The sequence below is a fragment of the Oncorhynchus masou genome, chromosome 16 (genome assembly GCF_036934945.1).
Source record: "Oncorhynchus masou masou isolate Uvic2021 chromosome 16, UVic_Omas_1.1, whole genome shotgun sequence".
Lineage (NCBI taxonomy): Eukaryota > Metazoa > Chordata > Actinopteri > Salmoniformes > Salmonidae > Oncorhynchus > Oncorhynchus masou.
Genome location: NC_088227.1, coordinates 5,342,618 through 5,486,796, shown reverse-complemented (window position 1 = coordinate 5,486,796; position 144,179 = coordinate 5,342,618). Strand labels below are relative to the sequence as shown.

At 43.8% G+C, this 144,179-nt stretch overlaps 2 protein-coding genes and 1 long non-coding RNA gene across 4 annotated transcripts; 2 read left to right on the top strand and 1 right to left on the bottom strand.

Moving 5' to 3' along the window:
• Positions 1-12,500: 12,500 nt before the first annotated feature.
• On the bottom strand, positions 12,501-31,334 carry LOC135557369 (PR domain zinc finger protein 1-like). The gene is made up of 7 exons (XM_064990580.1): positions 31,089-31,334; positions 28,780-29,058; positions 20,769-20,888; positions 19,457-19,709; positions 15,607-16,643; positions 13,841-13,969; positions 12,501-13,617 (listed from the first exon to the last, which is right to left on the bottom strand). Exons 1-7 carry the CDS (start codon positions 31,113-31,115, stop codon positions 13,111-13,113), a joined length of 2,352 nt encoding a protein of 783 aa, XP_064846652.1. The 5' UTR covers positions 31,116-31,334; the 3' UTR covers positions 12,501-13,110.
• A 21,088-nt stretch (positions 31,335-52,422) lies between these two features.
• On the top strand, positions 52,423-105,913 carry LOC135557367 (prolyl endopeptidase-like). 2 transcript variants are annotated; one of them, XM_064990579.1, is made up of 16 exons: positions 52,423-52,604; positions 53,095-53,169; positions 53,545-53,678; positions 54,987-55,117; positions 59,622-59,831; positions 60,933-61,054; positions 61,328-61,433; positions 66,599-66,790; positions 82,467-82,664; positions 90,290-90,393; positions 91,167-91,303; positions 98,880-98,974; positions 102,143-102,274; positions 102,497-102,653; positions 104,710-105,005; positions 105,058-105,913. In XM_064990579.1, exons 1-15 carry the CDS (start codon positions 52,467-52,469, stop codon positions 105,002-105,004), a joined length of 2,226 nt encoding a protein of 741 aa, XP_064846651.1. In that variant the 5' UTR covers positions 52,423-52,466; the 3' UTR covers position 105,005; positions 105,058-105,913. The 2 variants fall into 2 exon arrangements, with proteins under 2 accessions (XP_064846651.1, XP_064846650.1); XM_064990578.1 differs by having other exon boundaries at positions 104,710-105,913.
• On the top strand, positions 69,808-73,413 carry LOC135557161 (uncharacterized). The gene is made up of 3 exons (XR_010458185.1): positions 69,808-71,902; positions 72,311-72,830; positions 72,957-73,413. It is a non-coding gene; the product is annotated as an uncharacterized LOC135557161 (long non-coding RNA).
• Positions 105,914-144,179: the final 38,266 nt, after the last annotated feature.

The following is a 144,179-nucleotide window of genomic DNA, read 5'->3' as shown; positions in this document are numbered from 1 at the left end:
TTTCTTAACTCTATTTCTTGAAATGCATTGTTGGTTAAGGGCTTGTAAGTAAGCATTTTATGGTAAGGTTATATTCGGGGTGACGCATGAATTTGATTTGAAGAACAATTCTGAGTCTTTCAAGTGCATTCGGAAAGTATTCAGACCCCTTGACTTTTTCCATATATATTTTTTTTAATGTTACAGCCTTATTCTAAAATTGATTAAATCATTTTTTTCCTTGTCAATCTACACACAATACCCCACCATGAAGCAAAAACAGGTTTTTAGAAATTGTAGTAAATGTATTAAAAATAAAACACGTAAATATTATATTTACCTAAGTATTCAGACCATTTACTCAATACTTTGTTGAAGCACCTTTGGCAGCAATTACAGCCTTGAGTCTTTTGGGGTATGATGCTACAAGCTTGGCACAGCTGTATTTGGGGAGTTTCTCCCATTCTTCTCTGCAGATCCTCTCAAGCGTTGTCAGGTTGGATGGGGAGCGTTGTTGTACAGCTATTTTCAGGTCTCTCCAGAGATGTTCTATCGGTTCAAGTCTGGGTTCTGGCTGGGCCACTCAAGAACATTCAGAGACTTGTCCTGAAGCCACTCCTGTGTTATCTTGGCTGTGTGCTTAGGGTCCTTGTCCTGTTGGAAGGTGAACCTTCACCCAAGCCTGAGGTCCTGAGCGCTCTGGAGCAGGTTTTCATCAAGGAGCTCTCTGTACTTTGCTCCGGTCATCATTCCCTCGATCCTGACTGCCGCTGATAAACATCCCCACAGCATGATGCTGCCACCACCATGCTTCACCGTAGGGATGGTGCCAGGTTTCGTCCAGATGTGATGCTTGGTAATCAGGCCAAAGAGTTCAATCTTGGTTTCATCAGACCAGAGAATCTTGTTTCTAATGGTCTGAGAGTCTTTTAGGGGCCTTTTGGCAAACTCCAAGCGGGCTCCAAGTGGCTTCCATCTGGCCACTCTACCATCTCCACAAATGAACTCTGGAGCACTGTCAGAGTGACCATCGGGTTCTTGGGCGTTGACTTTGTCTTCATAAGAGAGTATCATCCCTTCATCTGAGATCAAAAAGGAGGCAGAGGAAGCTAAGCTGGGCCACTCAAGGACATTCAGAGACTAAGCAGAAGGCTCAGGCTTTTGGGATGGAACGTAGGAAAACCCGTGTGAAACGATGAACCCCAAAGAGTTTCTGGTGGATGACTACGAAGTGAGAGAGGAAGAAGATGAGGAGATAAACAGAGGTGCCAGAGGGCTCAGATCACTCCAGCCTCCAAACTGTGGCCAATGACAAAGAGGAGACGGGGTAGAACGAGGAGAAGGTCTTCCAAGATGAGGCAGAAAAGCATTCATTAAAAGTGCAAGTGCAGAGGGGCAGTGTACTGGGTGATTACAATAAGTGAGACAAAATTACGAGGCAACAATTGAGAAGAACACCATAAACGGGGAGAAGAAAAGGGACCAATTGGTCTTCAAAGGGTATTTAGTCCTGGACATTACCCAGGCCCAGCAGACATGAGCAGAAGAGGAAGGGTAAAGGAGGGTAAAGGAGGAAGGGAAGAAGGTAGAGGAGGAATGGTTGCGGCGCCAAAGGGAGAAGTCCCCGATTAAGCAGTCCAAGATAGAGAAGTCCAATGTCCATGCTGGAAACACTCGTTTTTTTGGGGGGGGATTTAAACAAAACCGCTATTCATTAAATACGAAGAAAGTGGACTCTCCGAAACTCACTTAGATAATACCTTTGATGATACAGTGGTAGCAATACAAGGTTATAACATTTAAAGAAAATATTGAAAATGCCAATGATGGAGGTGTTGCTGTTAATATTCAGAACCACATTCCTGTAAAGATTAGAGATGATCTCATGTTAAATAATGTTGAGGTAATATGGCTACAGGTTCATCTGCCTCACCTAAACCCCATTCTGGTGGAAAGCTGCTAAAGACCAACAAGTGCTAACAGTCAGTATCTTGATAATATGTGTGAAATGCTTGATAAAGTATGTGATATCAACAGAGAGGGATATTTTCTGGGTGATTTAAATATTGACTGGCTTTCATCAAGCTGCCCACTCAAGAAAAAACGTCTAACTATAACCAGTGTCTGCAACCTATAGGGTAGTTACAAACAGCACAGGAATGAAATCATCAGCATGTATCGATCACATCTTTACTAATGCTGCAGAAATGTAAAAAAAATAAGTAGGGATGCACATTCTGGGGAATATTCAGAGGTGGAAACTTTCCGTGGGAATTAACGGGTATATTTGGGAATTAACGGGAATATATGCAAATTAATATAAATATAATTTAAATGCAGATGTTTTTTGCATTGGATATATTTATATATTTACCATATCATATGGAGACAGAAACATAAACCTTTTACCTTGTCATAAGTAGACATAATTGCAAATGATGAAATCCTTCCAATATAAATATTTTATAAAACAATTTAGTTATGAATTTAACTTTAATTAAATGAGTCGACTCCTCACATGGGATGATTTCACTGAACAACAAAAGAAAAAGAATAATAAATGATCCCCAATGATCCATCGCATCTCCCAAAAACGTTTTCAACATACACCTGTAAAATGATAGTCTAGAAACTAAAGCGTTGGTTCTCAGGCTTCCATGTCTTCTCTCTGGACCTCCTCAATATCCACCTCTTGAACATCAGACTCTGAGGTCTCATCTTCACTGTCACTTTACAACCTAGTTGAAGATGGCTCATTGTCAGGCTCAAAATGCCTCAAATTTGTCCGGACGGTTGTATTGGTCAGCCTGTTGCGTGCTTTGGTGTGTGTGTTCCCAAACAAGGACCAGTTGCGCTCTGAGGCGGCTAATGTTGGTGGGATTTGGAGGATGATGGAGGCAACAGGGGAAAGAGTGTCAGATCCACAAAGTCTCTTCCACCAGGTGGCTGACGAGATATGTTGGCACGACTGCCATATTGCATCTCCATCCCAAAGCCCTTGCTTGGAAGTGTACTTCACCAGACTGCCAAGAACCTTGTCCTCATCCAGGCCAAGGTGGCGAGACACGGTAGTGATGACACCATAGGCCTTGTTGATCTCTGCACCAGACAGGATGGTCTTGCCAGCATACTTGGGGATCCAACATGTACGCTGCGGCGTGTATAGGCTTCAGGCAGAAGTCTTCACGCTTATTGATGTATTTCAGAACTGCAGTTTCCTCTGCTTGGAGTAACAGTGAAGTGAGCAGGCCCGAACGGATTTCTTCTCTTACATCTGCAAGCAGAGTCTGAACATCAGACAGGATGGCATTGCCAACGGAATGGATCCCAGCTGGCGACCCAAAAAAACGACTTCGTAAAAGAGGGAAACGAAGCGGTCTTCTGGTCAGACTCCGGAGACGGGCACATCGTGCACCACTCCCTAGTATACTTCTCGCCAATGTCCAGTCTCTTGACAACAAGGTTGATGAAATCCGAACAAGGGTAGCATTCCAGAGGGACATCAGAGACTGTAACGTTCTTTGCTTCACGGAAACATGGCTCACTGGAGAGACGAGTTCATTAGAACGTGCATTGAACATGTCGTTCCCATAGCAACGATTAAAACATTCCCAAACCAGAAACCGTGGATTGATGGAAGCATTCGCGTGAAACTGAAAGTGCGAACCACTGCTTTTAATCAGGGCAAGGTGACCGGAAACATGACCGAATACAAACAGTGCAGCTATTCCCTCCGCAAGGCAATCAAACAAGCTAAGCGTCAGTATAGAGACAAAGTAGAATCTCAATTCAACACAAGACACAAGAGGTATGTGGCAGGGTCTACAGTCAATCAAGGATTACAAAAAGAAAACCAACCTCATCACGGACCAGGATGTCTTTCTCCCAGGCAGACTAAATCACTTTTTTGCCCGCTTTGAGGACAATACAGTGCCACTGACACGGCCTGCAACCAAAACATGCAGACACTCCTTCACTGCAGCCGAGGTGAGTAAAACATTTAAACGTGTTAACCCTCGCAAGGCTGCAGGCCCAGACGGCATCCCCAGCCGTGCCCTCAGAGCATGCGTAGATCAGCTGGCTAGTGTGTTTACGGACATATTCAATCAATCCCTATCCCAGTCTGCTGTTCCCACATGCTTCAAGAGGGCCACCATTGTTCCTGTTCCCAAGAAAGCCAAGGTAACTGAGCTAAACGACTACCGCCCCGTAGCACTCACTTCCGTCATCATGAAGTGCTTTGAGAGACAAGTCAAGGACCATATCACCTCCACCCTACCTGACACCCTAGACCCACTCCAATTTGCTTACCGCCCAAATAGGTCCACAGACGATGCAATCTCAACCACACTGCACACTGCCCTAACCCATCTGGACAAGAGGAATACCTATGTGAGAATGCTGTTCATCGACTACAGCTCGGCATTTAACACCATAGTACCCTCCAAGCTCGTCATCAAGCTCGAGACCCTGGGTCTCGACCCCGCCCTGTGCAACTGGGTACTGGACTTCCTGACGGGCCGCCCCCAGGTGGTGAGGGTAGGCAACAACATCTCCACCCCGCTGATCCTCAACACTGGGGCCCCACAAGTATGCGTTCTGAGCCCTCTCCTGTACTCCCTGTTCACCCAGGACTGCGTGGCCACGCACGCCTCCAACTCAATCATCAAGTTTGCGGACGACACAACAGTGGTAGGCTTGATTACCAACAACGACGAGACGGCCTACAGGGAGTAGGTGAGGGCCCTCGGGGTGTGGTGTCAGGAAAATAACCTCACACTCAACGTCAACAAAACTAAGGAGATGATTGTGGACTTCAGGAAACAGCAGAGGGAACACCCCCTATCCACATCGATGGAACAGTAGTGGAGAGGGTAGTAAGTTTTAAGTTCCTCGGCATACACATCACAGACAAACTGAATTTGTTCACCCACACAGACAGCATCGTGAAGAAGGCGCAGCAGCACCTCTTCAACCTCAGGAGGCTGAAGAAATTCGGCTTGTCACCAAAAGCACTCACAAACTTCTACAGATGCACAATCGAGAGCATCCTGGCGGGCTGTATCACCGCCTGGTATGGCAACTGCTCCGCCCACAACCGTAAGGCTCTCCAGAGGGTAGTGAGGTCTGCACAACACATCACCGGGGGCAAACTACCTGCCGGATTATTTACATTTGTTTTGTACACTGCTGCTACTCACTGTTTATTACCTATGCATAGTCACTTCACCACTACCAACATATACAAATTACCTCGACTAACCTGTACCCCAGACTTGGTACTGGTGCCTCATTATTGTTATTTTATTGATACTTTTTTTTTTTTTACTTTAGTTTATTAGATAAATATTTTCTTAACTCTTCTTCAACTGCACTGTTGGTTAGGGCTTGTAAGTAAGCATTTCATGGTAAACATGTTGTATTCGGTGCATGTGACAAATAAAGTTTGATTTGATTTGACCCATCCATCATGCATGATGATGTATATGGGGAAGATAGTCTAGCTAGCTACAGTTTCAGATATTACACGTTTCTAATTTTTACAGAAAGTGGTTTCAAGCTAAAATGTACTGTTAGCTGGCTGGCTCCCTAGCTAACAAATAAAATTACATTTACATTACATTTAAGTCATTTAGCAGACGCTCTTATCCAGAGCGACTTACAAATTGGTGAATTCACCTTCTGACATCCAGTGGAACAGCCACTTTACAATAGTGCATCTAAATCATTAAGGGGGGGTGAGAAGGATTACTTATCCTATCCTAGGTATTCCTTGAAGAGGTGGGGTTTCAGGTGTCTCCGGAAGGTGGTGATTGACTTAAAGTGACTAGTGTTCCATTCCTTCAAGTGGCCAGTGATTTCTACTCTATGCCAATAGTGTGCTGTTTAACTGTCTCTCGGTGTCACGCCCTGACCTTTAGTTGTCTTTGTTTTCTTTATTATTTTGGTTAGGTCAGGGTGTGACGAGGGTGGTTTGTTTAGTTTTTGTATTGTCTAGGGTTTTTGTATGTTTAATGTTTTTTGTAAGTCTAGCTGTTTATATGTCTATGGTTGCCTAGATTGGTTCTCAATAAGAGGCAGTTGTTTATCTTTATCTCTGATTGGGGACCATATTTAGGTAGCCATATTCCTTGGGTATTTTGTGGGTTCTTAGTCTATGTTTAGTTGTCTGTCTGCACTAGCCATAATAGCTTCACGGTTCGTTTTGTTGTTTTGATAGTTTGTTCAGTGTTCTTCATTTAATTAAAGAAGATGTACGCTTACCACGCTGCGCCTTGGTCTCCTCATTATGGCGACCGTGACACTCGGTCCCAGCTTTGATGCACGTGTACTGACCACCCCTTTCTGGATGATGGTGGGGTGAACAAGCAGTGGCTCGGGTGGTTGATGTCCTTGATGATATTTTTTTCCTTCCTGTGACATTGGGTGCTGTAGGTGTCCTGGAGGTATTAATGCATTGGGCAGACTTCACCACCCTCTGGAGAGCCTTGCGGTTGCGGGCGGTGCAGTTGCTGTATTAGGCGGTGATACAGCCCGACAGGATTCTTTCAATTGTGCATCTGCAACAGCTTGTGAGGGTTTTAGGTGACAGACTAGCGTTGGATAGTTTGAAGCATGGGTACTACATGTTTGAGTTTCTGCCTATAGGACAGGAGGAGCAAGATGGAGTCGTGGTCAGATTTGCCAACAAGGAGGGCGGGGGATGGCCTTGTAAGCATTCTGTAAGTTTGAATAGCAATGGTTGAGTCTTAACAGCGCGAGTAGTACAGTCGATATGTTGATAGAACTTCGGCAGCCTAGTCCTCAGATTTGCTTTGTTAAAATCCCCATCTACAATAAATGCAGCATCAGGATATGTGGTTTGCGTAAAGTCCAGTGAAGTTCTTTGAGGGCCGTCAAGGTTTCGGCTTGAGGTGGAATGTAAACGGCCGTGGCAATGATGGAGGAGAATTCTCTTGGAAAATAATATGGTAGGCATTTAATTCTAGGTCGGTTGAACAAAAGGACTTGAGTTCCTGTATGTTCCTAGAATTACACCATGAGTCGTTAAACATGAAACACCCCCCTCTGCCCTTCTACTACCCGGAGAGATATTTATTCCTGTCTGTGTGATGTACTGAAAATGCTGCTGGCTTTACCGACTCCGACAGAGTATCCAGGGAGAGTCATGTTTCTGTCAAACAAAGTATGTTACAGACCCCGATGTCTCTCTGGAAAGAAATCCATGCTCTAAGCTCATCAACATCATTATCCAAAGACTGAACATTAGCGAGTTATATACTCGGAAGTGGTGAGTGGTTTGCGCGCCTCCTAAGTCAAACCAGCAGGTCGCCTCGAGTGCCTCTTCTCCGCCGGCAATGTTTTGGGTCGGTTAAATTTCTCTGGGGAGAGTGAACAAAGGATCTGCCACAGGGAAGTCATTTTCCTATTCGTAATGCTGGTAGTTCTGGTGAGTTACCGCTGCTCTAATATCCAATAGTTATTCCCGGCTGTATGTAATGACACAAAACATTTCCTGAGCTAATAATGTAAAAAATAATACATAAAAAACAAATCTGGCTGACTCGTTAGCTAACGTTACGTGACGTTTGTGAAGTTTACACGTTGTTTACCAAACTAGGTTCATTGTTTACCTAGCTAGCTAGCTACATGCCTTAACCTAAAGTGTACAACATCCATTGAATATGTCCGGTGTCAGTAAACGTTGGCAAAAAAAGCGTAATGAAATGGTTGCCTGCAGTTTTCATGTTATCCAGAGGTAAACAAATCATCGGCCAGAGCGTCAAGTGTGCGCTCTGAAGGCTTCGAGAGGGAAATGAGATGGCTGGGGCTAACGCTTAACAGGGTGTGAATGATGCTGAATGGTGTAGACAAAGAGGAGCTTTTCACTAGATACCAAAACATTCAAAGGCCAATTTCTCAATAGTAAGTTTACAAGTTTAATAACTTCCAAATTAGAATTAGTTTCCCGTTGTTCCTCAAAAATGCAATGCCTGAAATACCATTTTTGTAGCTCTGAGTCTCTACTTTTATCCAATGTAAAAAACACAATTTAAAATTTCGCTACATTAGACCAAATCCAGGTGGTGAGTCACATGAGATTGCTTGGATACTCGTGTGAAACAAGAAGGCCTTCACATACGCAGAGATTGCCAAATAATGTATTTTGGCCTAAATAGCGTGTGCGAGCTTTGTGATGGCCACTCCAATACCTTGACGTTGTTGTCCTTAAGCCATTTTGCCACGACTTTGGAAGTGTGCTTGGGGTCATTGTCCATTTGGAAGACCCATTTGTGACCAAGCTTTAACTGATGTCTTGAGACGTTGCTTCAATAAATCCACATAATTCTCCTCCCTCATCATGTCATCTATTTTGTGAAGTGCACCAGTCTCTCCTGCAGCAAAGCACCCCCACAAAATGATGCTGCCACCCCTGTGCTTCACGGTTGGGATGGTGTTCTTCAGCTGGCGAGCATGCCCCTTTTCCCTCCAAACCTAACGATGGTCATTATGGCCAATCAGTTCTATTTTTGTTTCATCAGACTAGAGGACATTTCTCCAAAAAGTACAATCTTTGTCCCCATGTGCAGTTGCAAACCGTAGTCTGGCTTTTTTATGGCGGTTTTGGAGTAGTGGCTTATTCCTTGCTGAGTGGCCTTTCAGGTTATGTCGATATAGGACTCGTTTACTGGAATTGATTTGCACTTTTTGCACCAAAGTACGTTCATCTCCTTCCTGAGCGGTATGACGGCTGCATGGTCCCATTGTGTTTATACTTGCGTACTATTGTTTGTACAGATGAATGTGGTACCTTCAGGCATTTGGAAATTGGATGAACCAGACTTGTGGAGGTCTACAATTTTTTTTCTGAGGTCTTGGCTCATTTCTTTTGAATTTCCCATGATGTCAAGCGAAGAGGCACTGAGTTTGAAGGTAGGCCTTGAAATACATCCACAGGTACACCTCCAATTGACTCAAATGATGCCAATTAGCCTATCAGAAGCTTCTAAAGCCAAGACCAAATTTTCTGTAATTTTCCAAGCTGTATAAAGCAACAGTAAACTTAGTGTATGTAAACTTCTGACCCACTGGAATTGCGATACAGTGAAATAATCTGTCTGTAAACATTTGTTGGAAAAATTACTTGTGTCATGCACAAAGTATATGTCCAAACCGACTTGCCAAAACTAGTTTGTTCACAAGTAATTGTGGAGTTGTTGAAAAATGAGTTTGAATGACTCCAACCTAAGTGTATGTAATCTTCTGACTTCAACTGTATGTAATGTCCTGTAGTATCACAATACAGACAGCTCTTGGTGCTCAGTCTGTGCAAGTGTTCAACAGGAGAGAATCTAGCCCTGCCCAGTTGCCTGGGATCCGGAGGAGACGAGTCCACTGCCCTCAGTGATTCCCGTGGGTGACATCAGATTCTCCGGGATTCCCCGGAAGGCGAGGTGGACGAACGAGTGTGACTGGGAACAGACCTTTTCTCCCTCCTACGTTCCTGTAGCCACCCATCAATCCATATGGTCAAGGCTATGAGAGAGTTGAGGTCCATGTGTAGCTCCGGGCTGCGAGCTTGTATTTAACCACCTCCGATAATCCATGAAGGAACGTGTTGAACAGGGATTCCAGGTTCTAGGCACTCTCGGCAGCAACGGATGATCTTTGCATGTGTGGTTCCCACCGTGAAGCATCTAGGAGGAGGTGTGATGTTGTGGGGGTGCTTTGCTGGTGACACTGTCTGTGATTTATTTTAGAATTCAAGGCACACTTAACCAGCATGGCTACCACAGCATTCTGCAGCAATACGCCATCCCATCTGGTTTGGGCTTAGTGGGACTATGATTTGTTTTTCAACAGGACAATGACCCAAAACATACCTCCAGGCTGTGTAAGGGCTATTTGACCAAGAAGGAGTGTGATGGAGTGCTGCATCAGATGACCTGGCCTCCACAATCACCTGACCTCAACTCAATTCAGATGGTTTGAGATAAGTTGGACTGCAGAGTGAAGGAAAATCAGTCAACAAGTGCTCAGTATATGTGGGAACTGTTGGAAAAGCATTCCTCATTGTCAGGCATAGGTGTATAGGTGGCAGGGAAGTCAGGTGCAGGAGAGTCAAACAGAGTGTAAAATGGAGTCTTTAATAAAGTCCACGTAACATGCTCCATAACACTAAAAGGTACATGCATCAACAAACATGGGTATGAGGACCCGACGCGCACCTGTACAACATAAAACTACACTGACAATAAAACAATCTCTGACAAAGACATGAGGGGAAACAGAGAGTTAAATACACAACAGGTAATGAATGGGATTGAAAACAGGTGTGTGGGAAGACAAGACAAAACCAATGGAAAATGAAAAATGGATCAATGATGGCTAGAAGACCGGTGACGTCGAATGCCGAGCACCGCCGAACAAGGAGAGGCAACGACTTCGGCAGAAGTCGTGACACTCATGAAGATGGTTTGAGAGTGCCAAGAGTGTGCAAAGCTATCATCAAGGCAAAAGGTGGTTACTTTGAAGAATCTCAAATATATAATATATTTTGATTTGTATAACACTTTTTTTGGTTTCTACATGATTCCATATGTGTTATTTCATAGTTTTGATGTATTCACTATTATTCTACAATGTAGAAAATATAAAAAATAAAAAAAATCCCTTGAGTGAGTAGGTCTGTCTAATTTTTTGACAAGTACAGTGTATTTCCTGAGCTTTCATACATCTGCTAGATATAGGACAGACACTTTAAATCCTCATGATTTATTTTGCTTCTGTCTTTTGTCATTTCTAAATGTGTTATTCAATGCGTTTCTATGGGCTATAGTTGTAAAGAGCAAATTCTATATTTTATCAAATAATTTAAAAATATATTTAGGAGGTACCTAAATATATTTTGGAGGGTCCTAAAATTCAATATCAAATAGCTAAATGATCCATTGTATGACCATCTAAAAACATTTCCATATGTTAGCTTAGTAATGAAATATGTCTAATGAAATATGAAATTCAACATGATTTAAACCACCCAATATATATTTAATATACTGTAGGATGAAAAGACATTAAACAGTGAAAATGTGCAAAAATGTCAGCATGTAAAATATAATGAAAATGTGATGAGAGAGGGGTTGAGTGAAAAGGGGAAAGTGGGGACAGAACTAAATCCCTGTAGCAATTTACTGGATTGTTGGAGGAAACTAACTGAATCATTTACCCATGTGTAATACTCTGTTTCAGTTTCCATACGGAGTGATATTGCATCATTCACACCTCTGGGGAGTCCGTAGATTGCTCTTTGATTGGTAGTGTGTGGGCGATAGAGTGTGTGGGTGTGAGCAATTTCCCGTATCAATGAGTTCAACTACTGCTGGCAACTGGAAGTGATACACTTAAGAGAAAATATATACACAGTCGCACACAAACACACACGCACTCTGCTTATCCCGTTTCAAACACTGAATCCTGATCAACATCCGATCCTGAATTATTATATGAAAACCGGATTTTCCCAAAGTGCCAGTGTTGTCCTGAAGGGAGAGAGGGTGAGAGAGAGAGAGCTCATGAGCCTGTGCAAGAGAGAGGCCAGCGAGTGTGTGAAAGAGAGAGAGGGGGAGACTGTCTTTGTGAGTGTGTGCCAGCGATGTCATTCCTTACCAGAGCTCTGAAATACAATGTGGGTAACAGCGGTAGGAAGGAGAGGTTATCAACTTCCCTAATGGGGCACACATGGGGCACACATGCACATACAAGGTTGGGGAGAACTGATTACATTAAATGTCATCTGATGGCAATTTATGAATTTATCAAAAATATTGTAAATCAGTTTACAGATGTTTTTGAAAAACAAGATGAATACTTCTTGGGTTACTTTTAAATTCAGAAGGGATGTTTGTGGTTAAGTGTGGTAGATGGAACCGAAAGGATGCTGGTTCAAATCCCTAAGCCTACTATGTGAAACACCTGTCAATGTGCCCTCTGGATAAGAGCATCTGCTCAATGACTACAATATAAATGTAAAATAACATCTTTATGTTTTCTCAATGACATTCAATTCATCATTGAAAAAGGCACACGTTTAAGTTTGTTTTGTTCCACCTGAGCGTGTCTGACCACAAGTCAGAGACCAGTACGACACACCAGATGCATTTGATGGATCCTTTTTAAAAGTAAAACTTTTTGTCTTCTTTTAATGCTTCTTAAGGGGAAAGTCATCTAAAATGAATGGAAAGTAATCAGATTACATTACTGAGTTTGAGGTAATCCAAAAGTAACTTTACTGATGACAATTTTGGACAACCTACTACTACTAGTAACTGTAACGGATGACATTAAGAAAGTAACCTACCCAAGCCTGCACACACACACACACACACACACACACATACACATAAATGTGAATAAACACATTCAAATGTAAAGTAAGGCACATTATTTCTTTATGCATGAATTGTTTATTTTCAATTATTGCCCCACATCATCAAGAAATAAGAAATGACAAAAACAGATAGTAGGAAATAAAACTCTGTTATAAACATTTGATCACAAGTCTCTGTCTTTGTGGCTTCCTCAGGTTACAAGAAACGGCATAATAAATGAATAATAAGGCTGAGGATATCAATACAATGTTTATATTCTCTGATAATAATGTTCTCCTAGTAAAATCCCAATTATTCACCACAAGAGGATGGTGTAAGCTTAATTGGGGAGGACGGTCTTGTGGTATTGGCTGGAGCGGAATTTGTGGAACGGTATCAAATACGTTAAACACATGGTTTCCATGTGTTTGCTATTCCATTCGCTCTGTTGCAGTCATTTGTATGAGCAGTCCTCCCCTCAGCAGCCTCCACTGCTCTTCACATTGCCCTGAGAGTAAAAATCCCTGTAATAGAGACAAAGCCTTGCTTCAAACAGTAAAGGTCACTATCAGGCCACTGTCACCCTGATGGATTAGTACGCTGTGCCTTGTACTCTTTCCACAGTATCATTACCGAACCAAGCTGTACTGTGCTGGCGTGGATATTTCATTTTCACATGGTCCTTTCCAGTACATTGCAAACACTATACATTGTATGTGGATGCATAACCAGGCCAGTGCAGCGGCTGTGATACTGCAACCTAAGGACAGAGGATTCCCTCGCTGCTGCATAGTAAGCCATGCTCGACTAGTGACATATTCCCATTGGCGCCGTTAAAATGGTTGGAGCTCTTCCGCCCCAACTCCATCTCCTGCAGCAGGACGCTAGTGCTGCTGTTCCCATTCTCCTCCTCAGCTCCCGCTGCCATTGCCTCCAGGCGTTCCGCAGCCTTGCTCAGGTCAAACTGCTCGATCGCGGCATTGACACGGTGCAGCTCCTCAACAGAGGCAACAGGGCCTGAGGGGTCGGGTCCTGAAGGGCAGAAACCCTGGAGGTGCACCTGGAGGCTGCAGTAATTGAGGTAGGCGCATAGGCAGTGTGGGCAGTGGTAGGGGCGCTCGCCAGTGTGCAGGCGCTTGTGGAGCTTGAGGTGGGCATACTGGGTGAAGCGGGCCAAGCACAGCTTACACTGATATGGCTTTTCACCTGAGTGGAGACGCAGGTGGGTCTTGAGGTTGCTGGTGCTGCTAAAACGCTTGCGGCACACCTGAAGCGAAAGAGAGAGATGGGGGAGAAAGGATGAGAGTAATTACTTCATGAATGGTGTTTCTTTAGCAGTAGAGCAAGATTAGTATGAGATTTTACGCAGGCTTGCTTGGGAATATTCTGATGTGTTATTTTGTGCTCCCATTGTCGACTTCGTGCAGTATAACATAGTGAAGAATGATGGTATCAGGGAAGCATGACATATCAATGAAGTATCAGTATACCTGGCATTCGTGTGGCTTCTCCCCAGTGTGAACCAGGAAGTGTTTCTGCAGGTGGGCCAGCTGGGTGAAGTCCTTACTGCAGGTCTGACACCTGAAGGGCCGCTCTCCACTGTGGACTCGCAGGTGGACCTGGAGACAGGAAACATAATAGCAGGAAGGAAGGAAACAGAAAGATAGACAGAAAGAGAGAGCCATAAAAAGGAAATGAAAAGTGGAAAGACAAAAAACAGAGGATGAGACAAATCTATTTCATGAAAAGAACAGAAAGCCCCTATACACCCAATTACCACCTTTGTTGCAGCCTGGTCTCATACACTAGCCGTAACATAGTAAAACAAATCCAAGACACTCAAATGAGTAGGATATGTTATGGTTCGTATGGTTACATAAGACAGAAGGTTACCTAAGGCATAGATTGGCTTTTAACATGAACGTCTAGCAACCCAAAGGTTGTGTGTTAGAATCTCATCATGGTCAACTTTAGCTTATTAGTAACTTTGTAACTATTTACTACTTGTTGTGTTCGCTAACCCTTCCCCTAACCCTTTAACCAAACTCCTAAACTTAATTCCAACACTAACCTTAACCCCTAGCCCCTAGCTTAGCTAACGTTAGCCCCCAACGAACGTTAGCCACAACAAATTATAATTCATAACAAATCATACTTACTGCAAATTTGTAACATACTGTACGAAAAGCAATTCATAACATATCATACAAACTGAAATTCATAACATATATATGAATTGTAATTTGTAACTTACACTAGATTACCAAAAGTATGTGAACACCTGCTCGTTGAACATCTCATTCCAAAATCATGGTCATTAATATGGAGTTGGTCCCCCTTTTGCTGCTTCAACAGCCTCTACTCTTCTGGGAAGAAGAGTGGGGACTTGCTTCCATTAAGCCAGAACAGCATTAGTGATGTTGGGCACTGATGTTGCGTGATTAGACTTGGCTCGCAGTTGGCGTTCCAAATCATCCCAAAGGTGTTCAATGGGGTTGAGGTCAGGGCTCTGTGCAGGCCAATCAAGTTCTTCCACACTGATCTCGACAAGCCATTTCTGTTTGTACCTCGCTTTGTGCACGGGGGCATTGTCATGCTGAAACAGGAAATATTTTCCTTCACTGGAACTAAGGGGACTAGCCCCAAAAAATGAAAAACAGCTCCAGATCATTATTCCTCCTCCACCAAACTTTACAGTTGGCACTATGCATTCGAGCAGGTAGCACTCTCCTGGCATTCGCCAAACCCGGATTCGTCCGTCAGACTGCCAGTTTTTGTCTATGGAGATTGCATGGCTGTGTGCTCAATTTTATACACCTGTCAGCAACGGGTGTGGCTGAAATAGTCAAATCCACTCAATTGAAGGGGTGTCCACATACTTTTGTGTGCATAGTGTATCATAGGAAATGGATGATGGACATCCACAAATTAATATATACCATTACAAACCTAGCATATCATACATGTTTCAGTGTCCCAGATTTGTATTTATATTGTTACATCTATCAATGAGTCCAGCTTGTCTATCGATCCAATAAAGGTGGTAATTAGCAGCGTGCAGTGTAATTGGGAGTATATACTGTTCTTTTCATACATTGTCAGCCCATCAGCAGTTTTTTCAGGTTCTTCGTATGACCACAAACTTTTATATAAGCAAAACTATTTCAATAAGGATATCATATTAGCATAAACTATCATCTAAACATAAAGTACTTGTAATCTCAGACATGGGCCATATGATCAGGGACTGACTGACCTTGAGGTTGGATAGCTGACCGAAGAGCTTGCTGCAGATGTTGCACTCGTACCGGATCTTCCCATTCTTCCGTGTGAGCGGGTAGGACAGGGCCTTGTACCCGATGACCCGTCCACCATGCCTGGCCTTCCGCAGGTCCACTGCCCCTTCCTCTGCACTGTGGCTGGAGCTCAGGAGGGCGGATGTGCGCTTGGAGGGGAGGTAGTCAGAAGAGGCGGTCAGGCCCGCCAGCGGTGAGCCTCCCCTGGGTGCGAGGCAGTTTGCCATTGAAGAGGTGGCTGGTAGAGGCTGGTCATCGAAGGTGCTGCTGGCAGATGAATGATTGGGGTCACTGAAGTTGTCCGTTGGTGTCAAAGGTAGGTTTTTGAGGTAATTCTTTGGTGAAGGCACATGGTCCCCAAGGTGTTTGCACCCATTGGTCGGCATACAATTGAGGTCTTTTTTGCTTTTGGTCTGTGCGAGGGGCAGATCTCTGCTGCCATTGGGCAGTGAGAGGTTTTTTGGGGTAGTGGTCAGTGCAAGCAGGAGCTCTTTGTGTACATTGGCAGATGGGCGCAGAACGTGCGGGTACACCTCAAAAGGCAGCATGTGAGGTGGAAATGGCATATGAGGAGCTATTCTGTCACTGTACAAGGGGTATGTGTGAGGTAGTAGGCTGTTAATGCCAAGCGGGAAGTGAGGTATGAGGTAGGGACTGCACAGTGAACTGGGGTACATGCGACCTGGCAATGACGACACTGGGTAATGTTGGGATGTGATGGGGATGCCCAGGCTGGGCTTGACAGGGAAGTGCATGTGGGGGCTGACACGGCTGCTGAGGGACCTTTTGGGGATTGGGGGGCCACAGTACGGGATGGGTGGGTAGCTGGAGTAGACCACAGAGGGGCACAGGGGTAGGACAGGGCTGCAGGTTGAGGACTGTGCCGATTCGGGGAGTCGGGGGCAAGTGGGGTCGGGCTTGGTGTGCTCCATCCTCAGGATTTCAGACATGCTGTGCCCCGTCTTCCCTGAACTCTTTCCATGAACATTGTTTTGCTCTGTGGGAGAAAAAAAGACACAGACACACATACTTAGGGTAAAGTTTTGTCACACAAAAGAATCTAATCTAATTTTATTTGTCGCATGCGCAGAATACATCAGACCTTACTTACAAGCCCTTAACCTACAATGCAGAGTAAGAAATTTTTGGTAAATAAACGAAAGTAACAATAACAATAACAATAACGAGGCTACATACAGGGGGTACCGGTACCGAGTCAATGTGTGGGGGTACAGGTAAAGTGACTATGCATAGATAATAAACAGCATGTAGGACCAGTGTAAAAATGGGGGTCAATGCAAATAGTCCGGGTAGCCATTTGATCAATTGTTCAGCAGTGTTACGGCTAAGGGGGTAAAAGCTGTTAAGGTGCCGCTTGCCGTGCGGTGCAGAGAGAACAGTCTATGACTTGGGTGGCTGGAGTCTGACAATGTTTAGGGCCTTACTCTGACCGCTTGGTATAGAGGTCCTGGATGACAGGAAGCTTGGCCCCGGTGATGTACTGGGCTGTACGCACAACCCTGTCACATCTACTCCTGCTCTCCCTCTCCGGCGTTCAAGGCGCCAGTTTATTCACTATTACGCACACCTGTGCTTCATGAGACTCACCTGGACCCCATCACCTTCCTGATTCCCTCCCCTATAGCTGTCACTCCCTTTGGTTCTTTCCCCAGGCGTTATTGATTATTTTTCTTGGTTTTTATGTCTGTACTCCATTTATTATTAAATGCACTCCCGGCACTTGCTTCCTGACTCCTAGTGTACACGTTACATACCCTCTGTAGTGCCTTGCAGTCTGATACCGACCAATTGGCATACCAGAAGGTGATGCAACCAGTCAGGATGCTCTCGATGGTGTAGCTGTAGAATTTTTTGAGGATCTAAGGACCCATGCCAAATATTTTCAATCTCCTGAGGGGGAATAGGTGTTGTCGTGCCCTCTTTACGACTGCCTTCGTGCGTTTGGACCATGATAGTTTGTTCGTTTGTTGGTGAACTTGCAGCTCTCGACACACACCAATACAGCCCCGTCGATGCGAATTGGGGTGTGCTCGGCTCCCATTAACCTGTAATACACAATCAGCTCCATAGTCTTGCTCACATTGAGGGATAGGTTGTTGTCCTGGCACTACACTGCCTGGTCACTGACCTCCTCCCTATAGGCTGTCTCATCATTGTTGGTGATCAGGCCTACCATCGTTTTGCTTACGATGATATTGGAGTCATGCTTGGCCACACAGTCATGGGTGAACATGGAGTAAAGATTGGACTAAGCACTCACCCCTGAGGGGCCCACGTGTTGAGGATCAGCATGTGAGATGTGTTGTTGCCTAACCTTACCACCTGGGGGTGGTCCATCAGGAAGTCCAGGATCCAGGGAGGTGTTTAGTTCCAGGTTCTTTAGCTTAGTGTTGAGCTTTGAAGGCACTATGGTGTTGAACGCTAAGCTATAGTTAATGAACAGCATTCTCACATAGGTGTTCCTTTTGTCCAGGTGGGAAAGGGCAGTATGGAGTGCAATAGAGATTGCGTAATCTGTGGATCTGTTGGGGCGGTATGCAAATTGGAGTAGGTCTAGGGTTTCTTGAATGATGGTGTTGATGTGAGCCATGACCCGCCTTTCATTGCACTTCATGGCTACAGACGTTGAGTGCTACGAGTCGGTAGTAATTTAGGGAGGCTACCTTGGCGTTCTTGGGCACAGGGACTATGGTGGTCTGCTTGAAACATATAGGTATTACAGACTCGGTCAGGTAGAGGATGAAAATGTCAGTGAAGACAGCCCTGCGCCCTTGTGAATGTTGACCCGTTTAAAGGCTCTCAATAAAGAATAAGTGATCCGTAGCTAGATCAAATACTGTACTGTCAGGTATTGGTGACACACACAGACAGACAGACAGACAGACAGACAGACAGACAGACAGACAGACAGACAGACAGACACACAGACACACAGAGAGAGACAGACAGACAGACACACAGAGACAGACAGACAGACACACACACAGAGAGAGACAGACAGGCAGACAGACACACACACAGAGACAGACAGACAGACAGACAGACAGACAGACAGACAGACAGACAGACAGACAGACAGACAGACAGAGCACTTCCTCCCGCTCTTCCTCTTCAAGAGCAGCCAAATGAAAGGGAAACCTTCCAGAGAACTGTCAGCACCTCAACACCCCCCTCCTGGATTGGTGTGTGTGTGTGTGTGTGTGTGTGTGTGTGTGTGTGTGTGTGTGTGTGTGTGTGTGTGTGTGTGTGTGTGTGTGTATGTTTGTGTGTGTGTGTGTGTGTGTGTGTGCGTGCGTGCGTGTGTGCGTGCGTGCGTGCGTGTGTGCGTGCGTGCATGAAAAAAGGGACATTTAAACTTTGCCTTGAGACCTGAAATTGGTCTCTCCCTATTGAGACAAAACCACTCCTGGTGACACCTGGAGCTAGATCTTATCTCCTTTCTTTTCTCTCCTCACAAATGCCTGTGGGTGTGACTTTTATTACTAGTTAAACACCCACACAAAGAGTTTGTAAGTCGACTGGATCATTGACTGAGCGATTTTGGCTTCGAATAACCACCTACATCCACCCATTGCTCTGGTAAACTCTAGGAATGGCTCTCCACTCCTTTCGTTGTGCCAAACACGCATGGGATTGGATCCGTTAGGCTGGTCTAGTATAACTTAATAAGTACAATAGTTCCAGGCTTGATTCCTATATGAATCTGATGTTAGTCGAGGAGGCCACAAAACAGCAACTTGCTGCCAGATGTAGCTCCTCTGCATTTCAGAATCCATCTCAGAAACGTACCAATTCTCTCCGTGAAGAGCTCTCCGGGGGGCGGGTAGTTGAGACGGTGGGCGAACTCCGGGCAGTACCACACCAGCAGCTCCTGGCCCGGTGGCACGGCTCTCACCGTGTAGAAGTAGATGGCCATGCCAGTCTGGCACGCCGCCAGGTTCTGGTCCTCTGGACGACGGGCCGGGTTGACGTAGCGCATCCAGTTACTCTTCTCCTCGTCCAAGCCATCCAGGATGTGATGTAACCGACCCTCTGAGAACACCTGGAAACAAGAGAGGGAGAGAGAATTAGATGACTACATCAACACAGCCTTCTCCCACGGCTCTGAAACCTAAGATATGGCATCAATCCAGTAATATGACGTGAGAAAGGAAGTCACTCAGGATGTTGTTCTATCTATCATATAAGGTGTGGAGGGATTTGGTTGGTGGTGGTAGTGGTGGGGTACCCGGTGTGGTCATAATGTGTTGTTTCTACCGGAATGACAGTAGGACAAGTCTACTTGAGTCAATTCACAACTGACTGTGTTATATCACTCTAATTTCAATGTCATACCTACAGTATGTACCAATGCAGCACACCTAAATGGTTAGACATTCCTGGAGAGCAACAAAAAAAAGAGTTTCTTCTCTCTGGATTTGTGCTCGACCACAGTTTTCCACTCAATCTGCTTTATATCACTTTGTTTGTTGGTCTTTGTCTGGAAGCAGTGTTGTTTGCAGATAGACAACCTGGACTCTGTAAAGTCATGATTCAATGTGATGGCTGTGTTAATCTCATGTCTGTGGAGTGGCCCAGTTGTTTAGATATTGTGTCGGGACTGTGTATAGTCTGTTGGTCTGTGTCATGACTATGCTGTTTGCAGGCCTAAGCCGTTAGCTGTGTGTATGCAAGTGGAAGTCGTGGCTCGCAGGCTCTAGGCCACTTCCTTGCTTAGTCAGTGTGAGAGTCAGTGTGTGTGTGTGTGTGTATGTGTGTGTGCGCGAGCATGTGTTTCCCAGCAGTGAGACCATGGCACTGCCGAGAGGAGCAGTGAGTGGAAAAGCACTGCTTCACTGAAACCGAACAGCTGTGTGTGTGACCTCCTCCCCAACGAGAAAACACGCACACACACCTTCACTCACAACCTTTACAGTAAAGCAAAAAATAACACATTGACGTAAAAACACAAGCGCACCTAAGCGCACACACACACACACATGCACACACACACATTACACAGGATGTGAGACCACAAGTGTCAATTTGTGCAATCCCTCTACCCCCTGTAGAAGTGAACAGAATTTGACCTCAATGAGATTGCACAATGCCCCTCACTTACTCTCCAGAAGTACTTCCTGTTGGCATCTTTGGGCACCATGTCATTGCTGTAGGTCTGGCCCACCAGAGGGCCGAACCGTGTACCCTTCTGAATGAGCTCCCGACTGGTCACCCCAAGCACCTGTACAACACAGGAAGGAGGAAGGGGAGGACCATCCTCCTCAGTGAATTTCATAAAAATAATAATTCTAAAACATTTAAAAGAAAGTTATATTTTCTCAATAAAACTATAGTAAATATAATCACGTCACCAATGAATTGATTAAAACACTATTTTGTAAAGAAGGTCTACAGTAGCCTCAGCAGCACCCTGTAGGGTAGCACCATGGTGTAGCCGGAGGACAGCTAGATTCTGTCTTCCTTTGAGTGCATTGACTTCAATACAAAACCTAGAAGGCTCACCACTCTGACGTTTCCAAAACTGCAAAGATATTATCTGTGAGTACCACAGAACTGATGCTCCAGGTGAAACCAAGATGAAACTTCAAACAGGAAATGAGCAAAATTTTTGAAGCGCTGTTTTCCAATGTCTCCTTATATGGCTGTGAATGCGCCAGGAATGAGCCCACAATTTCTGCCGTTTCCCCAAGGTGTCAGCAGCATTGTGACGTATTTGTAGGCATATCATTGGAAGATTGACCATAAGAGACCACATTTACCAGGTGTCTGCCCGGTGTCCTGCGTCGAAATTGGTGCGTAAACCTCAGCTGCAAGTTTCTTTCCATGTAATTCAGAGAAGAAAGCAGACTTCCACGAACGATATATCAATGAAGAGATATGTGAAAAACACCTTGAGGATTGATTCTAAACAACGTTTGCCATGTTTCAGTCGATATTATGGAGTTAATTTGGAAAAAAGTTTGGCGTTTTGGTGACTGAATTTTTGTTTTTTTTTGGTAGCCAAATGTGATGTACCAAACGGAGCGATTTCTCCTACACAAAGAATCTTTCAGGAAAAACTGAACATTTGCTATCTAACTGAGAGTCTCCTCATTGAAAACATCCGAAGTTCTTTAATGGTAAATGATTTTATTTGAATGCTTTTCTGGTTTTTGTGAAAATGTTGCCCGCTAAATGCTACGCTAGCTATCAATACTCTTACACAAATGCTTGTTTTGCTATGGTTGAAAAGCATATTTTGAAAATCTGAGATGACAGTGTTGTTAAGAAAAGGCTAAGCTTGAGAGCTAGCATATTAATTTCATTTCATTTGAGATTTTCATAAATAGTTAACGTTACGTTATGCTAATGAGCTTGAGGCTATAACTGGATACAGGTTTTTTTCGTAGCCAAACGTGAACAAAACGGAGCGATTTGTCCTACACAAATAATATTTATTGAAAAACTGAACATTTGCTATCTAACTGAGAGTTTCCTCATTGAAAACATCTGAAGTTCTTGAAAGGTAAATGATTTTATTTGAATGTTTTTCTTGTTTTTGTGAAAATGTGCTGGCTGAATTCTAGGCTTATAGCTATGCTTGCTATCAATACTCTTACACAAATGCTTGTTTAGCTATAGTTCAATAGCATATTTTGAAAATCTGAGATGACAGTGTTGTTAAGAAAAGGCTAAGCTTGAGAGCTAGCATATTAAATTCATTTCATTTGCGATTTTCATAAATATTTAACGTTACGTTATGCTAATGAGCTTGAGGCTATAACTGGATACAGGTTTTTTTCGTAGCCAAACGTGAACAAAACGGAGCGATTTGTCCTACACAAATAATATTTTAGAAAAACTGAACATTTGCTATCTAACTGAGAGTTTCCTCATTGAAAACATCTGAAGTTCTTCAAAGGTAAATGATTTTATTTGAATGTTTTTCTTGTTTTTGTGAAAATGTGCTGGCTGAATTCTAGGCTTATAGCTATGCTTGCTATCAATACTCTTAAACAAATGCTTGTTTAGCTATAGTTCAATAGCATATTTTGAAAATCTGAGATGACAGTGTTAATAAAAGTCTAAGCTTGAGAGCAAATATAATTATTTCATTTGCGATTTTCATGAATAGTTAACGTTGCGTTATGCTAATGAGCTTGAGGCTATAAATAGGATCCCGGATACGGGATTGCTCGTCGCATGAATTTAAGGAGAAGCAAGAGAGAGATAGCGCGAGAGAGATTGTCTTTTTTTTCAGTTTCACTTACTTACAGTGCCTTGCGAAAGTATTCGGCGCCCTTGAACTTTGCGAACTTTTGCCACATTTCAGGCTTCAGACATAAAGATATAAAACTGTATTTTTTTGTGAAGAATCAACAACAAGTGGGACACAATCATGAAGTGGAACGACATTTATTGGATATGTCAAACTTTTGTAACAAATCAAAAACTGAAAAATTGGGCGTGCAAAATTATTCAGCCCCCTTAAGTTAATACTTTGTAGCGCCACCTTTTGCTGCGATTACAGCTTTAAGTCGCTTGGGGTATGTCTCTATCAGTTTTGCACATCTAGAGACTGAATTTTTTTCCCATTCCTCCTTGCAAAACAGCTCGAGCTCAGTGAGGTTGGATGGAGAGCATTTGTGAACAGCAGTTTTCAGTTCTTTCCACAGATTCTCGATTGGATTCAGGTCTGGACTTTGACTTGGCCATTCTAACACCTGGATATGTTTATTTTTGAACCATTCCATTGTAGATTTTGCTTTATTTTGGATCATTGTCTTGTTGGAAGACAAATCTCCGTCCCAGTCTCAGGTCTTTTGCAGACTCCATCAGGTTTTCTTCCAGAATGGTCCTGTATTTGGCTCCATCCATCTTCCCGTCAATTTTAACCATCTTCCCTGTCCCTGCTGAAGAAAAGCAGGCCCAAACCATGATGCTGCCACCACCATGTTTGACAGTGGGGATGGTGTGTTCAGAGTGATGAGCTGTGTTGCTTTTACGCCAAACATAACGTTTTGCATTGTTGCCAAAAAGTTCAATTTTGGTTTCATCTGACCAGAGCACCTTCTTCCACATGTTTGGTGTGTCTCCCAGGTGGCTTGTGGCAAACCTTAAACTACACTTTTTATGGATATCTTTAAGAAATGGCTTTCTTCTTACCACTCTTCCATAAAGGCCAGATTTGTGCAATATACGACTGATTGTTGTCCTATGGACAGAGTCTCCCACCTCAGCTGTAGATCTCTGCAGTTCATCCAGAGTGATCATGGGCCTCTTGGCTGCATCTCTGATCAGTCTTCTCCTTGTATGAGCTGAAAGTTTAGAGGGAAGGCCAGGTCTTGGTAGATTTGCAGTGGTCTGATACTCCTTCCATTTCAATATTATCGCTTGCACAGTGCTCCTTGGGATGTTTAAAGCTTGCGAAATCTTTTTGTTTCCAAATCCGGCTTTAAACTTCTTCACAACAGTATCTCGGACCTGCCTGGTGTTTTCCTTGTTCTTCATGATGCTCTCCTCGCTTTTAACGGACCTCTGAGACTATCACAGTGCAGGTGCATTTATACGGAGACTTGATTACACACAGGTGGATTGTATTTATCATCATTAGTCATTTAGGTCAACATTGGATCATTCAGAGATCCTCACTGAACTTCTGGAGAGAGTTTGCTGCACTGAAAGTAAAGGGGCTGAATAATTTTGCACGCCCAATTTTTCAGTTTTTGATTTGTTAAAAAAGGTTTGAAATATCCAATAATATCAGGTATTCCGCCACTGTGTCCTCTCTGTTTAGGGCCAAATAGCATTCTAGTTTGCCCTGTTTTTTTTGTTAATTCTTTCCAATGTGCCAAGTAAATATCTTTTTGTTTTCTCGTGATTTGGTTGGGTCTAATTGTGTTGATGTCCTGGGGCACTGTGGGGTCTGTTTGATAACAGAACCCCAGGACCAGCTTACTTAGGGGACTCTTCTCCAGGATCATAGATGGATTTTATGTTTGAAGCCTGAAATGTGGCAAAATGTCGCAAAATTCAAGGGGGCCAAATACTTTCGCAAGGCACTGTATCTATTAAATGCAGCTAGCTAGTTTCGCCTACTCAAACACCCTGGTCAAACAGAGGGATGCTATGATAGCTAGCTGGCTATGACTATCCAACACAACACTCTTCCAAGTCAAGGTAAGCTTTTGGATTTACAAATGTATTGCCACCGCTGCCGGCATAAATGCTAAACTGTTTACTGACTGTACACTGTAACATTACTGCATGATTGTAGCAGGTTTACTAACACATTAGTTCTATTATCAATGCTGACTGTGACGTTATTTTAGCTAAGATGGTGACACTGATTTTCGGCAGGATAGAACAGCCGACAAGGGGTGGTGGTCTATGTATATTTGTAAACAACAGCTGGTGCACAAAATCTAAGGAAGTCTTGAGGTTTTGCTCACCTGAGGTAGAGTATCTCATGATAAGTGGTAGACCACACTATTTACCAAGAGACATGTCATCTATATTCTTCCTGGCTGTCTATTTAACACCACAAACCGATGCTGGCACTAAGACCAATGAGCTGTATACGGCCATAAGGAAACAGGAAGACACTCATCCAGAGGCAGCGCTCCTAGTGGCCGGGGACTTTAATGCAATCCGTTTTACCTAATTTCTACCAGCATATTAAATGTGCAACCAGAGGGAAAAATCTCTAGACCACCTTTACTCCACACACAGAGACATGAGCAAAGCTCTCCCTTGCCCTCCATTTGGTAAATCTGACCATAATTCTATCCTCCTGAATCCTGCTTACAAGCAAAAACTCAAGCAGGAAGCACCAGTGACTCGGTCAATAAAAAAGTGGTCAGATGACGCAGATGCTAAGCTACAGGACTGTTTTGCTAGCACAGACTGGAATATGTTCGATGACGTCGTCCTCACAGTGACACAGTACCCCAACCAGAAGTTATGGATTACAGGCAACATCCACACTGAGCTAAAAGGTAGAGCTGCCGCTTTCAGGACTCTTATAGAATCTTATAGAAATCACGCTATGCCCTCCGTCGAACAGGCAAAGCGTCAATACAGGATCGACTTGTACACTTGTTTCAACGCTCATCGGACGTGGCAGGGCAAACTCTTACAGACTACAAAGGGAAGCCCAGCCGTGAGCTGCCCAGTGACACAAGCCTACCAGACGAGCAAAATTACTTCTATGCTCGTGTCGAGGCAAGTAACACTGAAACATGCATGAGAGCATCAACTGTTCCGGATGACTGTGTGATCATGCTCTCCGTAGCCAATGTGAGAAAGACCTTTAAACAGATCAACATTCACAAGGCCGCAGGGCCAGAAGGACCGGATGGATTACTAGGACGTGTACAGCATGCGCTGACCAACTGGCAAGTGTCTTCACTGAAATTTTCAAACTCTCCCTGTCTGAGTCTGTAATACCAACATGTTTCAAGCAGAACACCATAGTCACTGCGCCCAAGAACACTAAGGTAACCTGCCTAACCCGTAGCACCTCAGGTCTGTAGCCATGAAGTGCTTTGGAAGGCTGGTCATGGCTCACATCAACACCATTATCCCAGAAACCCTAAACCCACTCCAATTTGCATACCGCCCCAACAGATCCACAGATGATGCAATATCTATAGCACTCCACACTGCCCTTTCACACCTGGACAAAAGTAACACTTGCATGAGAATGCTTTTCATTTACTACAGCTCAGTGTTCAACACCATAGTGCCCTCTAAGCTAACGACCCTGGGACTAAACACCTCCCTCTGCAAGACGATTCCTGACGGGCCGCCCCCAATTGGCAAGGTAGGTAACAACACATCCGTCACACTGATCCTCAACACGGGGGCCCCTCAGGAGTGCGTGCACAGTCCCCTCCTGTACTCCCTGTTCACTCATGACTGCATGGCCAGGCACGACTCCAACACCATCATTATGTTTGCCGATGACAACAGTGGTAGGCCTGATCACCGACAGCGATAAGACCTATAGGGAGGAGGTCAGAGACCTGGCTGTGTGGTGCCAGGACAACAACCTCTCCCCTCATCGTGATCAAGACAAAGGAGATTGTGGACTCCGGGAAAAGGAACTGTGAAGCCAGCTGTATAGCCTATTGCCTGCTTCTGTTTTTAAGTATTTTATTAAATGTGAACAATGTTGTTTCTGTTTGGTGCTGTTTGGTGCTTTTCATTAAATCATGCATAGCTGTTCTTTATATGGCCTAAAATAAATGTGTTCAACTGGGCACAATACAACATGTATTAGATAACGGCACAATTATGGGGCTTGGGCTGATTAAATGTTGTAAATGTATTTCATGTATTTAATATAGGTCTTATCAGGCTCAGGTAGCAGTAGGTTTGAATATTCATGCTGATCAAAGCTCTAATCAAATTCAGACATTTTTATATGCTTTATACTGCTTTTGAATGACGCCTTTTGTTTTGACAGGAAATACAGGGTTACCCGGGAGAAAAGTTATTTATTCTCGGGATGGAACATTTGTAAAATACCGGGAAAATATTAAACTCTGATACTGACAGTGTAATGGGTGCGTGTTGGTGGCAGGGAAGTCAGGCCCAGGAGAACGAACTTGGTATAAACAGAGTCGTTTAATAAGTGCTGACCAAACTCCAAAAACCAAAATATAGAAAAATAACAAAGTGGGTACAAAACCCGTCGCACACCAACACATACTAGCACAATCACATACAATAGAACAATCTCCGACAAGGACATCAGGGGAAATAGAGAGATAAATACACAACATGTAATTGATGGGATTGGAACCAGGTGTGAAGGAAATCGAGACAAAACCAATGGAAAATGAAAAATGGACCAGCTAGAAGGTCGTTGACGTCGATCGCCAAACACCGCCCGAACAAGGAGAGGGACCGACTTCAGAGGAAGTCAGACTGACTGAACAAGCTCCTCAAAGACAAATAGGGAATAGGAAGGGAGCCTGAATTTGAACAAGTTCATATTGACAAGCGCTGCCCATGCCCTTAGATCAGACACACTTTGATTCTAGTCATGTCTGAATACTCTGAACAATCCAGTGGAACCATTACTTTCCGGTCATCTAAGATCTGTGAACATGTCAAGGAACGGTGGTAGGAAGGATCCATTTTGAAAGAATTTAAACATGGCCTCAGTCTCATTCCTGTCTCCTGTTCAGTAAGGCTCCGGATTTCACTTAGTGGGAATCTACTTCGCACTCATCAATTCATGACTAAGTTCAAATTTGATGCAAGTGGAATTTAGGATTCGACTCTGAACATCAGCCCGCCCGCCCGCCCAACCACTTCCCTTCTTTCATCTTGATCCAACTAGCTGATATACTTCTTGGACCGGAGATTATTTACGATCAGTAGCAAGCGTCTCAGTGTCTCCGCTTTACAGTTTAATGGGACATTGGGAACGTAAAGTATAGTATCCACCTGATCACAGGCTGTGGCTGTGAAGACAGAGGCTGCACCCCAAACAGCACAATATTCCCTATTTGGTGCACTACTTTTGACCAGGGCCCATAGGGAAACCTTATGGTCAAAAGCAGTGCACTAAATAGGGAATATTGTGCCGTTTGGGACGCGCCCAGTGGCTATTGTCATGCCATCTGTCTTAAGATGTACACAGCGTAAAAGACACAGAGAGGAAAAGCTGGAAAGACAACTGTGTCAAGCATTTCTTCCTCCCGAGGAAGGATGGAAGGATGGAAGGATGTGGGAGTGATGTAAGGGAAGTGTTCCAAAATGCACACACAGAACAAATATTGTATAGCTGTATGCACATGCATAAACACACACACACACACACACACACACACACACTACACAGACCCATTATGAACAGATAGGCATACATTCTCATGCATGTGCGCATCTCATGCATGTACCCGTGTGCACGCAAACACACCGAGACGCACACACCCAAACACACACAAGCACACACAAACACACTAGGTCCCCACAAAGAAACACCATTCCCACTCACTCTCCCACACACACACGAAAACACAAACAGTCAGACTTCCCTTCATTCAAATACTAACTCTTTCAATCTCAATCCCCCATTTCCAGGAAAGTTTGGTCTTCACGCTTTCAGTATAACCTACCTCTGCAGAGTCAGGGCAGCGTTTCAGGACCAAGTTTCGGGGTAGAGACCTCTCAGCCTTGGTCTGGTTCTCTGGGTGGTTACCCGGGTGCAACGGGTGGTCCTTCAAGATGTAGGTGCACCTCTCCTGGAACTCGGCCTCACTCCAGAGGCTCATGTCTATGTCCTGGAGGTTTGAGTCGGTCAGGGTCAGGGTGGGGGTGGAGACCGATGTGGTGTGGGGAAAGGGGGAGCCATCTGAGGTTAACATGGCTGTGCTGTTCTGGGAGGAAGAGGAGGCCTAAGGAATAAGACCACAGAAGAGTATGAGAACTATGATGTGCATTAGCCCAAATAATTGAGGAAGTCAATTTCCATTTTTTTCTTGTAACTGCTTATACCCTTTCTCCCTCCCTCCCTCCCTCCCTCCCTCCCTCCCTCCCTCCCTCCCTCCCTCCCTCCCTCCCTCCCTCCCCCTCCCTCCCTCCCTCCCTCCCTCCCTCCCTCCCTCCCTCCCTCCCTCCCTCCTATAGAATTGAAAGAGCATGAAGCATCACAAACAGCGGATGAAGTGTGCTGAAGGAGGAAGCTCTACTCTGTTTTGAAGGGAGCTAAAATTAGAAGCAAGGAAGCTGGGGTGTGAGACAGTCAGAGACGGAAGGAGATGGCGGAGGGGTAAGAGGGTTGTCAATTAGTCGAAGAGGGGTGTCCTAACTAACTTTCCCAACGAACACTACCGGACAAACAAACTTCAAACGGTAGCGCCCATCCTTGCACCATCGCCGCCCACCGTTCCAAACATCCTGTGACCGTCCAAAACACGATGGCTATAAGAAGAGGTTCCTGTGCACGTCAGCCGAGGCGCGGCGACCACCACTTTCACAAGTAGGAAACCAGTGTTCCCCGTGAATCAGTCCAGACTTCCTCTCTACACTGACTGGGACCTGGCTCTCTTCCCAGTTACCTGCCTCTCTGTTCGTTTGTTCCTCTGTCTTTCTGTCTGGTGTTCGAACCGGACATTCTTTTTTCACGTTGTCCTTTCCAGCACGGTTCCAGCCGCTATGATGGATGCGTGACCAAGCCAGTGTATTACAGCCCGGGACCCACTCAGTAGTGTGAAAAAGCTTTAATGAAGACTGGACATGAACAGGACTAGAGTTAGTATGAAAAAGGCCAATCCTAGAGCGCCTTTGCAGGTGTAAACCTGTGGTAAGTGCAGCGGTGTGGGTGGAGTAAATGTTGCCAAAGGTCAGAAGCTGGTGATTTCAAATGCCATTTAGCAGACGGTTTATCCAAAGCCACTAGTCAAGCAGGCAATACATTTGACATATGAGTAGTCCTGGAAATCGAACCCCCTATCCCAGAATTGTAATCACAGTGCTCTACCAACGGAGCTACAGGAGAACAGTTTTGCTCTTATTTTTCAAGTTATCCCAGTTGATGGTATACGGCTCAAGTTGAAGTGTCCTAACTTTTATTATCTATTCCCTTTCTGAATGGATTGTAAAGTCCTCCAAAATGTATGTTTGACATCTTCTCCTCAACACCCTTTGAAATGGTCACAACACATAGAATAATAATTATAATAATAATTCTAAATGTTTTAATGCCAGCGATATCTTATTAGAACGTGTATCATACTCATCCATACGAGGAGAGGAAACTGATCTTCTCTTGTACTATACACTCATCGACCAAGATTGATGGATGACATTTCACGTTTCTTTGGTACGCATCACCGCAGAGTGGAATGAGTCTCACAACAGACGGGGAAAGCTCACTCTGAAACCATGAAGCTGTGAAACTGCACTCTGAAATCAATGCATGATGAGCCAAAGGCACACAGCTGTGGCCTCATGAGAAGTTGTAAATTGTTGACTTTTAAAAATATCACCATTACGCCCCTAACACCTTCTGGCACAAAGGAAGACTTTTGTAAGAGGAGTGGTGTGAAATCTGTGAGTGACTGAAAACTAATAGTTTCACAAACTTCGTGAAAGCCTACAACTCAAAGATCTAATCATGAAAGCCGCCAACTCAAAAATATTTCATTGTATGACACTGTCACACCAATTGACACAAAAATTGAAATTTAGGAAGTGGAGTGATGTGAAATCTGTGCAGTGTGTGACTGAAAACATACAGAACTTTCACAGCCTTCATGAAAACTCATATATCACTATCGCTGTCTCACTGTCACACGTCACATTATGACACAAAAAAATGACTTTAGGTGTAATCTGGGCTGTCCTAATTTCTACATACACACCGCGCACACTATAGTAGAATGAGAATAATAGTGGGATGGTAAAGGAGAGGTGGACTACTTACTGTGAAGCCTTGAGAGGAGCCACACATAGAGCAGGTTATCTGTTTCCTCGAGTGCCTGTGTAATTGATGGTCCCTCTCCTTCCTTCTCTTTCCCCTTCTCCCTCGCGCTCTCTCTGATGAGATTCTTATACTGCGTGTACCTGTTGCAGCTGAGGGACAGTGGTGTGTGTGGGTTTCTCTCTCTCTTTCTTTCTCTCTCTCTCTCTCTCTCTCTCTCTCTCTCTCTCTCTCTCTCTCTCTCTCTCTCTCTCTCTCTCTCTCTCTCTCTCTCTCTCTCTCTCTCTCTCTCTCTCTCTCTCGCTCTCTCTCTCTCGGGTGTGTGGGTCTGCCCGCTCTCTTCCTCCCGTATCTCCCTCCTCTGTGTGTGAGACTCCTCCTTGGGGGAAGTCATCTGTTCATCTATACATCGCTCATTCACTCCCTCTCTGCCCCGGGGGCTCGTGCTGAGATAAGGAGAACAACCAGGAGGAGCGTCGCCGGTCACACAGTTATGTCCGCGTCAGACACGCATCTTTCTCCTCTTTCTTTTTTTTTCCTGAGATTCTAACACAACCCCCCTTTTCCATTTTCCTTGGGTGTGAATGCATGTATGTCAAGCGATGTTGTTCTATGTTGTGTTTGTGGGCCTAATTTAAGATTTAGGAAAAGAGAGGGGCTATGAGACAGTGTTTGTTTGAAAAGATTCAAATAAGTTGACTTTTTCTTGTCAGTTCTTTGAAACTGAGAGTTGAATTCAAATTGAAACTGAGACTTTGGTTAGTTTCCAAAACACCACAACCAAAATTTCAAGAGCTTAAATGTAAATGTTTCCTACAGGTTCTGCCTTGACAAAATTACATAGACTAGGTCTATAACTCTCACATAATTGAAGTGTCACGGCTGTCACTTGAAGTATCTGCGAACATTCTGTATTTAGCTGAAGTGTTCTGAAGTTGAGGACAAAATGTAAGGCTTTGTGAATGTCTACAAATTGGATCTACCCCCTTGCTTGACAGCTGCGGTCTGAAATAATGTTAATGAAGACATCCGTATTTGGCATTTGACTGGCATAAATGTACACATACAATGCAGGGTCGAGAGAGCTTGTTCAGCCCTAGCACGTGATAACCAGGTTATAACCATGTCATAATAGCTGACATAACCTGTCATAATATGGTCATAACACTGTCATGGCCCATATATTTACACCTGTTGTGACATATATTGTGTTGTTTTATGGCTGGTTATGACACCTACATAAGAGTGTCGAAACCCATATTTATTCTAATAATTTATTCCCTGACAATAACTTTCCTTTCGTTTGAAAGTTTGTTTCTTGTTGTTGTAATGAATTCTTCACAGTAGTTTTTTTTCATAATGTTCATAATCTCACTATGACCCTCCAGTGTCACTTTACTTGGACAATACACTCTATGACACTGTCAAGAAGCATTATGACCATCATAATCATATAAGCCAGATAGACCTATCACGTACAAGGCCTTATATCAGTCATCAGTCACATAGAGGGTGTCTTGTCCTGCTCCTGCATTCATCCCAGTCATCAGCAACAGAGCAATGGAGTAAATTCATGTCTGACATCAATGTGTGAACGATTACAATAATAATTTAACAAGGTCAGTAAAAAAACATACTGTTGACATGTAGGCTATGGTGTAAGGGAGTGTTTTGCCTTGTGCGGTAGGTTTTGTGGATTTAGCCATTTTTATAACCAGCCATAAATTAATTACCGGAGTTGGTTTTGTGGATTTAGCCACTCTTATGTAGGTGTCATAACCAGCCATAAATTAATTACCGGAGTTGGTTTTGTGGATTTAGCCACTCTTATGCAGGTGTCATAACCAGCCATAAATTAATGTTTGTAAACAATGGGATTGTAAACAAACACTGTATAGCCTCAAAACATGGTTAAAACTATAATGTTGATTTCATGGATGGTCAGTCCTTGCAACTGTAGATTTGATGATGGTTGCATTTCTCAAGACCCATTTTTCAGCTGTTTGCCAATAACAGTGGTGGGGTGGTGCTTTGTTATTGTTTGAACTGCATACTGCCCCTTTAACTTCAGAAACAAACTGTTGACAACTGTTTTCAAATTCTATGACATTGTTACATGACACAATGTGTTTTTGCCCGGTAGGTCGTTTCACAAAACCAAAGTCATGTGTTGCAGCCTCGACTTGAGGACTGTTGTTTTGTACCACTGTTGATCTGGCATGATGCCAAGCAGCCAGGCAATTCTGACAGAGCGAAATGAGAGGATTTACGCTTGGCACGCACCACGAAAAACAATGGCAAGTGCCTACAACAGAAAGAGAATGTGTGTGTGTGTGTGTGTGTGTGCAAATGGGTGCGCGTGTGTATATCAGGATAAGGTACTTTGATGCGTGTATGTGAACTTTGAAGCTATCCCTCTCTCTCTCTCCCCCTCCCCTCTCTGTTTGGTGTCCATGTCGTTCCTGTCTCCTATCCTGCTACACACCACACCAGGGTCATAATTAGAGCCGTTGACAAGAAGTGGGGTATAATCTCGAGTCCCCTTCTCTTTCTCTCTCTCCCCCACCTCCACCAGACATCTTATTCTTCACAGTCTGTGGAGGGTGAGCTGTCTTCTGCTCACCCGTCCTCTATTATTCACACACGTGCACCTGTATATGCGTGGTGTTATGTCTCTCGGGGTTCATAACCACGTCTTAATAACAAGTCAATAGCGCTAGGAATTCAGGTCAACCATTTGTCTGAAACTTGATCATCTCAAGACACATGTTACCCATGACACTCTGCGGCACAACTATGGTAGGTATGGAGGTGCACATGATACATCCCTAATAGACAACACGTGGTATTGGATGAGCACATTTGTTATTGAAAACATGACCATGTACTACAGAAAGAATAGCTGAGATCTATACAAAGATTATACTACAAATTACTGCGATAAATGTTAGCATGTCATCTGAGTGTCAGTAATTAAGTCAGTCTGTCTCTTTGCCAGACATACATGGCCGTCTGTCCGTGTTTCCATAATGACAGAGTGTGAAGGCATGTGCATAGGTAGCTGGATGGAGCCACCATGAAGTATTCACATATTACATGAAGGGTTTTGGAAACATTCTTAGACTGATATTGTCACGATCGTTTAGAGATGGATTGGACCAAGGTGCAGCGTGGTAAGCGTGGTAAGCAAACATTTATTCATTGAACACCACGTAAAGTTTTGTGGCGCTAACACAGCAACTAACCAAAAACAAGATCCCACAACTAAAGGTGGAAAAAGGCTGCCTAAGTATGATCCCCAATCAGAGACAACGATAGACAGCTGCCTCTGATTGGGAACCATACCCGGCCAACAAAGAAATAGTAAAACTAGAATGCCCACCCAAATCACACCCTGATCTAACCAAATAGAGAAATAAAAAGGCTCTCTAAGGTCAGGGCGTGACAGATATAGACATGAAAGATCAAGTGTCTCCTCCTGTCTCCTCGTCGTTTGACAAAACATAATTGGAATGTGTTCAATAATGTGTGGTTAAAATCCTAAAGTCTACTGATGCACCCGTGTGTCAATCTAAGTAACGTAATAAACAAATTGGGCTGCATCTCAATCCATCGCCTATGTTGGTCTTCTCATGAAAACATCTATAGTATCCGAATGGTTTGGACTTCACATTTATATGGGCTGCATCTCAATCCATCGCCTATGTTGGTCTTCTCATGAAAACATCTATAGTATCCGAATCGTTTGGACTTCACATTTATATGAACCAACTATGGAAAGAGGAGATTCTCACAAACAGGATGGTGTTCTCCTACATCGCCCACCAGTGTCAGAGGACTCGTCTGAAGGTAACCAGTACCGGTTTAAAAAATGAACGGAAGTATGGAGGTAGTTTTGTGCCAACGCCCAAGAAACATTTGTAAAAAAATAACTAAAATATACACTTCAAAACCTTAATCCTTATGATAAAAATAATGCACTGTCGTTTTTTTTTTGCCATTTATGAAAGTGTTGTTCAATATATTTCTATGGGCTACAGTAGTAAAGACCAATTTCAATATATAAAAAAAAAAAATTCAGGTCAACCTACCACCCCTTCTGTCACTATACAGCTGGTGAGTGGTGACAACGTAATTTAATTGAAGCAACGTGGAAACAGAGTTGATTCAACCAGTGTGTGCCCAGTGGGAAAGGTCCTATGTATTGTTTGTTAGGTGCTCCATCCTAGAGTCACTTTTATGACTGGTTTCAAATGAAATATTTGAAACACTTGTCCACTCCTCTTGTTGTTAACTGTTTTATGGATGACTTGTGATGAAAATATGTTGCATTCTGGGTATCCCTGGGTATCCCTATTGATCATTGTCCCCTCCCTCTCTCTCTCCTTCACCTTATTTGTCTGTCTGTCTGTCTGTCTGTCTGTCTGTCTGTCTGTCTGTCTGTCGTAATTATTTTTATTTCTCCTCATCCCATTCATCCTGAGGTTGAATGAAGAAATAACTCTCTAATGCTCTCTCTTTCTCCTTCCCTCCATCAGGTCTGTCTCTATGTCATCGTCCTCCTCCCTCCTGTCTAATCTGCTGTTGACAGGACAATGGTTATTATTGTTATTTCATTCTGAGAGGAATGCTGCTAGTGACGGAACGGCTTTGTTAAGGAGCACTGGTGATACCACCCACCCTGTTACTGGACTGGACTGACTGACGAAGACTGCCTGTGTGTGATCCTTATCTCATTAATAATCTACATAAGACATCTCCTACAGGTCCCCTCCACCCATTCACCATAACCCAAACGGACACTCTTGAACTTTAAATGCCACTTAAGGAAGTGCAGTTTAGTACCCTCAGGTGATACATGTGTCTGTCTCGGATGCTTTAAGACACTCCTTTCATTGTCTTCCTCCTCATTGCTGAGACGATGACAAATGTTGAGGCGGAAAATTGTGAAAGGACACACACTTAAAAGAACAAAAGTACATTCGAAATGAGTACACATACAAGTACACTCACAAGGACACACACACATATACAGAACACACACACACAACCAAACACAAAGATAAACATTACACTTTGACACATCCCATAGTGCATAAACAGAACACACACACACACACACACCCAAACACAAAGATAAACATAACCCTTTGACACATCCCATAGTGCATAAACAGAACACACACACACACCCAAACACAAAGATAAACATAACACTTTGACACATCCCATAGTGCATAAACAGAACACACACACACACCCAAACACAAAGATAAACATTACACTTTGACACATCCCATAGTGCATAAACAGAACACACACACACACACACACACCCAAACACAAAGATAAACATAACACTTTGACACATCCCATAGTGCATAAACAGAACACACACACACACCCAAACACAAAGATAAACATAACACTTTGACACATCCCATAGTGCATAAACAGAACACACACACACACACACACACACACACACACACAACCAAACACAAAGATAAACATAACACTTTTACACATCCCATAGTGCATAAACAGAACACAAAGATAAACATAACACTTTGACACATCCCATAGTGCATAAACAGAACACATACACACTACCAAACGCAAAGATAAACATAACACATCCCATAGTGCATAAACAAAAAGATGGATGTCATCGGAAGTGGCAATCTGTCTGACAAATGCACACTGCTGTGGAGATCTCTTTCATGTAGACTGAAATGGTCTCTGAGGAAACAGGAAAACATATCACTGTAGTTGAGTACTGACACCGTCTATGAATAGAAATAGATTTTTCACTCTCTCTATCTCTATCATTCTCTCCTTGTCCATAGCCCTCCCTCCCCCTTCCCTTTCTCTCTTTCTCACTCTCTCTCTCCGTCTCACCCTTTCTCTCTCTCTCATTCCCTCTCCCCTTCCTTCCTCCCTCCCTACCTATCTCCCTCCTTTTCTCGCTCTTTGCGTCTCAGAGCTTCAGCCCCATACCTCTCAGATTCCTGACATATTTCAAGGTAACCACTGAACAAACACCAGTAAACCTGATCAGCAGTCACACTCTGACGCGGAGGTAGATTTTCCCTTACAGTCACAGACAGACAGACTTCACACTAAATAACATTACCGAGAAAAGGTGTGTGTGTGTGTGTGTTTGTATCAGACAGTGGTGTCTTTATCATTGTGTGTGCGCGCGTATGTGTGTGTGTCACCAATCCCTGGCAGTACAGTATTTGATCGAGCTATGGATCTCTTCTTCATAACTCTCGATCATTAAAGGGGCAGCCTCAGTTTCAGCAGAACTTGTTTCAATGTAGGTTTCTAACTAGGATGAGGGCCATAAACTGACGAGGATCCCGTGATAGCCGGAGTTTGGTTTTCTGTGATGAGTATACTGTTCAGGAATGGTTGTATACAATAAAAGGGGATTTTTACTGCAACTTAATGACAACATCAATGACATCATCAGGTGCCATAGTGTCTGTCTGCGTCTCTTTGTCTGTCACCCCCCCTCTCTCTCTCTCTCTCTCTCTCCGGAAACCTTGAGTAGAGCTATTACACTTAGGTGAGGTCACATGTGCGTGCCCGAGTTTCTGTGTTCAACTCCATTTCTCTCTCTCTCTCCCTCCTCTATCCCTCCCCCTCTATCTCTCCCTCTATCTCCCCCTCTCTCAGGGCCACTCAGACAGGCCAGGCCCATCACTTCCACCTGTCTCCAGTGTAACCTGCCCCAGTCATTACATCTGTCCCTGAGCCATGCCGTAAGTGCACATGTCAACGTGCAAATTACAGGAGAGCGGCACACGTTTGTTTTTCTTTAAAAGGGCGATATCCGTCACACGCAACTGATACACTCATCCTCTCTCACTCCCCTCCCTCGCTTTTCTGTTGACAGAGCCCAAAGGGAGAGAGTCTGAGAGACAAAAGAGAGAAAATAGAGACAAAGACGAGTGGAGGAATCTGGGTGGAGGTGTAGAGAGAGGAAAGGTAGGAACATGCCCTCGGAGGGAAGTAATGATAGGACTGAAGGAGAGAGAGGAGTGATGCCGTTGTTCTTGAGGCCTGTTTCTCTGGTCAGACACTGGGCAAATGTACCTGAGAGACCCCAATTATCACATGATCACAAACCACTAATCTACTTCCACCAGGGGACGAGGAATTATTTGTTGCCAAGACAGTCCGCTTTGTTCTCTTGTTAAGTTACTTATAGTTTAAGTCGGAAGTTTACATACACCTTAGCCAAATACATTTAAATTCAGTTTTTCACAATTCCTGACATTTAATCCTAGTAAAAATCCCCTGTTTTTGGTCAGTTAGGATCACCACTTTATTAAAAGAATGTGAAATGTCAGAATAATAGTAGAGAGAATGATTTATTTCAGCTTTTATTTCTTTCATCACATTCCCAGTGGGTCAGAAGTTTACATACACTCAATTAGTATTTGGTAGCATTGCCTTTAAATTGTTTACCTTGGGTCAAACATTTTGTGTAGCCTTCCACAAGCTTCACACAATAAGTTGGGTGAATTTTGGCCCATTCCTACTGACAGAGCTGTTTTAACTGAGTCAGGTTTGTAGGCCTCCTTGCTCGCACACGCCCTTTCAGGTCTGCCCACAAAGGCATTTAGAAATTGCTCCCAAGGATGAACCAGACTTGTGGAGGTCTAAAAATTTTCTTGGCTGATTTATGTTGATTTTCCCATGATGTCAAGCAAAGAGGCATTAAGTTTGAAGGTAGGCCTTGAAATACACCCACAGGTACACCTCTAATTGACTCAAATGATGATGTCAATTAGCCTATCAAAAGCTTCTTAAGCCATGACATCATTTTCTGGAATTTTCCAAGCTGTTTAAAGGCACAGTCAACTTAGTGTATGTAAACATCTGACCCACTGGAATTGTGATACAGTGAATTCTAAGTGAAATAATCTGTCTGTAAACAATTGTTGGAAAAATGACTTGTGTCATGTACAAAGTAGATGTCCTAACCGACTTGCCAAAACTATAGTTTGTTAAAACCTTTTATAACTAGGGGGCAGTATTTTCATTTTTGGATAAAAAAACGTTCCCCTTTTAAACGGGATATTTTGTCACGACAAGATGCTCGACTATGCATATAATTGACAGCTTTGGATAGAAAACACTCAGTTTCCAAAACTGCAAAGATATTGTCTGTGAGTACAACAGTACTGATGTTACAGGTGAAACCCAGATAAAAATCCAATCAGGAAGTGCCGCATTTTTTGAAACCGCCTCATGCCAATGACTCCTTATATGGCTGTGAATGAGCTACGAATGAGCTTACGTTTTCTACGTATTCCCCAAGGTGTCTACAGCATTGTGACGTCTTTTTACGCATTTATGTTGAAGAATAGCCGTAAGGGACCACATTTAGCAAGTGGTCACATGATGGCTCCGGCAGTAAAGTACACAAGTAGCCATTTTTCCAATCGCTTCTTATGAAAAACCAATTGTCCCGACGGATATATTATCGAATATATATGTGAAAAACACCTTGAGGATTGATTTTAAACAACGTTTGGATATTATGGAGCTAATTTGGAAAAAAGTTCAGCGTTGTAGTGACTGCATTTTCCTGTCGATTTCTCAGCCAAGCATGATGAAGGAACAGGAGCTATTTCGCCTACAAAAATAATATTTTTGGAAAAAAGGAACATTTGCTATCTAACTTGGAGTCTCCTGAATGAAAACATCCGAAGTTCTTCAAAGGTAAATTATTTAAATTGATTGCTTTTCTTATTTTCGTGAAAATGTTGCCTGATGCTAGCAGAGCCTAGTGTAACTGACAGTTAGACTTACAGGTTATGTCGTTGTCTTTTGTTTGAATTGTTTACGTGTCCGCGGTGCGGGGGAAATGATAATACAAGCGGAACTACGTGGCTAATACTGTTGTAACGGGGATCCGTATTGTAGCAACACACTGTTGGAGGGAAGGCAATCCTGCGCTGCGTTAGCTAAGTTCTCATGTCATCGGGTGTCATTCATAAAGGTTGAAGAGTGTATGTTAGGATGAAGTGTGAATTCATGCCAGGAATAATAAAGTTGTGAAGTTTGATTTCCTCCCTTCTGTAATAAGCAGCCAATGAGGTATTTTTTCCTTTATTCATGTGTTTAATCTGAACCCGTTATAACGCTGGTTAAACTGTTATGCATGTAAGCACTTCAGAGTTATACCAAGCTAATAAGTCACTCGTAAGATAACGTTGTAAGAGTGTGCTTAACTGTATTTTTCATTTACTTTATAGTTCTCACGGAAGGTGATAATTCTGACTAAAACTACAGAATAAAGCCGCCAGTTAAAATCAAGGAACGGTTGTGCTCATGGTTACTGAAGGGAGCTACACCTAGCCATAGCATTATGCCATAATAAACTTACACAAATGCTTGTCTAGCGTTGGCTGTAAAGCATATTTAAAAACTCTGAGATGACAGTGTGATTAACAAAAGGCTAAGCTGTGTCTCAATATATTTCATTTGTGATTTTCATGAATAGGAACATTTTCTAGGAAGATTTATGTCCGCTGCGTTATGCTAATTAGTTTGAGGCTATGATTACGCTCCTGCATGCGGGATGGGTAGTGTCAAGAAATTTTAACAAGAAATTTGTGGTGTTTGAAAAACGAGTTTTAATAACTCCAACCTAAGTGTATGTAAACTTCCGACTTCAACTGTATCATTGAAACAACAAAAGAGCATCAGGAGTTTTGGTTTTAAGTGAAGAGCTCTGCTTGCTAAAGTATTATGGGCAGCAGCTTTTGTCTCACTTCCAGACCACTCAGCAGGATAGTGGGATGTCCAGATTGACAAATCATGATAGATGCATGGAAATGTCGATGGTAGATGTACAGCGACTTCAGAAAGTATTCACACACCTTGACTTTTTTTTCATCTTGCTGTGTTTCAGCCTGAATTTAAAATGGATTAAATTGTCACTGGCTTACACACAATACCCCATAATGTCAAAGTCGAGTTATGTTTTTAGACATTTTTACAAATGATTTCCAAATTAAAATCTGAAATGTCTTGAGTGGTGACTTTAAAACAGTTACAGTTGAATGGCTGCATAGGAGAAAACTGAGGATGGATCAACAACATTGTAGTTACTCCATAATACTAACCTAATTGACAGAGTGAAAAGGAGGAAGCCTGTACAGAATAAGAAATATTCCAAAGCATGCATCCTGTTTGCAACAAGGCACTAAAGTAATACTGCATAAAATGTGGCAAAGCAATGAACTTTTAGCCCTGAATACAAGGTGTTATGTTTTGGGAAATACAATACAAGACATTACTAAATACCACTGTCCATATTTTCACACATAGTGGTGGTTGCATCATGTTATGGGTATGCTTGTAATCATTAAGGACTGGGGAGTTTATCAGGAATACAAAAGTAAGTGAATGCACAGGCAAAATCCTAGAGGAAAACCTGGTTCAGGCTGCTTTTCACCAGACACTTGGAGATGAATTCACCTTTCAGTAGGACCATAACCTAAAAGGCAAGGCCAAATCTACACTGGAGTTGCTTACCAAGATGACATTGAAGTTACCTGAGTGGCCTAGTTACAGTTTAGACATAAATCGGCTTGAAAATCTATGGAAAGACTTGAAGATAGCTGTCTAACAATGATCAACAACCAACTTGACAGAGCTTGAAGAACCTTTAAATTAGTAATGTGCGAATATTGTACAATTCAGATGTGAACAGCTCTTAGAGACTTACCCAGTGTTAAGCCTGCTCCCGCTCTTCCCCCCTGGCTCTCGAGGGCACCAGGCTCTCCAGCATTGCACACTCCTGCCATCATCATTACACACGTCATGCACATCAGCGATTATTGGACTCACCTGGACTCAATCGACTCTGTCATTACCTTCCCTATATCTGTCTGGTTCCTCACTCTGTTCCCTGCTTCTACATTAATTGTCGTTTGTCATTGTATACCCATGTGCTGACGCTATACCTGTTTTGTTCCATGTCTGTTCCGTATTAAATGTTAACTCCCCGTACCTGCTTCTCATCTCCGGCGTCGGTCCTTACAGAATGCAAAAGCCATCATACGAAGCATCAGGGAGTGCTGACATTCCGGTTGGGACCGGGGCCCGACACCATTGGAACTGGGGGTGCCTAAGCCAGCTCACCGGGCTGTTACGCCCTAGCTGGCTCGAAAGGTTTCTTGCCCCGGTTGGCTCAGAAGGCGTTCAGCCAATGTCAGGCCTCAGCCGGATCGTCAGGTTTTTACTCCCGTCAGGCTGCTACGCCTCCACCGGATTATTGGGTCAACAGGAGCCGTCAGAGCCGCCAGTCTGCAAGGAGCCGCCAGAGCAGCCAGTCAGCCAGGATCCTCCAGAGCCGCCAGTCAGCAAGGAGCCGCCAGAGCAGCCAGTCAGCCAGGATCCTCCAGAGCCGCCAGTCAGCCAGGATCTGCCAGAGCCGCCAGTCAGCCAGGATCCTCCAGAGTCGCCATTCAGCCAGGATCCTCCAGCCGCCAGTCAGCCAGGATCCTCCAGAGCCGCCAGTCAGCCAGGACCCTCCAGAGCCGCAAGTCAGCCAGGATCTGCCAGAGCCGCCAGTCAGCCAGGATCTGCCAGAGCCGACAGTCAGCCAGGATCCGCCAGAGCCGCCAGTCAGCCAGGATCTGCCAGAGCCGCCAGTCAGCCAGGACCCTCCAGAGCCGCAAGTCAGCCAGGATCTGCCAGAGCCGCCAGTCAGCCAGGATCTGCCAGAGCCGACAGTCAGCCAGGATCCGCCAGAGCCGCCAGTCAGCCAGGATCTGCCAGAGCCGCCAGTCAGCCAGGATCTGCCAGAGCCGCCAGTCAGCCAGGATCTGCCAAAGTCGTCAGCCAGTCCGGAGCTGCCCCTTAGTCCAGAGCTGCCCCTCAGTCCCGAGCTGCCCCTTAGTCCGGAGCTGCCCCTTAGTCCCGAGCTGCCCCTCAGTCCCGAGCTGCCCCTCAGTTCAGTGGGGCCATTTAGAAGAGTCGCTGTGTTTAGGAGGCCACGGAGGCAGACAATGAGGCGTAGAAAGACTGTGTTGAAGTGGGGCCCCCCGTCCCATGCCAGAGCCGCCACCGCGGACAGATGCCCACCCAGACCCTCCCCTATAGGTCAAGGTTTTGCGGCCGGAGTCCGCACCTTTGGGGGGGGGGGGGTACTGTCACGTTCTGACCTTTATTTCCTTTGTTTTGTCATTACTTAGTATGGTCAGGGCGTGAGTTGGGGTGGGCAGTCTGTTTTTCTATGATTTTGGGATTTCTATGTTTCGGCCTAGTATGGTTCTCAATCAGAGGCAGGTGAATTTAGTTGTCTCTGATTGAGAATCATACTTAGGTAGCCTGTGTTTCACTGTTTGTTTGTGGGTGATTGTCTATGTTAGTTACTTGTGTCTGCACAGTTCTTCTTATAGCTTCACGGTCGTTATTTGGTTTATTTGGTTTTGTACAGTTTACTTTGTGTTTGTTGTCATCTATTAAATGATGCATTCACACCACGCTGCGCTTTGGTCCGATTCATACGACGATCGTGACACTCTAGCTATAGTTGAATTTTAACTTTTAGATTTGTATAGTTTTACTTCAGATTTTTATGATTAACCATGTAACAATGAGTTTAAGAAACTAAAACTTTATTATTGAATGAAACTGTTTCATGGAAATGTGCATATATAAATATTCATAACTGGCACGCGGACGGGTAGAAATGGTAGGATAAATTGTAAGCTTCTCCAGACTTGAAACTCATGGACGGCCTATGGTCTTCATTATTACACCCATTTAAAATCTGTGCAAGAGCGTGCGCACATAGGAGTTCCAGTGGAAAACGAGCCTACCAATGGAAATCAAATGCCCAACTGTGTCCACACAAATACATTTTCAAAGTTATTTTATGCTATTTTCTTCAGAGGCAACAAGAGCAAAAACAAATGTTTTGTCTAAATAAACAAAATAGCATAAAAAAACTAATTTTGAGTGGACCCTTTAAAATGTAAATATACCTTAAGAATAATCACTTAACACAGCTAGGAATTTGATCACCACATAAACTCAGCAAAAAAAGAAAGGTTCCTTTTCAGAACCCTGTCTTTCGAAGATAATTCGTAAATACCAAATAACAGATGTTCATTGTAAAGGGTTTAAACACTGTTTCCCATGCTTTTTCAATGAACCATAAACAATTAATGAACATGCACCTGTGGAACGGTTGTTAAGACACTAACAGCTTACAGACGGCAAGCAATTAAGGTCAAGGTTATCAAAATGTAGGACACTAAAGAGGCCTTTCTACTGACTCTGAAAAACACCAAAAGAAAGATGCCCAGGGTCCCTGCTCATCTGCGTGAACGTGCCTTAGGCATGCTGCAAGGAGGCATGAGGACTGCAGATGTGGGCAATAAATTGCAATGTCTGTACAGTGAGACGCCTAAGACAGTGCTACAGGGAGACAGGACGAACAGCTGATTGTCCTCGCAGTGGTAGACCACGTGTAACAACACCTGCTCAGGATCGGTACATCTGAACATCACACTTGTGGGACAGGTACAGGATGGCAACAACAACTGCCCGAGTTACACCAGGAACGCACAATCCCTCCATCAGTGCTCAGTGTCCGCAATACGCTAAGAGGCTGGACTGAGAGCTTGTAGGCCTATTGTTAGGCAGGTCCTCACCAGACATCACGTCAACAACGTTGCCTATGGGCACAAACCCACTGTCGCTGGACCAGACGGGACTGGCAAAAAGTGCTCTTCACTTTTTGTTGGGTTTTTTCACAGCATCATCGGACTGAGCTTCTTGTCATTGCAGGTAATCTCAATGCTGTGCGTTTCATGGAAGACATCCTCCTCCCTCATGTGGTACCCTTCCTGCAGGCTAATCCTGACATGACCCTCCAGCATGACAATGCCACCAGCCATACTGCTCGTTCTGTGTCAGGATTAGCCTGCAGGAAGGGTACCACATGAGGGAGGAGGATGTCTTCCATGAAACGCACAGCATTTCCTGCAAGACAGGAATGTCAGTGTTCTGCCATGGCCAGTGAAGAGCCCGGATCTCAATCCCATTGAGCATGTCTGGGACCTGTTGGATCGGAGGGTGAGGGCTAGGGCCAATCCCCCCAGAAATGTCCAGGAACTTGCAGGTGCCTGGTTGGAAGAGTGGGGTAACATCTCACAGCAAGAACTGGCAAATCTGGTGCAGTCTATGAGGAGGAGATTCACTGCAGTACTTAATGCAGCTGGTGGCCACACCAGATACTGACTGTTACTTTTGATTTTGACCCCCCCTTTGTTCAGGGACACATTGTTCCATTTATGTTAGTCACATGTCTGTGGACCTTGTTCAGTTTATGTCTTAGTTGCTGAATCTTGTTATGTTTATACAAATATTTACACATGTTAAGTTTGCTGAAAATAAACGCAGTTGACAGTGAGAGGACGTTGTAGTCAGTACATTCTCTTTCTCTCTGTCTGTCTTTCAAACCAAACGATAAAAGATAATTCTCCAAACTGACATCATTCCTTCCTTTCACTTACCTTCCCTGTAGCGTTTGTGAGTGCGTGCATGCGTGACCTCACAAGCAGTACCCATAAGCAGGAGAGAAGATACGCTTTCAAAGGAAGTCTTTCACCTGTGCAGTTGTGAAGTTTTGTTTACTATAATACTGTCCCTTTTCTGCTCACCCCCTTCAGCGGGTATGGCGTAAGACTGTAAGTAACCCGAGTGCCCCTCTTACCCTTTTCAACACGCTCAATTCTAACAATGACAAACTTCCCCTCGTCTCAGGAAGAGAGGCAAGCACTGATCCTTTCTTTCTTCTGAGAGAAATGTACGTCTGAAATTAATATCTGTGTGCTATAAAAATGCAGTGCTGAAAAATAATAAGTGAAGTCAACACAAAACAATAACACTCTAAATTACTCAGAGTGGTGTAAGATGCTTTCAGCAACATTTAGGTCATATCATTATCCAACATGCCTGTCTATTTCACCTATATCTAACTATTCTCAGTTGGTATATCTCATTCGCACCAATGAGATCAGGAATCACTCAAAGTGAGGCAAAAATGAGACAAACATACACAGATGATGACAACACACTTTACACTTCCTGCAATTTGCACACCAGTCATGGCGGGTCCTTTTCCTTGGGCACTGTAATTTCCTTGGCAGGCTCTTCAATGACATCCTGTTGTCAGTGAGTGTAGGCCTACATCTGAGGGGGACACGTTTCTTTGATGGACCTAGACATCACACAGGACAGTGAAGACAGACACTATTAGTCTGTCCTGAAATAATAACACCTGAATGGAGGGAAAACAGCAGGAAATTGTGGTATTTCTTTGGTCTCTTTTGTTAAAGAACCAGCAAGTTTCTGCTTTTCTTTTCTTAGTCAACCTTGTGTTCTTTTTCTTTGTGTTCTCGAACGTAGTCCTGTGTGTTTGTATTCTGGAATGTAACACTGTTTCTTTGTGTTCTGGAACGTAGCCCTGTTTCTTTGTGTTCTGGAGCGTAGCCCTGTTTCTTTGTGTTCTGGAACATAGCCCTTTGTCTTTGTGTTCTGGAACGTAGCCCTGTTTCTTTGTGTTCTGGAACGTACCCCTGTGTCTTTGTGTTCTGGAACGTAGCCCTGTTTCTTTGTGTTCTGGAACGTAGTCCTATGTCTTTGTGTTCTGGAACGTAGCCCTGTCTCTCTGTGTTCTGGAACGTAGCCCTGTGTCTTTGTGTTCTGGAACGTAGCCCTGTCTTTCATTTCTGTTCATTGATTTCACCTGTGTTGGTTTCTCACCTGGTCTCATCAGCTCTCTATTTAGTTCCGTTCTTACTGTTGGTATGGTTGTGAGGTATTGTTTGTTTTTGACTGCCTCCCTGTGTTTGACCATTGCCTGCCTGTGATCACGATTCCTGGGCTTAATAAACAGGCTTAATTAAGGCTTAATAAACATCTGCCACACTCTGCGAGGGAATCTGCACCATTTTCTCCCTGAGTATTCATTGCAGCACTGTTGTTATTGTTTGTCGGCTTGAGATCCCTCAAACAACTACTTTTAGAAGCAGCGGGATGATGACACTGGTTCTGCCATTTAATGGTTCCGCAAGGCGCTACAGAGGGTAGTGCGTATGGCCCAGTACGTCACTGGCACCAAGCCTCCTGCCATCCAGGACCTATATACCAGGCGGTTTCAGAGGAAGGCCCTAAAAATGGTCAAAGACTCCAGAGGCCCTAGTCATAGACTGTTCTCTCTGCTACCGCATGGAAAGCAGTACCAGAGCACAAAGTCTAGGTTCAAAAGGCTCCTTAGCAGCTTCTACCCTGAAGCCATTAGACTGATAAACAATTAATCAAATTGCTACCCAGACTATTTGCATTGACCTGTTTTTTTACGCTGCTGCTACTCGCTGTTTATTGTCGATGCATAGTCCCTTTACCCCTACCTACATGTACATTTTACCTCGATAACTTGTACCCCCGCACACTGACTCAGTACCGGTACCCCCTGTATAGCCTCCTTATTGTTATGTTATTGTGTTATCTTATGGGCTTGCAAGTAAGCATTTCTCAGTAAGGTCTAAACCTGTTGTATTCGGTGCGTGTGACAAATACAATTTTATTTTATTTGCTATACAATTATTATTTGAGTTTTACAATGAACTGTTGGTCAACCTACATTATTTTGTGATCCTGTCACGTTCTGACCTTTATTTCCTTTGTTTTGCCTAGAGGCGCCGCCGGAGCCCCTCAGCCCAGAGGCGCCGCCGGAGCCCTTCTGCCCCAAGCTGCCCCTCTGTCCCAAGCTGCCCCTCTGTCCCGAGCTGCCCCGCGGGGTCATTTAGAAGGGTTGCCATGGTTAGGAAGCCACAGAGGCGGACAATGAGGAGGACTAAGACGATGGTGAAGTGGGGTCCGCGTCCCGCGCCAGAGCCGCCACCGCGGACAGACGCCCACCCAGACCCTCCCCTATAGGTTAAGGTTTTGCGGCCGGAGTCCGCACCTTTGGGGGGGGGGTACTGTCACGTTCTGACCTTTATTTCCTTTGTTTTATATTTATTTAGTATGGTCAGGGAGTGAGTTGGGGTGGGCAGTCTATGTTTGTTTTTCTATGATTTGGGGATTTGTATGTTTCGGCCTAGTATGGTTCTCAATCAGAGGCAGGTGTCATTAGTTGTCTCTGATTGAGAATCATACTTAGGTAGCCTGGGTTGCACTGTTTGTTTGTGGGTGATTGTCTATGCTAGTTGCTTGTGTCACCACAGGTCTCATTTATAGCTTCACGGTCGTTATTGGTTTATTGTTTTTGTATTCAGTGTTCAGTACTTTCTTTAATTAAATATTCACCATGAACACATACCACGCCACATTTTGGTCCTCTGATCCTTCTCGCCTCTCCTCTTCAGATGAAGAGGAGGAAGACCGTGACAGATCCGTTGCCATTAATGTCATAAGATTAATTGAATTGTCCATCCGAGGACGGAAATGTGCCTTTTCTCTCAACTCACCAGTATTAGGATACAAGCATGTATGGTATAAGGTCAGGTTTAACTGGTAAGAATCTAAGAGCCATGCACAATATTGTTGTTGTAGCTAAAAGGAAAGAGGATACCAATGAATAAAAAACCTGACACAAGTTGGTGTTAACCTGTTAACTCACCACCACAATAGACCAGAGATGTATGTTCTAGCTGACCCACTGACCTTCTGCAGGGAAGAAGGCAGGTGGTCATCCCTCATCCAGCCACACAACAGACAGACAGGTGCTTCCTGTCAGGGTGTGTACAGGTCACTCTGTTGGTTTGGACAATGTGGCTACTCATTCAGAGTGATAGACACACCCACACACATGCATGCATGTATACACATACACACTCTTTCTCTGACTAGCATACAAACACAAATCATATACTCTCTCTTGTGCAGAGACACAAACCTACTGACACTGTTTCTTACAAGCACACTCTCTCTCTCACACACACACACCACTCTGCTGTATGGTACAGATGCCGGGAACAACAATAGCTCTGTAACTGACTATCTAGAGTTGACATAAGCAAGCAGGAAAAGATCCCCCTTTTGTAGAGGAGGGTATTCCTGACATGAGGTCATTTAGGGAAAGAGAAATAGGGGGTAGGGTGGAAGAGAGTAGGGTATAGGGGTTGTAACATCCCCAGGGGGTAATAACCAGCAAAACACAGCTTAGTAGGTGAAGAAACTCGCAACGACCCAAAACGACCAACACAAACAACTCGGACACTTCCTGTCCATCGCTGACCAATCAGGGAGGACCAGAAAGCCAGCCCCCATAGCAGAGGAACAGAAATGTTGCAAAACGAGACAATAAACAAAAACACCTGTGACACCTAGGCCATTACCTGCAGTTCAAAAGTTTCACACCTTTTCTCTCCACTTTTACTATGCATTTTACCATAAGTGGATGTCATAAGATAAGTTGTCTATTGTTCTGCTTGTCAACTTTGAAAAGTGCGTCTTGGTCCATCATGACAGTTCTGATATTAGGGAACTCTGTGACAGGAATAAAATCAAGGCTTTCAATTGGGGGTTTAGCATTCAAAGTTGATGCTTATTTTTTATTTTTTTTTTACTTCTAAATGGCTGTTCTGCTAAAAATATAGAATTCCTTGAGCAAAACTCCAGTACGTAATTAAATCTGTATCTGTGTCTTATTACCATCTCTGAGGAATGAATCAAAGTCACATTCTTACAGGTGTCGCAGTTAAATAACAAGAACATCTAAGTTGTATAAAGCAAATCCTTTGCATGATACAACTACTATTATTCAAACACAGACACACGCACAAACACCCCACACCAGTCAATGGATGAGGAGGAAGGGGAGGAAGAGGAAGGGAAAATAGGACTGGAGCAGGAAAGAAGGGAGGATGAGGGATGGACAGATCCCCCTCTCTCCTCCCTGATGTGAAAGAGGTCGTGATGGAGTTTCTCTGATGACACAGGGGGAGGGGAGAGCTGGAGGAGGTGAGGGGGGGCACAGGAGGACACTGTTGTATCAGACAGTGGGTGTCTTTATCGTTGTGTGTGTGTGTGTGTGTGTGTGTGTGTGTGTGTGTGTGTGTGTGTGTGTGTGTGTGTGTGTGTGTGTGTGTGTGTGTGTGTGTGTGTGTGTGTGTGTGTGTGTGTGTGAGGGCCATGCACAGACCTTTCAGGGGCTGGTGCTCAAAATGAACAAAAGCCAACCCCCCTTTTGTTTTGCATAGGTCTATTTATTTCTGCAACATCAAACACTCATCACAAATTGTAAGCAAGTTAGTTACAGTGCCTCCTAAAGATATTGATGTAGATGATTCATGTAAATCTGCTTGTTTGCTCAATTATTTGTTTTATTGATTGTGATTTATCTTCAATGCTCTTAAATAATAGCTTCATAATATAGCCTAATATTCATCATCTTTTAACTCATAATATATGTTTGGCTGGCTAATGGCTTGTGTGGATATTTTAGTATATATATATATATATATGGTGGTTAGGTAAAGTCTGTGCTACCTGTGCTTGGTGCTTCACTTGTAAATCGGGAGGGGCAGGAATAAAAAGTGAGCGCTAGAGGGGGGTGACCTTGGGAGCTCTGAGGTACCGGAACGCATGATATATAACATAAACATTATAATAAAGCATTGCATGCATACCATTGTATTTGCATAGCGGCATAGAGCAGGAGGTACACACGAGTAACATTTTTTTGTAGCCTGCGGTCTGGGAGAAATGTGGCCTTTTATAAATGCATTTCATGCAATTCTATGTCATTTTACATGACTGGAGACTGCCAGAATCTTTAGTAAATACCATACAAACGATCAAAATGACAGGCTACTTTGATACTGACAATCTGAGATCAATAAAAACGACCTTGTCTTGAACCCATCAATATTATAGGCTTGTACTGTACAATATGAGGAAATTATAGTCCTAAAAAAGGGTGGAGGAGGTCAGAGACCTGGCCGGGTGGTGCCAGAAAAACAACCTATCCCTCAACGTGACCAAGACTAAGGAGATAATTGTGGACTACAGGAAAAGGAGCACCAAGCACGTCCCCATTCTCATCGACGGGGCTGTAGTGAAGCAGATTGAGAGCTTCAAATTCCTTGGTGTCCACATCACCAACAAATTAGAATGGTCCAAACACACCAAGACAGTCGTGAAGAGGGCACGACAAAGCCTATTCCCCCTCAGGAAACTAAAACGATTTGGCATGGGTCCTGAGATCCTCAAAAGGTTCTACAGCTGCAACATCGAGAGCATCCTGACCGGTTGCATCACTGCCTGGTACGGTAATTGCTAGGCCTCTGACCGCAAAGCACTTCAGAGGGTAGTGCGTACGGCCCAATACATCACTGGGGCAAAGCTGCCGGCCATACAGGACCTCTATACCAGGCAGTGTCAGAGGAAGGCCCTGAAAATTGTCAAAGACCCCAGCCACCCCAGTCATGGACTGTTCTCTCTACTACCGCATGGCAAGCGGTACCGGAGTGCCAAGTATAGGACAAAAAGACTTCTCAACAGTTTTTACCCCCAAGACTCCTGAACTGGTAACCAAATGGTTACCCGGACTATTTGCATTGTGTTCCCCCCCAACCCCTCTTTTACGCTGCTGCTATTCTCTGTTTATCTTATATGCATAGTCATTTTAACCATACATCCATGTACATACTACCTCAATTGGCCCGACCAAACAGTGCTCCCGCATATAGGCTAACTGGGCAATCTGCATTGTGTCCCGCCACCCACCACCCGCCAACCCCTCTTTTTACGCTACTGCTACTCTCTGTTCATCATATATGCATAGTCACTTTAACCATATCTACATGTACATACTACCTCAATCAGCCTGACTTACCAGTGTCTTTACATAGCCTTGCTACTCTTATTTTCAAATGTATTTTTACTGTTGTTTTATTTATTTACTTACCTACACACACACGCACACACACACCTTTTTTCCCCCGCACTATTGGTTAGAGCCTGTAAGTAAGCATTTCACTGTAAGGTCTACACCTGTTGTATTCGGCGCACGTGACAAATAAACTTTGATTTGAAGTTTGATTTAATTTGATTTGAAGATGCTTCCCCCTCTCAGGCCCCAGAGCCTGTGTAGGGATCTGAGTACATTGGACTAAGTGAACGAGTGCATTGACCTTTGTTTCGTTTTTTGAGGATAATATGTGGAAATTATTATAATTTTGTTGTTGCTATATTATTATTATTTTGTATATATTTTTGGTAGAGTATTTTAATTTTTACCCCACCCAATAGGTGGCGGCAATACACCTTTTGGGATGTAGTCTGTCAATAAATCCTTGAAGAAGAGTAAGACATTTTAAGAAGAAGTTGATGTTTGGACGGGTCCAGAAAGTCATATCCAAACAATTATTTAAGTCTTTGACACAACTTTTCTTATTACGGAATTCAAGAACAGTCACTTCTAAAATGTCTTTCCAGTACCCAAATGCTTACCGTGACGAGGCAGTTGTAAGTAACAGGCTAGCTTGTCATGTCGCTTCCAAGGCAATGGGGAGGAGCTAGCCACTTGCTAGCTTGCCATGTACCGGTACTTGCTAACTAGCTAGCGGTCTTTGTTTATTTAGATAGTTTGAGGCTACTAAAATGAGTTGGCATTTGAACACATGCACATTGCTAGCTATGAACCGAGTTCGCGAGCTAACAAATGAACATCGGCTAGCTAACCGTTAGCTTGTAGGCTAATGTTACCGGCATGGATAACCAAACCTCGAATGAATGAATGAGTCAGCCAGCTAACGTTAGCTCGGCTTCGTTCGCCTTTTGTTGGCTTTGTTTCATGTTAGCTAGCTGCTCGCAAAGCTTTTGCATAGGTTGGCTAGCTAGCAAGCTAACCTGAGTGATGTCATGTTATCGCATAACATCCAGCAGCAAATGATCAATGTTGTTGGGTGACTGCTGCCGCACATTATGGATTTCACCTACTTGTTATTTCTCACAGGTGGATGACTACCATGGCAATAAGATTCCAGACCCGTACAGTTGGCTGGAAGACCCAGACAGCGAAAAGACGCAGGTAAACGCCCATTTGCCATTCAGTCCTGGTTGAAGGAATGCTATCGCAACGTTACCAGTTGATTTCGGTCAGGGAGTCCTTAGTCGGGGTCAATATTTTCAATTCTGATGAAATTCACATTCATTTGTATGTTATTACTTCTATCAAGGTATAATAAAGTTAGCTGAGTTGGTCACTGTAGAATGTGCCACTGCCAACTGCTCCCCATAATCAGGGGGGGGATTAAATTAAATTTGAATCACCAACTCAGCACATCTACCAAAAATGTCCAACCGGTATTGACATAGGCTTCTGACACAGTATGTAAGGTTGCAACCAGTCACCTGTGAATTAGTGGTCATTGCATTGATCTTGATATATCTTGTTTCTTCCCAGGCTTTTGTCAATGCTCAGAACCAGCTGACACTGCCCTACTTGGAGCGCTGTGAGGTGCGAGACCTGTTCAAAGAGCGCATGACGGAGCTCTACGACTACCCCAAATACAGCTGCCCCTTCAAGAGGGGGAGCAGGTGAGAGGAGTAGGGTTGGGGTTGGGTCAAGGTTAGCGAGCACATCTGACCCGCTTGCTTACAGCTACACTAGGGTCAGACAGCCATCCTTTGTAAATTAAGAAATTGCAGATATGGCTCGGAAAATGTCTCTCATTCCAGGGGTGAGAATGGTGTCCCATTATCCCAACTGTTACACTGAACATATTGAATGACTGTTAGTTTTCTGGAAAAAATGTCCACAGCAGTCATTCCGACCCTAGTGCATCTGTTAGCAAGCAGGTCGGATCTGCTGGCTAGGTCAAGGTGTGGGAGTTTTGAGGACTTTTGCTGCACCCAAAACATTCATTAGGGCATGTAACAGAAAATGTCTTAAATGTTCTGCAACAGAAAAATAAAAATGAGCATTTCTTATTGGACAGCTCCAGAGGTTTATTCACTAGAAACACAACAGACGCAAACTATCAAATGGCGCAGGGACCTAGCTGGAATTTGTCAAATAGAAAAATGATTCTGCTTCAAAATGTTTTTCGTTATGAAAAATAATGACTACTGTTGGCCCTCCCAGTTTGGTTTCTTGAGAACACGATCTAGCTGCTCCTTGAAGGTGGCTTTCCATCAAATTGGTTTGGTGCATTTTTGTTCAGAGCTCTTACCCCCTTATTTTGCTTTGTTTGTACTGGTGTGAACACTGCACTCAGAAACGCACTGAACAATCCACCATGGTTCGCTCAAAAAGGGTAGTAGTGGTCCGATTCAATTCGAACCCTGGTGCAGTTCGCTGCAGGTGAGAAGGAAAAAATAACCAGTGTCGAGCGCTGTTATTGGTTGTTTGACTGCGAGCATTTGACGAAATGCACACAGCATCATAACTTGAGATCCCTGAAACATTCTGTGAGTAGCAGTGCATTTGAGAGCATCCTATGCAGATTAGGGGAGATGAGGGCTATTCAGGGGTTATAGGCTTTTGAATATAGCCTATTCACGTCAGAGTTAGAGCATCTATTTCTCTGTTTCCTGCTGCATGTTGAAAGATCAAAGTGAAAGTAATATGAAGATTGGGACACACAAGTGATGCTTCATGATAATCATAAATGGATTTAACAAAAGACATGCATGGACACATGGTGTCCAACTAACATTTCTAATGTGAAACCTACCAGACTAAAATGTAAATAATAAAAAATAACAAGTAGGCGATCTCTGATTCAAACTGTAGCTCAAAACTGTGTGACAACGCCCTGAGAGGCTCAGGGGGACTTGTCTCTTGGAATACTGGGTAGTGCGGTTCTATTGATGTCTGGCTCACATTTCTGGCCCCCTCTGCAGGTATTTCCACTTCTACAACACGGGTCTCCAGAACCAGAGTGTGATGTATGTTCAGGAGAGCCTGGAGGCAGAGCCCACAGTCTTTCTGGACCCAAACACTTTCTCTGAGGACGGGACTGTTGCTTTACAAGGTGGGAGACTGAAATGTGTACAAGCAATATTAATATTTAAAACACGTTTGTGTAGAATACTTTCTTTATTGACAATAGTACACAGATGGCCCTTGTCTTCATGATATATTCTCTATTAACAATCAATGTGTTTCTGACTGTGTACTATGTTGTCTAGCCGGACATGCAAGGCTATATGATGTGTATTCAGAAAGTATTCACACCCCTTGACTTTTTCCACATTTTGTTTTGCTACAGCCTGAATTTGAAATGGATTCATTTGAGATTTGTCACTGGCCTACACACAATACGCCATAATGTCAAAGTGGTATTATGTTTTTGGACATTTTTACAAGTTAATTAAAAATGAAAAGCTGAAATCTCTTGAGTTAATAAGTATTCAACCCCTTTTGTTATGGCAGGCTTATATAACTTCAGGAGTAAACATTGCCTAAAGTCATAAGTTGCATGGACTTGTGCAGTAATAGTGTTTAACATTTTCTGTTAATCACTACCTTATCTCTGTACGCAACGCACTAAATTATGTAAGGTCCCTCATTTGAGCAGTGAATTTCAAACACAGATTCAACCACATAGACCAGGGAGGTTTTCCAGTGCCTCACAAAGAAGGGCACCTATTGGTAGATGTGTGTGTAAAAAGGGGGGGAAAGATATTGAATCCCGTTGAGTATGGTGAAATATTTATTACACTTTGGATGATGTATCAATACACCCAGTCAATACAAAGATACAGGCGTCCTTCCTAACTCCGTTGCCAGGGAGGAAGGAAACCGCTCAGGGATTTCAGTTTGGCCAATGCTGACTTTAAAGTTTAATGGCTGTGATGGGATAAAACTGAAGATGGATCAACAACATTGTAATTGCTCCACAATACTAACCTAATTGACAGTGAAAAGAAAGCCTGTACAGAATTAAACATATTCCAAAGCACGCATCCTGTTTACAGCAAGGCACTGAATGTAATACTGCAAAATGTGTGGCAAAGCAATTCACTTTTTGTCCTGAATACAAAGTGTTTATGTTTGGGGCAAATCCAATAGAACACGTTACTGAGTACCACTCTCCATATTTTCAAGAGTTGTGGTAGCTGCATCATGTTATGGGTGTGCTTGTAGTCATTAAGGACTGGGGAGTTTATCAGAATGGAGCGAAGCACAGGCAAAATCCTAAAGAAAAACCTGGTTGTCTGCTTTTCACCAGACAGTGGGAGATGTATTCACCTTTCAGCAGGACAATAACCTAAAACACAAGGCCAAATCTACACTGGAGTTGCTTATCAAGAAGACTGAATGTTCCTGAGTGGCCGAGTTACAATTCTGACTTAAATCTTCTGAAATCTTTGGAATGACCTGAAAATGTTTGTCTAGCAATGATCAACAACCAATTTGACAGAGCTTTAAGTATTTTGAAAATAATAATGGGCAAATGTTGCACAATCCAGGTGTGGAAATCTCTTGGACTAAAAAATGATAGCCTAACAGCTATATTCACTGCCAAAGTTGCCTTTATGAAGTATTGACTCAGGGGTGTGAATAGTTCCGTAAATTAGATTTCTGTATTTTCTGTAATACATTTGCGACATTTGGAGAAAAAAAAAACGTGTTTTCACTTCATTATATGGTAATGTGTGTACAGTCGTGGCCAAAAGTTTTGAGAATGACACAAATATTCATTTTCACAAAGTCTGCTGCCTCAGTTTGTATGATGACAATTTGCATATACTCCAGAATGTTATGAAGAGTGATCAAATTAATTGCAATTTATTGCAAAGTCCCTCTTTGTCATGCAAATGAACTTAATCCCCCAAAAACATTTCCACTGCATTTCAGCCCTGCCACAAAAGGACCAGCTGACATTGTCAGTGATTCTCTCGTTAACACAGTTTTGACGAGGACAAGGCTGGAGATCACTCTGTCATGCTGATTGAGTTTGAATAACAGACTGGAAGCTTCAAAAAGAGGGTGGTGCTTAGAATCATTGTTCTTCCTCTGTCAAACATGGTTATTTGAAAGGAAACACGTGCCGTCATCATTGCTTTGCACAGAAAGAGCTTCACCGGCAAGGATATTGCTGCCAGTAAGATTGCACCTAAATCAACCATTTATCGGATCATCAAGAACTTCAAGGAGAGCAGTTCAATTGTTGTGACGAAGGCTTCAGTGCGCCCAAGAAAGTCCAGCAAGCGCCAGGACCGTCTCTTGAAGTTGATTCAGCTGCTGGATTGGGCTCCACCTGAACAGAGCTTGCTCAGGAATGGCAGCAGGCAGGTGTGAGTGCATCTGCACGCACAGTGAGGCAAAGCCTTTTGGAGGATGGCCTGGTGTCATGAAGGGCAGCAAAGAAGCCACTTCTCTGCAGGATAAACATAATGGACAGATATTTGCAAAAAGTACAGGGATTGGACTGCTGAGTACTGGGGTAAAGTCATTTTTGGGGTAAAGTCATTTTCTCAATTGTTTGGGGCATCTGGGAAAAAAGACGGTGAGTGCTCCCATCAGTCCTGTGTCATGCCAAAAGTAAAGCATCCTGAGACCGTTCGTGTGTGGGGTGGCTTCTCCGCCAAGGGAGTGGGCTCACTCACAATTTGGTGACGATCAAAGCTTTTTCCAGCATGATGGAGCACCTTGCTATAAGGCAAAAGTGATAACTAAGTGGCTCGGGGAACAAAACATTGATATTTGAGCTCACCTCAGCTCAAATTTGATACTCATACCAACGTTTTTTAAATTTAATACATTTGCAATCATGTCTAAACCTGTTCGCTTTGTCATTATGGGGTATTGTGTCTAGTGTGATGAGAAAAACATTTAATTAATTTTAGAATAAGGCTATAATGTAACAATGTGGAAAAAGCCAAGGGTCTAAATACTTTCTGAATTGTGTGTGTGTTAGTACCAGTCAAAGTACCATTTTTAACATTGTAGAATAACAGTTAAGACATCAACTATGAAATAACACGTGGAATCATGTAGTAACCAAAAAAACTGTTAAATGTAAAATATTTGTTTAAGTTTCTTCAAATTAGCCACCCTTTGCCTCGATGACAGCTTAGCACACTCTTGGCATTTTCTCAACCAGCTTCACCTGGAATGCTTTTCCTTCACTCTGCGGTTCCTTCACTCTGCGGTCCAACTCATCCCAAACCATCTCAATTGGGTTGAGTTTGGGTGATTGTGGAGGCCAGGTCATCTGATGCAGCACTTCATCACTCTCCTTCTTGGTCAAATAGCCCTTACACAGCCAGGAGGTGTGTTTGGTCATTGTCCTGTTGTAAAACAAATGATAAGCGCAAGCCAGATGGGATGACGTATCATTGCAGAATGCTATGGTAGCAATGCTGGTTAAGTGTGCCTTGAATTCTAAATCAATCACTGACAGTTCCACTAGCAAATCACCCACACAACATCACACCACCACCGCCATGCTTCACGATGGAACCATACATGCGGAGATCATCCGTTCACCTACTCTGTGTCTCAGAAAGACATGGCGGTTGGAACCTAAAATTAAATTTGGACTCATCAGAACAAAGGACAGATTTCCACCAGTCTAATATCCATTGCTCGTGTTTCTTGGCCCAGGCAACTCTCTTATTATTATTTGTGTCCTTTAGTAGTGGTTTCTTTGCAGCAATTCAACCATGAAGGCCTGTTTCATGCAGTCTCCTCTGAACAGTTGATGTTGTGTCTGTTAATTAAACTCTGTGAAGCAATTATTTGGGCTTTGATTTCTGAGGCTGGCAACTCTAATGAGAGGTAACTCCGTGTCTTCCTTTCCTGTGGCAGTCCTCATGAGAGCCCGTTTCATAGCGCTTGGTGGTTTTTGCGACTGCACTTGAAGAAACTTTCAAAGTTCTTAATTTTCCAGATTGACTGACCTTTAATATCTTAAAGTAGTACTTGACTGTCATTTCTCTTTGCTTATTTGAGCTGTTCTTGCCTAAATTTGGACTTGGTCTTTTACCAAATAGGGCTATCTTCTGTATACTACCCTACCTTGTCACAACACAACTGATTTGGCTCAAACACATTAAGGAAAGAAATTCCACAAATGTAATTTTAACAAGGCACACTCTTAATTGAAATGCGTTCCAGGTAACTACCCCATGAAGCTGTTTGAGAGAGAACCAAGTCTGCAAAGCTGACATCAAGGCAAAGGGTGGCTACTTTGAAGATTCAAAAAAATATACAAATACTTTGATTTAACACTTTTGTTTACTACATGATTCCATATGTTTCATAGTGTTGATATCTTCACTATTATTCTACATTGTAGAAGTAAAGAAACCCTGTAATGAGTTGGTGTGTCCAAACTTCTGACTGGTACTGTATGTCGAGAGAACTTCACCTGTCGATCAAATTTTGTCTGTGGACCATAAGTCGGGGAATCCTGGCATAGGTTAACTCATTGTGACCCTGCTCTCCAGTGTCTCCTGTTATGGTTTCACTATAAAAGTCTTACTTGGTTAAATAAAGGCTTTAAATCAGGTTCTGTCAATCCTCAGGCTATGCGTTCTCGGAGGATGGCGAATACCTGGCGTATGGTACCAGCGCCAGCGGCTCGGACTGGGTGGAGATGCACTTCCTGCAGGTGGAGGGGGCTGTCGCCCTCAAGGACAAACTAGAGAGGGTTAAGTTCAGCTGCATGTCCTGGACCCACGACGGCAAGGGCCTCTTCTACAACTCTTACCCCATGCAGGAGGGCAAGAGCGATGGTGAGCATCCTGGCTACGTAGACGCACACTGAACAAAAATATAAACGCAACATGTAAAGTGTGGGTCCCATGTATCTTGACTTGAAATTAAAGATAGCAGAAATGTTCAAAATGCACAAAGCTAATTTCTCTCAATTTTTATGCACAAATTAGTTTACATCCCAGTTAGTGAGCATGTATCCTTTGCCAAGGTAATCCATCCACCTGAGAAGCTGATTAAACAGCATGATCATTGCACAGGTGTACCTTGTGTTGGGACAATAAAAGGCCACTAAAATGTGGGAGCATGCAATTGGTATGCTGACTGCAGTAATGTCCACCCAAGCTGTTGCCAGAGACTTGAATGTTAATTTCTCTACCATAAGCCGCCTCCGTTTTTTTTTTGTTTGGCAGTACATCCAACTGGCCTTACAATCACAGACCACTTGTATGGCCTCGTGTGGGTGCGCGATTTGCTGATGTCAACGTTGTGAACAGAGTGCCCCGCGGTGGGGGTATAGGCAGGCATAAGCTACAGACAATGAACACAATTGCATTTTAGTGATGACAATTTGAATGCACGGAGATACGCAACGAAGTCCTAAGGCTCATTGTCTTACCATTCATTCGCAGTCATCACCTCATGTTTCAGCATGATAATGCATGGCCCCATGTCGCAAGGATCTGTACACAACTCCTGGAAGCTGAAAATGTCACATTTCTTCCTTTGGCTGCATAATCACCAGATGTGACCCATTGAGCATGTTTGTGATTCTCTGGATTGACGTGTACGACAGCGTGTTCCAGTTCCCGCCAATATCCAGCAACTTTGCACAGCAATTGAAGAGGAGTGGGCCACAATCAACAGCCTGATCAACTCTATGGGAAGGAGATGTCACGCTGCATGAAGTAAATGGTCACACTAGATACTGACTGGTTTTCTGAACAACAGATGCGTATCTGTATTCCCAGTCGTGATTAGGGCCTAATGAATTATTTTCAATTGACTGATTTCCTTACAAGAACTGTAACTCAGTAAAATGGTTGCGTGTTTATAATATGTTAGGGATCTCCCATTGTGGGCAGACATGGTACATTAACGTCTCTCTCTCTCTCCTCTAGGCACGGAGACGTCCACCAACCTGCACCAGAAGCTCTACTTTCACGTGCTGGGGACCCCCCAGTCCCAGGACTGCCTATGTGCTGAGTTCTCCGACCACCCCAAGTGGATGAGCGGTGTCGAGGTAGGATGGAGTCACTATTACTTAAACGCTCCTCAACAGACAGGTGGGTGCTTGACTTGGTTCTAAGCTTTAATAGGCACTGAAGCAGAAATTACATTATTTGAGTAATGTCGTTATCTTTAATGTAAGTATTATTTTCTGTTCATTTCACATCTATGCCAATCCTGTTCCCCTCTACACAACATTTTGCTGTTAGCTATTTCTCTGGTGTATTTTATTTGGGTTAGCGGAAGAGTTTTGTGGTCAGTGCTTGACCAGTGTCGCTCTCTCCAGGTGTCCGATGACGGACGCTATGTGCTGCTGTCCATCAGGGAGGGCTGTGATCCGGTCAACCGGCTGTGGTACTGTGACCTCCAAACCACTCCTCAGGGCATCACAGGTACCCCTTGCCTTCATAATAAATTAATAATCACAAGTATCCTCGCCCAAAACGATGGTTCCGCTGTAGCTTCCTTAACCAACAATGCAGTTCAATAAATAGTTATGAAAATATTTACTAAATAAAACTAAAGTACATTTAAAAAATAAATAAAAAGTAACAATACAATAACAACGAGGCTATATACATGGGGTACTGGTACAGAGTCGTGCGGGGGTACAGGTTAGTTGAGGTCATTTGTACATGTAGGTAGGGGTAAAGGGACTATGCATCGACAATAAACAGCGAGTAGCAGCGGCGTAAAAAAACAGGTCAATGCAAATAGTCTGGGTAGCAATTTGATTCATTTTTTTATCAGTCTAATGGCTTCAGGGTAGAAGCTGTTAAGGAGCCTTTTGAACCTAGACTTTGTGCTCTGGTACTGCTTTCCATGCGGTAGCAGAGAGAACCGTCTATGACTAGGACCTCTGGAGTCTTTGACAATTTTTAGGGCCTTCCTCTGATACCGCCTGGTATATAGGTCCTGGATGGCAGGAAGGTTGGCCCCAGTGATGTACTTGGCCGTACACACTACCCTCTGTAGCACCATGTAGTCAGATGCCGAGCAGTGTCACCATACCAGGCGGTGATGCGACCGGTCAGGATGCTCTCTGGTGCAGCTGTAGAACTTTTTAGGATCTGGGGACACACGCCAAATCTTTTCAGTCTCCTGAGGGGGAAAATTAGTTTTCGTGCCCTCTTCACAACTGTCTGGGTGTGTTTGGACTAGAGGTTGACCGATTAATCGGAATGGCCGATTAATTAGGGCCCATTTCAAGTTTTCATAACAATCGGAAATCTGTATTTTTTGGGCGCCGATTTCTTCTTCTTATTATTATTCTTTTTTTCATACCTTTTTTATTTGACCAGGCAAGTCAGTTAAGAACACATTCTTAGTTTCAATGACTGCCTAGGAACTGTGGGTTAACTGCCTTGTTCAGGGGCAGAACGACAGATTTTCACCTTGTCAGCTCAGGGGTTCCAATCTTGCAACCGCACAGTTAACTAGTCCAACGCTCTAACCATTGCACTCCATGAGTAGGCTGCCTGTTACGCAAATGCAGTAGAAGCCAAGGTAAATTGCTTGCTAGCATTAAACTTATAAAAAACAATCAATCATAATCATTAGTTATAACTACTAATCCAGTTTAGCAGGCAATATTAACCAGGTGAAATTGTCATTTCTCTTGAGTTCATTGCACATAGAGTCAGGGTATATGCAACAGTTTGGGCTGCCTGGCTCATTGCGAACTAATTTGCCAGAATTTTATGTAATTATGACATACATTGACGGTTGTGCAATGTAGCAAGAATATTTAGACTTAGGGATGCCACCCGTTAGATGAAATACCGAATGGTTCCGTATTTCACTGAAATAATAAACGTTTTGTTTTAAAAATGATAGTTTCCGGATTCAATCATATTAATGACCAAAGTAACCCATGTGAAATGGCTAGCTAGTTTAGCTGAATACTGTTTCAAACGCCACTCGCTTTTAGATTTGTAGTAGTTATTCCCCTTGCGCTGCAAAGGCCGTGGCTTTTGTGGAGCGATGGGTAACGCTGCTTCGAGTGTGGCTGTCGACGTGTTCCTGGTTCGAGCCCAGGTAGGGACGAGGAGGGGGACGGAAACTATACTGTTCCACTGGCAATACTATAGTGCCTATAAGATAGTCAAAGGTATATGAAATACAAATGGTATAGAGAGAGAGAGAGTCCTATAAATACTAGAACTATAACCTAAAACCTCTTACCTTCGAATATTGAAGTCTCGTGTTAAAAGGAACCACCAACTTTCATATGTTCTCATGTTCTGAGCAAGGAACTTAAACGTTAGCTTTTTTCATGGCACATAATTTTACATGGCACACATTTTTACATGGCACATATTACTTTCTTCTCCAACACTTTGTTTTTGCATTATTTAAACCAAATTGAAAATGTTTCATTATTTTTTTGAGGCTAAATTGATTTTATTGATGTTTTATATTAAGTTAAAATAAGTGTTAATTCATTATTGTTGTAATTGTCATTATTACAAATAAAACAATTGGCCGATTTTAATCAGTATCCGCTTTTTTTGGTCCTCCAATAATCGGTATCGGCGTTGGAAAATCATAATCGGTCGACCACTAGTTTGGACCATTATAGTTGTTGGTGATGTGGACACCAAGGAACTTAACTCTCGACCGGCTCCACTGCTTCCACGTTGATGTGAATGGGAGTGTATTCGGCTCTCCTTTTCCTGTAGTACACCATCAGCTCCTTCGTCTTACTCAGGTTGAGGTTGTTGTCCTGACACCAGGTCTCTGACCACCTCCCTATAGGCTGTCTCATTGTTGTCGGTGATCAGGTCTGTTGTGTAGTTAGTAAATGTAATGATGGTGTTGGAGTTGTGCTTAGCCACGCAGTCGTGGGTGAATAGTGAGGACAGGAGAGAACTAAGCACGCACCCCTGAGGGTCTCCAGTGTTGAGGATCAACGTGGCAGATGTGTTCTTGCCTACCCTTACCACCTGGGGGCGGCCCGTCACAGGGAAGTGTTTAGTCCTAGGATCCTTAGCTTAGTGATGAGCTTTGTGGGCACTGGTGTTGAACACTGAGCTGTAGTCAATGAACCGCACACTTACATAGGTGTTGCTTTTGTCCAAGTGGGAAAGAGCAGTGTGGAGTGAGATTGGCCCTGCGACCTTGTGAATGTTGTCCTGTTTTAAAGGTCTTGCTCACATCAGCTACGAAGAGCTTGATCACGCAGTCATCCAGAACAGCTAGGGCTCTCATGCATGCTTCAGTGTTGTTTACCTCGAAGCTAGCATAAAAGGCATTTAGCTCGTCTGATAGGCTTACGGCACTGGGCAGCTCACGACTGTGCTTCCCTTTGTAATATTTTGCAAGTCCAGCCACTTCTGATGAGCGTCAGAGCCGGTGTAGTAGGATTGATGTTTTGCCTGTTTGATGGTTTGTCTGAGGGCATAGTGGGTTTTCTTAAAAGCGTCCGGATTAGTGTCCCGCTCCGCGGGAGAGCTTTGTATACATCTCTAATTAGCAGCCTCTGTGTTAGTGATGGCTGTTTAATAGTCTGATGGTCTTGAGATCGAAGCTGTTTTTCAGTCTCTGTCCCAGCTTTGATGCACCTGTACTGACCTCACCTTCTGGATGATGGCGGGGTAAACAGGCAGTGGCCTTCCTGTGACATCGGGTACTGTAGGTGTCCTGGAGGGTGGGTAGTTTGCCCCCGGTGATGCGTTGTGCAGACCGCACCACCCTCTTGTGAGCCTTGTGGTTGTGGGCGGTGTAGTTGCCGTACTAGGCGGTGATACAGCCCGACAGGATGCTCTCAATTGTGTATCTGTAAAAGTGTGTGAGGGTGTTGGGTGACGAGCCAAATTCATTTATCATCATTAGTCATTTAGGTCAACATTGGATCATTCAGAGATCCTCACTGAACTTCTGGAGAGAGTTTGCTGCACTGAAAGGAAAGGGGCTGAATAATTTTGCACGCCCAATTTTTCAGTTTTTGATTTGTTAAAAAAATTTGAAATATCCAATAAATGTCATTCCACTTCATGATTGTGTCCCACTTGTTGTTGATTCTTCACAAAAAATACAGTTTTATATCTTCATGTTTGAAGCCTGAAATGTGGCAAAAGGTCTCAAAGTTCACGGGGGCCGAATACTTTCGCAAGGCACTGTACGTATTGCTCTTGTCCAGATGGGATAGGACAGTGCAATGACACAGATGTGTAAAGTTTTGAGGGAATTGGAATGCTCACTGCAGGAATGTCCACCCAAGCTGTTACCAGAGAATTGAATGTTAATTTCTCTACAATAAGCTGCCTCCAACGTCGTTTTAGAGAATTTGGCGATAAGTCCAACCGGCCTCACAACCTCCGCAAGCAAGCAGATCTGTTTTATATCATGTGCCTTCTCATTTGTTGCATACCGACACCGCTTGGCTAAATTGTAACCATGAAGCGGCCATGGTGTGCATAGCCTGTGGGGCTCAGCCAGGACTGTTGCTTTTGGAACTGAATAAAAACATTTTAACAATGTGATTTAACCTATTTGAAGTTTGGAAAATAGATGGCAAAAATTGTTAAATGCTTGTAAACCGCTTACGAGGTCCCCATTGACCGCTGGCAAGCTACCAGACATGCAGGTTTCTGCTAAGGTGCAACCTTTGGTAGGTTGATGACAGCGTCGGTCTGCTATACAGCGAAGCCTAATCAGACGTCCTCAGGGTTCTTACAGGGAACATGAAATTATCCAAATAATTTGCTCGTGGTTCACGCAGCTCAAATTATACTGTATGTAACAACTCCATTGGACTTGAAACAGCGATACAAATCTAACAGTACAACAAAATACATTTTAAAATGTCCTTTTAAACTTCAGTGGTGCAGCTATGAACCAAAACATTCATCTTGAGGCGATGGGTGGAGGGGGTGTAAAATGCAATCTGACATACTGTGTTCATTTTAATACAAAACATTACTTTGTCATTGAAAGTGACAAATTACCCAATGGATCATGATAATTATCTAGTTAAAAAAAATAGAAGAGCATTAGGCTAAAGCATAGGCTGCTGATGTGAATAATTGTCAGCAAACATTTAATTGTCAGCAAACATTTTAATTTGAAGTCAATCTACATGGTTGGGAATTTATTTTGGACAATTCCAATCCTCCGGGGCATGATTTGATTTGGTGTCACTTTTCCCTAGTAAACACACCTGATTTTAAAGCAATTGCATTTTAGTTGAGTATTGTTTAGTTGAGTATTGGAGTCAGGTGTGTTAGCTGGGGCAAAAGTGTGACACCAATCAGGCCCCCGAAGACTAGAGGGTCCCGGGCCTGCATCATGGTATGCACACGTGACAATTAATTCACACATGGTGTGATGGTCGACATGCTAAACAAAAATAAAGGCCTGGCCCTAATCATGACATTATTTGTTTTGCCTTCTTGGCTATAAATCATGCCAAATCTCCCTAGATTTTTTTTCTTCTTCATTTGAGCTCAATGGGAAAACCTGGTTAAATGGGCAAAATCCATCCATAAGCAGATCTTTTGATTGGCCCTCTGTGTGCATCACATTAGATCACTCATTGTATCTCTTTCTTCTCCAGGCCTGTTGCCGTGGGTGAAGCTGATAGACAACTTTGATGCGGAGTACGAGTATGTGACCAATGAGGGCACAGTGTTCACCTTCAAGACCAACTTAGAGGCCCCGCGCTACCGCCTCATCAACATAAACTTTGCCCAGCCTGCCCAGGCCAACTGGAAGGAGCTTATCCCCCAGCACGACAAGGATGTCATCGGTAGGTCACAGACAATGAAAAGACAGTTTTACGCAAATAATATACTTTATACAGAAACTAAACAAAAATATATACTAAAGAGGAAAAAATAATTTCCATTCACTGCTTGCTACTACCAACAAGTGATCTTTTAAAAGGCAGCCTAATGAAGATTTGATTAGGTCGAAGGAATTGTCCATAGAGCTCCGAGACAGGATTGTGTTGAGGCACAGATCTGGTGAAGGGTACCAAAAAATTTCTGCAGCATTGAAGGTCCCCAAGGTCACAGTGGCCTCCATAATTATTAAAAAGAAGTTTGGAAACACCAAGACTCTTCATAGAGCTGGCTGCCCGGCCAAACTGAGCAATCGGGGGAGAAGGGACTTGGTCAGGGAGGTGACCAAGAACCCGATGGTCACTCTGACAGAGCTCTAGAGTTCCAATGTGGGGATGGGAGAACCTTCCAGAAGAACAACTATCTCAGAGGTCGACCAATTAATCGGAATGGCCGATTTAATTAGGGCCGATTTCAAGCTTTCATAACAATCGGAAATCTGTGTTTTTGGGCGCAGATTAAAAAAAAAGAAAAAAAAAGAAAAGAAAAAAAAAGCTTAGCCTTTTGTTAATCCACCTGTTGTCTCAGATTTTGAAATTATACTTTACAGCGAAAGCAATACGAGCGTTTGTACGTTTATCGATTGCTCGACAAAAAAATAAGTACACTTAGCATCAGTTAACTTGGTCACGAAAAGCAATCAAATTAATCGTTTACCTTTGATCTTCAGATGTTTTCACTCACGAGACTCCCAGTTACACAACATGTTCCTTTTGTTCCATAAAGATAGTTTTTGTATCCAAATACCTCCGTTAGTTTGCGTTATGCCCAGGAATCCACCGGAAAGAGCGGTCACGACAACGCAGACTAAACGCAGATTAAATTGCAAATGATATCCATAATGTCCACAGAAACATGTCAGACGTTTTTTATAATCATTCCTCAAGGTGTTTTTCAAATATCTATTCGATAATATATCAACCGGGACAGTTGACTTTTCACTAGGACCGGGAGTAACAATGGCCGCCTTTCTCTTTTGCACACAATTCATTCTGAGAGCCCCCACCTATCCACTTACACAATGTGGTCGTTCACGCTCATTCTTCAAAATAAAGCCTGAAACTATGTCTGAAGACTAACACCTTGAGGAAGCGATAGGAAACGGAAATGGGAGGCTATGGAACATGGAGTTTTCAAAATAGAAGCCACTTCCTGGTTTGATTTTTCTCCGGGGTTTCACCTGCAATATCAGTTCTGTTTTACTCAGACAATATTTTGACAGTTTTGGAAACTTTAGTGTTTTCTATCCTAATCTGTCAATTATATGCATATTCTAGCATCTGGTCCTGAGAAATAGGCCGTTTACTTTGGGAACGTTATTTTTCCAAACATAAAAATAGTGCCCCCTAGCTTCAAGAGGTTAACTGACTTGTTCAGGGGCAGAACGACAGATTTTCACCTTGTCAGCTCGGGGCATCCAATCTTGCAACCTTACAGTTAACTAGTCCAACGCAATAACAACCTGCCTCTCTCTCGTATCACTCCACAAGGAGACTGCCTGTTACGCGAATGCAGTAAGCCAAGGTAAGTTGATAGCTAGCAATAAACTTATCTTATAAAAAAACAATCAATCATAATCACTTGTTAACTACAAATAGTTGATGATATGACTAGATATTATCTAGCGTGTCCTGTGTTGCATATAATCTGACTGAGCATACAAGTATCTAAGTATCTGACTGAGCGGTGGTAGGCAGAAGCAGGCGCGTAAACATTCATTCAAACAGCACTTTAGTGCGTTTTGCCAGCAGCTCTTCGTTGTGCGTCAAGCATTGCGCTGTTTATGACTTCAAGCCTATCAACTCCCGAGATTAGGATGGTGTAACCGAAGTGAAATGGCTAGCTAGTTAGCGTGCGCTGACTAGAGGGACGGAAGCTATACTGTTACACTGGCAATACTAAAGTGCCTAAGAACATCCAATAGTCAAAGGTTAATGAAATACAAATGGTATAGAGGGAAATAGTCCTATAATTCCTATAATAACTACAACCTAAAACGTCTTACCTGGGAATATTGAACACTCATGTTAAAAGGAACCACCAGCTTTCATATGTTCTGAGCAAGGAACTGAAACGTTAGCTTTCTTACATGGCACATATTGCACTTTTACGTTCTTCTCCAACACTTTGTTTTTGCATTATTTAAATCAAATTAAACATGTTTCCTTATTTACTTGAGGATAAATTATATTGAGGCTAAATTATATTATTAAGTAAAAATAAGTGTTCATTCAGTATTGTTGTAATTGTCATTATTACAAAAGCATTTTTTAAATTGTCCGATTGGCTTTTTTGGTCCTCCAAGTATTGGTGTTGAAAAACCATAATCGGTCGACCTCTAAAAGAGAAACAATATTCTCTGGTCTGATGACACTAAAATTGAACTCTTTGGCCTGAATGCCAAGCATCACATCTGGAAGAACCTGGCACCATCCCTACAGTGAAGCATGGTGGTGGCAGCATAATGCTGTGGGGATGTTTTTCAACTGCAGGGACTGGGAGACCAGTCAGGGTCAAGGGAATTGTTAACGGAGCAAAGTAAAGAGGTCCTTGATGAAAACCTGCTACAGAGTGCTCAGGACCTCAGACTTGGGCGACGGTTCACCTTCCAACAGGACATTGACCCTAACTACACAGCCAAGACAACGGAGGAGTGCCTTCGGGATGAAAATAACTGTGTAGCAACGCTCCCCATTCAACCTGACAGCGCTTGAGAGGATCTGAGAAGACGAATGGGAGAAACTCCCCGAATACAGATGGGCCAAGCTTGTAGCGTCATGACCAAGAAGACTCTGTAATCGTTGCCAAAGGTGCTTCAACAAAGTACTGAGTAAAGGGTCTGAATACTTTTGTAAATATTTTTTTTTTGGGGGGGGGGGATAAAGCTTTAATTTGACAATGTTGAAAAAGTCAAGGGGTCTGAATACTTATCGAATGCACTGTAGGTTTTTACCAAATACTTTTTGGCTGAAGCCAACAGTGATGACACATAACTTTAAACAAATAATCATAAATATTCGTATAGCGTTTTCAATACAAGTAACAAAGTGCTTTACATCATAAAATATTTAAATAAAAAATACTAACAAAGACCGGATGAAGGAGAATTTTAAATAATACATTAAAAGCATCTTTGTGTGTCTTTAGCAGGGTTTTAAGAGGCACTGAATCTACAAGTCTGATCTCCTCCAGCAGATCATTCCAAAGTCTAAGGGTCCTAATGGCAAATGCCCGGTCTCCTTTAGTTTTCAATCAGGACTTTGGAATGATCTACAGAGCCCTGTCAGAGGATCTCAGGCTGCGTCCTGGCTCGTAGGGATATGCAAGATCAGAGATATAGGACGATTTAATATTTAATAAAACATTTAAATCTATTCTCAAAGAGACTGGTAGCCAGTGTAGAGAAGCTAAAGTAAGTGTGATATGGGTACATTTTATTTGTTAAAAGCTGAGCTGCACCATTTTGAACTAACTAGACCAGGGTTGTCAAACTAATTTTGCCCCGTGGGCTGCATTCTGTTGTTAAGGAGGTCCGCGCTGTAAGGTTGGGCATCAAGTGTCTTATTGATGCTGACTTAAAATTGCAGATAGTTTGTAGCCTTGCACAGTTTAAGCGCCAGCTTATTCTTTTTATTGTCCTGTGGTGAAATGTTTACAGCAGTCCTGATAACAGCTGAAAACTACCTCGGGAGGTAGAAGGGCCGGCATTTGACCATAAGGTATTCCAAGACGGGTGAACAGTGGGTTGACACTTCCATCGTGTTGGAATTACCACACCAGTTGGAGTTGATGAGGAGGCAAACGCCTCCCTCCCCCTCGATTTCCCAGACTCCAATGTCCAGTGCGGCCAATGAGAATTGAGAATCCGAGTTGAATAGCCGTGGGGGGTATCTTGTCTGAGAGCCATGTTTCTGAAAAGCAAAGAATATCGCAATTCCGAGAGTCTCATTGGTAGCAAATAAATTTTATTATCAAGTACTTGTGCCAGTAGAATGGAGGGTTTCCCTTTGACTTAATCTCACCAAGAACCCCCCCTCTCTTGCCTCTGTAACGCCAGCGTTTCCTCTTCGGTAGCCTGAAATTGGGTTGGAATTACAGAGAGAGCCCAGGGTAGATTAGCTGATGTAGAAGCCAGAATAGGGGTAAGTAACTAAAGATTTCATGTTCAATAGTTCTTGTTGGTTGTAAGAAATAATAGAGGATAGATTACGTGTAAGTAGACTAAAAATAAACAAGATTTTTTACAAAATAGCGAAGTTGGGCTAGAGCTTGCAAATCGGTGGCCTTTCAATACGGCGCTAAAATAGGCTGGAAAGGACCCAGAGGTCAGGAAGCTATCTACAATAAACAGAATGTTGGGGCCAACAGTAGGCATAACCTCTTTTAGTAGTCTAGTAGGGCTCACCCACATGGAGTTGCCGTACGTGCTTCCTGACCAGAAATGCTGGTATGGTGTCAGCTACTGTCAATCAGAGTTCTAATATTTTCTATCTTTTCTGTAAAGAATCATATTTTTTTTTGCAGAGATCAGGTAATGCGAGCATGTCACTGTTAAGGCAGCCGCATGCTTCCCACCCGAAACAGTTCGGTACAGTTTGTGCATATTATTAATGTTTTGGATTATGGTTCGGGTTTTGTCGGCTATTTGGGTGCACATTTTTTTCTCTACACCTCTGTCTGTGATTGGTCAACTGCAGGGGTGCTTCTTGTCGATTCAGCCCGAAACTCCGTGTGGATTCAGCATGGTGAATGACAACGTCATGCATCGATTGACTGATACGATTCCAGCCATGCATTATATAAACACTACCATGTAAATGCCAATTCATGGAGGGAGATTGCGGAGACGCTGGAGTCCGACCCGACCACTTGTTTAAAAAAAAAAGTGTTTGTAACCAGTTCAAGGCAAAGAAAAGAAACAAGGGCCGCAGTGGAGATGCTGGTGGAAAGGCTTCTCCAGGAATGTTGCTGGCTTTTACGGCAGGTGAAGCAACATGTCATCTTCACCAAAGGATGGGGTATGTTGTATTTTTCTGTTGTCGTTAACGAAAAGGGTAGCCATGTTTTGCCAACAATAGCGAGCCAGCTAGTGCTAGCTACTTGGCTGGCAAGCTTAGCAGAATAGTTGTGCAGGAGAAGCAAGCCAACCAACTAAACTAAAGATCTTTTCAACTTTTGATTAAACAATTTTGTCATAGAAAGAAAAACATAATCTTCCCAAAGTCAATGTTTGGTAGCAAGGTCCAGCTAGTCAAAATGTTGCAAACATTTGAGCAGAGTTGAGTAACTAGGCCAGACCTACTCAACTCTGCTCAAACGTTTGGAACATTGTATAGTCTATTGTGGTCTCGTTTAATGATATTTGATGTTCATTAATGTTTTGAAATGTGTACTAAATAGCCCTCTACTCTTTTTTTATTTTCAAGGAACAAACACCAGTGAATGGAGACTGCACCTGGTTTTGTTCTCTGCACCCCAGCACTTCCTGTTCACTGGCCCCAAGCACGACCTCTGTCCCCAGTACTAACTGGTGACCGGCCCCCAGCCCATCTCCCGCACTGAGTTGCAGTGCCGGATTAGGAACAATCTCCATGCAGGACTTGGGCAACTCTATCCTGGGCCCACCTCCGAGAACTACTCCACGACGCCACAGAGCAGCAGCAGCAGGGGTGTGAGAAGAAAAGGGCTGCAGACTCCGTCTGGACATCAAGATCTAGACAACATCATGCACCAAGCCCCCAGCTTGTCCCAGAGGTTTAATTTTACCTTTATTTAACCAGGCAAGTCAGTTAAGAACAAATTCTTATTTTCAATGACGGCCTAGGAACAGTGGGTTAACTGCCTGTTCGGTGGCAGAACGACAGATTTGTACCTTGTCAGCTCGGGGGTTTGAACTTCCGGTTACTAGTCCAACGCTCTAACCACTAGGCTACCCTGCCGCCCCAGGTAAATAAATACAAATGTCAGACTTTACTCTGATCTCCTTTCCTCCTTTCCTCTCTTCTGTTTTCTTTTTTCCTCTTCACCATGCACACTCTCCTAATTTCCCCCCTCTTCTCATCCTCCCCACAGGGTCCTGGCACCTATGGATGAACTCTCGCCAAAACTCTGGGAGGAATTCGATCACCAGCTGCTTGAGTTCGCATGATGAATATGTACCACAATGACTGGGACCACATTGAAATGAACAACTTGTTCTGTTCAGATATCTCAGAAGTCAGACACTAGACACTTTAATTTTATTCCATACACACTTTTGTTGTTTACATGTCTGTTTTACTATTGTTCTGAAATATTTATATCTACACTCTTGACACTATTTGACCCTTTTGTTGTTTACATGTCTGTTCATAGCAGACACTGTTGAACTATTGTTCAGAAATATTTATATCTACACTTTGACACATTTTATTCCATAGACACTTGTTTTACATGTCTGTTCTCAGCAGACACTTTAGTATTGTGGTATATTTTCAGAAGCAAGAATAAAGGTTTATTTGTGTGCTGAAAAAGCACTGACATTTCTTCATTTCAATACAAGTTGTTTCAATGGATTATATTTGAACATCAATTGCTGACAACGACTTTACAGGCTTTGTGGTGTAGGCGTCCCAGAATCGGGTTGAATTTTATTAACAGGATTTAAAACTACTGGTTACAGTGCACTCAAAGAACTAAGTGTGCATCCATCAAGAACCTTCATCCTTGAAGATGATGCGATGATGCCGAATGCATACTCTAACTCTCCAACAACGAGAGGGGGTAGTTCCAGGTATGCCCAGGTTTATTGAGATGTTACCCGTCATTCAGGAGGTGTCCAAGAGTCATATTAGGTAAACAAAAAAATATACAATTTTCCAGGATCCAAAAGCCTTGATAAAATGGCACTTGTCATAAAGAGGTGTATGCATGTATGCAGTAACAAAGGAAATTAGAAACAGAAAAGTGAAATTTATTCCAACATTCTCAACATACCTGGAGAAGGGTTCTCGAGTGAGGTTCTCATGTAGGGGAAAAGCTTAATCTGAGGAAAATATGAGGACTTGGCATTGTGGTGCCAAGCAGGACAGCTGGCGGGGGTAAATAAAGGGTCTTCTGCAACAGTTTGGACTCAATAACTCTTAACACTCCCATAGCTCTCTTGACTTTATGCACCAACATACACCATTGTGAACCTGTAGTGGGCATCTTCTCTGTCTCTGTGTTTATTATACAGTGCATTGGGGAAAGTCTTCAGAACCTTTGTGAACCTGTAGTGGGCATCTTCTCTGTCTCTGTTTATTATACAGTGCATTGGGGAAAGTCTTCAGAACCATTGTGAACTTGTAGTGGGCATCTTCTCTGTCTCTGTGTTTATTATACAGTGCATTGGGGAAAGTCTTCAGAACCATTGTGAACCTGTAGTGGGCATCTTCTCTGTGTTTATTATACAGTGCATTGGGGAAAGTCTTCAGAACCTTTGTGAACCTGTAGTGGGCATCTTCTCTGTCTCTGTGTTTATTACACAGTGCATTGGGGAAAGTCTTCAGAACCATTGTGAACTTGTAGTGGGCATCTTCTCTGTCTCTGTTTATTATACAGTGCATTGGGGAAAGTCTTCAGAACCATTGTGAACTTGTAGTGGGCATCTTCTCTGTCTCTGTGTTTATTATACAGTGCATTGGGGAAAGTCTTCAGAACCTTTGACTTGTTCCACATTTGTTACATTGCAGCCTTGTTCTAAAATGAATTAAATTTGAAAGAAAAATGACAAAGCAAAAACAGTTTTTTAGAAACATTTATTGTTTACACAAGTATTCAGACCCTTTGCTCTGAGACTCGAGACTAAGCTCAGCTGCATCCTGTTTCCATTAATCATCCTTGATGGTTTTACTTGATTCGAGTCCATCTGTGGTAAATTCAATTGATTGTCTCACACTTGTCTATATAAAGGTACCACAGTTTACAGTGCATGTCAGAGCAAAAACCAAGCCATGAGGTTGAAGGAATTGTCCATAGAGCTCCGAAACGGGATCGTGTCGGCACTTCTGCAGCATTGAAGGTCCCCAAGAACACCGTGGCCTCCATCACTCTTAAGTGGAAGACGCTTGGAACCACCAAGACTCTTCCTAAAGCTGTCCGCCCGGCCAAACTGAGCAATCTGGTGAGAAGGGCCTTGGTCAGGGAGGTGACCAAGAACCTGATGGTCACTCTGACACAGCTCCAAAGTTCCTCTGTGGAAATGAGAGAACAGGATAACCATCTCTGCAGCATTTCACCGATCAGGCTTTTATGGTAGAGAGGCCAGACAGAAGCCACTCAGTAAAAAGCAGTTAAAATTACAGCCTGCTTGGAGTTTGCCAAAAAGCACCTAAAGGGGGCATCCTGAGTCACGCAGCGGCCTAAAGCGATGCGCAGTGCTTGAGGCGTCACTACAGACCCGGGTTGGATCCCAGGCTGTGTTGCAGCCGGCCGCGGAGCACAATTGGCCCAGCGTTGTCAAGGTTAGGGGAGGGTTTGTGCGGCCAGGATGTCCTTGTCCCATCGCGCTCTAGCGACTCCCTGTGGTGGGCCGGGCGCATGCATGCTGACTTCGATAGCCAGTAGTACGGTGTTTCCACCAGCACATTGGTGCTTCTGGGTTAAGCGGGCAGTGTGTCAAGAAGCAGTGCGGCTTAGCAGGGTCGTGTTTTGGAGGACGTGTGGCTCTCAAACTTCACTTCTCCCGAGTCCCATCACTGCAAATCCCGTACAGACAAGACTGTAACTACCTATTTGGATATTACAAAATTGGGGAGAAAAAGAGGTACATGTGTCGTATTTCATCAAATCGGGAAGCTTAAATCATCAGACAAGTTCAATGCATGTATTTGGTTTTATTAAAACACCTTATGTGTGTCTATATATGGAAAAATACATGTTTAAACATTTCCACCAATCAATTGGTCGAAAGAACAGATGACTTTCGGTTGACCAAGATTTAATTTAGTCGGGGACAGCACTAAAAGGATGTATATTTGGAAACGATTGGGCGCTCGTATCGCTGTCCTCTAGAGCTAGAGTTTAAATTGGTAAACCGTACCGCCTGGGATCTGCTTTAACCGTGAATTCTTTCCCCATTCTCTCTGGATCTTCACCTTCATCTTCTTCATTTCCATTAAGCACCAGATTTTTGTGCATTGATCTAGTCTGTATATCAAGTAGGGATCTGCTCAACAACTTGTTCTCTCTCTTAAGTTAATTAATGTCAGCTTCGTTAACTTTGATGGTACCCTTCTGCTTTTTAGTTTCTCTTTCCAGTGTTACGTAGTTCTCATCACTCATTTCAAGGCATTCATCTCATGTACACTACCGTTAAAAAGTTTGGGGTCACTTAGAAATGTCCTTGTTTTCCATGAAAACATACCTGAAATGAGTTGCAAAATGTATAGGAAATATAGTCAATACGTTGACAAGGTTATAAATAATGATTTTTAATTGAAATAATAAGTGTCCTTCAAACTTTGCTTTCGTCAAAGAATCCTACATTTTCAGCAATTACAGCCTTGCAGACCTTTGTCATTGTAGTTGTCAATTTGTTGAGGTGATCTGAAGAGATTTCACCCCATGCTTCCTGAAGCACCTCCCACAAATTGGATTGGCTTGATGGGCACTTCTTACGTACCATACGGTCAAGCTGCTCCCACAACAGCTCAATGGGGTTGAGATCCGGTGACTGTGCTGGCCACTCCATTATAGACAGAATAATTGCTGACCGATTCTTCCCTAAATAGTTATTGTATAGTTTGGAGCTTTGGGTCATTGTCCTATTCTAGGAGAAATTGGCTCCAATTAAGGCACGTCCACAGAGTATGGAATGGCGTTGCAAAATGGAGTGATAGTCTTCCTTCTTCCTGTACACATCCGAGAGACTGAAAACAGCTTCTATCTCAAGGCCATCAGACTGTTAAACAGCCATCACTAACATTGAGTGGCTGCTGCCAACATACTTACTCAAATTTATAGACACTTTAATAATTCAAAATGGGATGTAATAAATGTATCACTAGTCACTTCAAACGATGCCACTTTATATGTTTACATACCCTACATTACTCATCTCATATGTGTATACTGTACTCTATACCATCTACTTCATCTTGCCTATACCGCACGGCCATCGCTCATCCATATATTTATATGTACATATTCTTATTCATTCCTTTACACTTGTGTGTGTATAAGGTAGTGGTTGTGAAATTGTTAGATATCACTGCACTGTCGTAACATCTGCATTAACCATGTGTATGTGACCGATTTGATTTGAAATCTCCCACTTTACCACCACCAAAGCACCCCCAGACCATCACATTGCCTCCACCATGCTTGACAGATGGCGTCAAGCACTTCTCCAGCATCTTTTCATTTTTTCTGCGTCTCACAAATGTTTTTCTTTGTGAACACCTCAAACTTATATTTGTTTGTCCATAACACTTTTTTCCAATCTTCCTCTGTCCAGTGTCTGTTCTTTTGCCCATCTTAAATCTTTTATTTTTATTGGCCAGTCTGAGATATGGCTTTTTCTTTGCAACTCTGCCTAGAAGGCCATCATCCCGTAGTCGCCTCTTCACTGTTGATGTTAAGACTGGTGTTTTGCGGGTACTATTTAATGAAGCTGCCAGTTGAGAACTTGTGGGGCGTCTGTTTCTCAAACTAGGCACTCTAATGTACTTGTCCTCTTGCTCAGTTGTGCACCGGGGCCTCCCACTCCTTTTTCTATTCTGGTTAAAGGCAGTTTGCTCTGTCCTATAAAGGGAGTATTAGACAGCGTTGTACGAGATCTTCAGTTTCTTGGCTATTTCTTGCATGGAATAGCCTTAATTTCTCAGAACAAGAATAGACTGATGAGTTTCAGAAAGAGCTTTGCTTCTGGCCATTTTGAGCCTGTAATCGAACCCACAAATCCTGATGCTCCAGATACTCAACTAGTCTATAGAAGGCCAGTTTTATTGCTTCTTTAATCAGAACAGCAGTTTTCAGCTGTACTAACATAATTGCAAAAGGGATTTCTAATGATTGATGAGCCTTTTAAAATGATAAACTTGGATTAGCTAACATAAGTGCCATTGGAACACCAGAGTGAAGGTTGCTGATAATGGGCCTATGTAGATATTTCATTTAAAAAATCAGCCATTTCCAGCTACAATAGTCATTTACAACATTAACAATGTCTACACTGTATTTCTGATCAATTTTATGTTATTTTAATGGACAAAAAATGTGTTTTTCTTTCAAAAACAAGGACATTTCTAAGTGACTCCAAACATTTGAATGGTAGATTTAGGCATAACCGAAGATAGCAGGTCAGATAATTCTGCAATGAAAAAATACTTGGTTTAGGAGGGTAGTACATTAAAAATATACAAGGTTTGCTGTTTCTTGTTCAAGCAGAAAAGGCTTTCAAATGACGAAAGTTCGCTAAGACGCAGAGCTACGTATATACTTGTCCCTATAAATGACTGCTACCCTACCACCACGGCCGGACGGCCTTGGTTTCTGTAGATAAGAAAAGGCTGGAGTGGTACTTTCATTTGGAGAACTAAAATCATTGGGTTACAATAACGGATGGTTTAAGCCAGGTTTCAGTTTCATGTGAAAATATGAATACAGTATTTTCCACTTGCGCCGGCTGTCGGCTATACAGCTATTTAGACTCATTTTTAGCTGGATACTTTTTCCACTTAAATTAACTAGGCTACTTTTCAATTCGCTAGTCAGAAAAGTCTGCCAAGCCCTCCACCTTTAGAATAAACTACATGCATCTTTTAGCGACCTATTGATAGGACAGGCACAAAGTGAGTGATAACAAGGAACACTGCTGGTTTGACAGTCTGCCTCTTGGTACCTGGGGTGTGTGCTGTGGTCATGGTCAAATTTCTTTACACGGAGGGAGAGAGCATACATTTGCAAGTCCTATATAATGTGGTAACTAGGATTCGAAATCCGCGAAAACATAGCACATATGTATGTCAAACCACCACAAAGACACAGACGATATGTAGCCATTTTGTCGAACAAAAGATGCAATCACAAACGCAGGATTAAAAGAAAAATAATTCACTAACCTTTTGAAAATCTTCATCAGATGACAGTAATAGGACATGTTACACAGTACATTTATGTTATTTTCAATAATATGCCATTTATATCCATAAATCTCCGTTTACATTGACGCCATGTTCAGAAAATGCTAAAAAATGTCCGGAAAAATTATAGATAACTCCGCCAGATAACACCAGATAACAGCAATACACATCATAAACTTTGACTAAATATACATGTTCTACATATAGTTAGAACGATACACTGCTTCTTAATGCAATCGCTTTGTCACATTTATTTTTAATGTTACAGAAATCGTTAGCTATTCAATAATCTGAGACGACGCTCAGACGTAAGCAATATTTCTCTGCTATGTTGGAGTCAACAGAAACACAAAATTACAACATAAATATTCCCTTACCTTTGATGGTCTTCGATCAGAATGTAGTGGAAGGAGTCATACTTACCCAAAACATTGTTTGGTTTCAAGTCGTGTGTCTTTGTGTTAGCAAACGCGACAAATTCCGGCTGAAATGCAGCCAAAATTAACTCTGGTCTCGAGGGGTTGCGCATCAAAACTTCAAAATTACATAATATATGTCGGCTAAACTGGTCAAACTAAGTGCAGAATCAAGCTTTAGGATGTTATTAACGTACAAAACAATTCTCAAATCGACCGGACAAACTGTATTCTTCTCGTGCAAGTTGGAACAAAGGGAGCTCTGTGCGCAACGCGTGCCTGAAAGTGCATGTATTTTCTCGCGACACCCAGTATTTTGCCTGCCAAAGGGTCAAAGCTCGTGGGATTTGCACAATTAAACTCTCTACTGATAGAAGACTTCTCGCGGAAGACATAGAAACTGATCCCAGATCCATAGCTGGTTGGGAAGGGTGGGGGCGATGACGTCAAATTTGGCCCAACTTTCCTGTTGATAAAAATAGTTTGGGAGATTGGCTGCCCTGTGAGTTCTGCTATACATACAGACATAATTCAAAAGGTTTTAGAAGCTTTAGAGTGTTTTCTATTCAATAATAATAATTATATGCATATATTTGCAATTTTGGACAGATGTTTTTCCAGTTTACTATGGGCACACAATTCATCCAAAGGGGGCAGTATTGTCCCGAGCCTTAACAGGTTTTAAAGGAGCAGCGTCCCATTGAAAATGTTCTAAAAATGACATGCTTTAGAAACAAAAATGAATGCAATCAATACAATGCAATTCTAAAGAATATAGTAATGACTTGCATTGCTAAATTATATTACACAGTTTTTTAATACATATCATTATAACCAAATGTAGCCTGTTAATTGCTGAATATAGAGAGACGGTAGGCAACCCTGTTCCGGGAGTGCAGCAGGATTATGTCCCAACACATTGAGCTACTTAGTTAATGCATCAGTTCAGTGATTTCCTAAATTCAACACACCTAAACTAAATGCATGCTCTTCAACCGATCGCTGCCTGCACCTGCCCGCCTGTCTAACATCACTACTCTGGACGGCTCTGACTTAGAATACGTGGACAACAACAAATACCTAGATGTCTGGTTAGACTGTAAACTCTCCTTCCAGACCCACATTAAACATCTCCAATCCAAAGTTACATCTAGAATTGGCTTCCTATTTCGCAACAAAGCATCCTTCACTCATGCTGCCAAACATACCCTTGTAAGACTGACCATCCTACCAATCCTCGACTTCGGTGATGTCATTTACAAAATAGCCTCCAATACTCTACTCAACAAATTGGATGCAGTCTATCACAGTGCAATCCGTTTTGTCACCAAAGCCCCATATACTACCCACCATTGCGACCTGTACGCTCTCGTTGGCTGGACCTCGCTTCATACTCGTCGCCACACCCACTGGCTCCATGTCATCTACAAGACCCTGCTAGGTAAAGTCTCCCCTTATCTCAGCTCGCTTTTCACCATAGCATCTCCCACCTGTAGCACACACTCCAGCAGGTATATCTCTCTGGTCACCCCCAAAACCAATTCTTTCTTTGGCCGCCTCTCCTTCCAGTTCTCTGCTGCCAATGACTGGAACGAACTACAAAAATCTCTGAAACTGGAAACACTTATCTCCCTCACTAGCTTTAAGCACCAGGTCTCAGAGCAGCTCACAGATTACTGCACCTGTACATAGCCCACCTATAATTTAGCCCAAACAACTACCTCTTTCCCTACTGTATTTATTTATTTTGCTCCTTGCACCCCATTATTTTTTTTGCACATTCTTCCACTGCAAATCTACTATTCCAGTGTTTTACTTGCTATATTGTATTTACTTTGCCACCATGGCCTTTTTTTGCCTTTACCTCCCTTATCTCACCTCATTTTCTCACATCGTATATAGACTTGTTTCTACTGTATTATTGACTGTATGTTTGTTTTACTCCATGTGTAACTCTGTGTCGTTGTATGTGTCAAACTGCTTTGCTTTATCTTGGCCAGGTCGCATTTGTAAATGAGAACTTGTTCTCAACTCTCCTACCTGGTTATTAAATAAAGGTGATATAAATAAAATGTAAAAATAAAACACCTGGTCTTCCAGGGTTGACTACCCCTGCTATAGGTTCTGCATTTTAGAACTACACCTTGTCCAGGCCAGTAGAAATTCTGTTCGGGCCAGTAGAGTTTTGGCCGACTGGGCCAGTGAGTAAAGTTAATGTTGGACTGTGGCGTGTTTCATATCGAACTGACTGAATAAAGTCGATCTCATATATCCAGTCATAAATCATACAACATATATATTCATGGTATCGTATATAAAGAAAAGATCTCGTTTGTATTTTCGATATGAAGTCCATCAGGACTTGCCAGACAGTGGCGTTAAAGTGAGTGAATCGTCAGTAGCCTACTGAATTGCATCGGTAAGAGCTGTTCATTTGGCTCCCTAATTTGCACACTGGTAGGCTTTTTGCCAATTAATCTGCAGATAAATGATGAAAACATTAGATGCCGATGGTGAATCCTCCTCGCTGCAGGAACAATATGTAGGCTGGTGGAGGGAGAGCCTCACTCTGGTCCAAAATATAATATAAGAAAACAGATTGAATTGTTTTAAAAGCTAATGATACTTATATGATATTTTCAAAGATATTGATCTAGTGATTTACTGAAAAGGTTGACAATAAGAGTAGTCCACTGCTGCTTTCTGTGTAGTAAAGGCCATGATTAACACCTGCTTCATCATTCAATAAACCAATCTTGACATGGGTAGCTGCCAGATTGACAGAGGTATTCAGGGGAGTTAAAGGAACATGTGATTTACATTAACCACACTACGGGACATAATATGCGTTCCATGTCCTCTGTTGCTAATTATGACAGGGAGGACTGGAGCACTACCAGACCGACAGTCAGTCTCTATTGGTTTTGATCAGGTCCTCAGTAAATAACAAATGCCAAATACTCTCTAGGAATATTCTGTTAACCACATGATCATGGTTATTAAAAATGTAGATTGTTTGACTAACCCTTCTTGCGCTCTCTGTCATTCACTCCCTCTCCCAGTGTTTGCCACCTGTACCTACTCCAGCCTCCTGTTCGTTTGTTTCCTGCACGATGTGAAGAACGTCCTTAAGATGTACCGTCTGAGCTCGGGGGAGGAGCTCAGGACCTTCCCCCTGGATGTGGGCTCTGTGGTGGGCTTCACCGGACGCAAGAGGGACTCTGAGATCTTCTACTACTTCACCTCCTTCCTCTCGCCAGGTAGGCTATCAAAGACCAGTTAAAAAATGAATGGAACTACAGTGCATTCGGACAGTATTCAGAACCCTAGACTTTTCCACATTTTGTTACGTTACAGCCTTATTCTAAAATGTATTATATCGTTTTTTTCCCCATCAATCTACACACAATACCCCATAATGCAAAGCAAAAACTGGTTTTTAGAATAGTTTTAATAAAAATAAAAAATAAATAATTGACATCACATTTACACCAGTATTCTGATCCTTTACTCAGTACTTTGTTGAAGGACCTTTGGCAGCCTCAAGTCTTCTTGGGTATGACGCAACAAGCTTGGCACACCTGTATTTGGGGAGTTTCTCCCATTCTTCTCTGCAGATCCTATCAAGCTCTGTCAGGTTGGATGGGGAGCGTCGCTGCACAGCTATTTACAGATCTCCAGAGATATTTGATTGGGTTCAAGTCCATGCTCTGGCTGATCTTTCTTATATCTCTCAGATATAGGACAGACACTTCAGAACAAACTTCCTCCAGCTTTTTTGGGGGGGCTGTCTGTTGTTCCATGTAGTGAATATGTTATGCAATACGTTTGTATGGGCTAATACCAGTAATGCCAAATTCAATATTTCCATTCCATATATTTTGTATCTATTTTTTGATACCTTAAGATTTCTTAAAATTCAAAATCAAAAATCTAAATGGTATGACCATGTTAAAACAATTCCATATGTTAGCTTAGACCCCCCCCCGAATAAAAACGCTGAAATTGAGAAAAACAAAACCAGGAAAACTAAATTTACCAAAAGATAAAACTGCTTTCATAGTGTACTACAACTGTAGAGTGACTTCAAAATCCCTAAAAATAACACCCTTTTTATAAAAAATAAATAAAATGATTTGTCATTTTTTGCCTGGTTCGGAAATGAATCCACATTATTATAATCACATTATGGGACGCAGGTCAGGACATTATCGCTGCGCAGCGGCACAAAATTGGTTCGACCAAATCATGTGCTGGTGCCGTCAACTGAAAAAGTTGGTGCCACCAGTGAATCAGACACAGACAGACAAAAACACACACACACACACACATACACGTACACACACACTGTGGTGGGCTTCAGCAGATGCAATAAGGACTCTGAGATCTTCTACTACAGAGTGACGCAGCGATCTAAGGCACTGCATCTCAGTGCTAGAGGCGCCATTACAGACCCTGGTTCGATACCAGGCTGTATCACAACCGGCTGTGATTGGGAGTCCCATAGGGCGGCGCACAATTGGCCCAGCGTTGTTAGGGTTTGGCCGAGGTAGGTCGTCATTGTAAATAAGAATTTGTTCTTAACTGACTTGCCTAACTAAATAAAGGTTAAATAAAATAAAGAAATGAAATGCTGCTTCACCTCCTTCCTCGCGCCACGTAGGCTATCATATTTCCCTCGATTCTGAGTTAGAGACCGATACACATGCACAGATGTTCTACTGCTTCACCTCCTTCCTAGGCTATCATATTTCCCTCGATTCTGAGTTAGAGACCGATACACATGCATACACGCGCACAGATGTTCTACTGCTTCACCTCCTTCCAAGGCTATCATATTTCCCTCAATTCTGAGTTAGAGACTGATACACAGGCACAGATGTTCTACTGCTTCACCTCCTTCCAAGGCTATCATATTTCCCTCGATTCTGAGTTAGAGACCGATACACAGGCACAGATGTTCTACTGCTTCACCTCCTTCCTAGGCTATCATATTTCCCTCGATTCTGAGTTAGAGACCGATACACATGCATACACGCGCACAGATGTTCTACTGCTTCACCTCCTTCCAAGGCTATCATATTTCCCTCAATTCTGAGTTAGAGACTGATACACAGGCACAGATGTTCTACTGCTTCACCTCCTTCCTAGGCTATCATATTTCCCTCGATTCTGAGTTAGAGACCGATACACGCGCACAGATGTTCTACTGCTTCACCTCCTTCCAAGGCTATCATATTTCCCTCGATTCTGAGTTAGAGACTGATACACATGCACAGATGTTCTACTGCTTCACCTCCTTCCTAGGCTATCATATTTCCCTCGATTCTGAGTTAGAGACTGATACACAGGCACAGATGTTCTACTGCTTCACCTCCTTCCTAGGCTATCATATTTCCCTCGATTCTGAGTTAGAGACCGATACACATGCACAGATGTTCTACTGCTTCACCTCCTTCCTAGGCTATCATATTTCCCTCGATTCTGAGTTAGAGACCGATACACATGCACAGATGTTCTACTGCTTCACCTCCTTCCTAGGCTATCATATTTCCCTCGATTCTGAGTTAGAGACCGATACACATGCATACACGCGCACAGATGTTCTACTGCTTCACCTCCTTCCAAGGCTATCATATTTCCCTCAATTCTGAGTTAGAGACTGATACACAGGCACAGATGTTCTACTGCTTCACCTCCTTCCTAGGCTATCATATTTCCCTCGATTCTGAGTTAGAGACCGATACACAGGCACAGATGTTCTACTGCTTCACCTCCTTCCTAGGCTATCATATTTCCCTCAATTCTGAGTTAGAGACCGATACACAGGCACAGATGTTCTACTGCTTCACCTCCTTCCTAGGCTATCATATTTCCCTCGATTCTGAGTTAGAGACCGATACACATGCATACACGCGCACAGATGTTCTACTGCTTCACCTCCTTCCAAGGCTATCATATTTCCCTCAATTCTGAGTTAGAGACTGATACACAGGCACAGATGTTCTACTGCTTCACCTCCTTCCTAGGCTATCATATTTCCCTCGATTCTGAGTTAGAGACCGATACACATGCATACACGCGCACAGATGTTCTACTGCTTCACCTCCTTCCAAGGCTATCATATTTCCCTCGATTCTGAGTTAGAGACCGATACACATGCACAGATGTTCTACTGCTTCACCTCCTTCCTAGGCTATCATATTTCCCTCGATTCTGAGTTAGAGACCGATACACATGCACAGATGTTCTACTGCTTCACCTCCTTCCTAGGCTATCATATTTCCCTCGATTCTGAGTTAGAGACCGATACACATGCACAGATGTTCTACTGCTTCACCTCCTTCCTAGGCTATCATATTTCCTCGATTCTGAGTTAGAGACCGATACACATGCATACACGCGCACAGATGTTCTACTGCTTCACCTCCTTCCAAGGCTATCATATTTCCCTCAATTCTGAGTTAGAGACTGATACACAGGCACAGATGTTCTACTGCTTCACCTCCTTCCTAGGCTATCATATTTCCCTCGATTCTGAGTTAGAGACCGATACACATGCATACACATGCACAGATGTTCTACTGCTTCACCTCCTTCCAAGGCTATCATATTTCCCTCAATTCTGAGTTAGAGACCGATACACAGGCACAGATGTTCTACTGCTTCACCTCCTTCCTAGGCTATCATATTTCCCTCGATTCTGAGTTAGAGACCGATACACAGGCACAGATGTTCTACTGCTTCACCTCCTTCCAAGGCTATCATATTTCCCTCGATTCTGAGTTAGAGACCGATACACAGGCACAGATGTTCTACTGCTTCACCTCCTTCCTAGGCTATCATATTTCCCTCGATTCTGAGTTAGAGACCGATACACATGCATACACGCGCACAGATGTTCTACTGCTTCACCTCCTTCCTAGGCTATCATATTTCCCTCGATTCTGAGTTAGAGACCGATACACATGCATACACGCGCACAGATGTTCTACTGCTTCACCTCCTTCCAAGGCTATCATATTTCCCTCAATTCTGAGTTAGAGACTGATACACAGGCACAGATGTTCTACTGCTTCACCTCCTTCCTAGGCTATCATATTTCCCTCGATTCTGAGTTAGAGACCGATACACGCGCACAGATGTTCTACTGCTTCACCTCCTTCCAAGGCTATCATATTTCCCTCGATTCTGAGTTAGAGACTGATACACATGCACAGATGTTCTACTGCTTCACCTCCTTCCTAGGCTATCATATTTCCCTCGATTCTGAGTTAGAGACTGATACACAGGCACAGATGTTCTACTGCTTCACCTCCTTCCTAGGCTATCATATTTCCCTCGATTCTGAGTTAGAGACCGATACACATGCACAGATGTTCTACTGCTTCACCTCCTTCCTAGGCTATCATATTTCCCTCGATTCTGAGTTAGAGACCGATACACATGCACAGATGTTCTACTGCTTCACCTCCTTCCTAGGCTATCATATTTCCCTCGATTCTGAGTTAGAGACCGATACACATGCATACACGCGCACAGATGTTCTACTGCTTCACCTCCTTCCAAGGCTATCATATTTCCCTCAATTCTGAGTTAGAGACTGATACACAGGCACAGATGTTCTACTGCTTCACCTCCTTCCTAGGCTATCATATTTCCCTCGATTCTGAGTTAGAGACCGATACACAGGCACAGATGTTCTACTGCTTCACCTCCTTCCTAGGCTATCATATTTCCCTCAATTCTGAGTTAGAGACCGATACACAGGCACAGATGTTCTACTGCTTCACCTCCTTCCTAGGCTATCATATTTCCCTCGATTCTGAGTTAGAGACCGATACACATGCATACACGCGCACAGATGTTCTACTGCTTCACCTCCTTCCAAGGCTATCATATTTCCCTCAATTCTGAGTTAGAGACCGATACACAGGCACAGATGTTCTACTGCTTCACCTCCTTCCTAGGCTATCATATTTCCCTCGATTCTGAGTTAGAGACCGATACACAGGCACAGATGTTCTACTGCTTCACCTCCTTCCAAGGCTATCATATTTCCCTCGATTCTGAGTTAGAGACCGATACACAGGCACAGATGTTCTACTGCTTCACCTCCTTCCTAGGCTATCATATTTCCCTCGATTCTGAGTTAGAGACCGATACACATGCATACACGCGCACAGATGTTCTACTGCTTCACCTCCTTCCTAGGCTATCATATTTCCCTCGATTCTGAGTTAGAGACCGATACACATGCATACACGCGCACAGATGTTCTACTGCTTCACCTCCTTCCAAGGCTATCATATTTCCCTCAATTCTGAGTTAGAGACTGATACACAGGCACAGATGTTCTACTGCTTCACCTCCTTCCTAGGCTATCATATTTCCCTCGATTCTGAGTTAGAGACCGATACACGCGCACAGATGTTCTACTGCTTCACCTCCTTCCAAGGCTATCATATTTCCCTCGATTCTGAGTTAGAGACTGATACACATGCACAGATGTTCTACTGCTTCACCTCCTTCCTAGGCTATCATATTTCCCTCGATTCTGAGTTAGAGACTGATACACAGGCACAGATGTTCTACTGCTTCACCTCCTTCCTAGGCTATCATATTTCCCTCGATTCTGAGTTAGAGACCGATACACATGCACAGATGTTCTACTGCTTCACCTCCTTCCTAGGCTATCATATTTCCCTCGATTCTGAGTTAGAGACCGATACACATGCACAGATGTTCTACTGCTTCACCTCCTTCCTAGGCTATCATATTTCCCTCGATTCTGAGTTAGAGACCGATACACATGCATACACGCGCACAGATGTTCTACTGCTTCACCTCCTTCCAAGGCTATCATATTTCCCTCAATTCTGAGTTAGAGACTGATACACAGGCACAGATGTTCTACTGCTTCACCTCCTTCCTAGGCTATCATATTTCCCTCAATTCTGAGTTAGAGACCGATACACAGGCACAGATGTTCTACTGCTTCACCTCCTTCCTAGGCTATCATATTTCCCTCGATTCTGAGTTAGAGACCGATACACATGCATACACGCGCACAGATGTTCTACTGCTTCACCTCCTTCCAAGGCTATCATATTTCCCTCAATTCTGAGTTAGAGACTGATACACAGGCACAGATGTTCTACTGCTTCACCTCCTTCCTAGGCTATCATATTTCCCTCGATTCTGAGTTAGAGACCGATACACATGCATACACGCGCACAGATGTTCTACTGCTTCACCTCCTTCCAAGGCTATCATATTTCCCTCGATTCTGAGTTAGAGACCGATACACATGCACAGATGTTCTACTGCTTCACCTCCTTCCTAGGCTATCATATTTCCCTCGATTCTGAGTTAGAGACCGATACACATGCACAGATGTTCTACTGCTTCACCTCCTTCCTAGGCTATCATATTTCCCTCGATTCTGAGTTAGAGACCGATACACATGCACAGATGTTCTACTGCTTCACCTCCTTCCTAGGCTATCATATTTCCCTCGATTCTGAGTTAGAGACCGATACACATGCATACACGCGCACAGATGTTCTACTGCTTCACCTCCTTCCAAGGCTATCATATTTCCCTCAATTCTGAGTTAGAGACTGATACACAGGCACAGATGTTCTACTGCTTCACCTCCTTCCTAGGCTATCATATTTCCCTCGATTCTGAGTTAGAGACCGATACACATGCATACACATGCACAGATGTTCTACTGCTTCACCTCCTTCCAAGGCTATCATATTTCCCTCAATTCTGAGTTAGAGACCGATACACAGGCACAGATGTTCTACTGCTTCACCTCCTTCCTAGGCTATCATATTTCCCTCGATTCTGAGTTAGAGACCGATACACAGGCACAGATGTTCTACTGCTTCACCTCCTTCCAAGGCTATCATATTTCCCTCGATTCTGAGTTAGAGACCGATACACAGGCACAGATGTTCTACTGCTTCACCTCCTTCCTAGGCTGTCATATTTCCCTCGATTCTGAGTTAGAGACCGATACACATGCATACACGCGCACAGATGTTCTACTGCTTCACCTCCTTCCTAGGCTATCATATTTCCCTCGATTCTGAGTTAGAGACCGATACACAGGCACAGATGTTCTACTGCTTCACCTCCTTCCAAGGCTATCATATTTCCCTCGATTCTGAGTTAGAGACCGATACACAGGCACAGATGTTCTACTGCTTCACCTCCTTCCTAGGCTATCATATTTCCCTCGATTCTGAGTTAGAGACCGATACACATGCATACACGCGCACAGATGTTCTACTGCTTCACCTCCTTCCTAGGCTATCATATTTCCCTCGATTCTGAGTTAGAGACCGATACACAGGCACAGATGTTCTACTGCTTCACCTCCTTCCAAGGCTATCATATTTCCTCGATTCTGAGTTAGAGACCGATACACAGGCACAGATGTTCTACTGCTTCACCTCCTTCCTAGGCTATCATATTTCCCTCGATTCTGAGTTAGAGACCGATACACATGCATACACGCGCACAGATGTTCTACTGCTTCACCTCCTTCCTAGGCTATCATATTTCCCTCAATTCTGAGTTAGAGACCGATACACAGGCACAGATGTTCTACTGCTTCACCTCCTTCCTAGGCTATCATATTTCCCTCAATTCTGAGTTAGAGACCGATACACATGCACAGATGTTCTACTGCTTCACCTCCTTCCTCTTGCCAGATAACCCCCCCCCACACACACACACATTCTACTATTTCACCCCCTTCCTCTCTCTTGTCTCTTGTAATGTACAAATGTAATTCAGATGTGGTTTTTCTACAAATAAACTGAATCTGAAAAAGATAAAATGACCTGTCCCTCCTCTCTGTTCCGTCCAGCCGTTATCTATCACTGTGACCTGACCAAGGAGCCCCTGCATCCCCACGTGTTCCGGGAAGTCACCGTCAAGGGCTTTGACCCCTCTGACTACCAGACCACTCAGGTGAGATACCTACCAGATTACATGTACATGATGACCCTTCAAAGATGGTATCCTTTTACATACTGTGCCAATGAAAAAGAAAGTGGATTTAATTGACCAACATTTTGGCTACAGATGAAACGTTGGTCAAATATATCCACCCGAATGAGAGATGAGTGTGCTGCCTTTTCCTATGTATAGTGTATCCTCTGTTAGTCAGCACCTCACCTAAAGGGTGTGTTCTTTATTTTATTTACTTTGTGCTTTTCTTTACTAACACAAATCACCAGAATTGACTGATTGGATGTGTGTAGTTTGTCACTTTAACAAACCTCTGTGTATACACGGAGTGTACAAAACATTAGGAACACCTAATATTGCATTGCACCTCGTTTTGCCCTCAAAACAGCCTACATTCGTCGAGGCATGGACTACAAGGTGTTAGCTGGATGTCCTTTGGGTGGTTGACCATTCTTGATACGCACGGAAAACTCTTGAGTGTGAAAAATCCAGCAGCGTTGCAGTTCTTGACACACTCAAACCGGTGCTCCTGGCACCTACTACCATACTCCATTCAAATGCACTTAAATATTTTGTCTTGCTCATTCACCTTCTGAATGACACACATATACAATCCATGTCTCAATTGTTTCATAGCTTAAAATCTTTCTTTCTCCTACCCTTCTACACTGATTGAAGTGGATTCATGGGATCATAGCGTTCTCCTGGATTTACCGGGTCAATCTGTCATGGAAAGAGGATGTTTTCTGCACTCAGTGTGTATCTGTCTCCAGGTATTCTACCCCAGTAAGGATGGCACAGAGATCCCCATGTTTATTGTCCATAAGAAGGGCCTGAAGCTGGACGGCTCTCACCCAGCCTTCCTCTACGGCTACGGAGGGTTCAACATCTCCATCACTCCCAGCTACAGGTACAACCACAAGTCACACTGCTAGCTACAGGTGAAACCACAAGTCACACTGCTAGCTACAGGTGAAACCACAAGTCACACTGCTAGCTACAGGTGAAACCACAAGTCACACTGCTAGCTACAGGTGAAACCACAAGTCACACTGCTAGCTACAGGTGAAACCACAAGTCACACTGCTAGCTACAGGTGAAACCACAAGTCACACTGCTAGCTACAGGTGAAACCACAAGTCACACTGTTAGCCACAGTTGAAACCACAAGTCACACTGCTAGCTACAGGTACAACCACAAGTCACATTGATATCTACAGGTACAACCACAAGTATTACCTGTGTTTCCCATATGCGCCGTTCGTCGGCTAAATAGACGATAACAGACTCATTGCTCTGCTGGCTACTTTTTCCACTTCATTAAGATGGTCATAACAAAATATGTAAAAAATTATTTGATACAATTTTGAATTTGGGCTTTATTACTATAGCCCATAGAAATGCGTTGAATAACACATTCATAAATGTAAAAACGGACAGTCTCTAAAAAAAATTAAACTAGGTTTTAAAGTGTCTGTCCTATATCTAGGAGTGATATGTGACCCATTGTAAATTGATGGGTCATGTGAAAGAAATGCTATAGCCACATCTAGTTAAGTTGATGGGTCTCTATTGTTTAGACCTGGTCACATGTTCATGAAATACAACAGATGTCCGTCATCACCCCCAGACACACCTGGCTAACTTGATGGGTCATGTAATCATCTGCAGAAGTGGAGTCTTCTGTTTAGACATGTAAGTTAGCAAGCTAGTTAAACAATGAACCATAAATCCCAACCCATACGGTACTAGCAATACAAAGTGATTGTCATAGCCAGCCATCATGCATGAAATGCTGTATGAATCTGCAGGTAGCTAACGCTAGCCAACTATGTTCGATGTTAGTTCGCTAGCTAATATTAGGCTATAACATTTACATTTACATTTAAGTCATTTAGCAGACGCTCTTATCCAGAGCGACTTACAAATTGGTGAATTCACCTTCTGACATCAGTGGAGCAGCCACTTTACAATAGTGCATCTAAATCATTTAAGGGGGGGTGAGAAGGATTGCTTTATCCTATCCTAGGTATTCCTTGAAGAGGTGGGGTTTCAGGTGTCTCCGGAAGGTGGTGATTGACTCCGCTGTCCTGGCGTCGTGAGGGAGTTTGTTCCACCATTGGGGGGCCAGAGCAGCAAACAGTTTTGACTGGGCTGAGCGGGAACTGTACTTCCTCAGTGGTAGGGAGGCGAGCAGGCCAGAGGTGGATGAACGCAGTGCCCTTGTTTGGGTGTAGGGCCTGATCAGAGCCTGGAGGTACTGCGGTGCCGTTCCCCTCACAGCTCCGTAGGCAAGCACCATGGTCTTGTAGCGGATGCGAGCTTCAACTGGAAGCCAGTGGAGAGAGCGGAGGAGCGGGGTGACGTGAGAGAACTTGGGAAGGTTGAACACCAGACGGGCTGCGGCGTTCTGGATGAGTTGTAGGGGTTTAATGGCACAGGCAGGGAGCCCAGCCAACAGCGAGTTGCAGTAATCCAGACGGGAGATGACAAGTGCCTGGATTAGGACCTGCGCCGCTTCCTGTGTGAGGCAGGGGCGTACTCTGCGGATGTTGTAGAGCATGAACCTACAGGAACGGGCCACCGCCTTGATGTTAGTTGAGAACGACAGGGTGTTGTCCAGGATCACGCCAAGGTTCTTAGCGCTCTGGGAGGAGGAAACAATGGAGTTGTCAACCGTGATGGCGAGATCATGGAACGGGCAGTCCTTCCCCGGGAGGAAGAGCAGCTCCGTCTTGCCGAGGTTCAGCTTGAGGTGGTGATCCGTCATCCACACTGATATGTCTGCCAGACATGCAGAGATGCGATTCGCCACCTGGTCATCAGAAGGGGGAAAGGAGAAGATTAATTGTGTGTCGTCTGCATAGCAATGATAGGAGAGACCATGTGAGGTTATGACAGAGCCAAGTGACTTGGTGTATAGCGAGAATAGGAGAGGGCCTAGAACAGAGCCCTGGGGGACACCAGTGGTGAGAGCGCGTGGCGAGGAGACAGATTCTCGCCACGCCACCTGGTAGGAGCGACCTGTCAGGTAGGACGCAATCCAAGCGTGGGCCGCACCGGAGATGCCCAACTCGGAGAGGGTGGAGAGGAGGATCTGATGGTTCACAGTGTCGAAGGCAGCCGATAGGTCTAGAAGGATGAGAGCAGAGGAGAGAGAGTTAGCTTTAGCAGTGCGGAGCGCCTCCGTGATACAGAGAAGAGCAGTCTCAGTTGAATGACTAGTCTTGAAACCTGACTGATTTGGATCAAGAAGGTCATTCTGAGAGAGATAGCGGGAGAGCTGGCCAAGGACGGCACGTTCAAGAGTTTTGGAGAGAAAAGAAAGAAGGGATACTGGTCTGTAGTTGTTGACATCGGAGGGATCGAGTGTAGGTTTTTTCAGAAGGGGTGCAACTCTCGCTCTCTTGAAGACGGAAGGGACGTAGCCAGCGGTCAGGGATGAGTTGATGAGCGAGGTGAGGTAAGGGAGAAGGTCTCCGGAAATGGTCTGGAGAAGAGAGGAGGGGATAGGGTCAAGCGGGCAGGTTGTTGGGCGGCCGGCCGTCACAAGAAGCGAGATTTCATCTGGAGAGAGAGGGGAGAAAGAGGTCAGAGCACAGGGTAGGGCAGTGTGAGCAGAACCAAGCGGTGTCGTTTGACTTAGCAAACGAGGATCGGATGTCGTCGACCTTCTTTTCAAAATGGTTGACGAAGTCATCTGCAGAGAGGGAGGAGGGGGGAGGGGGAGGAGGATTCAGGAGGGAGGAGAAGGTGGCAAAGAGCTTCCTAGGGTTAGAGGCAGATGCTTGGAATTTAGAGTGGAAGAAAGTGGCTTTAGCAGCAGAGACAGAGGAGGAAAATGTAGAGAGGAGGGAGTGAAAGGATGCCAGGTCCGCAGGGAGGCGAGTTTTCCTCCATTTCCGCTCGGCTGCTCGGAGCACTGTTCTGTGAGCTCGCAATGAGTCGTCGAGTCACGGAGCGGGAGGGGAGGACCGAGCCGGCCTGGAGGATAGGGGACATAGAGAGTCAAAGGATGCAGAAAGGGAAGAGAGGAGGGTTGAGGAGGCAGAATCAGGAGATAGGTTGGAGAAGGTATGAGCAGAGGGAAGAGATGATAGGATGGAAGAGGAGAGAGAGCGAAGGTTGGGACGGCGCGATACCATCCGAGTAGGGGCAGTGTGGGAAGTGTTGGATGAGAGCGAGAGGGAAAAGGATACAAGGTAGTGGTCGGAGACTTGGAGGGGAGTTGCAATGAGGTTAGTGGAAGAACAGCATCTAGTAAAGATGAGGTCGAGCGTATTGCCTGCCTTGTGAGTAGGGGGAAGGTGAGAGGGTGAGGTCAAAAGAGGAGAGGAGTGGAAAGAAGGAGGCAGAGAGGAATGAGTCAAAGGTAGACGTGGGGAGGTTAAAGTCGCCCAGGACTGTGAGAGGTGAGCCGTCCTCAGGAAAGGAGCTTATCAAGGCATCAAGCTCATTGATGAACTCTCCGAGGGAACCTGGAGGGCGATAAATGATAAGGATGTTAAGCTTGAAAGGGCTGGTAACTGTGACAGCATGGAATTCAAAGGAGGCGATAGACAGATGGGTAAGGGGAGAAAAGAGAATGACCACTTGGGAGAGATGAGGATCGGTGCCACCACCCCGCTGACCAGAAGCTCTCGGGGTGTGCGAGAACACGTGGGCGGACGAAGAGAGAGCAGTAGGAGTAGCAGTGTTGTCTGTGGTGATCCATGTTTCCGTCAGTGCCAAGAAGTCGAGGGACTGGAGGGAGGCATAGGCTGAGATGAACTCTGCCTTGTTGGCCGTAGATCGGCAGTTCCAGAGGCTACCGGAGACCTGGAACTCCACGTGGGTCGTGCGCGCTGGGACCACCAGATTAGGGTGGCCGCGGCCACGCGGTGTGGAGCGTTTGTATGGTCTGTGCAGAGAGGAGAGAACAGGGATAGATAGACACATAGTTGACAGGCTACAGAAGAGGCTACGCTAATGCAAAGGAGATTGGAATGACAAGTGGACTACACTTATCGAATGTTCAGAACATTAAGCTTACGTAGCAAGAATCTTATTGACTAAAATGATTGAAATGATACAGTACTGCTGGAGTAGGCTAGCTGGCAGTGGCTACGTTGTTGACACTACACTAATCAAGTCGTTCCGTCGAGTGTAATAGTTTCTACAGTGCTGCTATTCGGGGCTAGCTGGCTAGCTAGCAGTGTTGATTACGTAACGTTACGTTAAAAGAACGACAATAGCTGGCTAGCTAACCTAGAAAATCGCTCCAGACTACACAATTGTCTTAGATACAAAGACGGCTATGTAGCTAGCTAGCTACGATCAAACAAATCAAACCGTTGTACTGTAATGAAGTGAAATGAAAATGTGATACTACCTGTGGAGCGAGGCGGAATGTTGACCGGGTTGTTGAAGTTCAATTCGGAAGACGTTGGCTAGCTGTTGGCTAGCTAGCTAGCAGTGACTCCTACGTTAAGGACGACAAATAGCTGGCTAGCTAACCTCGGTAAATTAAGATAATCACTCTAAGTCTACACACTCTAAACTACACAATTACCTTGGATACGAAGACAGCAAAGACAACTATGTAGCTAGCTAACACTACACTAATCGAGTCGTTGAGTGTAATAGTTTCTACAGTGCTAGTGGACGTTAGCTAGCTGCTGTGCTAGTGGACGTTAGCTAGCTGCTGGGCAGAAAGCTGTGTAGACTACGTTAGGACGACGAAATACGATAATTACGCAATTATCTTTGATACAAAGACGGCTATGTAGCTAGCTAAGAAGAAATTGCTAAGATTAGACAAATCAAACCGTTGTACTATAATGAAATGTAATGAAAAGTTATACTACCTGCGGACCGAAGTGTAGATGCGACCGCTCGCTCCAACCCTATAAATAGCAATTCAAATGGATTTCTGCTATATGAATAATATTACTACACAGGTCATACACGTAACATTAGCTAGTGAGCTAGCCAGCTAACGTTAGCTAGCTAGCTAACAGTACGCTGTAACTTTGCAATGAAAAATAGTTTCTGACAAAAGTAGGAAATTCCACAGATTTCAAAACTGAGTCGACTTCTTCCATGAGAACAACACTGTTGATCATTGTTTATTCCCCATTACTGTCATCAGAAGACTACAATGTCTGGTTCAAATATATATATATTTTTACCTTAATCAGGGATTTCCTCATCGTCTGATTCATTTTCGGAGTCCGAGAGAGTCAGCATGGCACGATCGTCCTCCAGAAAGTAGTCCATCACAACTTTTCCCCACTGACCTTTGTCGATAGCGCCTGATAAATTCAGGGCAGCAATGTTATTGAGAGCAGTAGCAACACTTGCAGTTCTCCATATCTTTCAAAAAAGCCACGGTAGCAAGGATTATCTACACATATGAGAAGCTCATGTTAAAGACATAAGATGCTACATGGCAGACCAATCTGAACTCATCTCTCAGCATGTCCAGCCCATCCATTCTCTCAGCCAATCATGGCTAGCGGGAAGGTTCCTGACTTTTTCGTTGGCTAAACAAACTAGGATTTACCTTCAGACGAGTTCTGTGACTGTTGTGAGGGTTGTAGAGCAAAACGGAATACACCATTTTGTTTTGGAGAGTCTCATCTTTCCTTAGTGGCAAAACCGCTCGGCATTACAGACGTTTTTTGGGATTCCTGCTGGTCTGACTAACAGAGCTGTCGCTCTGCCACTTTCCACGGCAGATGCGGTAGGTCGATACGGTGGATTGAGTCGCAAAAAACAAACTGACAGATTTTGTTAATTAGATTGTGGTATGGGTGCTTCAATAGACTCTTAATTAAAATATATTGATATAGGCCTACTGATTTGATTAGTATTGACAATGGAGTAGTTAAAAGCTGCTGTATGTGTATCAAAGCACATGATTAGCACCTGCTTCATTCTTCAATCATACCTGTAGGTCTATTCATGGGCGCCTGACTTTGTATAAAATTGGAGGTGCACAATCCGGCAGGGGTCTGGGGGTCCTCCCCTGAAAATGCTAGAATTTTTAAAACCATTTTCCTACAATTCTATATTGGTTCTGAACAGGGAATCTGTGTTTACTTGACAGAACACAACCTTTTTTCTTAGTTTCTTCCCACAATAAACTAAATTGAAATAGCAGGCTAGAGTTAATATTTGCCATAATCGATGTAGTAAAAGGGTAGACTAGACTACTTTTTCTGACTAGATTAGTAATCTACCACCTTCCGTCAAAGTCCTACCCACAGTTATTTATTGACAGGTCTGAAACCCTACCAAATCTGTGACTCACAAATGTCCTGCCCCCTCCCACCCACAGCAATTGATTGACAGGCCAAACTGTTAAAAGGTTGGTTGACCCAAATTACAAAATGGTTTCCTTACCCTAAAATGCTGCTGGCTGCGTGGTCAATCCGACGTCTGCATTGGCCGTGCAGAGTTTACGGTGATATGGCCTTCACAGAGCAGCACAGAGCTGATTTGAAGGAAGTTCTCAAGGAAGTGAGTTTGTGTTTATACTGGACCTTCCGCCCCCATCTAATCCCACCCAATCATGCCAATGCGGAGCTATATGGAACCTTCCGCATTGTTAGAACATTTGGGAGGTGGACAGCGATGCAGTACAGAGCTCAATTTGGCCTCTGCATGCCTCTGGAGACTCCACAATTGCATCACACCATCCATATTGAGCCTCCGACCACATTTTCAGATCATATTTACAGTTTACTGCATCTCAAGAGAGGTTTAATGTTAAAAAAGGTTATCTTACTTAGTCCTGATAGTCCTGATCGTCGTATAGGCCAAAACAACTAACACACTGAAAACATAAACGTTCAGTCATTTGAATTGGAAAGTCATGTTTTTCTGTTCAATACCTCAACTCATTTTACCAATCTGGGAGCTAAAGTTGTGAACGTATTCAATAATTTAGCTGTGTATTTCGGATGGAATCAAGGCATTAGAATGAACCAGAGGCCACCAAATTAGAGCTTGTTCTGCAATCTTTTCCCCCTAGAACTCACTGGTTGGCTACTTTTTCTATTATACTGGTAGCTACAGGTACAAACCACATGTGACACTGCTAGCCCCACATTTCATGACGCTCCCGACGAACAGTTCTTGTGCTGACGTTGCTCCCAAAGGCAGTTTGAAACTTGGTAGTTTCAGATGATTTTATCTGCGCTTACACACTTCATCACTCGGTGGTCCCTTTCTGTGACCTACCAGAAATAGCTGAATCCACTAGTTTGAAGGTGTGTCCACATACAGCATTTTGGTGAATCGTTCAGCACTATCTTGACTAGTACAGATGTATTGTTGACATGTAAGGCTGTTTAAGGTAACATTATTTGCAAGCAATGTTTCCATTTACCGTCTTTTTGAGGAGTATCATATCTAGGACCTTCTACAGAATGCTTTCTATCTACCTTGACTTGTTTAGACAGTACATTAAGTAACAGGATGTTAAATGTTGTTTTTTCCAGTGTATCACGGCTGATCTTTGTCCGACACATGGGAGGAGTCCTGGCGGTAGCCAACATCAGAGGAGGAGGGGAGTATGGAGAGACCTGGCACAAAGGTAACACAGACACAGGTTGCCAGTCACTTGAGAGAAGAGGAATCCGGTTAGAAATTCCAGACCTGCCAACATGCACTAATTTTGCCTACCAACTACGCTCTGTCCATGTACGCAGGTACGCGATCCGAGATTAAAGTACGCAGAAATTAATAGGGCCTGATTATTATTATTTTTTTTAAGAAAAAATAAATCCGCTGAGTAAATCTAACATCTCGATTCTCGAGCTGCAACACACAGACATGTACGGAGTTAGGGGTCAGAGGACATGGAGATGAATACATCATTATTGGACGCAGCGACCCCGTCTGCCTCCTGTTTGATGTGATGCTGAGTTAGGGGTCAGAGGACATGGAGATGAATACATCATTATTGGACGCAGCGACCCCGTCTGCCTCCTGTTTGATGTGATGCTGAGTTAGGGGTCAACGGACATGGAGATGAATACATCATTATTGGACGCAGCGACCCCGTCTGCCTCCTGTTTGATGTGATGCTGAGTTAGGGGTCAGAGGACATGGAGATGAATACATCATTATTGGACGCAGCGACCCCGTCTGCCTCCTGTTTGATGTGATGCTGAGTTAGGGGTCAGCGGACATGGAGATGAATACATCATTATTGGACACAGCGACCCCGTCTGCCTCCTGTTTGATGTCATGCTGAGTTAGGGGTCAACGGACATGGAGATGAATACATCATTATTGGACGCAGCGACCCCGTCTGCCTCCTGTTTGATGTCATGCTGAGTTAGGGGTCAGAGGACATGGAGATGAATACATCATTATTGGACGCAGCAACCCCGTCTGCCTCCTGTTTGATGTGATGCTGAGTTAGGGGTCAGAGGACATGGAGATGAATACATCATTATTGGACGCAGCGACCCCGTCTGCCTCCTGTTTGATGTCATGCTGAGTTAGGGGTCAGAGGACATGGAGATGAATACATCATTATTGGACGCAGCGACCCCGTCTGCCTCCTGTTTGATGTCATGCTGAGTTAGGGGTCAGCGGACATGGAGATGAATACATCATTATTGGACGCAGCGACCCCGTCTGCTTCCTGTTTGATGTGATGCTGAGTTAGGGGTCAGCGGACATGGAGATGAATACATCATTATTGGACGCAGCGACCCCGTCTAAAGACTAGAAATGAAAATGTGTACTTGGTTGGTTGTGCCTGCCATTTGATACACATAGCTGCAGAGAGGGTGTTGAGGCAGCTCGGTGTTAATACTGAAGACTTTCTTGTAAACCATCTTTTACTATCTTGACAAGAGTAGCAAGAGGAAGACTTCTCTGCGTGACCTACAGATCCTATGTGACACTGATGTCAGGAATATTTTGAAGCTGGTATCTACAAGATGTTTGTCCCTTGGCCAGTGTATCCACCGCCTTCTGCAGCAATGGGATTCTCTCACTGTTCTTTGCCGATGAGGTATCGGGAAACAAGACCACTGTGCCCCCAAGCTCCACCACAACAGCCACATCCTCCTCCTCGTCCTCACTTGAGCCCTCTGCTAGGCAGCCCAAGAGTTTTTCCTCCTCCTCCTCCTCCTCCTCCACCACATTGCCAATACCACTGCTCAAGCCCCCAGCTGACTACGAAGCCCAAACCTGGCTCTACAAACCCCCCCCCCCCCCCCCAACTGGCTCCTCCGAGCCCTCACCTGGACCCTCCAAGCCCTCACCTGGCTCCTCTGGAAGCAAAGTCAACTTTAAAGATTCAACTGCAGAAACGAGTGTTGTCCGTCTGCAAGCCAGACACTGTCACTACCATGATGGCAGAAACGAGTAGTGGTGTCAAGCCTACACTCTACCTGGAGAGACACAACCAGCTTCCTGACAAGGAGCTGTCCATTGGCCAGGACACCCCCACCTACATAGGAAGCAGAGGCAAGCTTTATCTGCAGACCTTCTACCATGATGGCAGAAACGAGTAGTGGTGTCAAGCCTACACTCTACCTGGAGAGACACAACCAGCTTCCTGACAAGGAGCTGTCCATTGGCCAGGACACCCCCACCTAAATAGGAAGCCGAGGCAAGCTGGATCTGCAGACCTTCTATCTTGATGTCAGAAACGTATTTTCTTCTGCAGCAGACTACATGTTGCTGATATTTCCGTTTGGAGATGTGCTCCTCCAGCATGCAGTGGTCGCTGACATTGCCAGCGGGCAGACTGCCAAGTTCTCATCCCGTAACTTGTTCATGGCTCTCTCTCCCTGCGTTGTTCCTGAGGGGAACCTCTGTTGATCTGGTGGAAGATTTTTTAAATTTTTTTAAGCAGAGTCTGGTCAACATGCGCACGGATCAGGCCTGGAGAGAAGTTGGCACAATGAAAAGGGGGAGCAGCCTGGTCTACTTCCACCTTCCGGCTGTGATGCTGGGGATATTGGTCATATTCCAATGCACACTGCGAATGAATATTCAGTCACGTTTCCAAGAACAAAACACAGTACAGCACCTCCCTCAGTACAGACATGCTGAGTGCCCTCGTTACCAAGGTTTCAATGATTCCCAGAGGTACCGTTTTCCACAGAAAAGTCTACCCTGATGCGCTGCTGCGTAAGGCTCAATCTGCTAACTACCAGGCAAATCTGTCTAGGAAATGACTTCCTGAACATGTAAAGGTGTCCATAAGATTTGTTCTCACCCCCTGTTTCCTGTCATAGCTTTTTGGTTTTTATTATGGAGAACATGTTTATATGATACTGATGCTCTGCTTCAAACATTTGTTCTTATCATATCAGAGGTTTTTTTTAAGTTATCGTGGATAAGACGTTTGTACATGTTGTGCCTAAATAACTTGTGTTAATAAACTAACGTGTGTTTAATAAAATGAAAAAACTCCAAGAATAAAGGCCCTTTGTGTGTTCTTTCTAATTACATCTTGTGAGTGACTTTTACCATATGTGTAAATGGAATGCTGTCAAGAACGAAAGTATTCCAACCTTTTATAGACTTGATTTGGTACAATTCTATAATTGCAATCAGACTCACAAACAGCGGGGGGAAAGAAAACCCAAATTCGGTGCTAAATCTCTCATTTGCCGCGCGCGTCTGATACTCTAAAAAGTTGGACAGGGTTGGCAGGTTTGAAATTCTGATTCCTGAACTTTACACACACTCATTCGTTCTGTCTCTCTCTGTGTGTGTGTCTTTCTTTCCTTAGCGGGCATGCTGGCCAACAAGCAGAACTGCTTCACAGACTTCCAGTGTGCAGCAGAGTACCTCATCAAGGAGGGCTACTCGTCCCCCTCCAAACTCACCATCAATGGCGGGTCCAACGGGGGCCTGCTCGTAGGTAGGGCCCGCAATGATAGCATCACTATAGTTTGTTGCTGATGCTTTTAGACAGTGAGCTCACGCCCAGTCTGAAAACTAACCCTGGCACTACCCTAACCTGTTGAGATCTTCCTCACCTGTGTGTGTGTATGTCTCTTGCTGCCTGCTAACCTTTTTGGTGCGTGTCAAACTTCTCACCTGTGTGTGTGTGTGTGTCTGTCAATCCCTTTCTGTCCCCCAGCGGCGTGTGTGAACCAGAGGCCGGAGCTGTTTGGCTGTGCCGTGGCCCAGGTGGGCGTCATGGACATGCTCAAGTTCCATAAGTTCACTATTGGCCACGCTTGGACCACCGACTTCGGCTGCTGCGATGTCAAGGAACAGTTTGACTGGCTCATCAAGTGAGTGCTCCTCCTTGCTCAAAACCATTCATCTTGGGGCGACAGTGGAATTAGGTTTGCAAAATGCTATCATATCATGCAATTATACCATTCATAAATTGGTGTGTACCAAACATTAGGAACACCTTCGTAATATTGAGTTTCACCCCCCCTTGCCCTCAGAACAGCCTCAGTTTGTCTAGGCTTGGACTCTACAGGGTGTCAAAATTGTTCTATAAGGATGCGGTCCCATGTTGGCTCCAATGGTTCCCACAGTTGTGTCACTTTGGCTGGATGTCCTTTGGGTGGTGGACCGTTCTTGATACAAACGAGAAACTGTTGAGCGTGGAAAAACCTGGTCAGTGTTGCAGTTATTGATACAAACCGGCTGCCATACCCCGTTCCAAGGCACTTAAATCTTCTGTCTTGCCCATTCACCCTCTGAATGACACACACACAATCCATGTCTCAATTGTCTAACGGCTTAAAAATCCTTCTTCATCAGATGACACTCATAGGACTTCATGTTACACAATACATGTATGTTTTGTTCGATAAAGTGCATATTTATATCCAAAAATTGGCATGTTATGTTCAGTAGTTCCAAAACATGCAGTGATTTTGCAGAGAGCCACATCAATTCACAGAAATACTCATAATAAACATTGATAATAGATACAACTATTATACATGGAACTTAAGATAAACTTCTCCTTAATGCAACCGCTGTGTCAGATTTCAAAAAAACTTTACGGAAAAAGCACACCATGCAATAATCTGAGTACGGCGCTCAGAGCCCAAACCAGCCAAAGAACTATCCACCATGTTGTGTAGTCAACAGAAGTCAGAAATAGCATTAGAAATATTCACTTACCTTTGATGATCTTCATCAGAATGCACTCCCAGGAATCTCAGCTCCACAATAAATGTTTGATTTGTTCGATAAAGTTCATAATTTATGTCCATATACCTCCTTTTGCTAGGGCGTTTGGTAAACAAATCCAAACGCGCGTGCAAGTCCAGCGGAAAGGTCGCACGAAAAGTCCAAAATGTTACATTACTGGTCGTAGAAACATATCAAACGAAGTATAGAATCAATCTTTAGGATGTTTTTAACATAAATCTTCAATAATGTCCCAGCTGGAGAATTCCTTTATCTGTAGGAAAGCAATGGAACGCAAGCTACCTCTCATGTGAATGCGTTTGACCAGCTCATGGCTCTCTGGCAGACCTCCGACTCATTCCCCTCTCCTTCCCCCCTCCTTCACAGTAGAAGCCTGAAACAACGTTTTAAAGACTGTTGACATCTAGTGGAAGCCTTGGGAAGTGCAAGATGACCAATATCCCACTGTATCTTCAATACGGGCTGAGTTGAAAAACTACAAACCTCAGATTTCCCACTTCCTAGTTGGATTTTTTTCTCTGGTTTTTGCCTGCCATATGAGTTCTGTTATACTCACAGACATCATTCAAACAGTTTTAGAAACGTCAGTGTTTTCTATCCAATACTACTAATAATATGCATATATTAGCATCTGGGACAGAGTAGCAGGCAGTTTACTCTGGGCACGCTTTTCATCCAAAAGTGAAAATGCTGCCCCCTATCTCAATGAAGTTAACAAGTTTTAATAGCTATAAACTGGTTTGACCTGTTTTCACCAGTCTGTCAGGGAAAGAGCAGATGTTTTGTATACTCAGTGTATAATCTCACAATAGGGGTTATCATGTGTTAGTGTGAAAATGTTTGTGCAGTCTCAGTGACTTTGTCCTTGATAAAGTTTATCTGGGTGTATTTTAGCTCAAACATCGAATCAAGAAGTCTTTTTATGGGTATGATTTTTCCTCATCAGTCAAGAACCCCTGTTTTTCTGACGTAACCTTCTAATCATACATGATACATCATTGAAATGTACCTTTGGCCAAGCCAATCTCATTTTTGTTCAGATATGTTGTTCTGTTCACATCCCTATTTTTTTGCCTGTTAAATGATGGTCACCCAAATGTAAATGTGCATTGACTTTGACCAATGCCCCAATTCTCTTTTCTGTCCCCTGATATCTCTCTCCGCTCCCGCCAGATACTCCCCGCTGCACAACATCCATATTCCCGAGGGCGAAGGTGTCCAGTACCCCTCAGTCCTCCTCCTCACAGGTGACCACGATGACCGCGTTGTCCCCCTGCACTCCCTCAAGTATATCGCCACACTGCAGCACGTGGTGGGCCGCTGGGCGGGCCAGAGTAACCCGTTGTTCATCCACGTGGACACCAAGTCGGGCCACGGTGCCGGCAAGCCCACCAGCAAGGTCATCCAGGAGGTGGCCGACACATATGCATTCATCGCCCGCTGCCTCAACATCTCCTGGGTCAAATGAGGTGGTGGAAGACCTCCGACACATATGCCTCAACATCTCCTGGGTCAAATGAGGTCCATGGAGCGCTGTGGTTCTCTTTCTTTGTGGAACTCTTCCTGAAAGTATCTTTCTTATTTCACTGGTTGTCTTGTTGTTTCTGGTCTGTTTCTCTCCCGCTCTGTTTCACAAATATGTATTAACCACCCCTCACTTCATACATGCTAATTTTCAATGTCTCTTGTCTCTCCCCTCCCCGCGTGTGCTTGTTTTGGGCATGCACACCAGGACAGCAGAAGTATACAGTTACCGCCCTGTCTCCATCCCTCATCCTTCTGTCCCCAGTACCTTACCCACGCAGGCGCCAGCCCCGGCACATAACCCCCCTCATAGCTCTTCCTCTTATTTGTCATCCTCCTCTGTATTATACTCCATGTGTATTTTGGTTCTTATCGGATAGCCCTTGTTTGTTCAATGTCGAGAGATAGGTGATACAGGGTAGGACTTAAAACACTTAGTTATCAGCCTAAAGGTCAAAGATTAAGGCTGCAAATGTCATCAGTAGGGGGTCATAAAATGAAACAGCCCCTAATTGGTGCAACCCCCTACACAATACAGACAATTGTATGTATTTATCATTTGGAGTGCATTTGGAAGGCTGTTGCTCAGTAAAATCACTAGGTAAATTATTTTAGCAATTAGGATTTTAACTCACTTCACAGTGTTGGCGTGAATGGGTTTCGATTTATTTTGTTGTTCTGTGGCCAGGGGGAGGGTAATGCAGAAAGAAAGTGTGTGTCCGTGTGTGTCCACATATCCTCTCAGACTGATGTTAATTTCTACCTCTTGACATGTGCTGATTGTTTATCAATTAAAGGGATATAAACAACTAACTGCAATGCCACAACTTCAATAAAAACATTTTGAACAGTGCTTTTTTGTCCATTGTGTGACTCTCGTTACCTAATACGTAGCCAATAAACTCTTAAAGGGCAGGTAAAAACGCGTCCTGTTTTTTTTACATTTCCACACTGAGGTAGAAATAACAATCAGAAATTTATGACAATACCCTTTTTGTGTAGGCTGTTTTTTTTAAATCACTGGGAATTGTGAAAAGTGTTCATGATTTATTTTTATTATCAAAAAAACACTCAAACAAAGTAACAAAACAAAAGCGAACAGTTCTGTCAGGTAAGAGGCAAAACAGAAAATAACTACCCACAAAACACAGGTGGGAAAAAGGCTACCTCAGTATGATTCCCAATCAGAGACAACGTTAACAGCTGCCTCTGATTGGGAACCATACTCGGCCAAAAACAAAGAAATAGAAAACTAGAATGCCCACCCGAGTCACACCCTGACCTAACCAAATAGAGAAATAAAACGGCTCTCTTAGGTCAGGGCGTGACACCCACCGCATAACGTCACCTGCGATCGGATTATAATAGACCAATTAATGTTTGTTTATTTGAATATTCCCCCCTAGTTTTGGTGCTGGTCCCGCCCAAAAGCAAGAGAGACTGCAGTATGGCTACCTTTGCAGTGTTTTCCGAACAATCACTTGGTCTGATTTGGCTGCGATTTAAACAAATCCTAATCAACTGCCAGAGAAGTCCAGTCGAACCTCGTGTACAGCACACTTTGCAAATGAGGCTAGGTACACGTGGATATCCCAGCAGTTCCAAGCATCGCATGGATCTTGAAATCGGCAGCAACCATTCATGAATTGTTAATGTAGCGTGGTTCGTTCTGCGTTGTGAAATAATTAGGATACTGCCACAACTGGAGGTCTGCTTGTTGGATTTGTATTTGCCCTGCACACGAAGAGACAACGCACACTATGTTAACCCTTGGCTCAGTCACAGCTCTCAGGCTCCTCGCTAGCTGAAGGTCAGGCAAAAGAGAACAAGAAGGGGGTATGGAAATACAGATAACCCGCGATGGGCCAAACCAAAATATACTAAACTTTTACAATCACATGTACAATATAGATATGAACAAGTGTTTGTACACAAAAAAATAACATTAGTTATGCAGCTGTAATTTAATAAATAAAAACACTGAATTATAAAATTATTAACATCCCCTCTTGACCTGTCCTATTCAAACTGGTCCTTGGTGCATAACCTTGGGGAACAACATCACACTGCTACATTACTATAGTAATGTTTATATTATAAGTAAATGACATGCTATGGGTTGCATGCTTTGTCACAATATTGTTTTGAATGTTCTCTTGAGGACTGATGCTAGTTACTTAATGACATTCTCTGAGCTGCAAATCATTAGTAGGACAACCCTTTGCCATCACTGTGATGTCGCAAGATTTATATTTAATCTAAAATCACTTTAGCTAGCTAGTTAAAATTGCGGGACTGGACCGGATTTTAGCTAGCTAACGTTAGCATTGCTAGCTAGCAATATTTGACCAACTTTTCCAGCTATGGCGATTGCCATTTCTCTAAAGTCAATTTGACAATATGATAAACAATGGCAAAGTTGTTTTCTTCTAATTACTTGCCTGCTTCAGTAATGTCATCGTATTTCCAGTCCACTATAGGTCTCCTCAGACGTTAACTAGATTGCCTGCTAGCAGTCTGTGAGCTAATTAATGGCAGCTCGCCTGTTGACTGTTGTTCAAGCTGCAGTCAGTCACCCAAAACGGACCAAGGTAGCCTACTTTGGTTTCTCCCCAAAGAATGTACAAGAGGCACTGGGAATCTAGATGGCAGGAAATGGCAGCTACAAGTGTTCAAAAAATCCCTCCCACCTTGTTCAAAAAATCCCTCCCACCTTGTTCAAAAAATCCCTCCCACCTTGTTCAAAAAATCCCTCCCACCTTGTTCAAAAAATCCCTCCCACCTTGTTCAAAAAATCCCTCCCACCTTGTTCAAAAAATCCTGGGGAGAACCCTGCTACTTGTTGTAACTTGTCATCGTTTTTATGTTTGTGTTTTCTTTGATGACTGTACAAAATCAATTGCTCACATTTACAATTTGAAGAGTATAGGTCCTTGGGTATTAGTGCTAAAATAAGCTGGCTTGTGATTGGATTTGTAGCTACTAGCCTACCAGCCAGAAGAGAGAGGGTAGCTAATATGATTATTAGCTACCTAGCTAGCTAGATATCTCATTAGTTGTATATTTATCTGTGTAATGACTCCTAACAAATAGTAAGCCTTCTGGCTGAGAACGCAACAATTCATGTATAACCCATATCTATGAGAAATGAAATTATGTTTCTCAAATGTCAGAGTCAAAACTTTAGAATTATAAAATGTATCTTTGTCACCTTGCCAACAAGTTGATAACTTGTAGCAGCTACACAGTCCTTCCATTCATGATCCCATTATGTGCTAAAGGATGAGGAGGACCATGAGGTCATGGACTTCTTGGAGGAAGATGCTTTTGATGAGGAGCTACTTGGTGAGGAGTATGAGACAGAGTAACTGGTTTCCTCCCTAAACTTCCTAGGTTGATGCTGGTGGTGACTGCTTTACATACTGAGCTGGTGGTGCAGGTCGTAGAAATTATATAGCCTGGTCCTAGATCTGTTTACACGGTCTTGCTAACTCCTAATGTATGATAGTTGTCACGCCATGTTACCATAGTAGCAGTTGGCTTGGCTATACATAGGAGTTGGCTGTATACAGTGGTGTAAAGTACTTAAATAAAAAATACTTTGAAGTACTACTTAAGTAGTTTTTTTTTCGGTACTTTATTATTTATATTTTTGACACTTCACTACATTCCTAAAGAAAATATTGTATTTTTTAGTCCATAAAATTGCCCTGACAACCAAAAGTACTCATTTAATTTTGAATGCTTAGCAGGAGAGGAAAATTGTCAAATTCCCGCACGTATCAAGAGAACACGTGGTCATCCCTACTGCCTCTGGGCTGGCGGACTCACTAAACACAAATGCGTCTTTTGTAAATAATGTGTGTTGGAATGTGCCCCTGGCTATCTGTACATTTTAAAAACAAGAAAATGGTGCTATCTGCTTTGCTTAATTTAATGATTTTTTAATGATTTATACTTTTACTTTTGATATTTAAGTATATTTAAACTTTTACTCAAGTAGTATTTTACTGTCTGACTTTCACATGAGTAACTTTCTATTAAGGTATCTATACTTTTACTCAAGTATGACGATTGGGTACTTTGTACACCACTGGCTGTATAGCACAAGCAGATCAAAGACCAAGATAACATTTGGCTGATTGTCAGAACAGATAGAGTGAAGCTTTAATGTACTTGAGACCTACTGTAGAAATGGTTGGCTTAGAAAAGAGAATATGATGTGGTTTGCTTGTTTGGCACCTGAATGCAAGGGCAACAGGTTGTGTATAATGTTATGGTTGTAACGGCTTTCTATGTGAAGGAGAGTCGGACCAAAATGCGGTGTGGCTATTGAGATTCATGTTTAATGAAAAACAAAGGAAACACGAATCAATACAAAACAATAAACGTAACGTGAAAACCGAAACAGCCTAAACTGGTGCAAACTAACACACGACAGGAACAAGGACAATCACCCACAAAACCCAACACCAAACAGGCTACCTAAATATGGTTCCCAATCAGAGACAATGACTCACACCTGCCTCTGATTAAGAACCATATCAGGCCAAACATAGATCTAGACAAACTAGACATGAAACATAGAATGCCCACTCATATCACACCGTGACCAAACAAAACATAGAAACATACAGTGCCTTGCGAAAGTATTCGGCCCCCTTGAACTTTGCGACCTTTTGCCACATTTCAGGCTTCAAACATAAAGATATAAAACTGTATTTTTTGTGAAGAATCAACAACAAGTGGGACACAATCATGAAGTGGAACGACATTTATTGGATATTTCAAACTTTTTTAACAAATCAAAAACTGAAAAATTGAGCGTGCAAAATTATTCAGCCCCTTTACTTTCAGTGCAGCAAACTCTCTCCAGAAGTTCAGTGAGGATCTCTGAATGATCCAATGTTGACCTAAATGACTAATGATGATAAATACAATCCACCTGTGTGTAATCAAGTCTCCGTATAAATGCACCTGCAATGTGATAGTCTCAGAGGTCCATTAAAAGTGCAGAGAGCATCATGAAGAACAAGGAACACACCAGGCAGGTCCGAGATACTGTTGTGAAGAAGTTTAAAGCCGGATTTGGATACAAAAAGATTTCCCAAGCTTTAAACATCCCAAGGAGCACTGTGCAAGCGATAATATTGAAATGGAAGGAGTATCAGACCACTGCAAATCTACCAAGACCTGGCCGTCCCTCTAAACTTTCAGCTCATACAAGGAGAAGGACAACAATCAGTCGTATATTGCACAAATCTGGCCTTTATGGAAGAGTGGCAAGAAGAAAGCCATTTTTTAAAGATATCCATAAAAAGTGTAACTTTTTGGCAACAATGCAAAACGTTATGTTTGGCGTAAAAGCAACACAGCTCATCACCCTGAACACACCATCCCCACTGTCAAACATGGTGGTGGCAGCATCATGGTTTGGGCCTGCTTTTCTTCAGCAGGGACAGGGAAGATGGTTAAAATTGATGGGAAGATGGATGGAGCCAAATTCAGGACCATTCTGGAAGAAAACCTGATGGAGTCTGCAAAAGACCTGAGACTGGGACAGAGATTTGTCTTCCAACAAGACAATGATCCAAAACATAAAGCAAAATCTACAATGGAATGGTTCAAAAATAAACATATCCAGGTGTTAGAATGGCCAAGTCAAAGTCCAGACCTGAATCCAATCGAGAATCTGTGGAAAGAACTGAAAACTGCTGTTTACAAATGCTCTCCATCCAACCTCACTGAGCTCGAGCTGTTTTGCAAGGAGGAATGGGAAAAAAATTCAGTCTCTCGATGTGCAAAACTGATAGAGACATACCCCAAGCGACTTACAGCTGTAATCGCAGCAAAAAGTGGCGCTACAAAGTATTAACTTAAGGGGGCTGAATAATTTTGCACGCCCGATTTTTCAGTTTTTGATTTGTTAAAAAGTTTGAAATATCCAATAAATATCGTTCCACTTCATGATTGTGTCCCACTTGTTGTTGATTCTTCACCAAAAAATACAGTTTTATATCTTTATGTTTGAAGCCTGAAATGTGGCAAAAGGTCGCAAAGTTCAAGGGGGCCGAATACTTTCGCAAGGCACTGTACAAAGCAAACTATGGTCAGGGTGTGACCCCCAGACGCTCCATGAACGCCCACCATACCCAGGACGTGAACTGGGGACCCGGATCAGAGACGATGTCTTCCGGCACCCCGTAGTTCCGGAAGACGTGGGTGAATAATGCCTTCACAGCCTGTAGGGCTGTAGGGAGACCGGGCAACGGGAGGAGACGGCAGGACTTAGAGAACCAATCCACAATCACCAAAACCGTAGTGTTCCCCTGAGACGGGGGGAGATCAGTCAGGAAATCTACGGATAGGTGAGACCATGGTCATTGTGGAACGGGGAGGGGTTGTAACTTTTCTCTACAGTATATGCATATGAGATGAGTAATGTAGGTTATGTAAGCATTTTAATAAAGTGGCTAGTAAAAATTGATTACATCAATTTGATTACATACATTTTTCCATTATTAAAGTGGCTAGAGATGAGTCAGTATGTTTGCAGCAGCCACTCAATGTTAGTGATGGCTGTTTAACAGTCTGATGGCCTTGAGATAGAAGCTGTTTTTCAGTCTCTCGGTCCCAGGTTTGATGCAACTGTACTGACCTCGCCTTCTGGATGATAGTGGGGTGAACAGGCAGTGGCTCGGGTGGTTGTTGTCCTTGATGATCTTTTTGGCCTTCCTGTGACATCGGGTTGTGTAGGTGTCCTGGAGGGCAGGTAGTTTGCACCCGGTGATGTATTGTGCAGACCTCACTACCCTCTGGAGAGCCTTACGGTTATGCGCGGAGCAGCTGCCGTACCAGGCGGTGATACAGCCTGACAGGATGCTCTCGATTGTGCATCTGTAAAAGTTTGTGAGTGTTTTTGGTGACCGAATTTGGTGACCGTATTTCTTCAGCTTCATGAAGTTGAAGAGGCGCTGCTGCTCCTTCTTCACCACGCTGTCTGTGTGGGTGGACCATTTCAGTTTGTCCGTGATGTGTACGCCGAGGAACTTAAAACTTTCCACCCTCTCCACTACTGTCCCGTCAATGTAGATAGGGGGCTGCTCCCTCTGCTGTTTCCTGAAGTCCACGATCATCTCCTAGCTACACGGTTTGTACTCAGTCATGTTTCCGGTCACCTTGCCCTGATTAAAAGCAGTGGTTTGCGCTTTCAGTTTTGCGCGAATGCTGCCATCAATACACAGTTTCTGGTTGAGGAATGTTTTAATAAACGCTGTGGGTACAACATCACCGATGCACTTGCTAATAAACTCGCTCACTGAATCAGCGTATTCATCAATGTTGTTGTTCGCCGCAATGTGGAACATATCCCAGTCCACGTGTTCGAAGCAATCTTGAAGCATGGAATCCAATTGGTCGGACCAGCATTGAACAGACCTGAGCGTGGGTGCTTCCTGTTTTAGTTTCTGTCTGTAGGCTGGGAGCAACAAAATGGGGTCGTGGTCAGATTTTCCGAAGGGAGGGCGGGGGAGGGCCTTATATGCATCTTGGAAGTTAAAATAACAGATAACAGTGATCTAGGTTTTTGCCAGGCCTGGTAGCACAATCGATATGCTGATAGAATTTGGGGAGCCTTGTTTTCAGATTAGCCTTGTTAAAATCCCCAGCTACAATAAATGCAGCCTCAGTATATGTGGTCTCCAGTTTACATAGAGTCGAATGAAGTTCTTTCAGGGCCGTCGATGTGTCTGCCTGGGGGGAGGGGGGAATATACACAACTGTGATTATGATCGAAGAGAATTCTCTTCACAGATAATGCGGTCGGCATTTGATTGTGAGGAATTCTAAGTCAGGTGAACAAAAGGACTTGAGTTCCTGTATGTTGTTATGATCACGTCTCGTTAATCATAAGGCATACACCCCCGCCCTTCTTCTTACCAGAGAGATGCGCGGTGTGCGCGATGTGCACGGCGGTGTGCGCGATGTGCACGGCGGTGTGAGCGATGTGCGCGGTGTGCGATGTGCGCGGTGTGCCAATCTACTGATTTTGACCAGAAGACCGCTCCGTCTGCCCCTTCTACAGCGCCGTTGTTTTGGGTCGCCGGCTGGGATCCGATCCATTGTCCTTGGCGGAAGGCCAAACAAAGTATCCGCTTCGGGAAAGTCGTATTCCTGGTTGTAATGTTGGTGAGTTGACGCTGCTCTTATATCTAATAATTCCTCCTGACTGTATGTAATAAAACCTAAGAATTTCTGGGGTAACATTGTAAGAAATTACATATAAAAAAACAAAATACTGCATAGTTTCCTAGGAACGCGAAGTGAGGTGGCCATCGCTGTCGGTGCCGAACAGCAAGGTTCTACTGTTGGTTCACCTGAAACTTGATGATTGAGTTGGAGGTGTGCTTGGCCACGCAGTCATGGGTGAACAGGAAGTACAGGAGTGGGCTGAGTACTCACCCTTGTGGGGCCCCAATGTTGAGGATCAGCAGAATGGAGGTGATGTTTCCTAACTTCACCACCAGTGGGCGGCCCATCAGGAAGTCCAGGACTCAGATGCACAGGGCTGGGTTCAGACCCAGGGCCTCAAGCTTAATGATGAGCTTGGAGGGTACTATGGTGTTGAATTCTGAGCTATAGTCAATAAACAGCATTCTTGCATAGGTATTCCTCTTGTCCAGATGGGATAGGGCAGTGCGCAGAGTGATGTGGATCAATTGGGGTGGTAAGCAAATTGAGGTGTGTCTAGGTTGGCAGTTAAGGTAGAGGTGATATGATCCTTGACCAGCACTTCATGATGGCAGAGGTGAGTGCTACGAGGCGATAGCCATTAAGTTCAGTTACCTTTACATTCTTGGGTACAAGAACAATGGTGGCCATCTTGAAACATGTGGGGACAGCAGACTGTGGGAGAGATTGAATATGCCTGTAATCACACCAGCCTGCTGGTCTGAGCATGCTCTGAGGACGCGGCTAGGGATACCGTCTGGGCCGGCAGCCTTGTAAGGGTTAACACGTTTAAAAGTTTTACTCACGTCGGCCATGTGGACGAAGGAGAACCCACAGTTCTTGGTAGCAGGCCATGTCGGTGGCACTGTGTTATCCTCAAAGCGTGAGAAGAACATGTTTAGCCTGTCCGGAAGCAAGACATTGGTTTCGGCGACGTGGCTGGTTTTCCTTTTGTAGTCTGTGATTGTCTGTAGTACCTGCCACATACGTCTCGTGTCTGAGCCGTTGAATTGCGACTCCAATTTATCTCTATACTGACGTTTAAATGCCTTCATGAGTAAATAACTTATATTCTGCCATAATACCAGTTGCCTTGCCCTGGTTAAATGCTGTGGTTCGCACTTTCAGTTTTGCGCGAATGCTACCAGCTTTCCACAGTTTCTGGTAAGGGTAGGTTTTAGTAGTCACCGTGGGTACTACATATCCTATACACTTACTTATGAACTCAGTCACCATATCCGTGAATGTGTCTAGATTATTTCCGCAAGCTACTCGGAACATATCCCAGTTCACGTGATCAAAACAATCCTGAAGCGTGGATTCCGATTGGTCATACCTGCATTGAAAAGTACAAAGCACGTGCACTTCCTGTTTGAGTTTCTGCCTATAGGACGGGAGGAGCAAGATGGAGTTGTGGTCAGATTTGCCAAAATGGCCGGGCCCACCACAGGAGTCGCTAGAGTGCAATGACATCTCTGCCGGCCAAACCCTCCACTAACCCAGACGACGCTGGGCCAATTGTGCGCTGCCACATGGGTCTTCCGGTTGCGACAGAAACTGGACTCAAACCAGAATCTCTAGTGGCACAGCTAGCATTGTGAGGCAGTGTCTTAGACCACTGCGCCACTCGGGAGTCAGACAAACCACTTCTGTATGGACCTCGCTTTGTACACGGGGGCATTGTCATGTTCAAACAGGAAAGGGCCTTCCCCAAACTGTATCCACAAAGTTGGAAGCACAGTATCCGATGGAATATCATTGTATGCTGTAGCGTTAAGATTTCCCTTCACTGGAACTAAGGGGCCTAGCCCGAAACGTGAAAATCAGCCCCAAACCATTATCCCTCCTCAACCAAACGTTACAGTTGGCACTATGCATTTGGGCAGGTAGGGTTCTCCTGGCATCCGCCAAACCCAGATTCGTCCGTCAGAAGTGTGAAGTGTGATTCTAGAAACCCATTTCATGAAGCTCCCGACAAACAGTTATTGTGCTGACGTTGCTTCCAGAGGCAGTTTGGAACTCAGTAGTGAGTGTTGCAACCGAGGACAGACCATTTCTACATGCTACACGCTTCAGCCCTCGGCGATCCCGTTCTGTGAGCTTGTGTGGACTACCACTTTGTGGCTGAGCCATTGTTGCTCCTAGATGATTCCACTTCACAATAACAACACTTACAGTTGACTGGGGATGCTCTAACAGGGCAGAAATTTGATGAACTGACTTGTTGGAAAGGTGGCATCCTATGACGGTGCCACGTTGAAAGTCACTGAGCTCTTCACGAAGGCCATTCTACTGCCAATGTTTGTCTATGGAGATTGAATATCTATGTGCTTGATTTCATACACCTGTCAACAACAGCTGTGGCTGAAATTGCCGAATCCACTAATGAAGGGGTGTACACATACCTTTCTATATATAGTGTATACACTACCGGTCAAAAGTATTCTAACACCTACTCCTTAAAGGGTTTTCTACATTGTAGAATAATAGTGAAGGCACAAAAACTATGAAATAACACACATGGAATCATGTAGTAATCAAAAATTAACCAAATACAAAATATATTTGTATTTGAGATTCTTCAAAGTAGCCTTGGCATTCTCTCAACCAGCTTCACCTGGAATGCTTTTACAACAGCCTTGAAGGAGTTCCCACATATGCTGTGCACTTGTTGACTGCTTTTCCTTCACTCTGCGGTCCAACTCATCCCAAACCATCTCAATTGAGGTCGAGTGATTGTGGAGGCCAGGTCATCTGATGCAGCACTCCATCACTCTCGTTGGTCAAATAGCCCTTACACAGCCTGGAGGTGTGTATTGGGTCCTTGTCATGTTAAAAAAATGATAGTCCCACTAAGTGCGAACCAGATAGGATGGCGTATCACTTTTTTGGTTACAACATGATTCCAAATGTTTTATTTCACAATCTCAACATCAACAGTGAAGAGGTGACTCCAGGATGCTGGCCTTGTTGCAAAGAAAAAGTCATATCTCAGCCTGGCCAATAAAAGTAAAAGATTAAGATGGGCAAAAGAACGCAGACGTTGGACAGAGGAACTCTGCCAAGAAGGCCAGCATCCCGGAGTTGCCTCTTCACTGTTGACGTTGAGACTGGTGTTTTGCGGGTCCTATTTAATGAAGCTGCCAGTTGAGAACTTATGATGCGTCTGTTTGTCAAACTAGACACTCTAATGTACTTATCCTCTTGCTCAGTTGTGCACTGGGGCCTCCCACTCCTCTTTCTATTCTGGTTTGGGCCAGTTTGCGCTGTTCTGTGAAGGGAGTAGTACACAGGATTGTACGAGATCTTCAGTTTCTTGACAATTTCTCACATGGAATAGCCTTAATTTCTCAGAACAAGAATAGACTGACGAGTTTCAGAAGAAAGTGCTTTGTTTCTGGCCATTTTGAGCCTGTAATCAAACCCACAAATGCTGATGCTCCAGATACTCAACTAGTCTAAAGATGGCCAGTTTTATTACTTCTTTAATCAGTACAACAGTTTTCAGCTGTGCTAACATAATTGCAAAAGGGTTTTCTAATGATTAATTAGCCTTTTAAAATTATAAACTTGGATTAGCTAACATAATGTTCCATTGGAACACAGGAGTGATGGTTGCTGATAATGGGCCTATGTAGATATTCCATAAAAAATGTGCCATTTCCAGCTACAATAGTCATTTACAACATTAACATTGTCTACACTGTATTTATGATCAATTTGCTTTTCTTTCAAAAACAAGGACATTTAAAAAACAAGTGACCCCAAACTTTTGATTGGTAGTGTATATATATATATATAAAAATACAATTATTTGATGGAACATTTGCCTGCTATTAGCCTATAGAAATGCATTGAATAACATATTCATACATGGAAAAGCAACAAAGTAGTTTTGAAGTGTCTGTCCTATATCTGAGAGGTATTGTCAAAGACTCTAGTCACCCAAGTCACCCAAGGGTTTAGCTATAAAGTTGCTCATCTGTGGGAAAAACTGGAAGGAAGAAAATCAGGTGTAGGCAGGGACATGTGTTATTCTAATAGAATCTTAAAGTAGATGGAAGGGAATCTGAACATTAATAATGTATAACTTAATGCTTTTCTTGAGTTATGAGGAAGTAGGTTACTAATGCCATCGCTTCTTTCAGTGTTTTCCTCTTCGATTGTGGCATCTGCTGTGGGTTGCTGGCATGGACGACATGAGAATCAGGGCCTTGTCACACTGACTTCAAGTTTACTCCAGAGGGCAGTAGACACACACTGATCACAGGGACATAGCAGATAAGCTGTTGTGCTGTTTGGAGAAAAGTGCATCATCATGTTGGAAAATACAAAATAGTACGCTGCATGGTTTTTCCCATTTATGAGACATTATGTCTTACTGACTGTTATCATGTGACACTTTCTATCATGTGACACTTTTCTATTTGTTGCTCAAATACTTCAACATTTTTGTCAACTTGCTACTGTCTATGATGTTTGGTGTCACTCCAGCAGGTCCGCGTGGAGAGAAGAGGGTGATCCATGTATCCAACCTGAGGTCCTCTCCTGTCACTCCAGCAGGTCCGCGTGGAGAGAAGAGGGTGATCCATGTATCCAACCTGAGGTCCTCTCCAGTCACTCCAGCAGGTCCGCGTGGAGAGAAGAGGGTGATCCATGTATCCAACCTGAGGTCCTCTCCTGTCACTCCAGCAGGTCCGCGTGGAGAGAATAGGGTGATCCATGTATCCAACCTGAGGTCCTCTCCTGTCACTCCAGCAGGTCCGCGTGGAGAGAAGAGGGTGATCCATGTATCCAACCTGAGGTCCTCTCCTGTCACTCCAGCAGGTCCGCGTGGAGAGAAGAGGGTGATCCATGTATCCAACCTGAGGTCCTCTCCTGTCACTCCAGCAGGTCCGCGTGGAGAGAAGAGGGTGATCCATGTATCCAAACTGAGGTCCTCTCCTGTCACTCCAGCAGGTCCGCGTGGAGAGAAGAGGGTGATCCATTATCCAACCTGAGGTCCTCTCCTGCCTTACTCGGATTCTGGACCACTTCAACCATCTCTACCTTCACAGGTTTCTCCAGGTGTGCAGGCTTGCCGCGGCCACGCCATCCCACCACTATTCATCCCAGCGGCTCGCGTGGAAAACATCTCGCCACCTGCTAATAGGGCTCCAGCCCCGGTGAAGCCCTCGACTCCTCCACCCTCAACAGCAACGTCTCTGATTGCAGCTGAGTAACACAGGATGAGTCCTTGTCCCCTCCTAATTCATTTCATATTTAGCCAGTATAGTCCACTCAGGAAAAGACTTGCCACTGTTTACCAGGGAGGCCTCCTCCCTCTCCTCTGGTAACTCCAGACCACTATGAAAGGATCAAGCTGGCATAGCTCAGGAATTGGGAGCAACTCAGTACTGCACGCTCTTACCAAGATGCCTCTTGAGGATAGAAGTTGAGGACTTTTAGTACGCTACATAATATTGATAAATATAAAATAGATGATAAGATAGATGATATAATTTTAATCAAAAGTAATTCATTTGCAACTATCAAACTGTCAACTGGTTATTCATTACAGTATGAAGTGTAAAATGATTGGGACAAACACAGCACAGCTCACCTAATGGTCGTTTTTACAAACAGTACAGCACCACGCTCACCCAAGAGGTCTATGATACATGAGTCTACAAACTTATCACATTATCAATAATATTGGAACATTTACTAATCACTGTAAAACAATGTGGATTTGTTATTTGGGGAATACCAAAATAAACCCGAAGGCAGATCCAGGTAAAACCAGGGTCATATTCATTAGGGTCGACCATAGACAAATATTTTGCTCAGGAAAACAAGAGTTTCTTATTGGAGAAGTTCACATTCCCTCCCCGTTTCAGTATGTTTCCTTATGTCTGGTGCATAATGAACACTACCCAGGGTTATTAGTCTGGGCCAGGTGTATTAAGGGTCTGAGAGCAGGACTCCTACTCTGAGACACTTGATACATACAGCCTCTGGTGTATCTGGAGTTGAAAATGTCACTGTTCCTGATCATTCACAAGGGGGCAGCCTCCACTACGAATAGAAAGTGACTGTCTGTACGTGAGATGTGGGCTGCATTGCCACAGTCTAAAATGGCTTCATCTGTGAATCTCATGTACACTGAATCCGAGGTGAAAAAACTGGACAAGTGGAAGCAAATGCCTAGTAGAACTCGTCCGTAATGATTTTACCTAGTCTGTTTTCACATCAGGGCAGATGGAGGAGATGAGGAGAGAGGAATGGAGCCATTTTGGAAAATGGCTGATAGGGAGCAATCTATTATGACTGTCTGTTCTCATATATTTGGCTTCAAAACTTTCCAGTTTCAATTAGTTTATGCTCTTCCAGTATTATCTGTACATCTACACTTTTTACATTTTGTGTTTGAAAATTAAGAAATTCCAATCAACATTTTGGTCAAAAGACCCTGCATCCATTTAAAGCCTGAAGAAGATCTGCGTTGTATTCATTTCAATTAAAGGGTGTGCCTTGTTAAAAGTTCATTTGTGGAATTTATTTTCTTCTTAATGCGTTTGAGTCAATCAGTTGTGTTGTGAGCCAATCAGTTGTGTTGTGAGCCAATCAGTTGTGCTGTAACATACAGAAGGTGGACCTATTTGGCAAAAGACCAGGTCTATATTATGGCAAGAACAGCTCAAATAAGCAAAGAGAAATGACACTCCATTATTACTTTAAGACAAGGTCAGTCAATGCAGAAAATTTCAATAACTTTGCAGTCGCAAAGACCATCAAGTGTTATGATGATACCAGCTCTCATGAGGACCACCACAGGAAAGGAAGACCCAGAGTTAACTCTGTTGCAGAGGATAAGTTCATTAGAGTTAACTGCACCTCAGACTGCAGCCCAAATAAAAGTAACAGACACATCTCAGCATCAACTGTTCAGAGAAGACTGCATGAATCAGGCCTTCATGGTGAATTGCTGCAAAGAAACCACTAAAGTCACCAATAATAAGAAGAGACTTGATTGGGCCAAGAAACACGAGCAATGGACATAAAACCAGTGGAAATCTGTCCTTTGGTCTGATGAGATTTTTGTTTCCAACCAACGTGTCTTTGTGAGACGCAGAGTAGGTGAACGGACGATCTTAGCATGTGTGGTTCCGACCGTGAAGCATGGAGGAGGAGGTGTGATGATGTGGGGGTGCTTTGCAGGTCACACTGTCTGTTATCCATTTGGAATTCAAGGCACACTTAACCGGCATGGCTACCTTAGAATTCTACAGCGATATGCCATCCCATCTGCTTTGTGCTTAGTGGGACTATCATTTGTTTTTCAACAGGACAATGATCCAAAACACACCTCCGAAGCATAACCTCAACATCAAGAAAACAAAGGAGATAATCGTGGACTTCAGGAAACAGAGGGAGCACCCCCCCATCCACATCAACGGGATAATAGTGGAGAAGGTGGAACGTTTTAAGTTCCCTGGCGTACACATCACGAACAAACTGAAATGGTCCACCCACACAGACAGCGTGGTGAAGAAGGTGCAACAGCGCCTCTTCAACCTCAGGATGCTGAAGAAATTTGTCTTGTCACCAAAACCACTTTTACAGATGCACAATCGAGAGCATCCGGTTGGGCTGTATCACCGCCTGGTACGGCAGCTGCTCCGCCCACAACCGCAAGGCTCTCCAGAGGGTAGTGAGGTCTGCAAAACGCATCACCAGGGGCAAACTACCTGCCCTACACCACCTGATGTCACAGGAAGGCCAAAGAAATCATCAAGGACAACAACCACCGAAGCCACTGCATGTTCACCCCGCTAACATCCAGAAGGCGAGGTCAGTATAGGTGCATTAAAGCTGGGACCGAGACTGAAAAACAGCTTCTCAAGGACATTAGACTATTAAACAGCCATCACTAACATTGAGTTGCTGCTGCCAACATACTGACTTAAATCTCTAGCCACTTTAATAATAAAAAATTGGATGTAATAAATGTATCACTAGTCACTTTAAACAATGTCACTTTATATAATGTTCACATACCCTACATTACTCATCTCATATGTATATACTGTACTCTATACCATCTACTGCATCTTGCCTATACCGCACGGCCATCGCTCATCCATATATTTATATGTACATATTCTTATTCATTCCTTTACACTTGCGTGTATAAGGTAGTTGTTGTGAAATTGTTAGATTACTTGTTAGATATTACTGCACGGTTGGAACTAGAAGCACAAGCATTTCGCTACACTCGCATCAGCATCTGCTAACCATGTGTATGTGACCAATAAAATGTGATTTGATTTGATGTGGAATAGAGTTCCATGACGTCATGGCTCTATGTAGTACTGTGCGCCTCCCATAGTCTGTTCTGGACTTGGGGACTGTGACGAGACCTCTGGTGGCATGTCTTGTGGGGTATGAATGGGTATCCGAGCTGTGTGCTAGTATTTTAAACAGACAGCTCGGTACCTACAGCTTGTCAACACCTCTTACAAAAACAAGTAACTGGAACCTCCGGATCAGATCTTGAATGGGAAGCCTGCAAGGAAGGCGGCGCTGGACCCTCTGGATCAGATCTTGAATGGGAGGCCTGCAAGGAAGGCGGCGCTGGAACCTCCAGATCAGATCTTGAATGGGAGGCCTGCAAGGAAGGCGGCGCTGGAACCTCCGGATCAGATCTTGAATGGGAGGCCTGCAAGGAAGGCGGCGCTGGAACCTCTGGATCAGATCTTGAATGGGAAGCCTGCAAGGAAGGCGGCACTGGAACCTCCAGATCAAATCTTGAATGGGAGGCCTGCAAGGAAGGCGGCGCTGGAACCTCTGGATCAAATCTTGAATGGGAGGCCTGCAAGGAAGGCGGCGCTGGAACCTCTGGATCAGATCTTGAATGGGAGGCCTGCAAGGAAGGCGGCGCTGGAACCTCTGGATCAAATCTTGAATGGGAGGCCTGCAAGGAAGGCAGTGCTGGAACCTCCAGATCAGATCTTGAATGGGAAGCCTGCAAGGAAGGCGGCGCTGGAAACTCCAGATCAGATCTTGAATGGGAGGCCTGCAAGGAAGGCGGTGCTGGAACCTCCAGATCAGATCTTGAATGGGAAGCCTGCAAGGAAGGCGGTGCTGGAACCTCCAGATCAGATCTTGAATGGGAGGCCTGCAAGGAAGGCGGCGCTGGAACCTCTGGATCCAGGGCGACAAAGCTGTTTCTGGTCCCTGTCAGATCCTGCCTCAACATCTCCAAGGAGACTCCCGTTGCTGCTGTCTTTGACTTCCACAGCGAGTTTCGTATCTCCATGGCTGGTTGGTTGGGTCGAGAACAGCTCCGTTCTCCAGGGAAGGGGGAGACCCCTTCGGGGATGGAACCCTGCTGGGCACCTGCCAGTCGGCTGTGGAGAGCCAACACAGCGGTGACACTTCCACTAGACCAGAGCGGCATCCGGCTACTGTGGTGGAAGAAAAATAAAATGTAGGAGGCGTGGATTTGCCCGTAGCTTGTGAAGGTTTGCTACATGCTTGGTAAGACTTTGCCCTTGTAGTCCTCTGCAAGCAATCAGCTGCTACATTGAAAGACAGCACAGTCCACATTGTCCCGGAACAAAGCAAAATTAAACACTGCTCCTGCAGTGCTGGAAACGTTCAATAGCGTCCTCCATTTGAGGCCGCCGAACCAGCTAGGCTAGCTGGGCTTCGGTGTCTCTCTGCGGAATCTGGAGGGTTCCCGGGACAGACAGCAATGCTCATTGCAACTAAGCCCAACAGAGCCACAGAATCCCAAATAAAATAAAAGTATATAGAAACAATGTTAGCTTTACAAAAACAATAAACCGAGGTCTCTCGTTCAGCTTTCGGCGTTCATCAGCGTTCAACCTGTGTGGAGAGAGGTGGTGATGGTAAAGCATAGTGCAATTTGAGATGAGTGAGAGGTTCGCATGAAGCAATTAAAAAATAAAATATTAAATTCATCCGGTCCTTTGTTGTATCTAAAAAAAAGGCGGGTTCTGATATCAAGACATGTTCAAGAAATGGAACAATGTATCAATCAATCGAGTACAAAAGGTAAGACAGGGCATGCCACCCAAGAACCTATGACAAACATGTAAACAATGCATTGTGTTCGTCACCGACAAGTGAACATTGAACTTGTCAGCTATAGGAGAGGATTACATTTTTCGAGACTTAATTGAACAGGGGAAATAATCTTAAAACAACCTTAGAAAAGCATGTCACCATACGGACTCGATGGAAAACTGTCTATATAGGACTAAAAATAGCTTGCAAAGAAAGTACGCTAGGCCTTCCTTATGAAAAAATATTGCATTCAGAGTGCAGTATAACTGCAGTGCACTGTAGTATAACTATAGTTAGAATGCAGTATAACTGCAGTATTCTGCAAATACTGTTATCTTTTTTTGTAAGTGATTTACAATACAGCCTACGCTACACCACTACTTTCTTAGCTTCTGTAGCAGTGTGTGTGTAAAATCACTGGATAAGCCAAGAAAATGTATTGTGATAATTGCATTGTTTTCTCTATAACCTGTTAGTTCATATGCTTTGCGACCATGATATACTGTATAGGTCTAAGGCAGAGACAAGAAGACACAGTGGTAGAATAAATTCAACCACACCTTTCTTTCATCACAATGAGCAAACTCTGTCCAGTGAAGTGCACAAAGCATATTGTATGTAAAAAACAGTTACCTACAGCATGGTCAAGCAAGTTAATATTTCTGACATTTTCGGACTACTAAACAACTGTTGATTTAGAACCACGGAGAGTTACCACAAGTCACTCTGAAAACAGGAGCTGCCTCCATTAATCCAGCACCATTTCATCATAAACAAATGACTCTGTCAATAAAGAATTGGTCAAATGACACAGATGCTAAGCTACAGGACTGTTTTGCTAGCACAGACTGGAATATGTTCCGGGATTCTTCCGATGGCACTGAGGAGCACATCGCATCAGTCACTGGCTTCATCAATAAGTTCATTGATGACGTCGTCCCCACAGTGACCATATGTACATACCCCAATAAAAAGCCATGGATTATAGACAACATCCGCACTGAGCTAAAGATGAGAACTGCTGCTTTCAAGGAACGGGACTCTTATTAACCCGGAAGCTTATAAGACATCCTGCTATTCCCTCCGATGAACCATCAAACAGGCAAAGCATTAATACAGGACTAAGATCGAATCGTACTACACTGGCTCTGAAGCTTGTCGGATGTGGCAGGGCTTGCGAACCATTACAGACTACAAAGGGAAGCACAGCCGAGAGATGCCTAGTGACACGAGCCTACCAGACGAGCTAAACTACTTCTATGTTCGCTTCAAGGCAAATAACACTGTAACATGCATGAGAGCACCAGCTGTTCCAGAAGACTGTGTGATCACGCTCTCCGCAGCCGATGTGAGTAAGACCTTTAAACAGGTTAAGATTCACAAGGCCGCAGGGCCAGACGGATTACCAGGACGTGTACTGCGAGCATGCACTGACCAACTAGCAATTGTCTTCACTGACATTTCCAACCTCTCTGTAATACCAACATGTTTTAAACAGACCACCATAGTTTCTGTGCCCAAGAACACTAAGGTAACCTGCCTAAATGACTAACGACACATAGCACTCACGTCTGTAGCCATGAAGTGCTTTGAAAGGCTGGTCATGGCTCACATCAACACCATTATCCCAGAAACCCTAGACCCACTCAAATTTGCATACTGCCCCAACAGATCCAGAGATGATGCAATCTCTATTGCACTCCACACTGCCCTTTCCCACCTTGACAAAAGGAACACCTACATGAGAATGCTATTCATTGAATTACAGCTCAGCCTTCAACACCATAGTGCCCTCAAAGCTCATCACTAAGCTAAGGACCCTGGGACTAAACACCTCCCTCTGCAACTGCATCCTGGACTTCCCGGTGGGCCGTACCCAGGTGGAAAGGGTAGGTAACAACATGTCTGCCATGCTGATCCTCAACACAGGGGCCCCTCAGGGGTGTGTGCTCAGTCCCCTCCTGTACTCCCTGTTCACCCATGACTGCACAGCCAGGCATGACTCCAACACCATCATTAAGTTTGCCGATGGTAGTGATAGGCCTGATTACCGACAACGACAGGACAGTCTATGGGGAGGAGATCAGAGACCTGGCCGTGTGGTGCCAGGACAACAACCTATCCTTTAATGTCAGCAAAACAAAGGAGATGATAGTGGACTACAGGAAAAAGAGGACCGATTCCCATCGACGGGGCTGTCGTGGAGCAGGTTGAAAGCTTGTCCACATCACCAACAAACTAGAATAGTCCAAACACACCATGACAGTCATGAAGAGGGCACAACAAAGCCTATTCCCCCTCTGGAGACTGAAAAGATTTGGCATGGGTCCTCAGATTCTCAAAAGGTTCTTCAGCTGCAACATCGAGAGCATCTTGACTGGTTGCATCACTACCTGGTATGGCAATTGCTCTGCCTCCTACCGCAAGGCACTACAGAGGGTAATGCGTACAGGGCCAAGCTTCCTGCCATCCATGACCCCTATACCAGGCGGTGTCAGAGGAAGGCCTTAAAAATGATCAAAGACTCCAGCCACCCTAGTTATAGACAGTTCTCTCTGCTACCGCACGGCAAGCGGTACCGGAGCGCCAAGTCTAGGTCCAAAAGGATCCTTAACAGCTTCTACCTCCAAACCATAAGACTCCCGAACAGTTAATCAAGTGGTCAAATGGTCCCGGCCCCACCCCCTCTTTTACACTGCTGCTACTCTCTGTTTATTATCTATGCATAGTCACTTTAACTCTACCTACATGTTCGTATTACCTCAACTACCTTGACTAACCTGTGCCCCCGCATATGTAACCTGTGCCCCCGCACCGGTAACCCCTGTATATAGCCTCGCTACTGTTATTTTATTGCTGCTCTTTAATAAATAAATAAAATTATCTATTTTTTTACTTATCTATTTTTATTTTACACTTATTTTACTAAGCATGCATTGTTGGTTAAGGGCTTGTAAGTAAGCATTTCACTGTAAGTTCTACTGCACCTGTTGTATTCAGCGCATGTGACAAATACAATTTGATTTGATCAAATCACCTATGCTTAGTCTAAAACAGTAACAACTAAAAGATGCCAAAAACAATTTAGTCGAATCAACTTAAGCTAAATATGATGTGGTTTTATTCTAATTTCTGTGTGTGCAAGTAGAAAAACATGTTGACTCACAAAACGCCAATGCCATCCTTCTCTCTTTCATGTTGACAATCCAGTCTATGACTCTGTCATACAGTACATGCTTGTATTTATTTTTGACCTAGGCTACCTGGCTAAAACGCTTGCTCATTAGCCAAACTTCCTTTCATGGGCAACAATGCACCAGGCCAGCTAGTTAGCATACTACATCTAGAACTTCCATCCTCTCAGGCCAGGGGCACAATGTATGAATTTATGGTTGGATCAGAATCGCTGTTATAATCATTGGCTAGTACGGAGAATTAAGTAAAACCACAATTCCAAATCCCTATCTCCATCCAACGGCCAGTTTTAGCTAGCTAGCCACTAGAGGACAACAACACAACAAGATGCAACAATTAAAGTTATTTTCTGTCAATGATGTTTTGGATCTCGATGTGAGGTGATTTATTTTTTTGGTGCACCAGGACCATTCACAGTTTAGCTCACTCAGTTTAGCTCAACTCGGATTGGCTATTATTTTACACTTTTTTTATCAAGGGAGGCCAAATCCTCGCTGGATTCCCTAGCACCCTTGCACCCTTGCTCGCTCGGATGCTTTCTCTGGTGAGACACATTCAGCCTCTTGCAAATTGAAGGAAAATTATGAAACACAGGAAAGACGAAAGATAAATTACTGTATATTTCTTTCTTAGTACATTTTTGGGGGAAGCCTGGCTTCCATTGGCATCCAATAATACATGCCACTGCTTAGCTTGACATTGGTTATTGAGGAAAGCCTGGGGTTGTCACACCCTGACCATAGTTTGCTTTGTATGTTCTATGTTTTGTTTGGTCAGGGTGTGATCTGAGTGGGCATTCTATGTTGGATGTCTTGTTTGTCTGTTTCTGTGTTGGGGCCTGATATGGTTCTCAGAGGCAGGTGTTAGTCATTGTCTCTGATTGGGAGCCATATTTAAGTAGCCTGTTTTGTGTTGGGTTTTGTGGGTGATTGTTCCTGTCTTTGTGTTTGTTACACCAGATAGGGCTGTTTTCGGTTTTTCACGTTTCTTGTTTTTGTATATTGTTCTATTTTCATCTTTATTAAAGATGTATCAAAATACCCACGCTGCGTTTTGGTCCGCCTCTCCTTCAACAGAAGAAAGCCGTGACAGGGGTAGAGTATTTGGGCCCATAAACTGAGTGATAATCACTTGAATTTACAGTAAATGGATGGAAAAATATACATTTACATGGTGGCGCCAATAAGGAGGCGCTGTTCTCTCCAATAGGGACTAATGCTAAGGGCCTCTAGAGGAGCAAGTGCTCTTCTGTTTAGGTTAAAGTGGAATGGGATTGGGTCAACATGGGGAGTGTAAACTCCGCAAAAAAATAAACGTTCTCTCACTGTCAACCTTAACGTGTAAATATTTGTATGAACATAACAAGATTCAACAACTGAGACATAAACTGAACAAGTTCCACAAACGTGAATAACAGTAATTGAATAATGTGCCCCTAAACAAGTGGGGGTCAAAAGTAACAGTCAGTATCTGATGTGGCCACCAGCTGCATTAAGTACTACAGTTCATCTCCTCCTCATGGACTGCACCAGATTTGCCAGTTCTTGCTGTGAGATGTTACCCCACTCTTCCACCAAGGCACCTGCATCAGGTCCCAAATGTGCTCAATGGGATTGAGATCCGAGCTCTTCACTGGCCATGGCAGAACAATGACATTCCTGTCTTGCAGGAAATCACGCACAGAACGAGCAGTATGGCTGGTGGCATTGTCATGCTGGAGGGTCATGTCAGGATGAGCCTGCAGGAAGGGTACCACATGATGGAGGAGGATGTCTTCCCTGTAACGCACAGAGTTGAGATCGCCTGCAATGACAACAAGCTCAGTCCTATGATGCTGTGACACACCGCCCCAGACCATGACAGACCCTCCACCTCCAAATCGATCCCGCTCCATAGTACAGGCCTCGGTGTAACGCTCATTCTTTCAATGATAAATCCGACCATCACCCCTGGTGTGACAAAACCGCGACTCCTCAGTGAGGAGCAGTTTTTGCCAGTCCTGTCTGGTCCAGCGACGGTGGGTTTGTGCCCATCGTTGTTGCCGGTGATGTCTGGTGAGGACCTGCATTACAACTGGCCTACAAGCCCTTAGTCTAGCCTCTCTCAGCCTATTGCGGACAGTCTGAACACTGATGGAGGGATTGTGCGTTCCTGGTGTAACTTGGGCAGTTGTTGTTGCTATCCTGTACCTGTCCCACAAGTGTGATGTTCAGATGTACCGATCCTGAGCAGGTGTTGTTACACGTGGTCTGCCACTGCGAGGACAATCAGCTGTTCGTCCTGTCTCCCTGTAGCACTGTCTTAGGCATCTCACAGTACGGACATTGCAATTTATTGCCCTGGCCACATCTGCAGTCCTCATGCCTCCTTGCAGCATGCCTAAGACACGTTCACGCAGATGAGCAGGGACCCTCGGCATCTTTCTTTTGGTGTTTTTCAGAGTCAGTAGAAAGGCCTCTTTAGTGTCCTACATTTTGATAACTGTGACCTTAATTGCCTACCGTTTGTAAGCTGTTAGTGTCTTAACAACCGTTCCACAGGTGCATGTTCATGAATTGTTTATGGTTCATTGAAAAAGCATGGGAAACAGTGTTTAAACCCTTTACAATGAAGATCTGTCATTTGGATTTTTACGAATTATCTTTGAAAGACAGGGTTCTGAAAAGGAACGTTTCTTTTTTTGCTGAGTTTATGTGCTGATCAAATTCCTAGCTGTGTTAAGTGATTATTCTTAAGGTATATTTACATTTTAAAGGGTCCACTCAAAAACAGTTTTTTTATGCTATTTTGTTTATTTAGACAAAACAGTTGTTTTTGCTCTTGTTGCCTCTGAAGAAAATAGCATAAAATAACATTGAAAATGTATTTGTGTGGACCCTGTTTTTATTTTGGTCAATCCATCAGTTCTCAGTGCACCAGTTCTGATTCGTTTTGAAATGCATGTGCTCCATATACTGGGGAGGGAAAGTAGACGTGTAGGTATCATTATGATTAAATCACATACATTTACAATGTTTATCAAAGTGCTTAGAGTGAACCCCAATTGATAGTTTGCGCCAGAACGAATCAGTTGGGCATTTGATTTCCATTGGTAGGCCCGTTTTCCACTGGAACTCCTATGTGCGCACGCTCTTGCACAGATTTTAAATGGGTGTAATAATGAAGACCATAGGCCGTCCATGAGTTTCAAGTCTGGAGAAGCTTACAATTTATCCTACCATTTCTACCCGTCCGCGTGCCAGTTATGAATATTTATATATGCACATTTCCATGAAACAGTTTCATTCAATAATAAAGTTTTAGTTTCTTAAACTCATTGTTACATGGTTAATCATAAAATCTGAAGTAAAACTATACAAATCTAAAAGTTAAAATTCAACTATAACTAGAGTGTCACGATCGTCGTATGAATCGGACCAAAGCGCAGCGTGGTGTGAATGCATCATTTAATAGATGACAACAAACACGAAGTAAACTGTACAAAACCAAGTAAACCAAATAACGACCGTGAAGCTATACGAAGAACTGTGCAGACACAAGTAACTAACATAGACAATCATCCACAAACAAACAGTGAAACCCAGGCTACCTAAGTATGATTCTCAATCAGAGACAACTAATGACATCTGCCTCTGATTGAGAACCATACTAGGCCGAAACATAGAAATCCCAAAATCATAGAAAAACAAACACAGACTGCCCACCCCAACTCACGCCCTGACCATAATAAATAATGGCAAAACAAAGGAATAAAGTTCAGAACGTGACAGTACCCCCCCCCCCCCCCCCAAAGGTGCGGACTCCGGCCGCAAAACCTTAACCTATAGTGAAGGGTCTGGGTGGGCGTCTGTCCGCGGTGGCAGCTCTGGCGCGGGACGTGGACCCCACTTCAATACAGTCTTTCTCCGCCTCATTGTCCACCTCCGTGGCCTCCTAAACACAGCGACCCTTCTATATGGCGCCTCTGGACTGAGGGGCAGCTCGGGACTGAGAGGCAGCTCGAGACTGAGGGGCAGCTCCAGACTGAGGGGCAGCTCCAGACTGAGGGGCAGCTCCGGACTGAGGGGCAGCTCGGGACTGAGAGGCAGCTCGAGACTGAGGGGCAGCTCCGGACTGAGGGGCAGCTCCGGACTGAGGGGCAGCTCGGGACTGAGAGGCAGCTCAGTACTGAGGGGTAGCTCCGGACTGGCTGACGACTCTGGCAGATCCTGGCTGACTGGCGGCTCTGGCAGATCCTGGCGGACTGGCGGCTCTGGCAGATCCTGGCTGACTGGCGGCTCTGGCAGATCCTGGCTGACTGGCGGCTCTGGCAGATCCTGGCTGACTGGCGGTTCTGGCTGCTCCTGGCTGACTGGCGGCTCTGGCAGATCCTGGCTGAATGGCGGCTCTGGCAGACCCTGGCTGACTGTCGGCTCTGGCAGATCTTGGCTGACTGGCGGCTCTGGCAGATCCTGGCTGACTGGCTGCTCTGGAGGATCCTGGCTGACTGGCGGCTCTGGAGGATCCTGGCTGACTGGCGGCTCTGGCGGCTCCTGGCTGACTGGCGGCTCCTTGCAGACTGGCAGCTGGGCAGACGGGCAGCTCAGGCGGCGCTGGGCAGACGGCCAGCTCAGACGGCGCTGGGCAGACTGGAGACTCCGCTAGCGCTGGAGAGGAGGATGGCTCTGGCAGCGCTGGACGGAGGAGCTCTGGCGCCTCTGGACTGAGGGGCGGAAGCTCTGGCAGTGCCGGACAGGCGGAAGACTCCTTGACTCCGTGCTTCTACACCTGCATTGCTTGCTGTTTGGGGTTTTAGGCTGGGTTTCTGTACAGCACTTTGAGATATCAGCTGATGTACGAAGGGCTATGTAAATACATTTGATTTGATTTGATAGGAGGAAAGCTCTGGCAGCGCTGGACGGAGTAGCTCTGGCGCCTCTGGACTGAGGGGCTCTGGTGCCTCTGGGCTGAGGGACGGAAGCTCTGGCAGCGCCGGACAGGCGGGAGACTCCGGCAGCGCTGGAGAGGAGGAAGGCTCCTCTCTGCCACCGGAGGGCTGGTGCGTGGAGGTGGTACTGGATAGACCGGACCGTGCAGGCGCACTGGAGCTCTTGAGCACCGAGCCTGCCCAACCTTACCTGGTTGAATGCTCCCGGTCGCCCTGCCAGTGCGGCGAGGTGGAATACCCCGCACTGGGCTGTGCTGGCGAACCGGGGACACCATGCGTAAGGCTGGTGCCATGTACGCCGGCCCAAGGAGACGCACTGGAGACCAGATGCGTAGAGCCGGCTTCATGGCACCTGGCTCGATGCCCACTCTAGCCCGGCCGATGCGAGGAGCTGGTATGTACCGCACCGGGCTATGTACCCGCACTGGGGAGACCGTGCGATCCACAGCATAACACAGTGCCTGCCCGTTCTCGCTCACCCTCCGGTAAGCACAGGAAGTTGGCGCAGGTCTCCTACCTGGCTTCGCCACACTTACTGTGTGCCTCCCCCCAATACATTTTTGGGGCTGACTCTCGGGCTTCCATCCGCGCCGCCCTGCTGCCTCCTCATACCAGCGCCTCTCCGCCTTCGCTGCCTCCAGCTCTTCCTTGGGGCGGCGATATTCTCCTGGCTGTGCCCAGGGTCCTTTACCGTCCAACTCGTCCTCCCATGTCCATTCCTCCTTGCGCTGCTCCTGCTGCCGCTGCCTGTCACCACGCCGCTTGGTCCTTGGTTGGTGGGTGATTCTGTCAAGGTTTTCCTCCTCTTCGTCTGAAGAGGAGAGGAGAGAAGGATCGGAGGACCAATATGCGGCGTGGTAAGTGTCCATGGTTCTTTTAATAGGAAATACTCAACATGAACACAACAGAATACAAAAACAATAAACGTGGAACGAACGAAACCCAAAACAGTACCGTGTGGTGAAAAACACAGACACGGAAACAAACATAGACTGCCCACCCCAACTCACGCCCTGACCATACTAAATAATGACAAAACAAAGGAAATAAAGGTCCGAACGTGACATAGAGCACTAGCCTCTGCCATATGGACACATTGATACACTGTGATCCATTGGCAGCTAAAGAAATTAGAACATAGAACTCAGAGATAGCCTATAGGCCAATGCAACAGTAGGCCTATACCTTCCATCATCAACTAAGTAAAATACATAACGTTAGCTAACAACGTTCCGTACACATTTTGGGCAACTGCGGCATTCAAACGAGGCTGCAATAAAATCTAATGGGACTGTAGTGACTGTGTTGGCATCAAAATCCGGGGTGTGAGCTAAGTTTCTATTCAGCGTTGTTTGACATGGTAATTGACCAATAGTATTTGAGAAAAGTTGAAAAATCTGACCCCTCTGATGCTGTATGTCAAAGTGTGATGTGTCATTATGCAACTCATTCTGTGCCGTACAGTCTCTTTCCACCAGGGGTAGCGCCTCACTCGCAGATTAAAAACAAGAAATGATCAATGGTGAGTGTAAAGGTAATTACTCGCGAGTTCATCAATAGTTAGTTCAATCAATTGTATTAAAAGAATGACGTCATCACTGCGAGCCATCATGACTCTCAAAAACCGTGACAGCCGCAGTTTACTTGTGAAGGTAACTTTAGCATCGCCCTAAAAACCCTATTCAAATTCAACACAAAGCTTCAAATAGGTAATGAGACATTATATAAACTCTTTATAGTGTTTATTTACATTTTAGAGGTGATAAGTTGGACAAACAGGGTGAAAAAAGCCATTTCCCCACACGGCATATCTCCCCCTTTCACTCTGCAGTTTTCGCTTCCCCGCCCTCCATTTTTAAAAAGACCAGGCGGAGCTCCATTGACTTCTTCAATCATGCAGAGACGGGCAGCCTGAAGGTCTCATCATTGATTTTGCTGGAAAGGGAAGAAATTGTGCTTTACAATGGTATTCATATTACAGTTGACCAGGAAGTATTACGTTTTTGGGGCGCTAAAATAAGGTCAAGTGTACGGAACAGAGCGATGTACAAAAGTTTGTTAGCTAACGTTAGGCCTAAAGCTGACAAAATAAAAACAGTTGAAAATATCCTGATTCCTTCACCTGAGCTATTGCTAGTGAAGTTGTACATTGTATCAAAGTATCACAGAGTCCGGCCTGAAGCAGTCACTAACGAACTTGCAACATTGTATCAACGAGCCTATTCCGGGCTTTCAAAGTTTCTTGCGCCATTGAGCTCGGGACAGAAAGCTGTTTGGTATGACGTTTCTACTCGATACAGTATAAGGGCTTATCAGATCATGATATTTTGCTCTCTATTTTGCTCACCCAGGCTTGGTGATTATCGAGGCAGGGAGTGCTGGAAAGACTTTTCAAATAGTATCATTCACAATGGATATTTAAAAAACGGACTTTGTTGACTTGTGTGAAGCGAAGAAAACAATTGTGAGGTACTTGGTGAGTTAAGACAATCAGAAATAAGACATTGCCAAATGAGTACTTTCCTACATATGCATGCATTCTGGAGACGCACCATATCTTCGCCACAGCCCTCTCCCCTTCTTGATGCAACATTTTAAATTCTACTCAAGACACATAATCTTCACAGTCATTTTAGATGCTTTTCACTGACAGCCGCAACTCAATCAGCTAGAGCTATTGCCACGCGTACTGCCCAAATTGCGAGCTTGCCAAACACACTTACTGTTTGAAACAATCCATAGCTATTGCGTTTTAAAGAAGCTAATGATCCTGTGTGGCTATGTCATGCTCCCTGGTGAAGTATTTTGAAGTATTTTATTTAGATAGGAGTAATTAGATAATTTTGGCGAAACATTAATTTACTTTAGAGCAATCCAGCATCCTAGCAATGCACTGTGCACCCGCCAACTTTCCTTTCCAATTTGCAAGAGGCTGAAACCAGAGATCTGTATATAATGTCTAAGTCCTAACAATGGGAGTCATTGTCCCAAAGGCTTCAAGGTAGGCAACAGTTTAGGTCTGCATATTATTCCCATAGAAACGCATTGGGCTTATACTAGACAGATTATGGCGAGAGTGAGCCCTCTTGCTTTGCCACAGACCACAGACACTGGACAGAGGAACTCTGCCTAGAAGGCCAGAATCCCAGTCTCCTCTTCATTGTTGACGTTGAGACTGGTGTTTTGCTGGTACTATTTAATGAAGCTGCCATTAGATTACTTGTGAGGCCCCTGTTTCTCAAACTAGACACTCTAATGTACTTGTCCTCTTGTGCTCAGTTGTGCACCGGGGCCTCCCACTCCTCTTTCTATTCTGGTTAAAGGCAGTTTGCGCTGTTCTGTGAAGGGAGTAGTACACAGCATTGTACAAGAACTTCAGTTTCTTGGCTATTTCTTGCATGGAATAACCTTCATTTCTCAGAACACGGATAGACTGACAAGTTTCAGAAGAAAGTGCTTTGTTTCTGGCCATTTTGAGCCTGTAATCGAACCCACAAATGCTGATGCTCCAGGTACTCAAGTAGTCTAAAAAAGGCCAGTTTTATTGCTGCTTTATTAATCAGAATAACAGTTTTCAGCTGTGCAAACATAATTGCAATAGGGTTTTCTAATGATCAATTAGCCTTTTAAAATTATAAACTTGGATTAGCTAACACAACATGCCATCGGAATACAGGAGTGATGGTTGCTGAAAATGGGCCTCTGTACACTATGCAGATATTCCATAAAGAAACTGTCGTTTCCAGCTACAATAGTCATTTACAACATTAACAATGTCTACACTGTATTTCTGATCTATTTTATGTTATTTTAATGGACAAAAAATTAGCTTTTCCTTCCAACACTCACTTAGATTACACCCATTAAATAGCATTTCCAACACTCACTTGTCAATCGACGCACAACACTTCAGTTAGGAAACAGCATGTCAAAAGTCTGTCAGCAGCACAGCACTTCAGTTAGGAAACAGCATGTCAAAAGTCTGTCAGCAACACAGCACTTCAGTTAGGAAACAGCATGTCAAAGGTCTGTCAGCAACACAGCCCTTCAGTTAGGAAACAGCATGTCAAAAGTCTGTCAGCAACACAGCACTTCAGTTAGGAAACAGCATGTCAAAGGTCTGTCAGCAACACAGCCCTTCAGTTAGGAAACAGCATGTCAAAAGTCTGTCAGCAACACAGCACTTCAGTTAGGAAACAGCATGTCAAAGGTCTGTCAGCAACACAGGACTTCAGTTAGGAAACAGCATGTCAAAAGTCTGTCAGCAACACAGCACTTCAGTTAGGAAACAGCATGTCAAAAGTCTGTCAGCAACACAGCACTTCAGTTAGGAAACAGCATGTCAAAAGTCTGTCAGCAACACAGCACTTCAGTTAGGAAACAGCATGTCAAAGGTCTGTCAGCAACACAACACTTGCTTCTTCTCAAGACAGCAGATGCTATGCACTGATGTGAAGTGGTAGGAGGCTGTGCCCTTGAGTGTGTCCAAGTGCGCTGATTGGTTGTAATGAGTGGACGCTTGAAGGGTGATTGACAGGGCTGCAGGCCAATCAGGTTGAAAGTGATGGCTTTTTTATACAGCAGCCCCTGGATTTCTGGTGGAAATTCACCCATCTTTAAAGGCCTCAGTGGGGGGTTTAGTCCTGAAAGGGCCTAGTTCTACCTGGCAGGACAGGCAGGTAAGAGAGGCAGAGCAGTGAAGGGACCAGACCAGGTGGGGTCCAGTCCTACTGTGAATCTGGCCGAACTAAAGGGGCAGCTGATGACTAAGGTCTCTTTAGAGGACCATGGGCGTCAGGAGGATGCCGGCTCAAGGGCATGCAATGGGCTTAGGGGCCGACCCGTCAGAGCGGTGCACAGGGAAAACAAAAGCAGTCCTTGGCCGCCCCATGGAATGCCACAAGGATGGGGGAGGATCCTCTAACTCAGCTGGTACAGGGCCGCTGAAGGCTGGCCACAGAGGTGAAGGCTGGCCCAGAACTGGAGACAGCGGGCCCCCCGGGTCAAGGAACGGGTTCTGAGAGCCTAGTAGGGCAGGAAACTAGGGCCCCAACAGGGCAGGGGACTTGGAACCTACTACTAAGATTGAGGATTGCAAGCCAGGTATGGCGGGAGGCTGCAAACCTAGCTGAGCAGGGAACTTGTAGCCTAACACTAGGACAGGCGACCTGGTGCTAGCAGAGGCTGGAGACTGCAAAATGGCTAGGGGCAGGGACTGAAGACCTAGACGAGCAGCTCGCTCTGAGCCTAGCTGAACAGGAGATCCAGGGCTTGGAACTAGTGCAGGAGGTTTGGAGTGTAACACTAAAGGAGCTGACTGCTTACCAACTGAGGCTGTGGGCTGCTGACCAACTGAGGGCAGAGCCTGCAGATCTAGTAATGTTTGTAAGAGGGGATATGCATCTTTCAAAATGATTTGCCATGGATATTTGCCAAATGAAGGACTGCAACAGGTCTTTCTCGTCAATATCACTGTTTGCCGTTTACTCCAGTTTCAACAGGTTGTCGTTCCCTTTATAATGGGAGTTGAGACACAGTTAACAGCATTAGAAATTCACACTAAAGCAGTAAGCAAAAAAAACAAACTAAATAGATGAAACACGTCTGTAATTCCTAAACTGCAGCTCGTGATTGGAACACATTTCCCTACTTTAATCAACCAGCCCATTTTGAATTTGTGATAAAGCTGTCGTGATTTGGCAAGGAATTTAAGCCTTTCTACAGTTTTGTTTGTGTGCCCATCTGTTAGATACGTTTCTATAGGCAGCCATTTCTGTAGGCCTAATGGGAGCTTGGGTGCGCAGGTCACATGTGTGTATAGGGAGTGGTTTGAATGAAATTCAATGAGAGACATGTAATGGAGGGAAAAGAGAATGCAGGGAGAAGAACTGTGATCACTTGGCTAGGTTACTTTTTGTTGTAAGACGCTAATGCATATACCAAGTGGAAGGAACACTAGTCAGCGTGAATTAACTGTTGTCTTTGGGACAAAATTCCACCTGCCTGTTTGGGCAGATTCCAGATTCCTAAACTTACTGTATGACTGTGGTAGAACTTAATTGCCCCCTAGTGGTCAAAACACGCTATATGATTTCACATGGAATTTTATGAAATTGTCAAATAGTTTTAATGGAAAACCGATAAAAATAAGGCAGTTTAAACAATAAAGAAAATGTTCATTTGTCACATCCTTACAGGACAGTCATTTTGCTCAGACTATTGTGTTCTAGCATTGCATGCTTATATGGGACTATAAATTAGCCTGAACCCGACATAGACCTCAAAAGAGTCGTAAGTGAAAAAATCTGTAAGGAAACCTCAAGAACGTGTGTTTCAATGACAGTGTTTTTGTATGTTGATTGTTTTTAGTCTGCATTCTGCACTAAAGGTCTATTTGTATTGGAGCATGCAGGATGAAGTACCCTCACTTACATGTTAGTTCAACTTTGGAGCAGTGACTTTGAGTTGGAAGTCTCTTTAAACAATTACCCCAGTGAATCTTGAATCCTTATGTCCGACCTGTTAGAACACTAAGATTTTGTGTGACATGGGGGTCATTTATTGTATGGGTATCAAATGCTCGTTGGCCGGTATGGTGACAATTCTGAGGTGTCAGGAGCTGGGACTTCAGTTCTGACAAGGATTTGTTTCAATTTTGCTTGAGAATTCCCTATAGAGATACCGCACCGCAGATATTGAAGCAGGACTTTCCTCTCACACAGTCACGCAGAGTATCTGCGCATGTGCACAGGTGCGCGTCACGCTGCTACAATGTGGTAGCTACGGGACCAAAACAGCACAGACGCTTAGTCTCATGCTTCAACGCTTTTACATTCTGAACACAAGGCTCGTGTTACGTGTGCGAGCGTCGCAAAATAAATGTACACATACATGTTATTCAGTCATTGCATCCAAACTGCTAGCGAGCGTCTGCGTAGCCAGGCGCTAAAATAGAATTTGGTTCTATTTGTGATGCATGACACTCTGCAGGTCCTGCCTCTCCTATCTCCTCACTGGTTTTTAGGAGCATATACGCATGTGGGTGATTGAAAGGTCCACACTCCAGTCCAGTTGGTGATGGTAATGCACCTTAAAGTGGGTTGCCATATGAAGTCCAAAGAAGAAGCCTGAAGGAGGAGAGATTACAAGAAATGAACTCGGTTTACCCTTTTATCTGTGGATTAAAAGTCGGAGTAGAGGACCTTGTTAATTTCAGGTAAAATAACAACCCAATGTTTATATCCCAGGACAAATTAGCTAGCAACAGCAAGCTAGCTAGCTAAAATGCCATGAATGTTTCATGCTTTTCGTGCATGTCCCCTACTTGGTTCAGAGTTTGTTTCAACCTGTGTGTCCTGGTCGTGCTGGCGCAAGCAGACTCACCCCGCACCTGGTCTAGCCAGCATGTAAATAGTGGCGGAAGTTGTTGCATCACTGTGTTTACTTTGTGCATGCAACGTCAACCTTGAACAAAAAAACACATTTGATGACTGGACCATTCATAAAGTACTACATAGATGCTTCTTACATCTTTCAATCAAATTCATACATAAAGGGTGATATAAAGGTCCTCACATCTAGTGCTTTGACAAATGCTTTGCCATTGATATAATGTGACATTTGTTCAGGGATAGATTTTGGACACTGGCCAGCCGAACTAGACCACCATTTTTACTAGTCGGTGTGCAAAGCCTGTGCCATTCCATATTTGAAAAGGCAACGTTTCTCTAGCAGGCGGCTAGTTGGGCGTTTTTGGTCTGAGAGCATTTCCTATTATCTTCTGATTAAATCCAAGACACTCCATTTAGTATGATATGTTACATTTCGCATGGTTACATAAGACAGATAGTTACTTAAGGCAAAAACGAAAGGAGGGGTGGGTGGATGGTTGGGCGTAACCCTCAAGTTTCCTAGGTAGGGTTGTTGAGTGAGTGTTTTCTAAGTTAGGGCCATATCATAATTAAGCAATATAGGCTATCGCCTAATTAGGATTACTGATTATAACAAACAATAAGCAACATGTCAATGGATTAAATGAAATGAGTATCAATTATGCGTAAACCGTTCTGCATATCCCTGCATTTCAAGCTCTACATTACTCTCTCTTTTTTTCGTAACAAAATTTGTAGAAGCATTTAGATGTTATCTAAAACCAACCACAGTAGCATATTGCAAATGTTTTTGAGAAATCAAAATGAATTAGGCTACTGTTTTTCTTTCGTAAAATAATAGAAAACATAATAATACTCATGTATTTATTTGGCCCGCTACAAAATATTTGTAAGACTATGGATCACTCTTACACTGTCTGTCAGCAATCCGTTTTTCCTTGGTGACAAATCCTGAGAAACTTATGGCTTGTCCCGCACACAGGTCCGTTTATGTTACACTGTCATAAAATATTCAGCCGTGGAAAATCTGCGTATATCCGCGACTTGAGTAATCTACCACCAACTGGCTGATAAAGATAATGACTTTGTAAATATGCCGGTAATGATAGTCGACTTGCATGCTTGAACTTTTCGGCAATAAAATCAAGTGGACATGACATTCGATCAGAACGACGGGGTTCATTTGTAGGTTATCTCCACCCACAGCAGCAGGTCTGAGAACAGAGAAGGACAAGGATAACAATGGCTCTACCGTCGCTCACAGGTTAGTGAAGGATCTTTCAGACTATACATTTGTAAAACAATGCTTAGCGAGATGTCTCCGCAGCATAAGGAAGGATTGCATGGTGACAACAACACCTGTTCATCGCAGCAACAGTTGGGTGTCGTCTATTATCAGACTCTCAGTGCTGTCGATGTTGCCACCATTCGGAAATTGCATTCCATTCCATTTACAATAAGTTCGCCTATAGGCTACTTCACATTGTATTTATTGTTTAAGTGAACTAGAAAACAGGATACATTATTGCGTAGGCCTATGTCAGATAGTTGATGTATTAGGCCTATATATTCAAATCAAACTATGTTCCGGTTCAACCCAGTTTTAAAACCAATATATATATATAAAGGGTGATATAAAGGTCCTCACATATATATATATATATATATATATATATATATATATATATATATATATATTCATTCGGCTTATTTGTTAGGTTCCTGAGTGAATGAACTAATATTAAGATTAAACAAGAAAACATAATTTAGCCCATTTCTAAGCAAACGCGACCATAGAAAAAACATCTTAATAAATAACATTTTCCCACTAAAATGACGAGAATTCGTGAAGAAACAAGGCGCTATTCTTAGTTGTCCTATGCCGGTTGTTGGTGTATTGTTTGGCTTTGTGAGGAACTTGCGTGTTTATTGCCGGGGCAGAGAGAAGCGCATCTCACTCATGCTACCCTCTGACGTCACTGATGTGTCATTCGATATTTGTTGGCTTTGTGTTCACATTTTGTGTTCAAACGTTTCTATTTTTAAAACCAAAAAGCAGCATATGTCGTTGAATAAAAAACATTAAATCAACAAATCAGATCGGCGGAAAATGCATTGTTTTAGTTCATACCACTTACTAGAATGGATTTGTCAGTGGGGTTTTTCAGATATTATTGAAAATATTTTGGGCGTTAGCCATATTTATCTGTTAAATCCTTTAAATAAGTATCCCCATTTGTTTATAATGTAGGCCTACGTGGATTTGAATTGTTGATGCCTACAATTTAATAATTTATTCAAAGATAATAATAATTGCCTAAATTATAGTCTTAAACCCCATTACAGGAAATAGTTAGGCTTCATTTGATTGCATTTCAAATAAATTACTCTAATTGGAACGAAAAGTGCATTTAAAATAATTTTATTTAGTCTAAATAGACAGGATTGCCTTGTTGCTAAGCTCAAACAAAGACACCAACATGTCCAACTATGGGCATTATACACATCTTATACTTAAAATGTTTGCTTATAAAAATGTCTATTAACGAAGTATATAATTAAGTTACTTTCTTTCACGAAATCAAGTAAAATGTGCATACAATTGATTTCAATGTTTCCCTAGTAGACACAAGTAAAGTACACTGTGATTGAAATAAACTCCTGCTTGGCTGGTTTGTTCTTAACACGTTAAATGAATAAATGAACATAAAACATTTACCTGTTTGCTTGTAAAATTATGTTAGCCTCCCCAACACACATTTCCTTTCCAACAGCATGGCCTGGCCTGACCCATGGCTATGTCAACAATGTTTCGTTTTTCCTAGCGGTGGATATAAAAAAAAGTGAGGGATTGCTGGCTGGAATGCATGAGTTAAAACATCGAAATAAACCCCCCACCCTTAGCCCTTTGAACTCTATTGACAGAAATGCAGAGTAGAGGGGAGGTAAAGCTTGGTTGGTGAGGTGTGGGGGATGGGTGGGGTTGGCTAGGGTGAAGGAGTCCACCAAATCTCTGGTTGGGAAGTTGCTATTGAAAAAGCTCTGGAATCTCGATGTGGAATTGTTTACGTCTGTGAAAGTGGCATTAAACTGTATTATGAGGATCTGATCATGTTTGATCAGTTGGTTTGGTTTTAGGCTAATCAATAATTGAGATGACATTCTTCTTTTCCAATTGGCTTAATTAGTTGAGTCTCTTATTGATCACTGCACGTGTTTATGTTCATAAGCCTTTATTATGAGGTTGGAATCAACTTTATTCGCCTGGCGGAATTGTGCCGACAACAATAAGAATATACAGACAGAATATAGACAAGACCTACCTACGACTTGTTTTATACAGCATCAAAGCTTTTATAATGTTGGCCTTGGCAGGGAATGTGAGCCATACAGAATCAGAATGTTATTATTTTAGCCTTCAAAGGATAGCCTACGCTTGTGGATGAATACTGATGCATTTCAAATGAGGATTTACCCCAGTGTTTTACCCAAAAGGCTCAGACTTTTCTGTTTCCATCTACGTGGACCGGAACCCGTGGCTCAGCGTGCCACCGCTCTGGCGGACCTCCTCTAACTTGGAACCAATGCAAGGCCCTGGGTACTTTTCAGCTCTCATTTACATAACAATGGCCAACTGTGAACTTTAACACCTCACAAATCAACAGTCTTGAATGATTCAGGGGTGTTGATCGCCACATGTCTTTAGTGTCAAGCCCCTGATGGAAACACGATTACACAATAGCTTACGTTAATATAAAACACTGGTGGCCCACTAGTGTGGGGTTAAGTCTCATTGGAAAAGCACCAAACATAGCTCTGTTCGGTCAGAAAAAGCCCTTCCCAGGATATGAGTGAGTCGATAACATCGGACACCGTTGACCGGCCCTGTGACCCAAACCATCATTTTTGTGGCCACTGTGGAGCCCTCCTCACCGCATCTTCAAACAGAGAATTTGCGCGGGGGTTGGGCAGGGCCGGTCTTTGTTGGAGGCATGAGGTAAACTCGTGGATTCCGGAGGGTGGTCTCTTTGGTGTTGCTTTGCTGCTGGTGGGTGGGGATGGGTTGCTGTTGATTCATTTCTTCCCAATGTGTTTTTCCCCTTTGACAGTTTTGCGACTGGATATTGACAGAGCTGATAAATTGATAGTGCGCGTGCGAAACATCAGACTCATGTTTCCAGCCATACTCTCGTAGGCATAACCTACTGCGAATAGCCGCGGGAACCCGTTTGGGGGTAGGGGTGCTGCGATATTCTTTTGTGCCCTTGCTGAAGAGGTCTATTTTGGTCAGCTGATACAGGACTAGTAAAGGCCCAGCGCACCCCCCCTACCCCTCTTTTTTTTAACTAAATGTATTTGAGTGTTTACCAGTATTTGTAACTTAAGTCTGATAATTATCTGTACAAAACAGTTATTATGATAATACTTGTGGAATATACAAATACTTGCTTGATATATATTTTCTAGTTTCTTGAAATACTTTGCAAATGCAACTTATTTCTATGTGAAAACTGACATGGTCTATTCATTCCTTTTCAGTAGATGCTTTTATCCAGAGCAATTTACAATAGTAAGTGCATACATTTTCATACTGGTCCACCATGAACCCACAGCCCTAGTATTGAAAGCAACCTGCTCTACCAACTGAGCCACATCATAACATCACACCATCACAACCCACTCAATTACTGTATTGTGTTTTTCTTCAGGGTGATAGAAAGTCTACAGGTGCAAACCTAGATGACCCTCCAATACAGTAATGTACAATTTACATGAAAGGATGGTAAATTTATACTGCACAAAAAGTGGTTGTTTTCCATGTCATTTGATAAAGAAAAACATTGAATTTGATGTGGATGTTTTGTCTTTGTCCATAACTTCCACTGTTCCCGGTAGGCCATCATTGTAAATAGGAATTTGTTGTAAACTGACTTGCCTAGTTAAATAAAGGTTCAATTAGAATGACAATCAAAGAGAAAGGGACAGGACAACAACTCTTACAATTCCAACTACTGATTTCTGAAAGATACTGTTCTTAATTAAACTACCTTTTTGCTAAAGCAGAGATGTTTTGCCTCCCCTACAAATGTAAAGAAGTCTCCATCGGTCCACTAATACTAGTAAAGGCCCAGTGCACTACATTTACGATATTTTATTTTGCTTAAACGATATATATATTTTCCCCCGATTTTTCAGGGGGTGCGGCACCCTCAACACCCCTAGTTCCTGCAGCTATGTCTGTGCAGATGTTGTCCATTGTTTGATTTGTCCTGAATTTTAAGTTCTGAAGGATCACACGTGCC

Excerpts from the sequence above, each read along its gene's own strand:
- LOC135557367 (XM_064990579.1), top strand. The coding sequence starts at position 52,467 with ATGTTTGGACGGGTCCAGAAAGTCATATCCAAACAATTATTTAAGTCT. Across the intron at positions 98,975-102,142 it reads TGGAGAGACCTGGCACAAAG|CGGGCATGCTGGCCAACAAG; the intron begins GTAACACAGACA and ends TTCTTTCCTTAG. Across the intron at positions 102,275-102,496 it reads CAACGGGGGCCTGCTCGTAG|CGGCGTGTGTGAACCAGAGG; the intron begins GTAGGGCCCGCA and ends TCTGTCCCCCAG.
- LOC135557369 (XM_064990580.1), bottom strand. The coding sequence starts at position 31,115 with ATGTGTGGCTCCTCTCAAGGCTTCACA. Across the intron at positions 19,710-20,768 it reads ACAGGAAGTACTTCTGGAGA|GTGTTCTCAGAGGGTCGGTT; the intron begins GTAAGTGAGGGG and ends TCTTGTTTCCAG. Across the intron at positions 16,644-19,456 it reads GCTCTTCACGGAGAGAATTG|AGCAAAACAATGTTCATGGA; the intron begins GTACGTTTCTGA and ends TTTCTCCCACAG.